Here is a 144179-nt window from a genome sequence, read left to right on the forward strand (position 1 = left end):
ATGATGGCATCTAGTGGAGAAACTTCATGAAATTAAATCCGGTGGTTGATACTGCATCTTGCATCAATAATAGAGTACAACAGTATGAGTCATAATACCCATAAAACCTAGCGGTCAAACAGGGAAATGGTTCCAATCATTTCCCCAACATTCATTATGGGGATTTTAGAAACACTTAAAATAAGGTCTGTGTTCCGTGTAGGCTTACCCTGGCGTGACGTTTTGATAGGGTACGACAGGGTATGCCTACATGAAACACAGCCCTTATTTTAAGTGTTTCTAAAATCGCCTATGGGAAGAATTTATGGTGGAAAAACGATTGGAACTATTTCCCTGTTTGACCGCAATGTTTTATGGGTATTATGACACCTGTGGAAGTTTATTTGTCCCAAAACCACAGAGTAGCTGGTTCGATCCCTCCTATGGCGGTTCCCCTCCAATTTCTACACTGGTGACAGCAGTAGGATAGTCCCATAGGCCTTTGAAGAAAGTTCCCGTTTGCTTTTGTGCATGGGACACTTCTAGAGAGAGGGGAAATTGTGTAGCTTTCTGTGTAGTTCCTCATACACTCTATAATGGGAGTATCGGCACAGGCAGTGCAACTGTCAAAAGACCTCAGGGCCACAAGTTCAAATCCCGTTTTGGCTGTTCCCTTTGAATTGATAAAATAGGTTGGTTAAAGGTTGACATACAGAGCCACCAGTAACATGTGACACTGTTACATTTCCTTCCTGGGAACATTTAGCCTAGATGTAGGGCAGCAGGTAGCTTAGTGGTTAGATTGTTGGGCCAGTAAAAGGTTGCTAGATCGAATCCCCGAGCTGACATGTCAAAATCTGTCGTTCTGCCCCTGAACAAGGCAGTTAACCCACTGTTCCTACGCTGTCATTGTAAGTAACAATTTGTTCTTAACTGACTTGCCTAGTTAAAGAAAGGTTAAATAAAACATTTAAATTAGTGGGGGCTGCTGAGGGGAAGATGCCTCATAATAATGGCTGGAACGGAATCAATGTGTTTGATTTCACTCCATTCCAGCCATTATTATTTGTAGCCTCCACTGATGTAAATGTGGTTGTATATTGGCAGATATAAAACTACATTTCAGGGACTCAGATTTCAGTGGGTCAGTACCAGTTAATTGATTAGGAAAGGTCTAGAATATTATCTTGCTTTTCTGGGGCTATATAAATATTCTGTCGGCCTACGTTTTTCCCCCCAAGGAATTTATGTAACGCACGAGCTAAACTTCAACCAATCAGAGTTCAATGCGTTGAGGGATAGCGTAAAGAAAAATGTAACTGATCCTAGTGCTGGTTGATTCCTTACGTGGCCATATAACGTATTCCGCATTGAACAATAGTGGCTACATTCTGATTGTAGATCAGTTTCAGACTGCTAGAACATACTAGAAGTGCAACATTTCTTTTCACCGGCAGGTGAGGAGTTATTGGAAGAAAATATCCGGAAGAGGCTACGTCTCATTCATCGGGTTGCGGAGTCTGCGAACAGCTTTCATACCGAATTGCGTCCATCATATCCAGGTAATTAAAGCAACAAAATGTTAATCTGTTATATCCTACATCATTGTCAGTTATAGGCAGATGTAATGTGACGTTTCCTACAATTGTTTGTTGGCTACTCATATTCACTTTTGTATCAGTGTGTCCTTATAATTAGAATCCACATGTATATACCTATTTGTTGATTTAAGATAATTTGATGTCTACATTGTTGTATTCACTGTGGGTCTATTCAGCCATTCTCCGAGACGACAGCTAAGAGATGCCAGAGCAGTCTCTAGAAAATGTAATTGGGTACTGGTGAAATGGCCGCAATTAATTTTAATGCGCATGGATGCGGAGCCAGCTGTACTGCAGTACTTACAGCGTTGTCCTTCAGAAGTCCGGGTGGGGGAGGGTATAAAACGGTCGTGACTTGCGACAGATGAAATTGACCACTGAAATAGCGCGAGAGTTTGGACTGGACGTTTTGAAACCAGCCAGCAACTTGGCGCTTTCCGTTGCTATGGCAAAGAGTCCCTCTATTGCAGCTGTTAGCTGATTGAGGACCACATTCATCAGTAATTAGGTCCTCAATCAGCTTAGAGCTGCCCTAGAGCAGAGGTTCCCAAACTTTTTATAGTCCGTACCCCTTCAAACATTCAACCTCCAGCTGCGTACCCCCTCTAGCACCAGGGTCAGCGCACTCTCAAATGTTGTTTTTTGCCTTCGTTGTAAGCCTGCCACACACACACTATACAATACATTTATTAAACATAATGCATTGTTGTCTCAACCCGGCTCGTGGGAAGTAACAAAGAGATCTTATAGGACCTGGGCACAAATAATAATAAATCAATAATTTTGCTCTTTATATAAAACCTTATTTGCTAATCGAAAATTGTGAATAACTCACCACAGGTTAATGAGAAGGGTGTGCTTGAAAGGATGCACATAACTCTGCACAGTTGGGTTGTATTAGAGAGGGTCTCAATATTAAATCATTTCTCACACATAGTCAGTCTGTGCCTGTATTTAGTTTTCATGCTAGTGAGGGCCGAGAATCCACTCTCAGATAGGTACGTGGTTGCAAAGGTCATCAGTGTCTTAACAGCACGACTTGCCAAGGCAGGATACTCTGAGCGCAGCCCAATCCAGAAATCTGGCAGTGGCTTCTGATTAAATTCAATTTTCATAGAACTGCTTGTTGCACTTTCGATGAGGCTCTCTTGTTCAGATATCGGTAAGTGGACTGGAGGCAGGGCATGAAAGGAATAAAGAATCCAGTTGTTAGTGTCATCCGTTTCAGGAAAGTACCTGTGTAATTGCGCACCCAACTCACTCAGGTGCTTTGCTATATCACATTTGACATTGTCCGTAAGCTTGAGTACATTTGCACACAAAAAAATCATACAATGATGGAAAGACCTGTGTGTTGTCCTTGTTAATGCAGACAGAAAGACCTCCAAATTCTTAATCATAGCCTCAATTTTGTCCCGCACATTGAATATAGCTGTGGAGAGTCCCTGTAATCCTAGATTCAGATCATTCAGTCGAGAAAAACATCTCCCAGATAGGCCAGTCGTGTGAGAAACTCGTCATCATGCAAGCGGTCAGACAAGTGAAAATGATGGTCAGTAAAGAAAAGTTTAAGCTCGTCTCTCAATTAAAGAAAAATGTGTCAAAACTTTGCCCCTTGATAACCAGCACACTTCTGTATGTTGTAAAAGCGTTACATGGTCGCTGCCCATACAATTGCATAATGCAGAAAATACACGAGTTCAGGGGCCTTGATTTAACAAAGTTAATCATTTTCACTGTAGTGTCCAAAACGTCTTTCAAGCTGTCAGGCATTCCACTATGTCTCCCTGTCATGGCTTTTGCGCCATCAGTACAGATACCAACACATCTTGACCACCAAAGTCCATTTTATGTCACAAAGCTGTCCAGTACTTTCAAAATATCCTCTCCTGTTGTCCTGGTTTCCAGTGGGTTGCAGAAGAGGATGTCTTCCTTAATTGACCCCCCATAAACGTAATGGACATATACCAGGAGCTGTGCCAGGCCCAACACGTCTGCTGACTCATCCGGCTGTAATGCATAGAATTTCCCTCAATCAGCCTCCCCAGAAATTATCTTCAGTGAGACTGGGGGTCGGCAGGGCCTTAAGTCGTATGGGGCGCCGCTCCACTCATAAAACTGGAGTTACAACTCCGGTAACTATCGTTCTATTGTGTAGCTCTGCTCCTAGTGGTTTAAGGCGGAGCGCAACGTACTCCCTGCCGAGCTTATCACTTCACACTTAATGAAAAGGTCGGGCCCAGCAATGGCTACGACCAAATCCCGCAGTACTGTAACACACTGTGAAAACAGACTGTGTCACAATGTACTGCGTCCTCGGTCTAATCCGCCCTACTCCGTCTAAAGGCATAGTCAATGACTAGTGGGCAGATTAACATAATATGAGTCATACTAATCTGTACCAGCAGATAAATGAGCTCAAAACTGTCAATACTGAAGATTAGTCTAAAAGTACTGTAACACCAGTTACAGAAACGATATCCCTAATCCTTCCGCCCAAACACAGTCATAGACTTGTGGGCAGGATACAACACACGACTCTACTGTGCTACACCCCCAGCCTGAAGTCATGTCATGTAGTTATTCTAATAGGAGAAAGCGGACCTGATGGAAACCCTGTCCATTGATCCTGCATTTCCCGCCTTAGTTTTAGCCTTCCCACCAGCAAAGCTGAGTATAGGCTGAACCAATTTAGAAGACCTGCTCACTGATTTCTCAGTGTAACCCACCACACTCAATCCATATCCAAAGCCAATGATTCGTGGGCAGATAATAGAATATGGGCCACCTACTCTGCCTCAGTAGATAGATGATACCTCAATATTCTATCAAATTTTGTGACCGGTCTAATAGTAAAGTAATACTAGTTACAGTACTATTTCCCTCATCACTCCGCCCCAACACAGTGATACACTGGTGGGCAGTCTCGACATTCCCTGTTGTACTGACAGTGTCAGACAAAGGTCGTGTTGCACGTCTCTCTCCTTGACAAAAAGAGCGGACCTAATGGGAAACCTGCCCAATCGTCCTGCATCTTTTCTTAATTCAAGTTCTCCCTTCAGCTATGCTGAGTACAGAACGAGCTAGAGAGTAAAACGACATGTCTAACAGGTAGAATCGGATAAAAGGAGACAGTGACGCCCATGACGCCGCTGCACAAATATCCTCTACCCCAGTTCCTCTAAAAAGGGCCGTAGACGCCGCTACTCCACGAGTGGAGAGGGCTCTTATTCCCTGAGGCAGTGGCCACCCTGCCGCCGCATAAGCTGTCTCATTGCCTTCACAAAGCCAATGAGACAGCCTCTGTTTTGAAAGTGGTCTACCCAGTGTACTAGCACCGTGACACACAAATAGCTGAAGCGATGACCTAATCGTCGCTGTGCGTTACACGTAGCACGCCAAGGCGCGCACCGGGCACAGGCGATGAAGCCTCTCCTCTCTCCGCTCCACATGGGCGGGGGGGGAGAAGGCCCACAGCTCAACGCTCTGTGACCTATAAAAGCTCTTAATAGCCGTCGGCATAAATGCAGGGTTAGGATGTAACACCGCTCTGCTCAGATCGCTCTTAAATGTCTCATCGAAAGAGCACCCAAATCACTGACGCGCTTGGCCGTAGTCAAAGCAAGCAACATTGCCGTCTTCAGAGACAACATCTTGAGGGGGATTTGATTCAGTGGCTCGAACGGCGTCTCGCAGAACGCCTCAAGTACAAAAGTTAAAAGCCCACTGGTGCAGCGTGGCTCTAGGCATTGGCCTAAGCCGCCGCGTTCCCAATAGAAACTGTTTCACTAGAGGGTGACAGAAGACGGTGTCTATGCCAAACCCCTCATGGCAAGCTGAAATCGCTGCCGCGAACACCTTAATGGTGGCGGGTGAGTGCTCCTTGTGAAACATGAACTGTAGGAAAGAGAGCACGCCCTTGACATGCCAGCACACAGGGTCCACATTCTCTGTGGCAGTTTTCTTTTTTCAACCTTGGTCAGTAGAGTGGATTTTTCCGGAGAAAAATCCAGACACTTCCCAACATCCTCGTCTTCTCTAGAGGCGCCGTCATCATATGCCGCCTCAGAACCTGAGGCTAACACAGACATGGCGTCCTCTAGAGGGAGATCTACCCTGAAATGCCCACCACTGCTTCCTCTCCTTTAAGAAACGAGGGCGCAGCTAGGGCATTTTGGGGGATCTGTGAGGCCGCCCCTAGCGCGCTGTGAACCTAAGCACACGAAACATAAGTCATGCAGGTCCATAGCCGCCATAGTGGAGCAGCGACACTGAGCTCTTAAAAGAGCTTTTGGGGTGGAAAATGTGTGCTCATTGAAGGACGATGTCGAGACCAGGAGATCGACAGCGGGTTCGTCCTGAGACTTCTCGCTTCTCTTCAATGCTTCTTCAGGCCAGTCCTGTCGCTGAAGATAATGGGAGGCTGATTGAGGGGAAGCGTCCTCTTATATAGGGACACCTGTACTCCTATTGGCTGCAGATGTGTGCATAATTTCTCAGGCTATTCACTGCCTAGGCAGCGGGGTAAACCACGAGGAGCAGAGCTCCCCTATGGGGCGGTGCTCCATGATATAGAACATCTCCTGCCATGTCACTGATGTGTCGTGAAACAGTGTTGTTTGATGAAGTCATTGTCTGTATAGTTTTTTGGGGCCTTTTCCCCCAGCATTGTCCCAGCCATATCCGCGGCAGCAGAAAGAATTAAGTCCTCCAAATAGTATGGGACATGCCTGTCCTAGCCACTCGGTAGCTCACCATATAAGACGCTTCTAGCCCCTTCTTATTAATGGTATCTGTTGCTTTTATACATGTCTTACTACTCGAAAGTCGTCTTTATTGTCGCTCCAAAAACTCCCGTGGCTTAATTTAAAAATGGTCATGTTTTGTTTCTAAATGTCTGCGCAATAGTGAAGGTTTCCAGCGAGAGAGTAACGGTTAATGTGATTGGATGTTAATTATTTGACTAGGCTACCTGTATTTGACATTGTGTTGTTATTTCGCTGAACACTAGATGGTTTCATTTTATTTTTGGCAATGAAACGAGGCTACTCAGGCAAGAAAAAAAAACCTCACCCAAAAATGTTTTCTTTTATTTTTAAATGCGAATCACATTTTTATTTGGCGTACCCCAGTTTGGGAATACCTGCCCTAGAGGCACCAGAACATCACATTTAAGAACATTTTGAAGATTGTTCCACAAATAAGGTGCAAGAAACAGAAAGCTGATTTACCTAACTCAGAGACAGAATTTTCAGAGTTAGCCATCCCTGAGACTGGGTGTGGTAACTCGTATGTCTAAAGTTTAGTAATGATGTTAGGCACAGTGGGACTTTTTGCAAAAGGGCTTTATAAATGCAAAAATGGTAATGTATCAACCTACGTTACATCAAAGAGGGCCAACCAACTTTCTGGTAGAAAATGCAGTAATGAGTACTAAAATTGGCACCGTAATAAAATGTACTGCGCTATGATAAACTGCATCTAACCGCTTTAATGAAGTGGCAGCTGCGTTCATATAGATGTCGCCATAGTCTAGGACCGAGAGGAACGTTGACTGAATAATCTGCGTTCTACTATTTAGCGAAAGGCAGGACCTATTCATATAGAATAAGCCCCTTTTTATTCTCCGTTTCTTAACTAACTCATCAATCTGCTTTTTAATTAAAAGACAGCTTTTCACCTATCAATACTGTATGCCAAGATATTGGCAAGCATGGACACAATCAAGTACATATGGTTAAATCAGACTTATTTTTATGCGCTCTAGAGAACAACATATACTTCGTACTGAATGCAGGTAAAACTAATTTCAGGTCAATAAAGCTTTTCTGTAATACAATGATGACAGACTGTAGTTCAGCTAGAGCCTGGTCAACTGTGGGGGCAATAGCATACACAACAGTATCATTGGCATACAAGTGCAGGCTACATGTTTTTTTTACATTTGATATTGTTAATGTAAATAGTAAAAAGTACAGGACCCAGAATCGACCTCTGCGGGACACCTTTCGTAATATCCAGGAAACCTGTTTGAACACCATCAGTAGATATACATTGAGTTCCATCTGTCCAGTAATTTTTAAACCAGTTACATGCAGCCTGGTCTAGACCAATTGAGGAAAGCATCTGAATTAGCAGTGACTGATCAACAGTATCAAAAGCCAATGAAGAGGGCAGCACAATGTTGCCTTTATACTTTTAACTATAGACTCCTCATTCATCTGTAATGACAGCTAGGTAGTATTCATATGGGATGTAAGTGACATGCCAATTTAGCTAACGTCACTGCCATCAGGAAGCACGATGACAAGCTGGTGGGAATGACTAATTCACCGGTGTTGTATCGAGGTGCTTGCCGACGTATGCGCTTCCTACTAGGTAGCAGTATTTACGGTGTTGCCGGTGGCTGCTAAAGGCGTCCGTATGCTTCCCAGACTAAATAGTTTCCGCATACATATGAAGATATTTTGTGATGTTTTTGTTCGTTTTGGACTTCAGCAAAAAAAATGTTGAGGCAAGCCAAAGTCTGTAGACAAATCCTACGCTTCCTCATCAGCGATTGGTCAAAAGTAGGGATTCTTTAATGAAGTGCCTGTTGTCATTCAATGAGAGACGACTCGACCTCATGCACATTTTTTCACTTGAGAAATACTGCACCAATTATTGTAGTCAGATGCAAAATTGCGCAACTAAGATCTCGGCAAAAACGTCAAAATGAATGACAGATTTCTTCAGTTATCTTCAATTAATGACTATTTTGAGGAAGTGTCAACTGGCTTTTCTCGTAATTCAATCGAAGGTCTTTTAAAGGAGTATGCGAGCACTCTCGTTCGGCTAGTAGAGCTTGGCTAGACGCCAGCCAAACTGAAGCATGCTGACAACGTGGCCAATTTTCTTCCCTCCCATGATTTGATAACAAGTAGGATACTACCCTATACAAGAAATAACTAATACTGATAACCATCTAGATGTCAAGAATGAACGGTAACAACAAGCACTGCGGTCCAGCAACGGTGTGGGAAGTAGCTGGACTAGAGTAGCCAATATCAGGTTGACAGTCACAGTAAGCACACTCAGGGCCGGCCCGCCCATTAGGCAGGATTACGCGGCCGGCTAATTGACACACAAATCCTCACATAATTCTGCCCAAAAACAATGATAATTTCTCTCAACCAGTGGTATATAGGATTTTTTAGGGGAGCGCTGATGCCGCCCTTTGATGAGCAGTACCCACTTTGTCAAAGGCAGGAGTGTAAAATATTTTGCATGTCCATTCCCTGCACGCCTCTCCACGGTGCTGTTGGAGATGCATCGCTGTGGCGCTCCACCAACATTCCGTCAAAAAACCATCTAACTTAAATTATGTAGCAGAAATAGCCCATGGTATAAAAAAAGTATGTGGACTTTTCTGTAGCCTACAGGCTGGAGATAAAATGTATGACAATGTAATGAGAAGGCCACTTTTTACATCATGTACGTTTCTCCAATCAAATAGCCTAACCTAAATGGTGCCTAATCAAATGAAAAATACACTGACATGTTAACACACCTAGCTTCGATGCAACCAAGATTGTTTTTACATTGTGCTGGACTCTTAAAAACACGTGGTTGCATCGACGCTAACAAACAGCATATCATAAAAACAGGACAGGTCAAAGTAAAATGGACAATATGGAATGGACAATCAGGCTAATCACAACTGCAGTCCAGGAGTTTCACCCTGTGTGCTAAAATAGTCATGATCAGTGGTTTCCAGTTTGTATCTGTAAATGTTTGATGAGCTGATCATAGCGAAAAATAATATACTACTGCATTTTGCTGTAGGCGAAACACATTGCAAATAGAGTACCACAGTATGAATCATAATACCCATAAAACCTAGTGGTCAAACAAGGAAATGGTTCCAATCATTTTTCCACCATACATTTTTCCCCATAGGGGAGTTTAGAAACACTTAAAATAAGGACTGTGTTTCATGTAGGCTTACCCTGGCGTGATGTTTTGATAAGTGTAAATCTCTCCAAGACAAGGTGACTTATCAATATATTCGCTTGCATTTTTACATTTACATTTTAGTAATGCACTCACTTACATTAGTGAGCGCATACATTTGAATACTTTTTTCGTATTGGTCCTCCATGGGAATCGAAACCACAACGGTGGTGCTGCAAGCGCCATGCTTTACCAACTGAGCTACACAGGACTGAATAAATTGGCTAGATTTCTTTAAGTTGACAATTCTGTGAACTGTCTTGTGCAAGTTTTAAATTTACAAAATAACTGTTAGCAAAGGTGTCAGCTAGAGATGACGTGCAGGAGCTTGCAGGGATTTTTTAGTCTTGCATGATGTCTACTTTGATGCTAATTAGCATTTTCGAATCTGAGAGAAAATAGAGCCAAATATATTTATAAGTCACTTTGTCCAAGAGAGATTTACATGGTTATCTGTAACACTTGTCGTACTGGAGAGAAGACCAAGGCGCAGCGGGAATGTGGATACTCATATTTTTAATGAATCAGAGTAAAGCATCCACAGGAAAACCAATAATAACCATGACAGCAACAGTTTTGCAGGCACACAAAACGCAGTGCAAAAACAACTACACACAACCCCAAATAAAACACACACTACTATATAGGACTCCCAATCAAAGGCAACTCAACACACCAGCCTTCAATTGGGAGTCCTAATCACCAACACAACACTTAACACACAAAAACCTGCCACGTCCTGACCAAAACTAATACAATTGCTCCCTCTGCTGGTCAGGACGTGACATTATCAAAACGACATGCCAGAGTAAGCCTACACGAAACACTGACCTTTTTCCCTAAAAATCCCTATGGGAAAAATGTATGGTGGAAAAACAATTGGAACCATTTTGCTCTTTGACCTCTAGGTTTTATGGGTATTATGACACCTCCACTGTAGGGCTCTATAGGCTGAGGATACAATGGCTTATGAAAGTATTCACCCCTCTGGGCATTTTTACTATTTTGTTGCCTTACAACCTGGAATTAAAATAGATTTTTGGGGGGTTTGTATCATTTGATTTACACAACATGCCTACCACTTTGAAGATGAAAAATATTTTTTATTGTGGAACAAACAAGAAATAAGACAAAAAAAACAGACCACTTGGGCGTGCATAACTATTCACCCCGTCCCCCAAAGTCAATACTTTGTAGAGCCACCTTTTGCTGCAATTACAGCTGCAAGTATCTTGGGGTATGTCTCTATAAGCTTGGTACATCTAGCCACTGGGATGTTTGCCCATTCTTCAAGGCAAAACTGATCTATCTCCTTCAAGCTGGATGGGTTCAGCTGGTGTACAGCAATCTTTAAGTCATACCACAGATGCTCAATTGGATTGAGGTCTGGGCTTTGACTAGGCCATTCCAAGACATTTAAATGTTTCCCCTTAAAGCACTCGAGTGTTGCTTTAGCAGTATGCTTAGGGTCATTGTCCTGCTGGAAGGTGAACCTCCGTCCCAGTCTCAAATCTCTTGAAGACTGAAACAGGTTTCCCTCAAGAATTTCCCTGTATTTAGCGCCATCATTCCTTCAATTCTGACCAGTTTCCCAGTCCCTGCCGATGAAAAACACACCAACATGCTTCACTGTGGGGATGGTGTTCTCGGGGTGATGTGAGGTGTTGGGTTTGCGCCAGACATAGCGTTTTCCTTGATGACCAAAAAGCTCAATTTTTGTTTCATCTAACCAGAGTACCTTCTTCCATATGTTTGGGGAGTTTCCCACATGCCTTCTGGCGAACACCGAACGTGTTTGCTTATTTTTTTCTTTAAGCAATGGCTTTTTTTCTGGCCACTCTTCCGTAAAGCCCAGCTCTGTAGAGTGTACGGCTTAAAGTGGTCCTATGGACAGATACTCCAATCTCCGCTGTGGAGCGTTGCAGCTCTTTCAGGGTTATCTTTGGTCTCTTTGTTGCCTCTCTGATTAATGCCGTCCTTGCCTGGTCCGTGGGTTTTGGTGGGTGGCCCTCTCTTGGCAGGTTTGTTGTGGTGCTATATTCTTTCCATTTTTTAATAATGGATTTAATGGTGCTCCGTGGGATGTTCAAAGTTTCAGATATTTTTTTATAACCCAATCCTGATCTGTACTTCTCCACAACTTTGTCCCTGACCTGTTTGGAGAGCTCCTTGGCCTTCATGGTGCTGCTTGCTTGGTGGTGCCCCTTGCTTAGTGGTGTTGCAGACTCTGGGGCCTTTCAGAACAGGTGTATATATACTGAGTTCATGTGATAGATCATGTGACACTTAAATAAAGTCCACTTGTGTGCATTCTAACTAATTATGTGACTTCTGAAGGTAATTGGTTCCACCAGATCTTATTTAGGGGCTTCATAGGAAAGGGGGTGAATACATATGCACACACCACTTTTCCTCTTTACATTTTGTTTGGAAACAAGTTCTTTTTTCATTTCACTTTATCAATTTGGACTATTTTGTGTATGTCCATTACATGAAATCCAAATAAAAATCTATTTAAATTACAGGTTGTAATTCAACAAAATAGGAAAAATGCCAAGGTGGGTGAATACTTTTGCAAGGCACTGTAACTTCTGATGAATTTGGGTATCTGATTGTCAGAGCTTAAATTTCCAAGTTGATTAGTTACAGGAATCAGGACTAATAAAGCCAATGCAACTGCCTGTTTTACAAACTGTAGGTCTACCATATGGATGGGCATTCATTAAATTCCATTGTGGGCTGACACTGTAGGCTACACCCCAGTAAGCACGGGCCGATTTCTTTTGGATGTCTATTTTTGACATCAATGTTTGGTTCAGATTTGGTCCGGTCTGAACCGGCCTTGATTTGGTCCAAAAATAGACGTCAATAAATGACGTCTTTTCAACTATCATTCAGAACTTAAAATGAACCTAAGTTCAACGTCTGGAAAATACGTATTTTAGATGTCTTTTCAATGTAATTTTGCTTACTGGGACTATTCTAGATTTTGCTGGGTATAGATCGGTTAGCTGACAACAGTAAGGAAAATTATGTGCGCGCTTCCTGTTTTTTGATTCTGGATGGCCAGATTGCTAGCAAGAATGACCAGAAACTGCCAAATGGGGAGAATCATAAGTGGCTCATTTTATCTTGTTATTGATTCCATGACTTTTTTTTTTTTTTTGTAATGTTTTGACTGATTCTATTTCAATGTTAATATGGCCAAAATTCGCTAGCTAGCTAACAATAAGGTGACCAGATTTCTGAAATGAAAACCGGGACATTTCAGTTCGGTGGTCAATATATCATTAAAATATCCAATGTTATTATCTATGAAATAAAAAAAGGGGGACAATTCTGGTTTCATGTATTTCGTCTAACAGGCACACTGTGATAGACAGAGAAAACAACTATATTACACAAACACTACAGACAAGACAGAACTGTCCGATCTGAACAGCCATTCAGTGGTCCTGGTAGCCTGGGTAGAATAAGAGCGGAAGAGAACATGAACAATTTCTTTTTTTTAAACAGACAATAGTATATGTGAAATACTTAACATAATAAAGAAATAAGATGAGATTGGTAACTACATAATATACTTATACCAACCTAATCTGTATATTTCTCAGAAGAATGTATTTTCTTCAGGATTGCTCTGTCTTTGGCAAGCTTCTCCATGAACTCCTGGCAGGGGAGGTTGAAGTTTGTCTTCACAATAAGCACGGCCTTGATGGTAGGAACAGTGAACCTATTTCTTGCTGCTGTCCATATATCATTCATTTGGGAGAACACTCTCAACTGGTGCATTACTTCCAGGTAAGCACATGACAACAGACGCTAATCAGCCAGGTTAGTGTGTGGGATGTCATTCTTTTTGAAGTGTGTAACCACCTCTGACTAAGCGGTGTCGCAGATGTTTTCCATTCTTCAAGCGATCCTTTTTTAGGAACTCTTGCAGGCCAGTAACCTCGTCAAACAATGTATCCTCATTGATGGTCACATTGGGGCATTTTTCCTGCAGTGTGGCTGCTGCCTTCTGGATCTCTTAACACTGAGGTTGCCTTTTTAAAAGGAGACAATGTACATATTTTAGATTATCTGTGTGCTTTCCCCATGCTTGCAAGTAGTTCACAGCCATAGAGAAGAATGATTGGAATATTTTGAGAAAGCTCTCTTTAGACATTGCTCTATTTTCCACTAGCTCTCTCAGAAGTCCTCTGACCAAAACTGGAATGAAGTTGTCATCACGTCTTTCAGACAATTTTGCCTCAACGTTTCTCAGAATTGCAGCTGACTCCACAGCACAGCGGTCCTGGCCTTCAAGCATCTTGATCGTGTCACTGAATACGGTCAGGTTTCCATGGACAAAGGCCAGCCAAACTTGAGTCAGTGGATCTTCGAACATTGTTCGCAGGACAACAGGGTATTTGTCTTCAGAAAGAAAAAGGATTTTAATGGCACATTTTCAGCACTCTTTCTAGAGCAGGGAGCATGGACAGCCAGCAAACATTGCTGTGTCCTAAAATGTTATGATACTCCTGGCCAACAAACTCACAAAAGCTCTTCAGTCTTTCTACTCTGACGGTGAAAATATGAAAATATCTTTGTGAGCAGGTACTCAACATCAAGGGGTATCATATCCAAAGCTATTCTGGCCATGTTATGAATGATGTGGGCAGGACAACCTAAGCCAATCACCTCCCGCTGCAGAGCATTTTTAACTTTGGTATGGACATTGACCCTCCCCAGCCTATTCAGTCCTCCAAAGTTGGTATTTGTGTTGTCGGCAGGGAATTCCACGACTTTGCTTTCCAGGTTACATTTTTGGATGACCACCAGGACCTCTGCTGTTTCTCCTTTAAATTCAACAAAATCAAGCAGTTTTGTTTCCACAGATGTGCTGCCATCTTATACAGTTGAAGTCGGAAGTTTACATACACCGTAGCAAAATACATTTAAACTCAGTTTTTCACAATTCCTGACATTTAATCCTAGTAAATATTCCCTGTTTAGGTCAGTTAGGATAACCACTTCATTTTAAGAATGTGAAATGTCAGAATAATAGAGTGATTTATTTCAGCTTTTATTTCTTTCATCACATTCCCAGTGGGTCAGAAGTTTACATACACTCAATTAGTATTTGGTAGCATTGCCTTTAAATTGTTTAACTTGGATCAAATGTTTCGGGTAGCATTCCACAAGCATCTCACAATAAGTTGGGTGAATTTTGGCCTATTCCTCCTGACAGAGCTCATGTAACTGAGTCAGGTTTGTAGGCCTCTTTGCTCGCACACAATTTTTCAGTTCTGCCCACACATTTTCTATGGGATTGAGGTCAGGGCTTTATGATGGCCACTCCAATACCTTGACTTTGTTGTCCTTAAGCCATTTTGCCACAACTTTGGAAGTATGCCATTGTTCATTTGGAAGACCCATTTGTGACCAAGCTTTAACTTCCTGACTGATGTCTTGAGATGTTGCTTCAATATACATTTACATTTACATTTTAGTCATTTAGCAGACGCTCTTATCCAGAGCGACTTACAAATTGGTGCATTCACCTATAATATCCAGTGGAACAACCACTTTACAATAGTGCATCTAAATCTTTTAAGGGGGGGGGGGGTTAGAAGGATTACCTTATCCTATCCCAGGTATTCCTTGAAGAGGTGGGGTTTCAGGTGTCTCCGGAAGGTGGTGATTGACTCCGCTGTCCTGGCGTCGTGAGGGAGCTTGTTCCACCATTGGGGTGCCAGAGCAGCGAACAGTTTTGACTGGGCTGAGCGGGAACTGTGCTTCCTCAGAGGTAGGGAGGCGAGCAGGCCAGAGGTGGATGAACGGAGTGCCCTTGTTTGGGTGTAGGGCCTGATCAGAGCCTGAAGGTACGGAGGTGCCGTTCCCCTCACAGCTCCGTAGGCAAGCACCATGGTCTTGTAGCGGATGCGAGCTTCGACTGGAAGCCAGTGGAGAGAGCGGAGGAGCGGGGTGACGTGAGAGAACTTGGGAAGGTTGAACACCAGACGGGCTGCGGCGTTCTGGATGAGTTGTAGGGGTTTAATGGCACAGGCAGGGAGCCCAGCCAACAGCGAGTTGCAGTAATCCAGACGGGAGATGACAAGTGCCTGGATTAGGACCTGCGCCGCTTCCTGTGTGAGGCAGGGTCGTACTCTGCGAATGTTGTAGAGCATGAACCTACAGGATCGGGTCACCGCCTTGATGTTGGTGGAGAACGACAGGGTGTTGTCCAGGGTCACGCCAAGGCTCTTAGCACTCTGGGAGGAGGACACAAGGGAGTTGTCAACCGTGATGGCGAGATCATGGAACGGGCAGTCCTTCCCCGGGAGGAAGAGCAGCTCCGTCTTGCTGAGGTTCAGCTTGAGGTGGTGATCCGTCATCCACACTGATATGTCTGCCAGACATGCAGAGATGCGATTCGCCACCTGGTTGTCAGAAGGGGGAAAGGAGAAGATTAATTGTGTGTCATCTGCATAGCAATGATATGAGAGACCATGTGAGGATATGACAGAGCCAAGTGACTTGGTGTATAGCGAGAATAGGAGTGGGCCAAGAACAGAGCCCTGGGGGACACCAGTGGTGAGAGCACGTGGTGCGGAGACAGATTCTCGCCACGCCACCTGGTAGGAGCGACCTGTCAGGTAGGACGCAATCCAAGCGTGCGCGGTGCCAGAGATGCCCAGCTCGGAGAGGGTGGAGAGGAGGATCTGATGGTTCACGGTATCAAAGGCAGCAGATAGGTCTAGAAGGATGAGAGCAGAGGAGAGAGAGTTAGCTTTAGCAGTGCGGAGAGCCACATATTATCCCTGCCTCATGATCCCATCTATTTTGTGAAGTGCACCAGTCCCCCCTGCAGCAAAGCACCCCCACAACATGATGCTGCCACCCCGTGCTTCACGGTTGGAATGGTGTTCTTCGGCTTGCAAGACTCCCCCTTTTTCCTCCAAACGTAACGATGGTCATTATGGCCAAACAGATCTATTTTTGTTTCATCAGACCAGAGGACATTTCTCCAAAAATTACGATCTTTGTCCCCATGTGCAGTTGCAAACCGTAGTCTGGCTTTTTTATGGCGGTTTTGGAGCAGTGGCTTCTTCCTTGCCTTCTTCATAGCCTTTCAGGTTATGTCAATATAGGACTCGTTTTACTGTGGATATAGATACTTTTGTACCTGTTTCCTCCAGCATCTTCACAAGGTCCTTTGCTGTTGTTCTGGGATTGATTTGCACTTTTCGCACCAAAGTACGTTCATCTCTAGGAGACAGAATGCGTCTCCTTCCTTTGCGGTATGACGGCTGCGTGGTCCCATGGTGTTTATACTTGCGCACTATTGTTTGTACAGATGAACGTAGTACCTTCAGGCGTTTGGAAATTGCTCCAAAGGATGAACCAGACTTGTGGAGGTCTGACTTTTTTTTCTGGGGTCTTGGCTGATTTCTTTTGATTTTCCCATGATGTCAAGTAAAGAGGCACTGAGTCTGAAGGTAGGTCTTGAAATACATCCACAGGTACACCTCCAATTGACTCAAATGATGTCAATTAACCTGTCAGAAGCTTCTAAAGCCATGACATCACATTCTGGAATTTTCCAAGTTGTTTAAAGGCACAGTCAACTTCGTGTCTGTAAACTTCTGACTCACAGGAATTGTGATACAGTGAAATATAAGTGAAATAATCTGTCTGTAAACAATTGTTGGAAAAATTACTTGTGTCATGCACAAAGTAGATGTCCTAACCGACTTGCCAAAACTATAGTTTGTTAAAACTTCTCTAGGCTTGGGGGCGCTATTTTCACATCTGGATGAAAAGTGTGGCCAAAGTAAACTGCCTGCTACTCAGGCCCAGAAGCTAGGATATGCATGTAGTTGGTAGATTTGGATAGAAAACACTCTAAAGTTTCTAAAACAGTTTGAATAATGTCTGTGAGTATAACCGAACTGATTTGGCAGGCGAAACCCCGAGCACAATCCATCCAGGGATTTATTTTTTGGAGGTCAATCTGTTTTCCATAGTTTTTTTATGGTATGCCCGTTTTAATAGAAATATGCTTGCAGTTCCTATAGCTTCCACTAGATGTCAAGAAATTGATTGATGTTTTTCTTTAGAGAAATTAAGAAGTACGGCTGTCCAGAACGAGGGTCCAGCCTAGGGCTCTCTAATGTTTTGATGCGCACGACCTGGAACGCGCTTTCTTTGTTTTCCTCCGGTATTGAACACAGTTTATCCCGTCTTACAGAAGAAGTTCTTCAAAGGTAAGGCATGAATTAAATCGTTATTTCTGACTTTTGTGTCGTGCCTGGCGGGTTGTAATCTGATTTTCATGTGTTGGCATTCTGGGCGCTGTCCTCAGATTATCGCATGGTTTGCTTTCGCTGTAAAGCCTTTTTGAAATCTGACACAGTGGCTAGATTAACAAGAAGTTCAGCTTTAATTTGGTGTATTGCACTCTGCCATTTGACCGGATGTTGTCAAATCGATCCCGTTAACCTCTCTAAGGTAGGGGGCAGTATTTTCACATCCGGATAAAAAACGTACCCGATTTAATCTGGTTATTACTACTGACCAGAAACTAGAATATGCATATAATTATTTGATTTGGATAGAAAACAGCCTAAAGTTTCTAAAACTGTTTGAATGGTGTCTGTGAGTATAACAGAACTCATATGGCAGGCAAAAACCTGAGAAGATTCTGTACAGGAAGTGCCCTCTCTGACCATTTCTTGGCCTTCTACACTCTCTTTATTGAAAACAAAGGATCTCTGCTGTAACGTGACACTTCCTGAGGCTCCCATAGGCTCTCAGAAGGCGCCAGAACGTTGAATGATGACTCTGGTGTCCCAGGCTGAAAAACAGTAGCGCATTTGGTAAGTGGTCGATCTGAGAACAATGAGACGGGTGCGCGCGTGCACGTGAAGAGTCCATATTACATTTTGAGTCTTTGAACGAAAACAGGGTTTCCTGGTCGGAATATTATCGCTTTTTACGAGAAAAACTGCATAAAAAATTATTTTAAACAGCGTTTGACATGCTTCGAAGTACGGTAATGGAATATTTTGACATTTTTTGTCACGATACGCGTCCGCGCGTCACCGTTCGGATAGTGTCTTGAACGCAAGAACAAAACAGAGGATATTTGAACATAACTATGGATTATTTTGAACCAAAACAACATTTGTGAATGAAGTAGAAGTCCTGGGAGTGCATTCTGACGAAGAACAGCAAAGGTAATCCAATTTTTCTTATAGTAAATCTGAGTTTGGTGAGTGCCAAACTTGGTGGGTGTCAAAATAGCTAGCCCGTGATGGCGAGCTATCTACTCAGAATATTGCAAAATGTGCTTTTGCCGAAAAGCTATTTTAAAATCGGACACCGCGATTGCATAAAGGAGTTCTGTATCTATAATTCTTAAAATAATTGTTGTGTTTTTTGTGAACGTTTATCGTGAGTAATTTAGTAAACTCACCGGAAGTTTGCGGTGGGTATGCTAGTTCTGAACGTCACATGCTAATGTAAAAAGCTGGTTTTTGATATAAATATGAACTTGATTGAACAAAACATGCATGTATTGTATAACATAATGTCCTAGGAGTGTCATCTGATGAAGATCATCAAAGGTTAGTGCTGCATTTAGCTGTGGCTTTGGTTTTTGTGACATTATATGCTAGCTTGAAAAATGGGTGTCTGATTATTTCTGGCTGGGTACTCTGCTGACATAATCTAATGTTTTGCTTTCGTTGTAAAGCCTTTTTGAAATCGGACAGTGTGGTTAGATTAACAAGAGTGCTGTCTCAATGTGTCAACCTCTGCTACATGGTGAATTTCCCATGGGACTGCAGTAGCATAGTCTTTACAGTAGTAAGGCAGGACACCATGCATACCTCTTGCCTTGCCTAAGATGGCTGCCTGGCCCATCCAATGCAGCCCATACATGAATGGCGACGGTGCATAAAGATGGCAGCCCCCATGTAGTTACCACAAATGCCTTGTTTGCTAAGTTCACCGTATTGTACATTGCTCACAGTTAAAAAAATTGTAACGGCATTACATGATTCAAATTCTAGCTCCAAGACAGCAGCAAATTGAAAAAACGAAAAAGTAGATTGTGCTGATTGGTTCAATGTGCCAGTTTAAGAACTTTATGGGAAGTAATAAAAACAAGTATGTCATTTCCAATGGTACCTCTATTTTTTTCGGCACTCAGCAAATTTCAGGTCTGCTGAGCCCAACTTAAATGTGACAATTCTGTGCAACTTCCGGCATGCGTTTACTGTGATCATTGAGGCTTTACTCGCTTTAAGTTACAGTTTTAACAGTGGCCAAGTAGGCTACTGTGGCTAATTGATCAAAGTGTAGGCCTACCAGAGAGACCTACCATCAAAACAAAAAATGCATCACATAACATTTTAACATGGAAATAGCTGTTCTATCATTCACCTACAGTAGCAGAAAGTGTGTGGTGTTCAATGTAGGCCTACATTCCATGAGACTTCTAAAAAAAACAAACATGCAGGGCTTGTCATGAACCTGTTTATCCACTTGTCATGAAAATGTTGTTGTTTGATGCAAGAAACCACTTTACAAAATAACATTCATTATTATTCCCATACCATTATTACAAAGAATCAGACAAATTATGCTACCCTTTTCCTATTGGCTACTTAGCTTATTCAAGACCATTTCAAATACAACACTGCCCCTTTAAAACATAAAAAAAGCTATTTACCTGCCTTGTTTTCAAAGATGGCTAGAAATGCACACATTTTGTGCTCTTGTAGGAAGCAACCACTCCCCTATTATTGAATAGAAATTAGCTATAACTAGGCTAATAACTCACTAACTAGCAAAGAATATGAACACATGTACACAGGTGACAACATGCAGCTCTCACTTTGATCTCAAAACAAGCACCTCTACTCGTGACCGCTCATGCAGTAAACACAGTCCAGTTCAAAGTGAACAGCACGGATCCATATATGGCAATGGCTATTTGCATATAGGCCAACTGCAGTTCTGATTGGTTATGGTGCTGTTATGGTGCGCCGGTCGTGCTTGTCAATGCAGTAGAATCCTACTCCGATGTGTTCTGCCTACAAGAAAATCTCTTGCGTAGTTTGCTTTGTTTCGGTATGTTACATTGGAAGTGGCTAATATTGTGTTGATTCAAGCACAATTCCCACGGTCGAGCGAAACGTTGATAGTGTTAATTAAAGGAGGAAACTGAGTGAAGTTCAATCTTGTGCTTCTCTGCGCACGCTGACATTTCTTCTACACTGCAGTCCAAGAGGAGCTGCGTGCAGTTTAGCAGGAACATTGTTCATATCTGAATTTCTCTATATTTATGCACCTTTGCCATCAGTTTAAAGAGCGACTGTCCCTAAAAAGCAACTTCTCATTTTGAAAATGGCCTATGTGGCATCAATATGTGCCAAACATTTATTCTAGTGTCAAAATTGACTACAAAGTTTAAATAGGATCATTTTGGTCATAAAGTCAGTATCGTACAAAACTGAGATTTGCAAGATGATAGGAAAACAAAATTATGTCATGGAATGAAGAGTACGTAACAGTTTTCCATTGGCTGTGTTTATTTTAATCCTGCTCCAAATTCCCACAACTGGCAAGTAATCATCAATTCAGTACTCAGATCGCAATGCCAATGGTCAATTTGGTTGACATTCGATATCACAATGGGGCTAGTTAGGGAACATCAGTAAATTACAGTGTAAATGGAACAATAATTTAAAAGGTCAATAGCTCCAAATTTCAATGACTTAACCTTAAACCAACTATAAATTGTAGAAATTCGTTTACAAATATTGAAAGCATTTGATGAGACAACTAAAAGATGTGCAACATGAAAATATTGTCCCTTTTTACATTGTGTAATTTGACTGCCCCTAACTATCCCCAGAGATAGGCTATCCAAAGTAAAACCGATTTTGCCACGGTGCACACCAGCCAACTGAAGCTAATTGGCTTAATCATTTGGCTAACTCTTTCCACCTGCATACACACAGGAAACACCCACATCAAGCCACACCCCAAGACAAACTCACCTTTGAATTCTGTCATGGCTGTTAGCATTTTTTAATGAACCAAATCTAAAACAAGGCCAAATCAGGAAGTGCAGTCGCCCTTTAATTGAAACTGAAGGCTTATGACTTTTTTGGAACCGGATTAGTCCCCGTTCTTAGGAATTGAATTTCAACACAACGGGTTGGCATTATTCTCCATAAAGGAAGTTGCACATGTAATCTATGGTGGCTACGTTTACCTAGGCAGCCCAATTCAGATTTTTTTCACTAATCTGATCAGCTTTGAAAATATATTTTCACATCAGAGCTGATCTGATTGGTCAAAAGACCAATCAGATAAAAAAAGAATTGGGCTGCCTGTGTAAATGCAGCCACAGTGACTCAAACTACAGTCCAAAGTCTCTATGGGTCACTTTACCTTGAGTGATCATGACTGCCATCTATTGGAAAGACTTTGCTCATCATTAAATATTTATCTGTTCTCACAGCAACCATGTCTAAGGGAACAGCAGTCGGCATTGATCTCGGGACCACTTACTCCTGCGTGGGTGTGTTCCAGCATGGCAAGGTTGAAATCATTGCCAACGACCAGGGTAACAGGACCACACCAAGCTACGTTGCCTTCACTGACTCTGAGAGGCTCATCGGTGATGCTGCCAAGAATCAGGTTGCCATGAACCCCTGCAACACAGTGTTTGGTAAGTTTATGTATTGCAATGGTGATTATTGTTAATGTTTGTAAAGGTGTGATGCACTTTATTCCTGCCATTTGTAGTTTCCACCAGAGGTTTTATAACATTCCTTGGATGTTTGAGTGAGAAACCAAAGGTCAACTGCTATGATCGGAGTAGATCTATAATGCAATCATTTTAACATACTTTTTATTTGCGTATTCCAGATGCTAAGCGTTTGATTGGTAGAAGATTTGAGGACACCGTGGTTCAGTCTGACATGAAACACTGGCCTTTCAACGTCATCAGCGACAGCGGACGCCCCAAAGTGGAGGTTGAATACAAAGGTGAGACCAAGAGCTTCTACCCTGAGGAAATCTCCTCCATGGTGTTGGTCAAGATGAAGGAGATTGCAGAGGCCTACCTCGGGAAGGTGAGTTTGAGTTGCATTGCAGTCTATTTCAGATTTGTATTGACAGTTAGTCTATTCATTCACAACTTTTTTTCTTTAACCCTCATTTTTACAGACTGTATCAAATGCGGTTGTAACAGTGCCAGCTTACTTTAACGACTCTCAGCGCCAAGCAACCAAAGACGCTGGAACAATCTCTGGTCTGAACGTTCTGCGAATCATCAATGAGCCAACCGCTGCCGCTATTGCTTATGGCTTGGACAAGAAGGTGAGACGCATATAATTTCTTTAGAGCTCAGGAAGGTCTATTGAAATAATAATTTGATTTGGACAAACTAGATTTAATTCACAATGATGGAGTTTACTCCTGCCACTTATTTATTTATATACATACATACATACATACATACATGCATACATACATACATACATACATACATACATACATACATACATACATACATACATGCATACATACATACATACATACATACACACAAACTGTGTACATGGGTCAATAATTATATATATAGCTAGCCATGTGTCATAGGGTTTAAATATTGAACATTCTTCTGTTTCAGGTTGGTGCTGAAAGGAATGTCCTTATCTTTGATCTGGGTGGCGGCACCTTTGACGTGTCCATCCTGACCATTGAGGATGGCATCTTTGAGGTCAAGTCCACTGCTGGAGACACCCATCTGGGTGGAGAAGACTTTGACAACCGCATGGTCAACCACTTCATCGCAGAGTTCAAACGAAAGTACAAGAAAGATATCAGTGACAACAAGAGAGCTGTTCGCCGTCTCCGCACCGCCTGTGAGAGGGCAAAGCGCACCCTGTCCTCCAGCACCCAGGCCAGCATCGAGATCGACTCTCTGTATGAGGGAATCGACTTCTACACCTCCATCACCAGAGCTCGCTTTGAGGAACTCAACGCAGACCTTTTCCGTGGCACCTTGGACCCAGTGGAGAAATCCCTCCGTGATGCCAAGATGGACAAGGCCCAGGTCCACGATATTGTCCTAGTCGGAGGCTCCACTCGTATCCCCAAGATCCAGAAACTGCTCCAAGATTTCTTTAACGGTAAAGAGCTCAACAAGAGCATCAACCCCGACGAGGCTGTGGCCTATGGCGCAGGTGGGTCACTGATCATCTTGTGTGTTCCTTTTTTAATGTCTGAGCGACAATGTTACTGTGGCTCTACAGTTATGTTTTTACATGAGTCTAACCTCACCATTCCCTTTTACAGCTGTCCAGGCAGCCATCCTCTCAGGTGACAAGTCTGAAAATGTCCAGGACCTGCTTCTGCTGGATGTCACCCCCCTGTCCCTGGGTATTGAGACAGCTGGAGGTGTCATGACCGTCCTGATCAAACGTAACACCACCATCCCAACCAAGCAGACCCAGACCTTCACCACCTACTCAGACAACCAGCCTGGTGTGCTCATTCAGGTGAGAAGACCCTGCATAAAATGTACATTTCAGGGCAATGTTTCCTCATTCCTTTAGCCACTCGCTGTGATGAAGTTTACTCCTGTCATTCGTTGTTTCCACCAGAGGTTGAAAGACAAAAGATGTCCCAATACCTTTGTTCGATGTCTAAGTGACTATTTAGTGAAATGTACTTCTCATTTGAAGACCATGTATGGTTTTAGCTAATATAGACTGTATCCTCCAGGTGTATGAGGGTGAGAGGGCCATGACCAAGGACAACAACCTGTTGGGCAAGTTTGAGCTGACTGGAATCCCCCCTGCACCTCGCGGTGTTCCTCAGATTGAGGTCACCTTCGACATTGACGCAAACGGCATCCTCAATGTCTCTGCCGTTGATAAGAGCACTGGCAAGGAGAACAAGATCACCATCACCAATGACAAAGGTAGAAACAAAATCTGACCAAAGTGAAATGTTATTAAAATATGCCCACTTGGATAGTGAGTGTATCCTTAACTTAACACTTTCTTTTTTTGTCTGACCAGGTCGCCTGAGCAAGGAGGACATTGAGCGCATGGTCCAGGAGGCAGAGAAGTACAAGTGTGAGGATGATGTGCAGCGTGACAAGGTTTCCTCCAAGAACTCCCTGGAGTCCTACTCTTTCAACATGAAATCCACAGTGGAGGATGAGAAACTACAGGGCAAGATCAGTGACGAGGAAAAGACCAAGATTCTGGACAAGTGCAATGAGATCATTGCCTGGCTGGATAAGAACCAGGTACAGTATATTGATGTGCCCATTAATTTAAAACAAGTTATTACCCATAATGTGTCAAGAAGGGAAATCGATCAATCTTAACATGTATATTTCTTTTCAGACTGCGGAGAAGGAAGAGTATGAGCACCAGCAACAGGAGCTGGAGAAGGTGTGCAACCCCATCATCACCAAATTGTACCAGAGTGCCGGTGGTATGCCTGGTGGAATGCCTGGAGGCTTCTCAGGCGCTGGCGGTGCTGCTCCTGGAGGTGGTGGATCCTCAGGCCCCACCATCGAGGAAGTCGATTAAACCCAATCTCACCACTCTGTAAACACAAAGCATGTAACCCCAGAGGCCCAATCTGTAAAGCCAAGGCTGGCCATTGGCTGAGTAATTTAAACTGATAAGCTGCTATGTGTATTTTGAATACTTGAATATGTACACTGTCAAAAATAGGGGGATTTTAAGGAAGAAGAGTTTGCCTGTCTATACATTTTGAGTCCTGGAGAATAAATGATTATTTATGTCACTAACCATGTTTCTATCCACAGTTTGAGTAAAAAAAAAAAAATCACGATAGCTGTGATGGAAATGGCTAGTTTCGGTACAATTTTATAAATACCGACAAATAATTTGTTCGTTTGACATGGTGGGATCTTTTTGTGTCAGTAAAATTAATTACGCGAGAAATGGTGGTGGAAATGCCTTTATGCGCAAATATTGATTTAATAACCATCATATCGAAGTAAACTTGGGAGTCACATAATGATATAGTGTGTGGTCTTCCCACTATGACTCAAAACCATGCAGTTTATTAGGCTACAAATGAAATAACTTATTAACTTCACAGGGTGGTGAAAGTGCATGGTGATCTGGATACTCCTTTCCAATAAATATCGAGGGTCTTATTCTGGTGACGATGCTCGATGCTTGACTGTCGTTTGACAAATAAAAGTATTCTCGCTCTTATCCATAATAATCTGCACAGGCGTGGTTCTTGAGTTAAATAAGCAATTGACATCCCATCATGCTTAGTGTCACGTTTTGGCTACGCCCCCATAGGATAACAATGCTCCCATCCACAAGGCATGAGTGGTCACTGAATGGGTTGATGAGGATGAAAACGATGTTAACCAAATGCCATGGCATCAAATATCCCAAAATATCAACCCAATTATGTGAGATTCTGCAGCACCGCCTGAGACAGCATTTTCTACCACCATCAACAAAAGACAAAAATATGGATTATTGTGGAAGAATGGTGTCGCATCCCGCCAATAGAGTTCCAGACACCTGTAGAATCTATGCCAAGGTGTATTGAAGCAGTTCTGGCTCATTGTGGCCCAACGCCTTATTAAGACACTTTATGTTGGTGTTTCCTTTATTTTGGCAGTTACCATTTATGATTATTTTTTATTTATGAATACGACAATTTCACAACAGAACTGCACAGTGGTCACTTTAGGAATGGTTAGTGCTATCCAGAATCCTTGGGACGTCCCCTCAACGCGGTGACATCAGAGTTGGCGTCCCAAGGATTCCCTTTAGACTTACATAGGCCATTGCACCGACTGCATCAGTCCACTAGGGGTAGAATCAAAGAGGATAGTGAAAGACACTCGTCTAAACTTCATCCTATTCATATAGAGATAAATAGTAATGGTGTCTTTTTGTATGCGCTAACTCCAGCATGGTTCGTTGGACAAAGCATATTGGGAAATGAATGTCGTTTCTGTAGGGTTTTTGAATAAACGCTCAAAATAAGGTCTGTGGTTAACCTAGGCTAAGGAGATCTTACGTTTTCTTCTATGAGAATCTTCATCAGCTCATGCCACTTCTTGTGAATTTTTAAGAATTTATGTAAAAAAAAAAACACAAACATATTAACGGACTAATGAAGTAATTGAGATAATAATAATAATTAAATGAGCTAATAATGATTATCATAGAATAAAACTTATAAGATTTCCTAAGCCTGTGTTAACCTCAGACCTTAATTTCCCAAAACCCTATTCATGTCTCATAGGAATTGCTTAATGAACCAGAGGTAACTCAGTTCCTTCCGGTTTTTATGATTACATCCTGGCAAACTTTATTAACAGCAGAGATGCTCTAAAGAAAAGAGATGCTAATCTAGGATATTAGTTTAAGTGCAGTGCAGTGCATTCGGAAAGTATTCAGACCCCTTGACTTATTCCACATTTTGTAACGTTACAGCCTTGTTCTAAAATGGATCAAATTGTTTTCCCCCTTATCTACACACAATACCCCATAATGACAAAGCAAAAACAGGTTTTAGAAATGTTTGCAAAAAAATTAAAATACTGAAATATCACATTTACATAAGTGTTCAGACCCTTTACTCAGTTTTTATCAAGGATCTTTCTGTACTTTGCTCCGTTCATCTTTCCCTTGATCCTGACTAGTCTCCTAGTCCCTGCCACTGAAAAACATCCCCACAGCATGATGCTGCCACCACCATGCTTCACTGTAGGGATGGTGCCAGGTTTCCTGCTGTATACATTTTTTGGTACCATTCCCCAGGTCTGTGCCTCGACACAATCATGTCTCTGAGCTCTACAGACAATTCCTTCGACCGCATGGCTTTGTTTTGGCTCTGACATGCACTGTCAACTGTGGGACCTTATCTAGACAGGTGTGTGCCTTTCCAAATCAATTGAATTTACCACAGGTGGACTCCAAACAAGTTGTAGAAACATCTCGAGGATGATCAATGGTAACAGGATGCACCTGAGCTCAATTTCGAGTCTCTTAGTAAAGAGTCTGAATAGTTATGTAAATAAGGTATATAAGTTTTGTTTTTTGACAAAATAAATGTAAAACCTGTTTTCGCTTTGTCATTATGGTGTATTGTGTGGAGATTGATGAGGGGGGAAAATGATGTAATCCATGTTAGAATAAGGCTGTAACTTAACAAAATGTGGAAAAAGTCAAGGGGTCTGAATACTTTCTAAATGCACCATATTTCTAGATATACCAAAGACTGAAGAGGAAGCAAGACATCCCACTAATTTTTGGGGGTGTTCATACACTAGTTCATATACTGTCAATGGACACATGCACATGCCGCGTTCACGTGCTAGTCGGAACTAGGAAACTCGTAAATGTTCGACTTGCTAACTCATTGTAGAAAGATGATCCCTGGGTTTCCCACGTAGGAAGTATCAGCATCATCCAATAGGAAGCTCTACGCAAATTACTTACATTCAGAGTTTCCAATAGCACGTCATGAATGCGGCATAAGCAAACCAGACCTAGCGGCTATTGCATTGGTGTCTATGGGAGAGCCACCCCTTAAGCAAACCGAAACGGTGACCATTTCTTTTTAATGGTAAACGGCCTAAGTAACACATCTTCATTTATCCACCATCTTTGCATAAATGCAAAGACAACTCGTACACTCGGAACCTCCAAATTCAAATTTGCTTGATTCGGATACTTTCCCAGTGGAAAACTCTGACCTCATCTTTCTACAATGAGTTTCCAAGTCGGAAATTTCAGAGTTTCCGAGATGTCTTGAATGTGGCAGTACCCTGTGAAAGTGGCTTCAGCTTCCGCTTTACTTCTGGGTCATGTCCGCTAATCTTTTGAATGGGCCTTACAATTATATGATTAAATTCATGAAAATGCGATCGTTTATGATAAAGTTGTTGGGTAACAAAACATAACGTTTTTTTTAAATGTTCTGAGAATGGAAGTGAAAATTTTGCCTGTTCTGGGAAAGTACATTTTTAGGTTGCAGGGAGGTTCTGTGAACGTTTTACTATGGTTCCCTGAAAGTTTTCCTGTGAGGTTTTATTATTATAGGTTATTTGGAGCTTTTTAATAACTTCCTTTAAACTTTCACTGAATGTTTCAATAATACTTTTAATAATAACAATGCTAGTTTACTTTGGGTTAACCTTTTTTGGGTTAACCTTTTTAAATTCCAAGCACAAATAGGATACATGGAAGTTCATTTCTTTATGCATTAATCATGCAAACACATTTATTTTTTAATTGTTACACGGGATTAGTGAGATTCAAACCTCTAATCTTCTGTTCTCTACCCATGGAGCTAGCGTGCCATCTTTTTTTTATGCATACAAAGCAGTTCATTTTAATCTATTCAAACACCCCATTTCAAAGGAAACAAGCACTCATTAAGATCAAGTGTGGCCAATTAGTGGGTGCAGCCAACACACCTAAACAAGATAAAGAATGGAGAGAGTTTTGTTAATGCTGAGAACGGAATGTATATGTATTTAAATAACATTCTTAGAACGTTCTCAGAACGTTACATGTTTTATTTATTGAACGTTTTCTTAACGTTCTCTGTGCAATTTGAAACATGACTTTAAATAGAACCATGAAGAAACCTGTAGGAAACTTTATGCTGAAGTACTGAAATTACCACAAAAAACGTTGTTTCTTAACTTTCTATTTACTATTTGAGAACATTCCTAATGTCAAACCAGTTGGACAACGTTCCTAGAACAAAAATGAAATATTTGAACTCTTACGAAACATTCTGTTAAAGGAATGAAATACCAAGAAAATAAAAATTTAAATGGTCAAGTTCCTTAAGTTGCACCATTCCCAGAAAGTTGTGGAAAGTTGTTTGCAAAATAACCATAGGATTAGCAGTCGTTCAATCTTCTTGTTGTAACAGTTGGTACAATTCGGAGTACAACGCATTTCTCTGGATTGAGGTACGTTTTCCAAGGCTCCACGGCGTCTTAATCTAAACAGGAAGCCTGAGTGACCCCAGTACAACTATAAGCAAGCATAGGGTCGGAAATTATTCTGGATAGTTAATAGGTAGAGAGAGTGGGGAGTTTTAAGTACCTGGGAATCATCATGGACAACACATCAATAAAAAATGCCAACAAAGACAACTGAATGTCAACACCGGATACTCTCCAACTACCACACCTGCCATATAGAGAGTGTGCTGACTTTCTGTTTCCTAGCCTGGTAAAATGGGCTGTTAGTATCAAAAAAAGGTCATCCTCAGGAGGACTGTGAACCTGGGGTCCAAGTTCTGTGGCCTACAGTGCAGGGGGCTTCAGGACCTCTATGATAGATGGGCAATTAAGGGACGAGGCCAAGTTCATCACAAGGAACCCACGCACAATCTTGCTCAATGTTTTGAGCTGCTGCCCTCTGGAAGGAGACATAAGGTCCCACTGTTCAGCAAGAATAGGAGCAGGGCACGTTTCATTCCGGCAGCCATCAGTACAAAAAAAAAATGCATTAAATTAAATGTATGAAATGTATGCATTCACTACTGTAAGTCGCTCTGGATAAGAGCGTCTGCTAAATGACTAAAATGTAAATGTAAATCAGGCTTTTAACAGAGGGAACTCATACAAACTTGCCCTGCTCCTATTCTTGCTCAGAAGTGGGACCTTATATCTCCTTCAGGAGAGCAGCAGCTCAAAACTTTGGGCAAGGTTGTGCGTGGGGTCCTCTACATGCGCTTGGCATGTAAACTACTGACTGTCCAAACAGCAAGTTACAAGTGACCAAATCGAATGTGTGTGTGTTCAGACAGCAGTCATTTGCTGACAAGGCAGCTCTAGTTGTCATAGTAATGACAGGTGTGTGTGTGCAGTGGTGTAGGTTGATTGGTGGTGGGCTTGTGCTTCCTATCACTCAGAAGTTATGTAGCATGCTAAGGTGACAACAATGCCTGCCATGCCTTCCAGTTGCTTTGAATGTTCAAAATCATAGGGTAAGAACACTTTTACAGCCTCAAAGGATAAGATGAGCCAACTTTCAAAACAAGTCCTTTTTGGCTAGCCACAGCAGTCAACAAGCTAGATGGGTAGCTGTATATCTTTCTAGCACATACACTCATTTGTTTGAAAACAATTAACAAGCTAGCTAGCTACCACATATTCTTGTCAAACTGTCAACAGAGTAGCTAGCAAGCAACAAGATATGCCGAATAGCAGTCTAAAAATCCCTTGAGGGAAAATAAATCAGATTTAACCATTTATGGGTCCTCAGATTCTCAAAAAGTTCTACAGCTGCACCTTCGAGAGCATCCTGACCGGTTTCATCACCGCCTGGTATGGAAACTGCTCGGCATCTGACAGTAAGGCGCTACAGAGGGTAGTGCGTACGGCCCAGTACATCACTGGGGCCAAGTTTTCTGCCATCTAGGACCTGTACAATCAGCGGTGTCAGAGGAAAGCCCATAAAATTGTCAGAGACTCCAGTCACCCAAGTTATAGACTGTTTTCTCTGCTACCTCACGGCAAGAGGTACCGGAGCTACAAGTCTAGGACCAAGAGGCTCCTCAACAGCTTCTACCCCCAAGCCATAAGACTGCTGAACAATTAATAAAATAGCCACTGGATAATTTACAAGGTCTTTCCCCATTTTACCCAGCTGTTAAAAATAAGTTCAAGTTAGGCAAAGATTAGTCTATTCAAGGAAGAGGTTTGATGACTACGGCTGAAGGCATGTCTAGAGCCTCGTATGTGTTATCTTGTCTCAACAGTCCCAAATATATTTGCTCCCAATTAGATAAGACACTGTTTAATTTTATATGGAAAAATAAACCTCACAAAGTAAAAGATGTGATGTGGGCTAGCTACTCAACTCAGACGGTGTATAAGCACAATTTTAAGAATGTGTGAGTTCCCAGTTTCACCAAAGGAATATGAAATAGTGTGTTTAAGCAATAAGACAAGAGGGGGTGTGGTATATGGCCAATATAAGAAAGAACCAAGCTCCAAAAAAGAAAAGGCTTAACACATTTTTAAAAGGGAACAAGTCTTCATTTTAACTGTGAATATTCAGTCTACAATATTTTTGTGCTATATGGCCAATATACCACGGTTAAGGGCTGTTCTTACGCACCACGCATCGCTAAGTGCCTGGACACAGCCCTTAGCCGTGGTACATTGGCCATATACCACAAACCCCTGAGGTGCCTTATTGCTATTATAAACTGGTTACCGGCGTAATTAGATGAGTAAAAATAAATGTTTTGTCATACCTTTGGTATACGATCTGATATACCACGGCTGTCAGCCCATCAGCATTCAGGGCTCGAATCACCCAATTTATAAAAAGCAATAACATATGGTGATCTAATCCTTTTGAAACAAATTGGTCAGTACAGAGATATCACTTGTAAATTTGACCATGGTAATTAACGGTGTCTCATTTGTTCATTAATTTGTTTAAATTAATTCATTAGGAAAGCTTTTATTAGCCTGGGTACCAGTCTGTTCAGCAAACATTCAACTCCTTCTACTCTGTGTCATTGTTTAGCATGACAAGGAGTAACAAGTAGTGGAAAGATAGACTGGTACAGACTGGTACACAGACTAACTTTTGATGACAGCATTGTTCCAATAGCCAAATTCAGGTGGAACTTGCAATGTGTTGTAAATTGGCCATAGGTAAGGACTCTATCATACAAATAATGTGCTCACTAACAAAGTGAGAGAAACATTCTTTCAAATAACTCAGATGTTAACCCTCCAACAAAAATATTTGTAAATGTACACTACATGACCAAAAGTATGTGGACACCTGCTTGTCAAACATCTCATTCCAAAAGTATGGGTATTAATATGGAGTTGGTCCCCCCTTTGCTCCTATAACAGCCTCCACTATTCTGGGAAGGATTTCCACTCGATGTTGGAACATTTCTGCGGGGACTTGCTTCCATTCAGCGACAAGAGCATTAGTGTGGTCAGGCACTGATGCTGGGCGATTAGGCCTGGCTTGCAGTCGGCGTTCCAGTTAATCTCAAATGTGTAATGGGGTTGAGGTCAAGGCTCTGTGCAGGCCAGTCAAGTTCTTCCACATCTCCGATCTCGACAAATCATTTCTGTATGGTCACCTCTTTGTGCACGGGGGTATTGTCATGCTGAAACAGGAAAGGGTCTTTCCAAAACTGTTGCCACAAAGTTGGAAGCATCATCTGGAACGTCATTGTATGCTGTAGCGTTATGATTTCCCTTCACTGGAACGAAGGGGCCTAGTCCGAACCATGAAAAACAGCTCCATACCATTATTCCTCCTCCACCAAGCTATACAGTTGGCACTATACATTGGGGCAGGTAGCGTTCTCCTGGCATCCGCCAAACCCAGATTCATCCATCGGATTGCCAGATGGTGAAACATGATTCATCACTCCAGCGAACGCGTTCCCACTGCTCCAGAGTCCAATGGCAGCGAGCTTTACACCGCTCCAGCCGACGCTTTGCTTTGCGCATGGTGATCTTAGGCTTGTGTGTGGCTGCTCGGCCATGGAAACCCATTTCATGAAGCTCCTGATGAACACTTATTGTGCTGACGTTGCTTCCAGAGGCAGTTTGGAACTCGGTAGTGAGTGTTGCAACTGAGGACAGACGATTTTTACACGCTATGTGCTTCAGCACTTGGCAGTCCCATTCTGTGAGCTTGTGTGGCCTACCACTTGGTGTCTGAGCCGTTGTTGCTCCTAGATGTTTCCCCTTCACAATAACAGCACTTACAGTTGACCAGGGCAGCTCTAGCAGGGCAGAAATTTGATGAACTGACTTGTTGGAAAGGTGGCATCCTATGATGATGCCACGTTGAAGTCACTGAGCTCTTCAGGAAGGCCATTCTGCTGCTAATGTTTGTCTATGGAGATTGCATGGCTGTGTGCTCCATTTTATGCACCTGTCAGCAACAGGTGTGGCTGAAATAGCTGAAATAAAAAAAATATATTTAAAAAAAACATCATATTTAATATCTGTAAAGGTAAATTATTACTTTGCTAACTTGAATAGTATGTTGTTTAAGAATAAGAAGGTAATGAAATCTGTTGATACTGTTAAGCTTTTCACATGTATTTAAATGTAAAAACCCTGTTTGTATTTTTGATTTTGTGTTTATCTGTTTGTGATGTTTTGTATTAACATTTTTAAGAAGGATGTATAGATTTTTGTACCACATTTGAAATTGAAAAGAAAAAATATATATATAAAAATAAATGAGGTGACGCTTTCATGTGGTATTACGCATGCGCACAAAACATGTGACATTTCCACCACAGAAGAAGACTAATTTGACGTCTATTTCCGGGATAAGGATACAACGCAGACATGAAAACGTGTATTTTGGACTGCACCTTCAGATGTAGATAGTAGAAAGTTCCAGAAACAGCGGGCGGCATATGCAAACGAACAGTTTGTTTATCAAAAATTTCTTGAAGTGAAATAATGTCAGTCATAGCAGAGGAAAATGTCCGTGGCACTGGCGGTAGTGTTTTCAAGGAGATCAGTGCTGATAATGACGAAGACAATCAACCCACCGAAATTGAGAGTCTGTGCATGAATTGTTACCAAAATGTAAGTAAATAGCTAGCTAACACACTGACCAGTTAATTGAACGTATGGACTTGTCTGTATCGCTGTATGATTGACTCATCCAACATGTTGTGTTCTCTCCATTTTTGTAGGGAATGACACGTATTCTTCTTACGAAGATTCCTTTCTTCAAAGAAGTTATCATCAGTTCTTTCACCTGTCCCAACTGCAGCTGGTCGAACACTGAAATCCAATCAGCTGGTCGCATACAGGATCAAGGCATCGCCTACACACTCAAAGTCAAGTCAAAACAGGTAGTCTAAGTAGGATGCGGTTCCTTTCCCAGGCATATGCTGAACCACTGATAAGTAACTGCGTAGGCTATGAGATGTAGCCAGCCTGAGTGCCAGTCTGTTTGTATCATGCCACTCATTGTCATGGCAAAACAGCAATGGAGTTGGCATTGTCAAGAAGGAACCTGCAAGTAAATGTTTTGTTGGACGATGTATACCATGCGTATCCTGTACATAGGACTAATGAAACTTGAAACATTGGCAAGAGCAGAAACAGATCCAGGACTAGGCTAGCCCAGATGAGTTTAAGGATTGTGGGCTAGCCTACTCCGTTACCATCCAAGACATGATGTTCAGAGGTTAACTAGCTCTGGCAGCCAAAACAGCCTCATACACCATCTGACATCACAATTGAGAATCAATTTCAGTTGAATCAAATTGTATTGGTCACACACACACATTTAGCAGATGATGTGGGTATAGTGAAATGCTTGTGTTCCTAGCTCCAACAGTGCAGTAGTATCTAACAATACACACATCTAAAAGTAAAATAATGGAATTAAGAAATATATTAGGATGAGCAATGTCAGTGGCATTGACTATAATACCATAGAATACATATGAGATGAGCAAAGCAGAATGTAAACATTATTAAAGTGACTAGTGTTCCATTATTAAAGTGCCCAGGGATTCTATGTACATGGGGCAGCAGCCTCTAAGGTGCAGGGTTGAGTTACTGGGTGGTAGCCAGCTAGTGATGGCTGTTTAACAGTCTGCTGGCATTGAGATAGAAGCTGTTTTTCAGTGTCTCGGTCCCAGCTTTGATGCACGAATACTTTATTATCACATCAAAATAATTTTACAAATGTGAAATATACACTTACTGTTGAAACAGTTGCAGCTGATTGTATTAACACTTTTCTAGCGTCCTTCCTTTACACATGTGCTTGGAGAAAAGGTGTGGCGAATTTCCACTGATTTACCAAAGCCTCGGACTTTTGTTTCCACCTCCATGGCCCGGCTTCATGTCAACAGGGCCATGGCCTCAGTGGACCTACTCTGACTTGGGGCCAAGGCATAGTCACTAGTGCTTTTCAGCTTTCACTTACATAACAATGGCTAACTATGAACATGGGTTAACACCTTCTCAGGAAGCAACTGTTGACGCAGAGGTTGATTGTGCTCTTCACACATCTTTAGTGTCACACTCCGTGATGGAAACACTTCCCAAAATATAACACTAGAGCAAACATTAACATAATCACTGGCAACACACTGGTGTTGTAATGGAAAAACTGTGCAACAGTATTGGAAATATTGCCATGTGGGATTCTGTTAAAATCAAGAACAGCCTTTTTAACTTGTCGGCTTGGGGATTCAAACCATCAAGCTTTCTGTTACTGGCCCAAGGCTCTAATCCAGGGGCCTCTCATTCCATGGAGGGCATAGTGTCAGTGGGGTTTTCCTTTCAATTAAGATCTAGACAACCAACTGAGGGGAAGTTTTACTAATTAGTGACCTTAATTATTCAAGTACAAGGAAGGAGTGTGAACCTGCAGACACTCGACCCTCTGGAATGAGTTTGACACGTGCTCTAACCATTAGGCTGGCTACTTGCCATGTATAGGAGTGTGAAGGAGTGTGAACCTGCAGACACTCGGCCCTCTGGAATGAGTTTGACACGTGCTCTAACCATTAGGCTGGCTACCTGCCATGTATAGGAGTGTGAAGGAGTGTGAACCTGCAGACACTCGGCCCTCTGGAATGAGTTTGACACGTGCTCTAACCATTAGGCTGGCTACCTGCCATGTATAGGAGTGTGAAGGAGTGTGAACCTGCAGACACTCGGCCCTCTGGAATGAGTTTGACACGTGCTCTAACCATTAGGCTGGCTACCTGCCATGTATAGGAGTGTGAAGGAGTGTGAACCTGCAGACACTCGGCCCTCTGGAATGAGTTTGACACGTGCTCTAACCATTAGGCTGGCTACCTGCCATGTATAGTGACTTTACCTTTTTAGTTTTTTGAAAATTCTTTCCCGACGATATGAAAGTAAAGTTCCAAAGGTTTCCTATGCAAAACCGCCGGCACGGCTAATGTGTACAACAGTCCCTCCTGACCCTCTGTCTAAACAGTATTGTTAACGTTTAGACAGAACACACCGCCGGGACTGTTGTACACATTGGCTGGGCCGACGTCAATGCTTCTCTTGAGAACCTAGGACCAGACTAGCTTCAGCACATCTTTTTCATTATATAGCTAGCTTAGAAAGAAAACAATATCTAACTTGTATTATTTTATTTGTATCTTGTATTAGATATTTAGTCTGTTATGTCATCTCATTTTGTAGGATATGAATAGAGAAGTTGTCAAAGCAGACAGTGCAACCACCAGAATCCCAGAACTGGATTTTGAAATCCCCCCATACACTCAGAAGGGCTGTAAGTACACTCAGTTTTTATTGATTTGGAAAACAATATTCACTCTTCATGCATACATGCCACTGTCATGTTGCCACTGATATTTTGTCAGCCTGATAATTGCTATCCTGGTCCCAGATCTAGGACATTGCCACTCTGTTCATCCAATATACTGGCTTTTACTGCTGAGATTCCTCTTAGCTTTTTTTTTTTACTGGGATCATTTTAATAATTTATTTATACACATATTTGCCAAAGGCAGGAGTGTTGTAGGCTAAACTCGACTAAATTAATCCAACTGTTGTATTAAGTGAAGCTTTGTTTACTTAGAAGAACACTTTTGCATGTAGATGTACAGTATCCACATGTGCCTCAATCCCATTCAAGCCATTAACTGTTCCTCTTGCTCCCCAGCACTCTCTACCATCGAAGGCCTCATAGACCGTGCAGTCGAAGGGTTGGAGCAAGACCAACAACTAAGAAATGTATACGCTTTGTTTACTTTGATCATACCAAATGCCATATGTACTTCACTTCTTGTTGACTAAAATCATGTTAACTCTTGAAGGCAACTGCACCAGAAGTTGCTGTAAAGATTGATGAGTTCATTGATAAATTGAAGAATTTGAAAGAAGGTGGATTCACACTGGTAAGTCCAATTTTATTACCCAGCCTCATCTATGTATAAGATTAAAGTTACATGGAATTGAATGTTTCTGGCAATAACATTTTAGGTCATTGATGATCCATCTGGGAACAGTTTTGTGGAGAACCCCTTTGCTCCGCAGAAAGATGAGGCTCTCTCAGTCAGCCACTACAAGAGAACACCCCAACAGGACGCCCAATTAGGAATAAAGGCGCGTGGTTTGATTTGACACATCACAACTCTCCTGTAAGGGGACATATCTGTTTTAGAAAAGGCAATGCCTCCGATGCTGTCATCACGATGTCTTGTGCTAATGCGTGTGGAATCCTCATAGGGTACAAAAAATCAAGACGGAATACATTTATAATTTGACCCATGTTCACCCATGTTCACCAGTATGTGACTTAAAATGTCGCTTTTTTTGTTGTTGCTTAGGCTGAAGACGAGGAGGAAAAGCCCAGTAATGACATTGACTGTATGAGAAATGAGGTGGGATTTCCAGACATTTTGCAACACAAGTTGGAGTTTTTCCTCAATAATTGACCCTTGAGTAATATACCTTATTTCTCCCTCAGGTGTTGACGTTTAATACAAACTGTCCAGAGTGCAATGCCCCAGCCTCGACAAACATGAAGCTTGTCCGTATCCTTTCCAGTCTGTTTGGTTGTCCCCAGCAGTGGTGTAGTGTAAGGTTAAGGCACGTAAATGCCATTTACCTTTTTTTATTTTGCACAACCATTCCTCTCCTTTTGCAGGAAAATGCATTGAAAGTATAGCCACGAATGGCAATCAGCATTTACCCACCATTTAAAAAAAAAAATGTATATATATTTTTTTTACCGCTACATCACTGCTAGTAGTGTCCTATGATAAGGATGGCGTAGAATGTTCATTTACTTTTTTTAGCCCTTTTTTTCGTGATATCCAATTACGACCTTGTCTCTCATCACTGCAGCTCCCCAACGGACTCGGGAGAGGCGACGGTCGAGTCCTGCGTCCTCCAAACCGCTCTTAATACCCGCCCACTCAACCCGGAAGCCAGCCACACCAATGTGCGGGACGAAACACTGTTCAACTGACGACCGAAGTCGGCCTGCCCCCCCCCCGGCCAAACCCTCCTCTAACCCAATTGTGGGTTATTGGGCCAATTGTATGCCGCCCTGGTCACTGCTGGTTGTGACACAGCCTGGAACCTGGGTCTGTAGTGATGCCTCAAGCACTGCAATCCAGTGCCTTAGACCACTGCGCCACTTGGGAGGCCCAGTGTAGAATGTTTCATTTTGTAAGGTTTAGGTATCCTCTTTTACAATTCCTCAGAAATCCCCCATTTCAAAGAAGTCATTATCATGGCAACAAACTGTGATGACTGTGGACATCGAACCAACGAAGTAAGTATCCTCTTATTTTTTTCTTGGCACATGTATTTATTTTCAAGGCATATTCACAGATATTGCAAATATCTTAATATGAATGCATTCCAATTTGACCATCTAATCTGTGGTTAAGGTGAAATCTGGTGGAGCCACAGAAGAGCTGGGCACCAAGATAACTCTTCACCTCACTGACGTGTCTGACATGTCCAGAGATCTTCTCAAGGTAGCCCCCTCTTTGTACTTTATCTGGCATTCACTAGTTCTTTTACTGTAGCATTTTTATTAACCTGGTCCCAGGTCTGTTTATGCTTTTGCCAACTCATTACTACCATTGTCAAGCCAAACAATGTTTGGCGTGACAATGAGTGACGAGTTGGCATGATAGCACAGACTGGTACTTAGGCTACCGTTGCATGGCAGAAAGTTCATAGCACCCATGCCAAATGGAGCTCATAATATAAATACTGTCATGATTGAGGTGGCTCAGGTATTTGTTGTCCTGTCTTAAGAGTTTGGGTCTTTTCATAATCAATTCATGTCAGTAATGGATCACAACTTTTTCACAGGAGAGCAATGCTATTCCTGAATCAGGATGGAGTTGACTCAACCATGTTGTGCCGGTTTGTGTTTGTGCAGTCGGAGACATGTAGCATCCTCATACCTGAGCTGGAGTTTGAGTTGGGTATGGCAGCTGTCGGTGGCAAATTCACCACCTTGGAGGGACTCCTCAAAGACATCAAAGATCTGGTGAGCACACTGTTGAGAAGTAGAGGGGGGATGAAGGGGAGATGCAGTAGGAAGGGTGCACACAGGGATTGAACTCCAGTGGATAGATGTATATGTTTTAATGCTGGTTTTGTTACTTCTAGTCCATGGACTCTGCGCCTGGGAATCACTGTTGGCTTGGATACCTTTGCCATGGCTGTACTGTAATTGGAAGGAAGCTGTGCACAACTCCAGTCCTAATTTAGACATGTGAAGCCAGGTTGTGGCCAATCATGGACATTCATTGATTAGTTAAATACTAGGGAGAAACCAAAACCAGCAGGACTGCCATCCTCAAGGATTTAAATTGTGCACCCCAGTTCTATGGTCTCTTTCACTCGAGCTATATTATATTAATGTTTTCATCCACCACCACTGTTTTCCTCCAGATTGTTTCCAAAAATCCATTCACTTGTGGAGACAGCTCCACTTCAGATCGAACAGAGAAACTGAAACTTTTTGGCGATAAGATTGACAAGGTTAGAGTCATAAAATCATTGAATATCACTGTTTTGTTTGGAGCTAGTTTTGGTCTCACTTTACATATAATACCTTAGTGTAATTACACGTCCCAAAGTATTTACCCATGGAATGTTTTTACGTATTTATTTGCATTCAATTTGTGAACTAACTCCAAATAACTCTTTGGCTAATAGTCTCACTCTAGAATTTTTTTTTTTAAAGATCCAATGTCTCCATTGAGAGTTTATTGTGAATGTTACCATCTGGTATAACAGTCATAAATACTAACACTGTGTATCTGCACTGTAAATGCACTATAACTACCATGTAAATATGCTTTTGTACATTTTTAATGTATATTTGGACCTTAGTTGTATATTTTAACTAGGGTGCATTTATTCACTTATTGTGAATCATCAAACAACTGTTAGTATGACATGATATTTAGACTAAACAAAAGCTCATGCAAAAATGTCACATATGCTGTATGTGAGAAGAATACTTTCACATGTTTGGCTGGGCAACAAAGTAGAGTTTTTGAATGCAGAACAGTCTGGCACCCATGCTGAAACTGTTGTATCTCAAAGTGCAATGGAGGCTGAGTGGCACTTTTTAAAACACCTCTTCAAAAAAATACTGTAGATCATGGCGGGAGAAATGGACGTGCACATTGTTCTCGACGACCCTGCAGGGAACAGCTATCTCCAGGTAAAAGACACTCTTCTTTCACAGATGTCTGAGGTTCAAACGCATCGTCTCCTCTGTTGTTTAATTTGTAATGAATTGATTTGTCGTGTTTGTCTGCAGAATGTCTATGCCCCTGACCCAGACCCAGAGATGACAACTGAGAAGTACACCAGGACATTTGAGCAGAATGAAGACCTTGGTCTCAATGACATGAAGACAGAGGGCTATCAGGAGTAAGGACATCTGCAGCAGCAGAAAGGTTTATCTTACAAAAACAACGCATCCCATAAATGTAATTTCAGATATTTGCCCTCACTGAAGTTGCTGACTCACAAGGACATATGCTCCAGATGTCTTAGTTATGATATTTGGTTTGATATATGGTTGAAAAGTTTGAAATGTACCTTATTTAAAAGGAAACAGTCAATATGGTGTTTATCATTTGATTAGAAAGTATGTATTCATAAAAAAAGAAATGCACGAATATCCAGTTTATGAATTATCCAATTTAAATCACTTGTATGTGTATACACATGTGGTTCTGATACAGTGGAATTTCTTCTGTTCTGTTCCATGGAAATAAATAATAAACTAAGACTAAAGACCAGTGGCTGCTGTAGATATTTTTTGGGGTGGCTTCTTTCCTATGTTCAATGTACAGTATGCATTATATAAACATGTAGAATTCAGTACCACAATCTTCAATTATTGTAACACTGCATAAATGCCCACAGATCTTAAAATAACTAATTCTAGATTAGTTTCAATGCGATGTCCTTTGTTCATGCGCACCCTGATTGAAAATTCCCAGATTGTGAAAACTGACTAGACTGTGTTTGTGCACGTGCCCAATACCACTACAGAACATTTATTGAAATAATCAAATATACATTTGACTGACCTCAAGATGTTACGTTGTTTAGCACAACATGTGTTGATAAAGTACTACTAAAAAACAAACTCAATATTGGTCCATATATGCCTACAATAAAATATCCGTGGTGTTATTCACCCCACCATCAAATGCGCCTGCATAGTCCAGATCCAAGAGGCCACAGTGGCGAATTTTGTTTTATAGGAAAACTAATTTCAATTGCGGCGACATATATCTATGGATTGTCCAAATAAACAACGTTGGGTAGGCTACGCATTGAGAAAAAAAAAATAAAGCGTCCGTCTGCCATCATTCCTGTTTCAGGTAGTGCTGGCATTAAAAATGAGTCTCTCTACAGAGAATGTGGCTCTTAAAGGAGCTCAGCTTTTGTTGTGATATTTACTGTCCAAGCTGGTTATTTGCTCTTTGCAGGTTTTTCAGTCTTCTTGGGTAGGAGGACAGCCTGAATATTTGGGAATACTCCTCCTTGAACGATGGTGACGCCACCTAAAAGCTTGTTGAGTTCCTCGTCGTTGCGGACAGCCAGCTGAAGGTGGCGGGGATGATCCTGGTCTTATTATCCCTTGCAGCGTTGCCAGCCAACTCAATGATCTCAGCGGTTAGGTATTCAAGCACAGCAGCCAAATACACAGGAGCTCCGGCACCAACACGCTCTGCATAGTTGCCTTTGAGCAGTAACCTGTGGACACGTCCTACAGGGAACTGAAGGCCGGCGCGGGACGAACGGGACTTTGCCTTCGCTCTGGCCTTTCCTCCAGTTTTGCCTCTACCAGACATTGTATTTGGATTGATACTGTCGTGTCTTTGGGCATCATTAACTTGAAGACATGTATATCAAATAACTCTCTATTATTACGCGATTAACTGATTCATCGTATAACTGTAATTAACTAGGTCGGGGCACCAAGGAAAATATTCAGATTACAAAGTTATAATTTTCCTAATATAACTTTCCAGATATCATAATATCTGACCGATTTTATCTTCTGATTAATGATGTATTATTACCTCGCGTCAGTCTCATTCCAAACGTCGTAAATTGTTATCTGCACGAACCCAGTCTTCACTAAGTCATCCATACATCAATTGTCTTAAAATCATTTATTTACTAAACTACGTAATTCACAGAAAGCATACAAAACAGTAGGTATCGTTACAAAGAAATGGTGGCGGAATGTGCCCTAGTGGGCTAAACCGGCATGGCGGCTTGTTAAACAAAGGGTGATACAGGGCAGCTGAGGAGGCACAACAGAGTTGATAAATATTAACAATTGATATGCTATTCCTTTGCACATGAACGCTCACTCATTCGGAAACAATTGCAATCAATATATATATTTACGCTCAGTGTGTCGTCGTGATCTTTGTTGGAGAGTTTCGTCCTCTCTTGGTTAGAATGGATCTTTCAAAGCGACATTCATTAATGTCGTTATAGAATGGATGTTTCGTTGGTCTTCGCGTTAAATGATACTGAATTTCTAGCTGCAGACTAGTAATTAATATGAAAGACTTGTTATTATTCTGTCGGTATCGATAGTCTAAAAGTTTAACCACGTGGTATGGTTAAAGTTCAGTAGAGGAATGCATGGTCAAACCTATTGGCCAACTCGTAATGGAGTGGAGGCCTGGTCTAAAGAAAGAAATTCTGGGTTGGGGCTTATATACTGAACGTAGAAAAGGCTGTCACATGACGCCTTGTCCTGTCTGTGTCCCTGGGGGCATGCCGATGACTGAGTTAAGCATTGTACAGAAATGCAATTCTCTCACATTAACATCAGTACATAGCATTTCAACATATTCCAAATAGCTTTAATCTTATTAAATCATTTTATACAACCATTAGATGTAAGTCTCATCGCTGAGGCTAGTATATAAACCTTTAGTATGGTAATATGGCCATATTGTCTCTAATGAGTTTCATAAAATTGTACCAAACAGACCAGTTCGTAGCTGGATTCTTCACCGATCTTTTATACCTTCTCCAGAACATAAATGTCGTTCGGTTCTCCAATTCTGTGAGGTGGAAGAATCCTTTGTTCTCTCCATGAAAACACTGTCTCTTTATACTGTGGCCATGAGGCATGACATTCTCCTTTGGAATTTTACGACCCCTCTCACCACAGCAGCCTGGGTAGGGGGAGGTAGGTAGGGGAATGGTGCATAGAAAGGCCTGGTGCAGAAGGAGATGGTGCAGAAGTAGGGGGATGGTAGAGGGGGAGGGGGTCAACTGTGCTCGCTGTACTCAAAAAGGGCAACGTCATGACATACCCCCCCCCCCCCCCCTGGTGGTTTGGATCTTGTTTATCCTGCAAGTTACAAATCAACATAAAATCATGACCACGTGATGTCCCATTTGTAGATCATCGTTGCAGTCCCCTCTGGTGGTTGAACTTGGTAGGCTCTCTGAAAGCGGAGCAGTCCACCACAAGGATGGGCAGTTGATGTCCGGTTGGTGATCGCCGTTGCGGTCTCTTCTAGTTGTTTACCTTGGTAGGTTCCCTGGAAGCTGCAAAGTACCCCAGGAAGGGCCCGGGGATGTCCTGGTTGGTGATCGCCGTTGCGGTCCCCCCCTCTGGTGGTTTACCTTGGTAGGCTCTCTGACAGCGGGCATGCCGCCACAAGGATAGGCCGTGGGTGTCCGGATTTGGGGCTTTCCGGACCCGTCGTCCAGACTGGAAGATCTGGGCAGTAACTTAGGCAGATGTTAACAACGCACACGCACTCATGAAATATATATAATTACATTCATTCCCCAATGAGCGGCGTTGTGGCACTAAGTGATGGTTGTATGGGGACTTTGTTTATGGCTTTCACTTTCTAAGTGTCAAAGGAACTGAACCGAAAAGGAATGAAAGCATAAACAAAAGATATACAAAATATAGTTCTCACACAAAAATCATCTAATTGGACTGTATTCTATATACGTCCAATGTTCTGGCAAAATGATTATCATGGCATTGTCTTTAACCTGTTAGGGCTAGGGGGCAGTATTTGCACGGCTGGATAAAAAAAATGTACCCGATTTAATCTGGTTACTAATCCTACCCAGTAACTAGAATATGCATATACTTATTATATATGGATAGAAAACACTCTAAAGTTTCTAAAACTGTTTGAATGGTGTCTGTGAGTATAACAGAACTCATTTGGCAGGCAAAACCCTGAGACATTTTCTGACAGGAAGTGGATACCTGATGTGTTGTATTACCTTTAAACCTATGCCATTGAAAAACACGGGCTGAGGAATATTTTGGCACTTCCTATTGCTTCCACTAGATGTCACCAGCCTTTACAAAGTGTTTTGAGTCTTCTGGAGGGAGATCTGACCGAACAAGAGCCATGGAACGATGATGGCCCATTAGACACCTGGCGCGCGAGTTCATGTTGGGTACCCTCGTTCCAATACGTTATAAAAGAGTATGCATTCGTCCACCTTGAATATTATTCATGTTCTGGTTAAAAAAGGCCCTAATGATTTATGCTATACAACGTTTGACATGTTTGAACGAACGTAAAGATATTTTTTCCCCTCGTTCATGAAGTGAAGTCCGGCGGGCTTAGATCATGTGCTAACAAGACGGAGATTTTTGGACATAAATGATGAGCTTTTTTGAACAAAACTACATTCGTTATGGACCTGTGATACCTGGAAGTGACATCTGATTAAGAGAATCAAAGGTAATGGATTATTTACATAGTATTTTCGATTTTAGATCTCCCCAACATGACGACTAGTCTGTATCGCAACGCGTATTTTTCTGGGCGCAGTGCTCAGATTATTGCAAAGTGTGATTTTCCCAGTAAGGTTATTTTTAAATCTGGCAAGTTGATTGCGTTCAAGAGATGTAAATCTATAATTCTTTAAATGACAATATAATATTTTACCAATGTTTTCTAATTTTAATTATTTAATTTGTGATGCTGACTTGACTGCCGGTTATTGGAGGGAAACGATTTCCTCAACATCAATGCCATAGTAAAACGCTGTTTTTGGATATAAATATGAACTTGATCGAACTAAAAATGCATGCATTGTCTAACATAATGTCCTAGGAGTGTCATCTGATGGAGATTGTAAAAGGTTAGTGCATCATTTTAGCTGGTTTTATGGTTTTGGTGACCCTGTCTTTGAATTGACAAAACATTACACACAACTCTTGTAAATGTACTGTCCTAACATACTCTAAATTTATGCTTTCGCCGTAAAACCTTTTTGAAATCGTAAAACGTGGTTAGATTAACCTCTTGGGGCTAGGTGGGACGCTAGCGTGCCACCCGTGGTGCACTCCATCAACAGCAGGTGCATTTCAAGAGCGGCAAATTTGAATCCAAATAAATGTCAAAATTCAAATTTTTCAAAAATACAACTATGTTACACCATTTGAAAGATAAACATCTCCTTAATCTAACCACGTTTTACGATTTCAAAAAGGTTTTACGGCGAAAGCATAAATTTAGAGTATGTTAGGACAGTACATTTACAAGAGTTGTGTGTAATGTTTTGTCAAGTCAAAGACAGGGTCACCAAAACCATAAAACCAGCTAAAATGATACACTAACCTTTTACAATCTCCATCAGATGACACTCCTAGGACATTATGTTAGACAATGCATGCATTTTTAGTTCTATCAAGTTGATATTTATATCCAAAAACAGCGTTTTACTATGGCATTGATGTTGAGGAAATCGTTTCCCTCCAATAACCGGCAGTCAAGTCAGCGTCACAAATTAAATAATTAAAATTAGAAAACATTGGTAAAATATTATATTGTCATTTAAAGAATTATAGATTTACATCTTTTGAACGCAATCAACTTGCCAGATTTAAAAATAACCTTACTGGGAAATCACACTTTGCAATAATCTGAGCACTGTGCCCAGAAAAATACGCGTTGCGATACAGACTAGACGTCATGTTGGGGAGATCTAAAATCGAAAATACTATGTAAATAATCCATTACCTTTGATTCTCTTCATCAGATGTCACTTCCAGGTATCACAGGTCCATAACGAATGTAGTTTTGTTCAAAAAAGCTCATCATTTATGTCCAAAAATCTCCGTCTCGTTAGCACATGATGTAAGCCAGCCGGACTTCTCGTCATGAACGAGGGGAAAAAATATATTTCCGTTCGTTCAAACATGTCAAACGTTGTATAGCATAAATCATTAGGGCCTTTTTTAACCAGAACATGAATAATATTCAAGGTGGACGAATGCATACTCTTTTATAACGTATTGGAACGAGGGTACCCAACATCAACTCGCGCGCAAGGTGTCTAATGGGCCATCATCGTTCCATGGCTCTTGTTCGGTCAGATCTCCCTCCAGAAGACTCAAAACACTTTGTAAAGGCTGGTGACATCTAGTGGAAGCAATAGGAAGTGCCAAAATATTCCTAAACCCCTGTGTTTTTCAATGGGATAGGTTTAAAGTCAATACAACACATCAGGTATCCACTTCCTGTCAGAAAATGTCTCAGGGTTTTGCCTGCCAAATGAGTTCTGTTATACTCACAGACACCATTCAAACAGTTTTGGAAACTTTAGAGTGTTTTCTATCCATATATAATAAGTATATGCATATTGTAGTTACTGGGTAGGATTAGTAACCAGATTAAATCGGGTACATTTTTTTTATCCAGACGTGCAAATGCTGCCCCCTAGACCCAACAGGTTAAGGAGATGTTTATCTTTCAAAGGGTGTAAAATAGTTGTATGTTTGAAAAATTTGAATTTTGACATTTATTTGGATTCAAATTTGCCGCTCTTGAAATGCACCTGCTGTTGATGGAGTGCACCACGGGGGGGACGCCTGCGTCCCACCTAGCCCATAGAGGTTAATGCGGCCTCTGTCCCGAAGAAGGGCTAAAAAAAAAAACAGGACCAAAACACAGAAGACATTAATCAAGAAGCGACGCAAGACCAGGAAAGACAACTATGCTATTTATTTGTGTAAATTGCTGAAACTGATCCATCCTGGCATCTCCTCTAAAGCAATGGGCATCACGAATTCATTTATGAATTACATTTTCGAGCCCACCGCAGGCGAAGCTTCCCGTCTTGCAAGCGCTCTACCATTACAGCCCGAGCGATCCAGACCGCTGTGCGCTTACTCCTGCCGGGTGAGCTGGAGTAAGAGACTACCATCAACCAGAGGCTGTGTGGCGAATGGGGAGGCGTTACATGGTCACAGCACTACACCACAGAGGAAACCCGTTATTCAAACAACCTACTGTAATAAAGGGCATTTGGGTACATGGAAACCACAATTGCGCACGGCTCGCTATACGCATGTATAGATCAACCTCTACGATTTTGTTGTTGTAGCCTATACTACAGCAGTCAAGTGCCTGTTAACTTCAACTTTGTCATAATATATATTTCATTGATTAAAATCCACATTTTAACATGTAGCTATAGGATACCATTTTAATGTTCTTAAATGCACAGATGGCTCTTCACCTTTCAGTGATTGTTAATTTAATTTAAGCTCCAGGTTTGAAATTTTAAAGGGGCCTTAGAGTTAAGACAATCCAAAAGGTAAAATCGGCTATATTTCTGATCTGTTGGCTGTGGAATAAATGGGTTTTAACAGAGCCATGGAAAAACCTACACCAACCACAATTGGTGAGGATTGGCTCATGGTAATGGCTGGAGCGGAATCCATAGCTACAGTAACTCCAGTTCTATGAGTGGAGTGGAGCCCAATAGGGGAGCTCTGCTCCTAGTGGTTGTCATGACGTGGCCCTCTTTGGGTATAGCGAGTGCCTTCCCCCTCTCTCCCTCTTACACCCAGGTTCTGTTATCTCAGGTCGTAAATTCCTAGAGGAGACTCTCTCCTCATGGCCAGGCAGTATAGTCAGAGAGAGTTTTACAGTAGAACAAAGGAACTTCTTCTACATCACAGAACTTGAGAACTGAACAATATCCATGTTTTGGAGAATCCAGCTACGACCGGTCCATTTTGTTTTATGATTGTGACCTCAGGAAAGACACTACAGCCACATTACCATAACTCTGTTTATACAGGAGCCTCCGTTCTGAGGCTTGCATCTAATTATTGTATAAAATGAATGAGTAAAGATGAAACTATTTTTGTGAAATTGTGTGATATGATTTTAAACCGTTAATGTGAGAGAATTGTATTTCTGTTTAAAGTTTCACTAAGTCATTGGCCCGCCCCCATGAGCACAGACATCGATCTGGCGTCATGGGACAGCTTTTCCACAGTTCCGAATAAAACCCCTACCTGGAGAAGCCCACTTTAGACCATGCGTACCTCGATTACCGAGAGAGCTAAGGTTTGAGTAGAGACCATGCGTACCTTCAGTATAAGCCAAGGTTGTAATGGTTGTTAAACTCTGAGACTATCGATACCGACAGAATAAGAGCAAATCTTCTATACTAATTACTAGTCTGCAGCTAGAATTTATGTTGACTGAATGCGAAGACCGACAACTGCCGAAACGTCTATTCTATAAGAGCATTTCTGAATGGGACTCTGAAGTATCCATTCTAACAACGAAATACTTCATGGGAGAGAGAGACGTTCAGATGACGGATGATTTCAACAGAGATCATGACGACACACTGAGCGTATATATATATATATATATATATATATATATATATATATATTGATTGCAATTATTCTCGAATGAGTGAGCGTTCATGTGCAAAGGATTAGCATTTCAATTTTCATAATTATCAACTGTGTAGTGTCTTTTGTCTTTCGTGCCCTTCTCAGTCCCTTTATCAAGCCGCCATACCGGTTTAGCCCACTAGGGCACATCCCCTATCATTTCCTTGTAACCATACCTACTGTTTGTTTGTTATGCATTTCTGTGATTATTTAGTTAGTCAGTAAATAAATGATTAATACAATTGATGTATGGATGATTCATATTAAAGACTGGGTTCGTGCAGATAACCAACAATTTACGACGTTTGGAATGAGACTAACGTGAGATAAAGAATAATTCATTAATTAGAAAACATTGATCAGATATTAAAATATCTGAAGTTATATTAGGAAAATTATAACTTTAATCTGAAGATTTTCTTTGGTGCCCTGACTTCCTAGTTAATTACATTTACATGATTAGTTTAATCACGTAATAATAATTACAGAGAATTGATTTGATAAAATAACAGTCTTCAATTTAATGATGCTAAAGACACGACACGTCATGCCTAGGCAGCGGATAGCCTGAGAGAAAATTATGCACACACCTGCAGCCAATAGGAGTACAGGTGTCCATATATAAGGGGATGCTTCCCCTCAATCAGCCTCCCGAGAAATTATGTTCAGCGAGACTGGGGGTCGGCAGGTCCTTAAGTCCTATGGGGCTCTGCTCCACTCATAGAATTGGAGTTACAACTCCGGTAACTATCGTTCTATATTGTGGCACCCAGCCCCATAGGGGAGCTCTGCTCCTAGTGGTTTAAGGCGTAGCACAACGCTCCAAAATGTACTCCCTGCCGAGCCTAACACTTCACACTTAATGACAAGGTCGGGCCCAGCAATGGCTGCAACCAAATCCCTCAGTACTGTAACACACTGTGAAAACAGACTGAAAACAGACTGCCACAAGGTGGTCTACCCAGTGTACTAGCACCATGACACACAAACAGCTGAGGTGATGACCTAATCATCGCAGTGCGCTGCACGTAACACGCCATGGCGTGCACCGGGCACAAGCGATGAAATCTCTCCTCTCTCTGCTCCGCATGGGGAGGGGGGAAGAAAGCCCATAGCTCAAGGGCCTGAGACCTGTATGTCTTCTTAATAATCTTTGGTATAAATGCAGAGTTAGGAAGTAACACTGCTCTTCACTGATGGCAAGGCAGTCGGGTCTCGTCGAAAGAGCACACAAATCACTGATGTGCTTGGCTGTAGTCAAGGCAAGCAACAGTGCCATCTTCAGAGACAACATCTTGAGGGGGATTTGATTCAATGGCTTGAACAGCGTCTTGCAGAGTGCCTCGTGCACCAAAGTTAAATCCCACTGGGGCAATGTGGCTCTAGCCGTTGGCCTAAGCTGCCGCGTTCCCAATAGAAACCGTTTCACTAGAGAGTGACTGAAGACGGTGTCTCTGGCAAACCCCTCATGACAAGCTGAAATCGCTGCCGCGAACACCTTAATGGTGGCAGGTGAGTGCTGCTTGTGAAACATGAACTGTAGGAAAAAGAGCACGCCCTTGACATGACAGCGCACGGGGTCCACATTCTCTGTGGCATACCATTGTGAAAACACGTTCCATCTGCTGGCATACGTCCTGGATGTGGAACTGTCACGCGAGCCCCGTATGGTTCTGATTACTGAATCAGATAACCCACTTCTGCTCTAACCTGTCCCTCTCGGGTCAGACCCTCAGTGGCTGGCCGATTAGAGGCAATTGCTCTATTATGCCTGCCGCCTGAGACATTGCGTCCTCGCGATGTGGAATTGGCCATGATGGCGCAATCAACATTTGAGTCATCTCTGCTTACCACGGAACCCCAGGGCGATCGGGGCATTCAATATGATTGACAGCTCTCCTGTTCTCATGCAGGCTAGCAGTGGGAGAATGCAGGACATCGGTGGAAATGCGTACAGGAGAACATCTGGCCATTGGTGCGCAAAAGCGTCTATCCCTAGTGGTGGTTTGTCCTGGGCTCGTAGAGAGAACCATAGGGGACATTGCGCGTTCACACGTGACGCGAACAGGTCCACCTCAGCTCTCCCGAACTGTTCCCATATTTGGAGAACAATGTTGGGGTGCAACTGCCACTCGTCGTCTCGGGGACCCCCTCGAGACATGAGGTCTGCTTCGACGTTCTGATAGCCTGGAATGTGGGCTGCTGTCAACGAGCGAAGGTGCTCGTGAGCCCACAGTCACAATTCCTCCGCCAACCGGTGGAGTGCAGGAGACCGGACTCCCCCTTGGCAATTTATGTAGGCTACTGTAGTTCGATTGTCCGACCAGACCAGCACGTCGTGGCCCCGTAGCGTAGACATGAAGTGGGTCAGAATCAGTAGAACTGTCTCCAGTTCCATAAGGTTGATGTGGTGTTCCGAGGGAGGCCACACACCTACAACTGCCCGAGCCTGACATGTCCCTTCCCATCCAGTCAGACAAGCGTATGTATACACTGGAATGTAGGATGACACTCTGCCTAATGGGACCTCTTGCGTCAAAACGCACGGGTCTCTCCAATAGTTCAGGTCCGCTCTGAGCGAGAGGGGAACTACCAACAACCGACGAAGGTGCCTCACTGGCTCCAGTCTTAGTTGGGCAAACCATCGCTGTGTTCTGCGCATGTGCAGACAGTCATGACGGAATGAGCTGTTACCATGTGATTCGGATAAAACCTTCGTAGGGCTAGCAACAGGTCAGCCCGTCCAGGATCTGAAATTTGAGCCTTCATAGTCAGTGTCTAGCTGAAACCCCAGGTAGACAATCCGATGACTGGGCAAGGGCGCACTGTTTTCCCAATTCACAGCGAACCCCAGACGTGTGAGATGAATCATTGTCTGAGTCGTGTGTACCATTGCCACAAGACACAGACAATGGGGCCAGAACCAGTAGGTCGTCTAGGTAGGCTTGTAGCCTTATCCCTTGACGCAACGGTTCCAATGCCGCCTCCACGCATTTGGAAAAGGTGCGAGGTGCCAGGGCATACCCAAATGGCATCCTCGCATACTCGTAAGCCACCGCTTGAAAGGCGAAATGCAGAAACTTCCTGTGACGCAGATGTATCGCAACATGAAAGCATGCGTCCTTTAGGTCTATGCTTATACAAAAGTCCTTGTTGTGGATACATTCCAGCAGATGTTTTGTTGTGAGCATTCGGAAGGGCCGTTTGGCTACGCTCTCGTTGAGAGTGCATAAATCCAATATTGGCCTCATTCCCCTTCGTCTTTTTTGGCACTAGGAAATAGGGTGAATATAGCCCGCTGTTCCTTTACTCCTGGGGAACTACTGTGACCGCCTCCTTCGCTAAAAGCTCTTTCACAAGAGCGACGACTTTCTCTGGCGTCTTCATCACCGTCTCCACCACACCTGAAAACGGGGGAAGGGTTCGGTGGAATTGGATGGCATAACCCTTCTCTAGTGCCCGGCTTAGCCAGGAGGAGAGGGTGCAGCTTTGCTGCCGCTCTAAATAATGCTCTGAGAGCGGGAGAACGCGATGCTGTGGTACAGACAGTAGGAAGGACCTGTATTCCTCTATGGCCCAAGCTACCGCTGTCCCCCGACACTGAAGTGGTGTGACAGCCCAGGGTGGGCCCCATTCGAAAGGGGTAGGGAATATTGATGCGTTCTGTGAGAAGCAGGGGCGCCGACACTTTGGTTATAGGTGTAACCTTGTGGTTCCAGCCCTCCGTGAACGCAGCACGGGTCTGAGCTACACTAACTGAGGCGTCTGCCTGAGTTAGTGTGCCGTCTCCCAACAGCGATTGCATCATCGGCCCAACATGGGGCTGTGTACGCAGGCTGCTCTGTAAACCTTTACCTACTTCACTCCTAAGAGTGTGTAGTGTAGGGTTTTTATGAGGTATAGCATGACGGCTCATTAAGAGCGTCCGTCTTGCTTTCCTCATGTCATTCCCACTCACAACGTCCTTCTGTGTGTGCTCAGCTACGCACTCATAGTGGGCTGTGCTACATGCAGAGTAGTGAGAGGAAGAGAGAGAGAAGGAACCTGATCGGTCTCAGTTTTGTTATGGAAAAGAGGTTCTCTTGTGACAAAGTCAGATGGAACACATTCTTTATTAACAAAGGACACATTGGCTCCTCCATCCCTTTGCAGGGGTGGGGGATGAACAGTGGGTGCTGTCACAAGAAGTGCTGCGCTCTCTTCCGTTCTCTCCCCCTCGTCCCGTCATGGTCGTCATCTCTTCTGACTGCCTCTCGGCTGCCAGGGCAACGAAATGAAAACCTCTCTCGTCGGTTGAGCTGCTGTCTTCTCTGGTGTTGCCGGAGGGGCGGGGCCCACTCGTGGTACACCAGGTGCTGCTGCTCGACGGGCTCTCCGTCTAGCTGTAGACCTGGGTCTACTGGAGACGGTGGTGCGAGGGGGTTCCTTTGAAGCTGCTCTAGACCCTCCTGCCAATGGCAGGTGTCTAGACAGCTGCTTCTTCTCCTCCTCAAGCTTCCCGAAACTCACTTTCGCATTTTGACGGCGGTTCCGAATAGACTGCGTTCAATAGGGCGGCTTTGTCGGTTTCCTTCATAGCCGTCAAAGACAGCCAGAGGTGTCACTCCACGACCACCGAAGTGGCTGTGGACCTCCCCGCACATTTAGCCGACGCCTGTATCTCCTCTCCCGACAGCTCATGGTGAGACGGGATAGAGAGGCTGCCAGAAGGGCAATATTGTTAGCTGCTGCTACAGCTTGTACACCTAGAGGGAAGGACTTCTCCACCAGCTGTGCTGTGAGCCAGTCCTTGGTCGTAGGTAGTGTGGGTTTCTTGGACGATGGCCAGGAGCTCCACCCTGGGGCGAGGTACTCAGCTAGTGTGTCCTCGAGCGTAGGGATCTCCTGAGGCTGTTTCCGTCCACTCTGGTGAATGGGGTCTACGCCTTCGCCGGCGTTCTGATGCACCCTCCACATATTTAGCGAGCGAGGGCATAGTCAGTGCCAAAGGCAAAGCCACCCATCTTGCTCCGGAGTAGGGGCCGCCCACCATCATATCCACTTCCGAATCGGAGGGAATGGGGGGCAGTGTAATCTCCAGACGGCTCGCAGCCCGCTCAATGAGACCTGTAAAGTCAGAGCGCAGAGAGGCCGTTGCGTAGGTGGCTGTTGAGAATTCAGAGCCTGTCTCTTCCTTGCACAAGGATGTGAAATTCCCCTCACTCTCCCTAGGGAGGGGGGTCATTTCAGCCTTGGTCGGTAGACTGGGTTTTTCCGGAGAAAAACCCAGACCCTTCCCAAAATCCTCGTCATCTCCAGAGGTGCAGTCGTCGTCTGACGCCTCAGAACCTGAGGCTAATATAGACAATGACGTCCTCTAGACGGGTATCCTCCCTGAAAACGCCCACCGACGCTTCCTCTCCTTTAAAGAAAGGCGGGTGCAGCTAGGGCATTCCTGATGACCCAAGCTCACGAAACATAAGTTGTGTGGGTCCAAAACCGCCATAGAGGAGCAGCGACACTGAGCTCTTAAAAGAGCCTTTGGTGGTGGGAAAGGCGTGCCCGTGAAGGACGACGTCGAGAACAGGATATCGACGGCGGGTTTGTCCTGAGATTTCTTCTCGGCATCTTCAGTCCAGTTCTGTCGCTGAAGATAATGGGAGGCTGATTGAGGGAAAACGTCCCCTTATATAGTGAAACCTGTACTCCTATTGGCTGCAGGTGTGTGCATAATTTTTTCTCAGGCTATTTGCTGCCTAGGCAGCAGGGTAAACCACTAGGAGCAGCTCTCCCCTATGGGGTGGAGCTCCACGATATAGAACAGTTGAATGGTATCAAATACGTCATGGACATGGTTTGATGCCATTCCATTTGCTCCATTCCAGCCATTATTATGAGCCGTCCTCCCCTGAACAGCCTCCACTCATACCAACATATGGCAATAGATGCCAAGACTCAAATGTCTAGTTTATGTACAGGTGATCTGTTCAAAGTAAAGATGACACTATTTGAATCTTGTTGCAACACTGTCTCCTATATGTGGTGTCTCTTCGTAGGATGCTTTTTTGACTGTGGTCCATGACTGGGCCCCAATTCTCCACCCATCTCCCAAAGTGTGCACTTACACACTCCCATTAACAATGGTGAAAACCCCTTCCAGACAATGATTTCACCTATCCAATGCTTTTAAATCCATGAGAGGGAGTGTGCACAATGCACATGCACACTTTGGGAGAAGTGTGGAGAATTGGGATGCGGCCTAATAGTCCCCAAAATCTTCCTCTCATCTCTTTTCCTTCAGTTCATGAACACTAATCTGGAGGAAGTAGCACACTGAAAGCAGTTTGGTGAAAATCTATTCTGCCCTTTCATCTATCAGTGGTAATAATGAGGAAAAAGAGTAGAGGAAAGGAATATTAGGATACAACCATATTATACGCCACCCAAAGAAGGCAGTTACTCATGTCCATACGAATACAAGCAGATCATCTGAATGTACGACATTTTATGAGCTCAAATACCCATGAAATCTAAAACAATACAGGATACTACAGTATACAATGCAAGACCAGATTTAATCATGTATTATGTGCTTATTGAGGGTGTTGCCCGCAGGTGGTGAAAATGAAACAAAAGGTAAATTCATAGAGGTTGTGGACATGGAATACTATAGAATGTTATTATATGGACTGTTTTACAGTATATTTGACCCCAAAGTGTATTCTGTTTTTGCTAAATAAGTGAACAAAACTCTTGGTTCCAACTGTAAAATACAAAAAACATCTTACCCCAGGACACTATCCTAGGAAAAGAAAAAGGAGCACTCAGATGTCCGAAATACTCAGAGATTTATTTGGGACAAACAGAGAGGTTTATATTTCGGAGTGTCAGACACCTTTTTAAGTAGAATAGCATATCTTGGCAAGTAGGCTACATATATATTTCAAGTCTAATAACCTGGAAGGTGATACTGTATGGTTACTCTGATGAACCTTGGTGCTATAGGCAGGTAGCCTAGTGGTATGAGTGTTGGGCCAGTAACCGAAAGGTTGCTAGAATGAATTCCAGAGGTGACAAGGTAAAAATCAGTCATTCTGCCCCTGAACGAGGCAGTTAACTCACTGTGCCTAGGCCGTCATTGTAAATAACAATTTGTTCTTAACTGACTTGCCTAGTTAAATAAAAGCTAAAAATAAATACAAAATAAAATATAAAGCTCTATAATATCAATTATATAAAGTTTGAGGTGAGGGAGAAAGTGTGGTGGAACAAGTATTGTTAGCATTGTTAAGTATCTTGCTGGCTGGACCGAATTCTCCGTTAGCTAGCCAGAGAAATGTTGAGCAACATTAGCCAACTTAACTAATCAAATAATTGAGTTTATGGTGTGAAAATTAGCTGGCTAATAAATTCAGACAGCTAATGTTAGCTCATGTTAGCTAGCTAGCTAACGTTAGTAACCTAACCAATTCGCTATAGTATTAACTGGTAACGTTATACGACTCCTTGCCATTCCTCTAGTTATAACGCGTTACTGTTAGTTGCTTACTGGACTTTGGCAATCTGTGTGAAATGTTAACTAGCTAACCAACTAACTACTATCTGTGAACTGTTTTACCTCTACAGTATGTGGTTTATTTTCAGAATGAGAGAATTAGGTGAAAATGAGGCGTTGCTTGTTAAACAAGTGGATTCAGGGATCAAGTGTAGCTGGAGCTGGGCCTGGCTTATGCTGGATGCCATTATAGAGGTGAAAGGAACACCACATACTTTCCCTCTGTTAAAAAGGGATATGCCAGGTGTACTCTCTGCCTGAAAGAGATCAATTATGCCAACAAAGGGTATCATGCTCTGCTGGTACATTGTAGAACAGATGTCCACAGGCAGAAAGTGTACAATGTAATAATGTGCAGTGTAGCCCAAAGATATTGCTTTTGTTGTGTTGAACTTGACAGTAACACTTGTGTGTGAGTGAGGGGGAATTATTAAAGTTTTTACTCAGTGAACGTTATTTTTGCACACATGTAGCCTTGTGCACTTGATCGGTGGCCACTATAATAGAGCAAAAATAGAATGCCTGTTTGTTTCATTCTATTTCTACTTAAGATGTTTTTTTCCCCAAGTGCAATATTTAGATGTGTATGGTCACAAGTGTTCTATTATAAAGGCTGTCATGGCTAACTGCAATATTAGTGTGTTGTTTTTCTCAAGACGAGTGTCATTTGCAGTAAAGTCTAGGCAACACATATCATTGGATTGCTTTCTTTACATTTTTTTATCTGCGAGTTAGGTTCACATTAACCACTTTTTATTTTACACACAGAGACTGATCATGTACATCATATTCTTTGTTGTTTAATTAGTTAAAACCTGCATTTCCCCCTAGCAGGGATTTTTTTGCATGATTCAGTGTCACCTTTTTGGGCCCTTACCAGTTTCCATCCCTGAAACAATCAGATAACAGCACAGTATAACAGTGGTGTGCAGAACGGCATCTCGGAATGCACAGGCTGGTGGCGATGGTGTAATGGTGTGAGGAATGTTTTCCTGGCAAACGTTAGGTCTCCTCCTAACAATTGAGCAACGTTTCCATGCCCCAAATAATTCAAGGTGTTCTGGAGGCAAAGGTGAGTCCGGTCGAGCACCAGATGGGTGTACCTAATAAACTAGCCACAGAGTATATCAGAACTAATTGCACACATAGCCTAAAGACAATATTCAATTGACAATAGTCTGATGGGTGACCATATTGTCAATAGTGAATTAAGAAATATGATGAACAGCGCAGCATGTGTAATAGACAGACTTTATCAAATCATCCTATAGAGGTTCATGCAGGTCACACGTTTTGATTTACAATGAAGAAAAATATCAACTCAACATGTGAAGTGTTGGTCCCATGTTTCATTCGCTGAAATAGAAGATCCCAGAAATATTCCGGACGCACCAAAAGCTTATTTCGCTCAAATTTTGTGCACAAATTTGTTTTCATCCCTGTTAGTGAGCGTTTCTCCTTTGCCAAGATAATCCATCCACCTGACAGGTGTGGCATATCAATACGTTGATTAAGCAGCATGATCATTACACAGGTGCACCTTGTGCTGGGGACAGTAAAAGGCCACTCTAAAATGTGCAGTTTTGTCACACAACACAATGCCATAGATGTCTCAAGTTTTGAGAGAGTGTGCAATTGGCATGGTAGTTTAGGTAGTTTAGACTTAGAATGTTGAAGTCAAAATGACAAACGGGATGGCGCGAGACCAGGCTTTTCTAGTGGGATAGTTCACCCCAATTTAAAAAAATGACTCAAATGCTTCCTTACTTTGAGAGTAGTAATCCATAGTTTGTTAATTTAGCCACTGCCACCAACTTCTAACATCAGCCTTAATGACCAAAATGATGGAAGTAATGAGGCATCTGTTGTTACATTGTATGGCCAAGTTCTGTTAAGTAACGTTTGATTTTTACAGCCCGTTGTTTACCAGGTAGTTCCTTAGAAATTACCTAACAATTGAAAAAAAAGGTAATTACCTAATAACTGTATAGTAATTACACTTTTCTGAGTATCCATTGAATATAGTTTCTTAGTTGGTATCATGTAAATACCAGCAAAGTAGCTAAAAATGGACTACATAGAAACCATTTTATATGAATGGAGAACCTTGTCTATGTGGACTTTTTCACGTTAATTGACACCGGCATTGGCACTTAATAGAGGGATCCAATAATAATGCGATAGCCTCAATACCAGGCTTATACAGCTCTTATGTAGCTCTCAGAGACACATGTTTAGAAAAACTCTGTAAGATCATCTGCAGGACATTGTTAGCTCCATTCAGTCTCCTGTGTTTAACAAGGAACCGGTCCAGCTCAATTGTTCAGGCGACGCTGACATTACCACTTTTTGTCTCGTTGGGTGTGTCCCTCATTCTAAAAGGCAGTGATTGTGTCAGAGACCTCATTTTCAAGCAAACAGTTGTAGCCTAAAGCAAAAAGAGAGAAGGAAAAAATTTGGTGATTTGGTCTATATATCAAACAGCAGACACATAGGTTTTCACATACATTGCCTTCAGAAAGTATACACACCCTTTTACTTTTTCCACATTTTATTGTGTTACAAGGTGGGATAAAAAACGTTTTTGTTATTTTTATCAACGATCTACACAAAATACATTTGTAAAAAATTACATAATTATTCGACCCCCTGAATTAATACATATTAGAATCACCTTTGGCAGCGATTACATATTTTGTGGTAAGTCTCTAAGAGCTTTGCACACCTGGATTGTACAGTATTTGCACATTCTTCTTTTAAAAATTCTCCAAGGTCTGTCAAGGGGATTGTTGATCATTACTGGACAGCTATTTTCAAGTCTTGCCATAGATTTTCAAGCCAATATAAGTCAAAACTGTAACTAGGCCACTCAGGAACATTCAATGTCATCTTGGTATGCAACTCTAGTGTAGATTTGGCCTTGTGTTTTAGGTTATTGTCCTGCTGAGAACTGAATTTGTCTCCCATTGTCTGTTGAAAAACATACTGAACCAGGTTTTTCTCCTATATTTTGCCTGTGCTTAGCTCTCTTCCGTTTCTTTTATCAACAAAAAAAAAACTCCCTAGTTCTTGCCGATGAAAAGCATACCCATAACATGATGCAGTCACCACCATGCTTGAAAATATGAAGAGTGGTACTCAGGGATGTGTTGGATTTGCCCCAAACATAATGCTTTGTATTCAGGACATAAAGTTAATTTCCAGGTAGAACCCTTTTTGGTTCTAGATTGCATGTTTTTTTCGAGGAGTGTACCAATAGGTGCCTTTCTTTGCGAAGCATTTGAAAATCAGCCTGGTCCTTGTGGTTGAATCTGTGTTTGAAATTCACTGCTCAACTGAGGGACCTTAAAGGTAATTGTATGTGTGGGGTACAGAGATGAGGTGGTCATTCTAAAATCATGTTAAACATTATTATTGCACTCAGTGAGTCCATGCAACTTATTATGTCATTTCTTAAGCATATTTTTACTCCTGAACTTATTTAGGCTTGTCATAACAAAGGGGTTGAATACTTATTAACTCAAGACAAGACATTTCAGCTATACATTCTTTTTTAATTTGTAAAAATGTCTAAAAACATAATTCTACTTTGACATTATGGGGTATATTGTGTAGGCCAGTGACACAAAATGTCAATTTAATCCAGTTTAAATTCAGACTGTAACACAACAAAACTTAGAAAAAGTCAGTGTGAATACTTTCTGAAGGCACTGAAGGCTCCCATAAAAAGTGCCATCCATACTGTGAACCTAATCAAATCAAATCAAATTGTATTGGTTGCCAACACATATTTAGCAGATGTTATTGCATGAGTAGTGAAATGATCCAAGCTCCAACAGTGGAGTAATATTTAACAATGCACACAAATCTAAAAGTAAAAGAATGTAATTTAGAAATATTAGTACGAGCAATGTCGGAGTCCGGAGCATAAATATATCTATATATGTGATGGGATGCATAGACATTATGGACAGTATGTATATAGAATATATATTCTATCTGAAGAATACGTAGGATAGAATAGTACAGTGCATTCGGAAAGTATTCAGACCTCTTCTCTTTTTCCACATTTTGTTACATTTCAGCCTTGTTCTAAAATGGATAAAATTATTTTATTACCTCATCATTCTACACATAGTACCCCATAATGACAAAATGAAAACAGGTTTTTAGACATTTTTGCAAATTTTAACTCAGCAAAAAACAACATCCCTTTTTCAGGACCATGTCTTTCAAAGATAATTCGTAAAAATCCAAATAACTTCACAGATCTTCATTGTAATGGGTTTAAACACCGTTTCCCATGCTTGTTCAATGAACCATAAACAATTAATGAACATGCACCTGTGGAACGGTCGTTAAGACACCAACAGCTTACAGGCGGTAGACAATTAAGTTCACAGTTAGGCACACAGTTATGAAAACTTAGGACACTAAAGAGGCCTTTCTACTGACTCTGAAAAACACAAAAAGAAAGGTGCACAGGGTCCCTGCTCATCTGTGTGAACATTGCAATGTCCGTACTGTGAGACGCCTAAGACAGCGCTACAGAGAAACAGGACGGACAGCTGATCGTCCTCGCAGTGGCAGACCACGTGTAGCAGCATCTGCACAGGATTGGTACATCCGAATATCACACCTGCGGGACAGGTACAGGATGGCAACAACAACTGCCTGAGTTACACCAGGAATGCACAATCCCTCCATCAGTGCTCAGATTGTCCATAATAGGCCGAGAGAGGCTGGACTGAAGGCTTGTAGGCCTGTTGTAAGGCAGGTCCTCACCAGCCATCACCGGCAGCACAAACCCACCGTCGCTGGACCAGACAGGACTGGCAAAAAGTGCTCTTCACTGACGAGTTGCGGTTTTGTCTCACCAGGGGTGATGGTCGGATTCTCTGGTCTGATGAAACCAAAATTGTACTTGTTGGCCTGAATCCCAAGCGTCATGTCTGGAGGAAACCTGGCACCATCCCTAAGGTGAAGCATGCTGTGGGGATATTTTTCAGCGACAGGGACTGGAAGGCTAGCCAGGATTGAGGAAAAGATGAGCGGAGCAAAGTACAGCGAGATCCTTGATGAAAACCTGCTCCAGACCGCTCAAGACCTCAGACTGGGGTGAAGGTTCACCTTCCAACAGTACTACGACCCTAAGCACACAGTCAAGACAACGCAGGAGTGGCTTCAGGATAAGTCTCTGAATGTCTTTGAGTGGTCCAGCCAGAGTCCGGACTTGAACCCGATCAAACATCTCTGGAGAGACCTGAAAATAGCTGTGCAGCGACGCTCCCCATCTAACCTGACAGAGCTTGAGAGGATCTGCAGGGAATAATGGGAGAAACTCCCCAAATACGTGTGCCAAGTTTGTTGCGTCATACCCAAGAAGACTTGAGGCTGTAATCGCTGCCAAAGGTGCTTCAACAAAGTACTAAGTAAAGGATCTGAATAGTTATGTAAATGTGATATTTCTTTTTTCATTTCTTTTTATACATTTGCAATAATGTCTTTAAACTTGTTTATGCTTTGTCATTATGGGGTATTATTTAATCCATTTTAGATTAAAGCTGTAATGTAACAAAATGTGGAAAAATTAAGGGGTCTGAATACTTTCCGAAGGAACTATATATGTACAGCAATAGTTGAACAGGATGAGCCTTGACTAGAATACAGTATATACATATAAAATGGGTAAAACAGCATGTAAACATTATTAAAGTGACCATTGTTCCATGTCTTTGTACATAGGGCAGCAGCCTCTAAGTTTCAGGGTTGAGTAACCGGGTGGTAGCCGGCTTGTGACAGTGACTAAGTTCAGGGCAGGGTGCTGGGTTGAGGCCGGCTGGTGATGGCCATTTTAACAGTCTCGGTCCCAGCTTTGATGCACCTGTACTGACCTCGCCTTCTGGATGATAGCGGTGTGAACAACCAGAGGTTGGGTGGCTGAGGTCCTTGATGATCTTCTTGGCCTTCCTGTGACATCGGGTGCTGTAGATGTCCTGTAGGGCAGGCAGTTGGTCCCTGGTGATGCATTGGGCAGACCGCACCACCCTCTGGAGAGCCCTGCGGTTGCGGGTGATACAGTTGCTGTACCAGGCAGTGATACAGCCCGACAAGATGCTCTCAATGGTGCATCTGTAAAGGTTTGTGAGGGTATTAGAGGCCAAGCAGAATTTCTTCAGCCTCCTGAGGTTGAACCATTTCAGATTGTCAGTGATGTTTATGCCAAGGAACTTTAAGCTTTTCAAATTCTCCACTGCGGCCCCGTCGATGTGGATGGGGGCGTGTTCCCTCTGCTGTCTCCTGAAGTACACGATCAGCTCCTTCGTTTTGTTGACGTTAATGAGAGGTTATTTTCCTGGAACAACTCTGCCCCCATTCACCACCTCCAACCAGGTGGCAGGTTTTCATCAACATATAGTGGAATTACCAATAAGGTTAGGCAACTCATGTAGAGGAGGACTCCTGGACATTTCTACCACTATGGATCTCCAGAGGGAGGATTCTGTGAATTTGTTGTCTTATGGCCGCTGTCTTAATGATTTCATCACAAGTTGGCTCACAATAGGGACATTTAGCCTCTTTAGATGAAGTGTTGCCACTTTCACTGCAGAATTGCAGTGAAAGTGCAATAAAATAACTTTTCGGTGGCGCAGACTGGTCAGACGCTTCGGGAGGGTGGTCACGTGTGCTAGCAAAGCAGAAGTGCTGGGTCCGAGCCTCGGTGTGAGCCAAATCAGCAAGAAGCGGTACTTGCTAAGCAAGCAGCGTGACGTCCGTTACACACAGACCAGAAGTATGCAACTCAAAGACTGAACAACTTGTGAATTGATGACAATTTTCACAAGGCAAAGGTGATACTGTCAATACCTTCATTGTGATGCATTATAAGCAAATTTATAATGCCTTATGGGCTTTTCATAATCTACTATAATGCATTACATAGGTATAACTACATTCATAAAACATTATGAGCAGGCAAAGTGTTTAATATAGGGCTTTATAACGCTCAATGTAGCCACAGCCTTGTTCATAATGCACTATAAATGTAGTCAGATGTTTATGAGTACATTTTTATTTATTTTACATTTTTTTAATTTCACCTTTATTTAACCAGGTAAGCTAGTTGAGAACAAGTTCTCGTTTACAACTGCGACCTGGCCAAGATAAAGCAAAGCAGTGCGACACAAACAACAACACAGAGTTACACATGGAATAAACAAGCGTACAGTCAATAACACAATAGAAAAAAAAGAAAGTCTATATACAGTGTGTGCAAATGGCGTGAGGAGGTAAGGCAATAAATAGGCCATAGTAACAAAGTAATTACAATTTAGCAGATTAACACTGGAGTGATAGATGAGCAGATGATGATGTGCAAGTAGTGAAACTGGTGTACAAAAGAGCAAAAAAGTAAATAAAAACAATATGGGGATGAGGTAGGTAGATTGGGTGGGCTATTTACAGATGGACTATGTACAGCTGCAGCGATTGGTTAGCTGCTTAGATAGCTGATGTTTAAAGTTAGTGAAGGAAATGTAAGTCTCAGCGATTTTTGCAATTTGTTCCAGTCACTGGCAGCAGAGAACTGGATGGAAAGGCGGCCAAAGGAGGTGTTGGCTTTGGGGGATGACCAGTGAGATATACCTGCTGGAGCGCGTGCTACGGGTGGGTGTTGTTATTGTGACCAGTGAGCTGAGATAAGGCGGAGCTTTACCTAGGATAAACTTATACATGACCTGGAGCCAGTGGGTCTGGCGACCAATATGTAGCGAGGGCCAGCCGACTAGAGCATACAGGTCGCAGTGGTGGGTGGTATAAGCGGCTTTGGTAACAAAACGGATGGCACTGTGATAGACTGCATCCAGTTTGCTGAGTAGAGTATTGGAAGCTGTTTTGTAGACGACATCGTCGAAGTCGAGGATCGGTAGGATAGTCAGTTTTACTAGGGTAAGTTTGGCGGCGTGAGTGAAGAAGGCTTTGTTGCGAAATAGAAAGTTGATTATAGATTTTATTTTGGATTGGAGATGTTTGATATGAGTCTGCAAGGAGAGTTTACAGTCTAGCCAGACACCTTGGTATTTGTAGTTGTCCACGTATTCTAGGTCAGAACCGTCCAGAGTAGTGATGTGGGCAGCGATCGGTTGAAAAGCATGCATTTGGTTTTACTAGCGTTTAAGAGCAGTTGGAGGCCACGGAAGGAGTGTTGTATGGCATTGAAGCTCGTTTGGAGGTTAGTTAACACAGTGTCAAAAGAAGGGCCAGATGTATACAGAATGGTGTCGTCTGCGTAGAGGTGGCTCAGGGAATCACCAGCAGCAAGAGCGACATCATTGATGTATACAGAGAAAAGAGTCTGCCCGAGAATTGAACCCTGTTGTACCCCCATAGAGACTGCCAGAGGTCCGGACAACAGGCCCTCCGATTTGACACATTGAACTCTGTCTGCGAAGTAGTTGGTGAACCAGGCGAAGCAGTCATTTGAGAAACCAAGGCAGTTGAGTCTGCCGATAAGAATGTGGTGATTGACAGAGTCGAAAGCCTTGGCCAGGTCGATGAATACGGCTGCACAGTATTGTCTCTTATCGATGGCGATTATGATATCGTTTAGGACCTTTAGCGTGGCTGAGGTGCACCCATGACTAGCTCGGAAACCAGATTGCATAGTGGAGAAGGTACGGTGGGATTCGAAATGGTCGGTGATCTATTTGTTAACTTGGCTTTCGAAGACCTTAGAAAGGCAAGGCATATTGCGTTATAGCGCTTATGTTGTGAGTAATGCATTATGCATAGCTCATATTGCGTTATAAATGCTCCTATAGGCTTAGTGTTTAGACTCATGCATGCTACTGTACAGTATTTCACATTTTAATTTGGGGAATGACAAACTTTTTTAACCAGCCCATGTCATCATCATCACAATAAATCACGTCTCAATGTACACTATCGGTCAAAAGTTTTAGAACACCTACTCATTCAATGGGGTTTTCTTTATTTTTACTATTTTCAACATTGTAGAATAAAAGTAAAGACATCAAAACTATGAAATAACACATATGGAATCATGCAAAGCACCCCCTCACCATAACACCTCCTCCTCCATGCTTTACAGTGGGAAAAATACATGCGGAGATCATCTGTTCACCCACACAGTGTCTCACAAAGACACGGCGGTTGGAACCAAAAATCTCCAATTTGGTCTCCAGACCAAAGGACAGATTTCCACCGGTCTAATGTCCTTTCTGCGGCTGGTAACTCTAATGAACTTATCCTCTGCAGCAGAGGTAACTCTGGGTCTTCCATTCCTGTGGCGGTCCTCATGAGAGCCAGTTTCATCATAGCGCTTGATGGTTTATGCGACTGCACTTGAAGAAACTTTAAAAGTTCTTGAAATGTTCCGTATTAACTGACCATGTCTTAAAGTAATGATGGACAGTTCGTTCTCATTGCTAATTTGAGCTGTTCTTGCCATAATATGGACTTGGTCTTTTACCAAGTAGGGGTATCTTCTGTATACCACCCCTACCTTGTCACAACACAACTGATTGGCTCGAATGCATTAAGAAGGAAAGAAATTCTTCAAATTAAGTTTTAATAAGGCACACCTGTTAATTGAAATGCATTCCAGGTGACTACCTCATGAAGCTGGTTGAGAGAATGCCAAGAGTGTGCAAAGCTGTCATCAAGACAAAGGGTGGCTATTTGAAGAATCTCAATGTAGAAAATAGTACAAATAAAGAAAACCCTTGAATGAGTGTGTGTTCTAAAACTTTAGACTGGTGGTGTAGAGCTGGAGAACATAGAGACTTCCACTAAATATAAAAGGTTCTTGTTTTCCAGAGATGTGCCAGATGATCCTGAAGACAAAGCAGTCACCAGTGGTGTTTAAGCTTCTCGCATTGCTCTCTTGGCATTCCCTTTTCTTCTCCCAGCCCCTGTTTTTTGTCGGTTGCCCTCTTTCACACCCCTTCACTGCAAAGGAGGCCAGTATAAATAGCTGTGATTCATGAAGGGAGAAAGAGAATAAGAAAGAGAGACTGAAAGAGAGGAGAGGAAAGATACATCACACAAGGTAATTTCACATCTTCTCAATTATTATTGTTAACAATGCAACAGGAGGAATGGGAAGGGAAATTAGGGTGCCATTGAAAAATACATTAATAGATTAATTGGACTCACCTGGTTAATTTAAGGATGAAAAGAAACAAAGAAAACATATAGGGTGCTTACATGTACGTAGTTATCACATGACTCCATTCACTATAAATGTACCTTTGCTCTTCATTTTGTGAAGAAATATTTTACTTTTATATTTCCTACTGGGATTAATTACATTTGTCAAATTCTCTTCACAATGAGAAAACGTACAATTTGAATTCAAAGCTATATATATATGAACATTAAAATATTTTACATTTCACCTGTCAGATTGGCCTTGCAAAAGCAGTTCAGAGAGAGATCCTGATATCTGGGTTTGCCCCTCCTTTGGTTTGAAGACAATGTGGCGGGCCCTCATGTATCAGCTTGCTCTGATTCCTCTCGTCCAGGCTCAAAATGACTACTGCAGCACACACCGTACATTCAGGGAGCCAGGTCAGTGGAGCTGCAGCCCAAATTCCACTTCCTCCCTACCTGTCTCACACCTTTCCTTTCCTGTCCCCCTTACACCTTTCCTTCTTTACCACGTAAGTCAGTTGTCAGTTGGGGCCACCCAACAGTTTGTGGAGTCTTTGTTTTTTTGAGTGAGGTCTATATGTGGGCAATGGGAAATAGATCAAGGCCAGATGTGATGTCATGCATCTTTGCAGTTTATGAATGGGGTTAGATGTGTGTCATGGTCGCAGGTGTCAGGTAAACATGTTTGCGTGGTTTAAAGGCAATGAAAATGTGGTCATGCACACTCATGAGGTACTGGGCAGACAAATCTACTGTAGAAATGTTAAATATTGCACTCAAATTCCCCTTTGGATATGCTTGCCTTTCTTGTAGTAAACAAAGTGCCTATAGCTACTGTAGGAGTTAAGTGGGCAGAACAGTAGTGGACAGTCTACTGTGGTAATGTGTGACCTGGTGTCCCCTCAGCCAACACTGACATTAAGGTCTACTGTGGCACGAATCGCATGGAGCTCCATATCTTGCTATGTCCCGTCTACTTCGGTGGATACAATGAAACACTGATGTCCCTCAACGCTCAGTACTTCAAGGGAGAGTGCCGGGGGATACCCGATTGGACTGTCGACCCGCCTATTCTGAAATACAACTTCTCCATCACAGAAGAGGCGGTGTCCGCCTGCAACAACAAAATAAAGGTAATTCTAGTTTGTTTGAGTAATTTTATTTCTATGGTATCACACTGACTGTGGAGGAGTCATTTGGTGGTTGACACTAGAAGATGTTGCTTCAACTCTGGGTAGATAGATTTTACCCTGAACCTAGTAACATGTGACTCTCTCTCTCTCTGATACAGATCACTCAGGAGGTGGGTTCTGGGCTCTTTGCGGATTTCTCCAGCGTTCAGTTTGTAAACATCTCGGGCATGATCAACTCTCTGGACCCCAGTGCGGGAACGATCACCTACCGCCAGGAAATGATTTACAAATTCTCCTGCCGCTATCCACTCCAGTACTTGGTCAACAACACTGAGATGACTGTGTGAGTAACCCAGGCCACCTTTTCTCGTAGGTTCACTCATGATAACCAAGGTTTGGGGTCAATTCATCTGAACTAATTCAATTCAGGGAAGGACTTCCTCAATAGTAAAACCCTTAATGGGAAGTTATCAAATGGAGGCAGATTCATGCCAGAACAAATAGAAATAACAAGATTGCAATAACATTGATATTGGAGTATTGTTTCATGCAAACTGGGACTGAACCGAGTTTAAATAAAAACAACCTCAAACCTGACCATAGCAGTGACGTGGTGTTTGCAAGTATGGAGTTACCGTAGCTGGTTATGGCGGGTGGACTAATGCTTCTGAGTTTTGTGTTATGGGTTGAATCATACGGTGTATCATATGGTGACCTGGATGGTGATACGCTGCAGTTTTTCTCGAGCAATTGATAGTAGCTAACAGACAGACATTTTGTTTTTTACAAACAGGTCTGGGGTGAGCCTAGCCGTCAAAGACAGCAATGGGAGTTTCATCAGTACCCTGAGTATGACGCTCTACTCGGTAAGAATGTGTTTCTATGATCCATTTTCTATGACAGAGGAGAAGGAAGTGAGGTGTAATCACTAATTGTAGATAATATTTAGTGTACACATGGAAAAAACTGTGTTAGCAGTTTCCAAATTGATCTGGAGGGAATAACACACTAAATGTTTGTATTATTTTTTACTTTCTGATTTCCTCCAGTATTTCTGGTATGAATGTTCATAATTGAATTAAACTATATTGAGAGGACCAATGTGCTTGTGAATGCTTGAATGATCCCAAATGACAGTCTTCCCCATCTTGTTCCGATTGGCTCCAAGGACAGGTACTACACAACCCAGCTCAAGGTCCCTGAGGGAGGCTTGACGTTGAAGACACGCATCTTTGTGGAGGTCAAGGCCACCAATCTCACTGGAAGGTACGAGTATAGTAAATCTGGATTGAAGAAAACATGGAGTTTTAAGCAATAAGGCACAAGAGGCCATGCTATATGGTGAATATAGTCACAGTTAAAGGGTGTTGTTTCCGGCCAACGCGGAGCGGCTAACGCATCTCGTCCAATCAGATTAAGTGGCCGGAACTAGGTTTCATGAAAGTGAAAAAAAATACTGGTAGTTATTTACTGACTGTAGTAGACTATATTGTGATGGAGTATGTCATTTCCTATCAAACCTCATTATCAACTTTTTAAAGAAACTATGTCAATGGTCCCATTTAGAATATTGCCAAATATTTCACATGAAAGAAAATACATTTTCGGCAACAATTATTTTCTTCTCCATCATTTCTAGGTTCAACGTGTTGTTGGACCGATGCTATGCCACAACCAGTCCTTACCCCGTCAACAGCACTTATTATGACCTCTTTGTTGGGTAAGTGAGACAACCCAGACAAAACTGTGCGAGCTTACTCCTTTGGGACACGTTGTCAGTCACACAAAGCTTCACTTTTAGGGAATAATTAGATTACTAAGATATTCAGACATCCTATAGGACAAAACATGTACATACAGTAAATGGGGAAAAGACTAGAAACTCAGTTGCAGCTACATTCTAGCTATTGATTAATTATCATGTTATCAAGATCACCTAGTTTTTTCCTTGACATAACTTAGTGCCTTGCCTCGCTCAGGTGTAACCGGGATGGCCAGACGGTGATGGGGGTGAATGGGCAACAGCAGGAAGCTCGTTTCTCGTTTGAGGCCTTCCGCTTCGTCCAGCACAAGAACAGGACCTTGTCCACTTTCTACCTGCACTGCTCTACCAGACTCTGTGAGAGGTCCGTCTGCACCTCCCTGCAACAGGTCAGTCACTGCTCCTGTGCGGACGTTGTAGCCACATTCCAGCCCATCTGCAAAGTAGTTGTGATGCACCAATTAACCAACAATTGAATGCCACGTAATTGCAGTCGGGCATTAGATTGCATGGTCAGATGTGGTTACTGGCACTTTAAACACCTATCCAAGCATTGTGAGATTTGGGGCACTATGTCCAGGGCCGTGCACAGACCTTTTGGGGGGCAGGTGCTTAAACAAAAAAAAGAGCACACCAAACATTTTTTTTCTCGCAACCACGGTCACAGATTCATTGAGCAATTATGACTTTGATTATTTTATTACATAAAATAAATGGCCACATCTTCATGGCTAATTAAATGACACAAATTTAAAGACGACTTGCGGGCAGTGGGTTCAGAACAACAATGACAAAAACTACGATTAAAAGTTGCATTGTGATCAGATCTTATAAGTGTAAACAGACAAGATTAGGTCAAGATCAGGATGACGGATGCACGTTAGGGGCAGGTATAAACGGGACTTAGATGTTCATAACTTCATACCAATGAATGGGCCACCACAAGAGAAACAATGGAGCAACATACAGTAGATGATGCTAGCAATGACCTATGACCTTGTGTAAGAAAGCTATTCCAACCACCCCTTTTCTCAGAACTGCACGGACATCATCAGCTCAAGGAGGAAGCGGGAGGTCCAGGACACGTCTGTGACCGACACAGCCACAGTCAGCTCCGGCCCCATCCGCACCCAAGTGGACAACGGTGAGCAACAACCACTGACTGTTCATGACCATCATTCACATCAGCATTCCTCTGTGCTTCAGCATTCAATGATCCATCAGCAAGAATGACTAAAATGATTAAAAGATATTGAAGGCGCAGTAACACTTTACTGAGCACATGTACTTACTGCACGTTCATATACCAGTAATGCCGTTTTGGTTGAGGGGGTTTTCATGTTATGAACGCAGAATTTCCTTTTCTTTCTTATGCAGGTGATACTGTCGCAATTGTATCTGAAGGTATGCATCTGCTTTTCATCACAACTATTGATAAAGCTACAGTACCAGTCCAAAGTTTGGATGCACCTACCTATTCCAGGGTTTTTCTTTATTTTTACTATTTCTGGCTCTCATGAGGACCGCCACAGGAAAGGAAGACCCAGAGTTATATCTGCTGCAGAGGATAAGTTCATTAGAGTTACCAGCCTCAGAAATTGCAGCACAAATAAATGCTTCAGAGTTCAAGTAACATACACATCTCAACATCAGCTGTTCAGAGACTGCGTGAATCATGCCTTCATGGTCAAATTGCTGCAAAGAAACCACTACTAAAGGACACCAATAAGAAGAGACTTGCTTGGGCTCAGAAACATGAGCAATGGACATTAGATTGTCAGAAATGTGTTCTTTGGTCTGATGAGTCCAAATTTGAGATTTTTGGTTCCAACCGCCATGTCTTTGTGAGACGCAGAGTAGGTGAACGGATGATCTCCCCATTGGTGGTTCCCACCGTGAAGCATGGAGGTGGCGTGATGGTGAGGGGGTGCTTTGCTGGTGACACGGTCTGATTTATTTAGAATTCAAGGCACACTTAACCAGCATGGCTACCACAGCATTCTGCAGCTATACACCATCCCATCTGGTTTGAGCTTAGTGGGACCATCATTTGTTTAACAGGACAATGACCCAACACGCCTCCAGGCTGTGTAAGGGCTATTTGACTAAGAAGGAGAGTTAAGGAGTGCTGCGTCAGATGACCTCGCCGCCACTATCAACCGACCTCAACCCAATTGAGATGTTTGGGATGAATTGGACTGCAGAGTGAAGGAAAAGCAGCCAACGAGTGCTCAGCATATGTGGGAACTCCAAGACTGTTGGAAAAGCCTTCCAGGTGAAGCTGGTTGAGAGAATGCCGAGTGTGCAAAGGGTGTTTACTTTGAAGAATCTGAAATATATTTTGATTTGTTTAACACTTTTTTGGTTACTACATGATTCAATGTGTTATTTCATAGTTGATGTTCTCACTATCATTCTACAATGTAGAAAATAGTAAAAGAAAAGAAAAACCCTTGAATGAGCAGGTGTCCAAACTTTAATGGTACTGCATTATACGTATAGACACTGCAACCTTTTCCCTATGGAGTACTTTATATTGGAATTTCAAAGGATATCATAATACAAAAGTTCTCTCAACCTGTGTCCTCTTTGCAGTTGCCGAGCAGTTTGGTGGAAAACACAGATCCTTGCAGGGTGTTGCCATAGCAGCAGGGATTGTTGGCGCGCTCTGTATCTCTATGGTAGCCTTCATTGCCTACTGGATCGTTGTGCCAAGGACCATTGGGGCCACAGAGAAGAGAATGCTCTTCTCTACAAAGGAGTGACAGTTTTTAGGGGAAGGCTTTGTCCTGTTACTCTTAAGGTTGTTTCCTCTGTCCTAGTTCTTGTGATCATTGACTTAAAGTAGGTGGGTCAGTGACAGTGCAATAACTTAATGAATATATCTGTGTAACCTGCACATATAGCACTGCATGTTTAAATAGTTTATTTCCATTTTAAAGGTGTTTAAAGTCTATCTTCTTTGTCTGGGGGTAAGGTCAAGTATACATGGATGCTATTCAATATCTATTATCATAATTCAAAATGTCAAATCAAACATGACTACCTATTTTGGTGTATTAGTTTCAAGGGCTTCTTTGATGCTGTCCATCAAATCATATTTAAATGCAATTTTTCTATAACATTTCTTTCAATTTCCCCGTTTTTACAAATACTGGTGTATAAAACCACACTCATATTTTACTTTTAAAATCTATCATAAAATGGCTTGTTGTTTTTCCATGATGTTTCATAATCTGTCCTGCTGCCCTTGAAGTTCTCCAGCCTCAGACAATTACACATTCAAACAGGCCGTTCTGGAATTTAAACTCAATGAATTGGAGTGAAACCATTACCTGATTACAGAATGGACCCTAGCCCAAAGTTACAATGGTACCGTTGAATGTGTATTTGAAGACACTTTATTTTTTAAAGACATGGATTGAGGGAATAAATACACATGCCACTGTTCATCCATCCATCATTTCTGTAAAAAAAAAAAACCCGTCTTAAAAAAACATTCATTCAAAGTTTAGAAACAAAAACGTTGGCATCTCCCTTCCCGTTTATTCCCCCCCACAAACCATCCCGAGGTGACGCAAAGAGCAGAAATCATCCCACTGGGTACAGATGTCAATTCAACATCTATTCCACTTGGTTCAACATCATTTCATTGAAATTAAGTGGAAACGTTGATTTACCCAGTGGGACACCTCTGTTAGAGGTTCAAGCAGCTTGAAACATGGACAATATTATCTGCTTATTTTTCAGACAGTGCAACACAGTCGAGCAGTCCTCAAATTCATACTGGCATCCATACACAAACACCAGGGTAGTGTTCATTGTAACAAAACGTTATGCAACGGAATACGATAATGTGCCATTTCACTCCATTGCAACAATGTTTTCCGCCTATTGAACATAGCCCATGGCAGCCCCTTGGTGATTGAAGTAAGTTTACTGAACTATCTGTATTGAGTACAATTTAGACTGCACAAGTATTGCATATCAAAAGATAACTGTCATTCAAGGTAACATGTTTTTTCACCCTCATCCTAAGTCAGTTATGAATTTTCAGAAAGACCAATGCTAATTCGAACATGGAGAGAGGGTTCTGAAAAACATAAAATATGGATTTTACACATGAACACAGTGGATGGTTGTCAATCATATTTTGAGGATAGTTTTCCTCATGGTGTACGGAATACACACCACGATTGTTTTGCATTTTCTCAGCGACAATACAAGGCATTAAGCGAGGAATTCAATATTCAAAGACAACTGAAACACACCAATGAGATCTTTCTCAAGCAGACAAAACACATTAAAAGTGAATGGAAGCAAGATTTGCCCAAAGAAAACACAGAAGATCTGAGGATAACCGTGCTTGAGAGGAAAAGTCTACCTTTTTTGATCACAGAATGCGACAAAAGCTGAATTTTGCAGGGGAGGAAACATTGAGTTCTGTTATTATTGGTCCTTCCAAAACAAAACATTTTGTATCAGGTACTTGTTCTGTTCTATGCAGGCAAATTATACAGTGGTCAAAATAAGGTTGTTTGCATGCAGGAAAGTATGCCTAAACCTTAAGGGCAGAATAGTAGAATAGAAACTTGAGGTCTTGGGTTCAGTTCATTCACTGGTTATTCCAGACTAAGTGCTCCTTGCTCACCATGTCAGTGAGAGGAGAGATGTAATAGTGGCCAAGGGGCATGAAGATCAACAGAAATTGAGAAAGGAGGGGGGATTAAGACAGCTCAAGGTGTCTGAGCTGATCCAATGTCTTTCTGGTTTTCAACATGTGGGTGGAAAAACAACCCCCCCCCCCCTACATTTTTTTGGGGAGGAAACTTGAACAATTAAACATCGTCAATAAATACAATTAAATCTTCTCAGTTCCAGCTGTTATAACTCATCCCCTACATGCTTTTCCGACTGGTCTTTCTCTGTTGATTCTGAAAATGGAGAGGAGGAATACAATATTATACTCTAGTAAATAACAGCACAGCATATTACTTTGAAAAGGTTTTATACCATCATAGTTGCTCCACCTCGAATGGAATGCCAAATTCTATTCCTTTCCATTAGATTCTCACTTATATAGCGAGAAATTGTAAGACAACTGGGTGCCAATTTGCACATGCAAAAGGATAGTTGCTTTGGCAGACGTACCTGTACTTGCAGTTTCATCTTTAGGCTGCGATTGGCTGGACGAGTCTGTGTTCTGTCCAGTGGGCTCTTTGGTGGGCGGTTCCTCTTCTGGCTGCACCACCTTAGTGGTTTCTGTCAAATGAAAACAAATCCCACCAATGAAAAGATGGGTCTGATTGGTAATTACATTTTTGTCTAAAAGGGATCTTTGACAAGTTATTGCACACATCATGTGAAGCACTTCCATGGCAAATTACATGATTTTATGTTTCAAAGCATTTTGCTAAGGTGTGGCCTGTTGAACATGACCCTCCCTATATAGATATATATATAAAGACTCTCTCTGACCTTTGTCTTTAGTCTCCTCATTGGGAGGTATGACTTTCTCCTCTGTTTTGCTGCTGTTGGCCTTGCTACTGCTCTCCGAGGTGCTGCTGTTGGCCTTGCTGCTGCTCTCCGAGGCAGTGCTGTTGGCCTTGGCCTTGGCCCTGGGCTTGGCAAACTTGGCCTTGTTCAGCAGGTAGTGGACCTCGCGGTCCAGCAGAGACAGCTTGGACTCAATGTCTTTGGACAGCAGCACGGGCCGCTCTGTGGGAGAACGCTTCTCCTGCTCGGCCACCGTGTCGTTCTTCCACGTCTGTAGAAGAGAGGGAGGTGTTGGGGGTTAAAAATGAACAAATAATAATAAAAAGGTTGTTTCTTTGTTCCACATTGATGACAAACGAGGGACAATAACCATGTGAACCACATCTCATATTTGAGTAATTTGGAATTCCTGAGGTAATGGTCCATCAAAACAAAATCTCGGCAAAGGTATCAATGAGTAAAACAAATAGAAGTTTATGAATCACTACATACAATGGTCTCGTTGATGACTCTGTCTAACGTCTTCAGCTCCACTTCGGTGAAGATTTGGTCGTCCTCTGGTGTTAGTTTGACGCTCCTTGAGGGAAAAAAAAAACATGTCAAATGGATGCATTGTAAATTTCACCTCTGAAGCTAAGCAGGGTTGGTTCTGGTCGCTCCCTGGATGGGAGACCCGATGCTGCTGGAAATGGCGTTAGAGGGCCAGTGTGGGGGTTCTAAGGAGATCCCAATGCTCCAGGGCCGTGAAGGGGACGGGTGCCATCTTTAGGATGGGATGTTAAAAAGGGTGTCCCGATTCTCTGGGGTCACTAAAGAGCCCATGGCACTTATCGTATGAGTGTTACCCCAGTGTCCTGGCTAAATTCCCAATCTGGCCCTCATACCATCATGGCCACCTAATCTACAGCTTCCAATTGGCTCATTCATCCCCTCCCCCTGTAACTCTTCCCCCCCCCAGGTCGTTTCTGTAAAAGAGAATGTGTTCCCAGTCAACTTAACTGGTAAAATCCGTTTAGCATTTTCCCTACTAATGGTTAGGGGAAGCTGATCCTAGAGCTGTCAGGACCCACCTGAGGAAGAAGCTGGAGTGGTTGAGCATGCTCTCCAGGGCGGCCAGGTGGTCGGGCCACTTCCTGCGCTCCTCCACACGGAAGAACATGGCCTTGCACAGTTTCCTGAGCTCCTGCAGCTTTTCCCGCAGCTCCTTGGTGACTGCAGAGTAGCCATCCTCATCCATCCAGGCCGACGCCTCGCTCAGCTTGGTCGTGATGGCCTCCTTCTCCTCCTCTGACACCACCGCCTGGTACTCCTCCTGGTACATCTTGTCCTTAGGAGGAAGGAGAGGAAAACAGGGGGGGGAAATTAGACAGCTGCAAGAAGTGGGTTATATACACACACCTATGGGGAGGGGGGGGCATACTAGTGTTGTGCTGTTCTAACCTGGGTCTCAAAAATGAATGCCTCAAGGCTGTTCAGGGTCTTCTCCCTCTCCTGCTTCTCCAGGTCTCTATCAGTCAGGTCTTGGAGCCTGTCAGGTCAAGGGGAAATCAAAACATTATTGCAGCGAATTTGGAGGTTGCTGGGGCTCGAACCTGGATCTATGAGTCTGTCAAACAACTTAACCATTACACCAAGAGATCCAAAACCTCTGGCGAAGTTGCTAGGTTTTGAACCAAGTCAGGATGCAACATGAATATCATTATAGATTGACAAATCAATGTTTAACTTCCCCACCCTGCACACATTTGAAGCCTCCTAAAATGTCAAAAGGAAAGATAGCGCAACATACTTCTTGTTTGAGGAGGCGATAGCTTCCAAGCTAGGGTTAAGGATGTCGTTCACTTGGAGCTCCACTGAGACATCTTCAGAGAACTTGGTTCTCTTCTGAGGCTTGGCTTTCTCCTCCGCCGCCGCCCCCTTCTCCACCGCCCCCTTCTCCTCCGCCGCCGCCCCCTTCTCCTCCGCCGCCCCCTTCTCCTCCTCCGCCCCCTTCTCCTCCTCCGCCGCCGCCGCCCCCTTCTCCTCCTCCGCCGCCTCCGCCGCCTCCTCTCCATTTTTTTCTCCCTCCTTTTCAGAGAAAGATGATTCATTTACATAATGGTAATGACACTTAGTTATTTAATGTCCAATTCAAACAGAGAACGAGGTAAAACTCATTCATGTGAGGTATATGCTTTACTGACAACATCCTGTAACCAAATGTTCCATATAAAATGTTAAGTTTCGAAATGTTCATTAAACACGAAAGCACTGACTACACCCCAGGGCTGAGCGTCCATGTGGAATCCAACTGAGCCGAGTGCTTACCTGAGGGTCAGCCTTGCTGTCCAATGCCTCTCCCATAGTCTTCTCTTGGGTTGGGACTTCCTCCTCCTGTTTCTCCCCAGGCTCCTGCTTCTCTTCCTGGGGAACAGCCTCCTCCTTCTGGCCCTGCTCCTTCCCAGGCTCCGTATGAACCTCCTCCTCATCCTGGGCACAGAAACAATAGGGGACAGGCAGGGAGAGTTAGACAGCCATGAACTTAGTGTGAAGGAGAGGGACTCTAGAGCATGTTACATTAGGATGGGGACTGAGGAGAGGATTACCTGAACTGGTTCCGTCACATTTGCGTTGGGCTCTGAGGATCCCCCTCCAAACAGGCTGGAAATGGTATTTCCTAGTTCTGACAAATCAAAAGAGCCAGAATTCAGACATGGAAGAGACTATGACTGACTAATGGGGGGGGGAAAATCAGATGTCAATTGATTACGTAAAACCCACTTGTCAGAGTTGATTCCTCATCCTTCTCCTCCACAATGGTCTCAAAGACAGACTCCACCTAAAAATAAAAATAAACTATTAGTTAAAGTGATAAGTCACCAAAATAAAATCATGTTCATTGCTTTCTGACCTTGTGTATGGACCAAGAGTCAACACCTCCTAACCTACGATGAGGCTTGCATAGCTAAAACCACCACAGGCTAATGTTAGCATTGATTACCCCAAAACAATGAGTTCAATAGTGCACATTTTCATGTCCAAATCAACTCAGTGACTTCAAACCAAGCCAATTTGAAATTGGGTTCATGTTGGTAGATAAGTATTACAGATCTCAGAGATAAACACGATGTAGGTTTTACATTTTAAAAAAGTAATTTGAACTTTTTACATGTACTTACAAAATCATTAAACCGTTAAAGAAAAAATGAAATGCATATTATTTGCAAACATCTTTAAAAAAGTTAAATGTCTGATAAGTTTTGTATCTGACATTATTGTACTTCCAGAGAGGAGCTCCATAAGCATCAGAGGGGTGCACTGACCATAGAGATTAGAGGTCGACCGATTATGATTTTTCAACGCCGATACCGATTATTGGAGGCCCAAAAAAAGCCAATTAAAAACGTCCGTTTTAAAAAAAAATGTTTTTATTTGTAATAATGACAATTACAACAATACTGAATGAACACTTATTTTAACTTAATATAATACATCAATAAAATCAATTTAGCCTCAAATAAATAATGAAACATGTTCAATTTGGTTTAAATAATGCAAAAACAAAGTGTTGGAGAAGAAAGTAAAAGTGCAATATGTGCCATGTAAGAAAGCTAACGTTTAAGTTCCTTGCGCAGAACATCAGAAAGCTGGCGGTTCCTTTTAACATGAGTCTTCAATATTCCCAGGTAAGAAGTTTTAGGTTGTAGTTATTATAGGAATTATAGGACTATTTCTCTCTATACGATTTGTATTTCATATACCTTTGACTATTGGATGTTCTTATAGGCACTTTAGTATTGCCAGTGTAACAGTATAGCTTCCGTCCCTCTCCTCGCTCCTACCTGGGCTCGAACCAGGAACACATCGATAACAGCCACCCTCGAAGCAGCGTTACCCATGCAGAGCAAGGTGAACAACTACTCCAAGTCTCAGAGCGAGTGACGTTTGAAACGCTATTAGCGCGCACCCGCTAACTAACTAGCCATTTCACATCGGTTACACCAGCCTAATCTTGGGAATTGATAGGCTTGAAGTCATAAACAGCGCAATGCTTGAAGCACAGCGAAGAGCTGCTGGCAAAACGCACGAAAGTGCTGTTTGAATGAATGCTTATGTAACCGATGTGAAATAGCTAGTTAGTTAGTGGTGGTGCGCGCGAATAGCGTTTCAAAATCGGGTGACGTCACTCGTTCTGAGACCTGAAGTAGTTGTTCTCCTTGCTCGACAAAGGCCGCGGCTTTTGTGGCGCGAAGGGTAACGATGCTTCGTGGGTGTCAGTTGTTGATGTGTGCAGAGGGTCCCTAGTTCAAGCCCAGGTTGGGGCGAGGAGAGGGACGGAAGCTGTTACATTTACGAGCCTGCTGCTGCCTACCACTGCTCTATCAAATCATAGACTTAATTATAACATAATAACACACAGAAATACGAGCCTTTGGTCATTAATATGGTAGAATCCGGAAACTATCATCTCGAAAATAAAACGCTTATTCTTTCAGTGAAATACGGAACCGTTCCGTATTTTATCTAACGGGTGGCATCCCTAAGTCTAAATATTCCTGTTACATTGCACAACCTTCAATGTTATGTCATAACTACGTAACATTCTAGCAAATTAGTTCGCAACGAGCCAGGTGGCCAAAACTGTTGCATATACCCTGACTCTGCATGCAATGAACGCAAGAGAAATGACACAATTTTACCTGGTTAATATTGCCTGCTAACCTGGATTTCTTTTAGCTAAATATGCAGGTTTAAAAATATATACACTTCTGTGTATTGATTTTAAGAAAGGCATTGATGTTTATGGTTAGGTACAGTCGTGCAACGATTGTGCTTTTTTCACAAATGCGCTTTTGTTAAATCATCCCCCGTTTGGCAAAGTCAGCTGTCTTTGTTAGGAAGAAAGTCTTCACAGTTCGCAACGAGCCATGCGGCCCAAACTGCTGCATATACCCTGACTCTGTTTGCAAGAGAAGTGACACATTTTCCCTAGTTAAAAGAAATTCATGTTAGCAGGCAATATTAACTAAAGATGTAGGTTTAAAAATATATACTTGTGTATTGATTTTAAGAAAGGCATTGATGTTTATGGTTGGAGCAACGTGTACCTAAGCGATTATATGCAACGCAGGACAGGCTAGATTAACTAGTAATATCATCAACCATGTGTAGTTAACTAGTGATTATGATTGATTGATTGATTGTTTTTTATAAGATAAGTTTAATGCTAGCTAGCAACTTACCTTGGCTTCTTACTGCATTTGCGTAACAGGCAGGCTCCTCGTGGAGTGCAATGTAAAGCAGGTGGTTAGAGCGTTGGACTAGTTAACCGTAAGGTTGCAAGATTGAATCCCCGAGCTGACAAGTGTGTCGTTCTGCCCCTGAACAAGGCAGTTAACCCACTGTTCCTAGGCCGTCATTGAAAATAAGAATGTGTTCTTAACTGACTTGCCTAGTTAAATAAAGGTCTAAAAAATATATATATATATATATATATATAAAAAAAATTCAGCCAAATCGGCATCCAAAAATAACGATTTCCGATTGTTATGAAAACTTGAAATCGGCCCTAATTAATCGGCCATTCCAATTAATCGGTCGACCTCTAATAGAGATCACATCATTCACATTCTATAAGTAATTCTATAGTACTGACCCGGTCCAGGAGGAGCATGCCACTCTCATCCATGTTGAAGTGGGCCTTAATGCCCTTGGACTCAGCATCCATGTGCTTCTGGAAGCTGCTGCTCACCCCAGACAGCTGCACTGTGGTCAGGTTGAGAGAGCCAAACACACTGGCAGAGGAAAGGAAGGAAAAGAAAGCGAGGTGGAGATTTAAAATCAGATGCAACATAAGGTTGTGTTATGGCTGTTTATTTGACTTCTGTTACAATTCAAAACTGTATTTGTCCCCTTAGCCCTAATAGAATTGGCCTATAGCCAATGGCAAACTAACGCTGTTACAGTATATCCTTAATTTTCCAGAATTTTCCTTGGGAGAGGTGCTGCAGTGTTGTGATTGACATCACCCTGATCCAATCACGCGCAACCAGACAAAAATCAACGACACCTACGCTCTGTGCTTTCTCTGGCTGACCCTCCACCACAGAAGGCACTGAGGGAGGCTTAAACAATAGATTTTCGGACCGATTCATTCTACATTTGGATCGGTTTGTGCTCCCGTGGACCAATGCACTCGTATCTTAAACATTTAAACCCGATTCTGATACGCATCGGTGAATCGTTACATCTCTACAGTTTTGCCGTGTTGTTTCACACAGATTGGCTTAAGTCAGTTTCCTGGACACAGATTAAACCAACTCCTGGGAAAATAAATAATTGGTTCTCCGTTGAGCATGGTTTTAAGTCCAGGCCTAGGCTTAATCTGTGTCCAGGAAACCGGCCCTAAGTTCCTACCAATTAAACCCATCTTTATTGGGGAGGTGCTCACCTGAGGTCATTTTGGCCCAAGAAGCTGAGGTCTCCATAGTTGATGTCAAAGGCAAAGTCATCAGTGTAGCGGTTGAAGGTGATGACCTTGCGCTGGGGGTAGGGGGCCATCCTCTGGAACAGGATACGCTTGTTGTGTTTCAGGCTCCTGGAGCCATCCTCATCCTCCGTCTCCCTGGTGAACTCCACCTGGAGAATGAGAGAGATGAATGAAAAGATGAGCACCGTATGATATCGAGTTGTGGTGCTAAGCTTTTCCATTCATTTTGGGTTGAGGTATATAGCTGAACTTACATAACTGATGGCGTGGGATGTGGACCCATCTTAACAATTATTTTTTTTTTTTTACCCCTTTTATTCCCCAATATCCAAGTGGTAGTTACCGTCTTGTCCCATCGCTGCAACTCCCGTATAGACTCGGGAGAGGCGAAGGTCGAGAGCCGTGCGTCTTCCGAAACACGACCCCGCCAAGCCGCACTGCTTCTTGACACAATGCACGCTTAACCCAAAAGCCAGCCACACCAATGTGTTGGAGGAAACGGCGTACAGCTGGCGACCAAAGTCCGATTGCATGCGCCCGGGCGCCACAAGGAGTCGCTAGAGCGCGATGGGACAAGGACATCCCAACCGGCCAAACCCTCCCCTATCCAGGACGAGGCTGGGCCAAATTGTGTGTTGCCTCATGGGTCTCCCAATCACATGCGACTCACCCTGGTATCAAACCAGGATCTGTAGTGACCCGGCTGGCACAGCGATGCAGTGCATTAGACCGCTGTGCCACTCGGGAGGCTTGACAATAGACAACTTTTGGGGTTTCGTCTCCTCTAAAAGGAATGGATGGATGGTAATGGAATTATTTTTTAAAAAAGGGGTGGGGTTCAATGTAAAAGAATGAGCTGTGTTACCTGGATGGGGAAAACAGCTGCCTCCCTGACCAGGAAGGGTTTGACTTTGAAGGCCTTGCTGAGGGCAGCGGCCTGGTACACAGCACCCATAGCTGCAGCCTCGTCTGCATTGATGTTCTTTCCCAGCTCCTCTCTACACACACACACACACACACACACAGAGTGGTCAATGTCATGCAGATATCTTGTTTATTCAAAGTGATAATTCACTCCAAAAACAAGGTTGGCCAGAGACATTGTCATACCTCAAAAGCAGTCAAATTTTGTGGATGTAAGGCATATCTAGCGTACGTGAACTAATCTTCAAATTAGATTGCTTTTCAGGTCTGAAAACATCTGTCAAAGTTTGATTTGAGATTCAACTATCCCTTTAAGCCTTCTCATCCCAGGTGGAGCGTTGCCAACATGTAAGTTACATACTATTTAACTATAGAATCTACAATTGTTGTAGTATCTGCGGGTGAAACATTTCTATTGTGTTCCCTTGTCTTAGAGTATTGTTTTGAATAGAACACCCTTCAGCCCAAACCCTGGACAATAGGGAGCATTCTAAGTCCCTCAAGTTTGTTTGTCCTGTAGTATACAGACTCAGGTATTGATGTGTTGAGTGAAAAACCTGACATACTTAGGGCTTTGGCGGTCACAAAATTTCACCAGCTGGTGATTGTCAAGCAAATAACTGTCAGTCTCACGGTAATTGACTGTTAATTATCATAAACACATTTTGCATCTCCTGGCTTCCACAAAGCCTACAAGCCATTTTAAAAAGTCTAATAAATCCATGTAATATAGCCTACACCACAATAATGCCATTATTTATTTTAGACAGGTCTAAAGAAACATCTGAAGAAAATGTAGTCTATTTCAGAAGAAAATAATAGAATACTCTGAGTTGTCCTTATGTGGCTCTGCCAAATGGCTGTGGGCTATACTAGTTAATTTAGCAGACAATATTTGCTTATCATTCCGTGGCATTATTTTATAGTATGAAGAATATAATTGAACAAAGCTGAATAAAATTGTCTCCAAACGATTTGAGGGAGTGCACGTGGCTATTCTGTGTTAAGCGGTTAACAAAGAAATAGGTATGCCTACATGCTTAATTTAGAGTAACTTTAGTTGTTCTACAAACGTTGGGCTGTATGTTTAGATTTTTAATACATTGTGAGACTGCATGATGAGATTCTAATGATGATTACGGCCTGTGTGGCCGTAATGCACCCTGCGCGATCGGAAGCCCTCTCACTCACATGGCTCTGTCACGTGACCAGGTTTTTTCCTCACAGGCCAAAAATGAAGACAGACATGTCGGGGACGCAACTGCGTGTGTCCTTATCCAATTCCGAGGTGCATATTGAAGATATTGGAAGAAATTGTCCACATTCATTTTGTCAGCCAACAAGAATAGGCCTAACGAACAGCAAAAGCACTAGCCTATGTCAATCTACAGTCGTGGCCAAAAGTTGAGAATGACACAAATATTAATTTCCACAAAGTTTGCTGTTTCAGCGTCTTTAGATATTTTTGTCAGATGTTACTCTGGAATACTGAAGTATAATTACAAGCATTTCATAAGTGTCAAAGGCTTTTGACAATTACATGAAGTTGATGCAAAGAAGTCAATATTTGTAGTGTTGACCCTTCTTTTTCAAGACCTCTGCAATCCGCCCTGGCATACTGTCAATTACCTTCTGGGCCACATCCTGACTGATGGCAGCCCATTCTTGCATAATCAATGCTCGGAGTTTGTCAGAATTTGTGGGTTTATGATGTTTTTACACCCGCCTATTGAGGATTGACCACAGGTTCTCAATGGGATTAAGGTCTGGGGCGTTTCCTGGCCATGGACCCAAAATATCGATGTTTTGTTCCCCCGAGCCACTTAGTTATCACTTTTGCCTTATGGCAAGGTGCTCCATCAAGGAAGGCACTGTTCATCACCAAACTGTTCCTGGATGGTTGGGAGAAGTTGCTCTCGGAGGATGTGTTGGTACCATGCTTTATTCATGGCTGTGTTCTTAGGCAAAATTGTGAGTGAGCCCACTCCCTTGGCTGAGAAGCAACCCCACACATGAATGCGATGCTGGATGCTTTACTGTTGGCATGACAGAGTGAACTCCAGCCTTGTCCTCGTCAACACTCACGCCTGTGTTAACGAGAGAATCACTAACTGGATGTCAGCTGGTCCTTTTGTGGCAGGGATGAAATGCAGTGGAAATGTTTTTGGGGGATTCAGTTCATTTGCATGGCAAAGAGGGACTTTGCAATTTATTGCAATTCATCTGATCACTCTTCATAACATTCTGGAGTATATGCAAATTGCCATCATACAAACTGAGGCAGCAGACTGAAAATTAATATTTGTGTCATTCAAAACTTTTGGGCGCGACTATACTATCCTCCATAGCACAAAAGTCGACCTATTCTATTCTGCGTGAGAAATAAATATTCCAAACATAGTCTGGGACAGTTGTGGGATGAGATAGATCCCATATTAATACAACCACTAGCATCTAAAAACCTTTGTTATGCAATGCGGCTGACGCAATGGATCAGAACGTTTAGCTTAAAATGTTGATCAACTATTAGGCTATTTCTTCACATAATAAGCGCAGAAATGCACACATGGTAGTAGGCTATAAGCAGGAATGTTCCATTACTGGAACACATTATCAAAAGTGACCGCAAATGCAATTATGCATGTAATGCTTTTATTGTAAAGGTGCATTTTTATGGTGAAAATGATCTTCCCCAAACTTGAAACTCATGCGCTGCTTATGCCAGTTAGGCTCTACACTCCTTGTAAAGCAGATTAATGTGCTTCATTTTGAGAAGTTATTTGGCCACTTTAGTTGTGATACAAACCTTATTAAAACATATAGGCATATGGGCTAGGCTACATGAGGTGTGAGACTATTGATGGACTCCAACTCCTAAACTTGGGATAGGGTTAATTATCAGGTATCCTATTGAAATATTGAGTTCTTAGGTTTAGAGGGTCTACACCAGAAGTTGATGGTTATCTGTAGGAGGAAGGTATATGGTGGATGCAATTAAGCTTGGAATGTGTTTAGAGCAGGGAAAACGATCACGTGGCAGCACTGATAAGGGGAGAGAGCCGTGGATTAGTGATGAAGCGGATCGAAGTCAGGTCACATTAAGGGAGGAACAGTCTACTGCCCGCGTCACTTCATTTCCTGCCTAGCAACAGAGATGTAGTGTTGAGAGGAGGAGATTCCACCCCAAATTGGGGTACATACAGTTGAAGTTTACATACACCTTAGCCAAATACATTTAAACCCAGTTTTTCACAATTCCTGAAATGTAATTGTAGTAAAAAGTCAGTTAGGATCACCATTTTATTTTAAGAATCTGAAATGTCAGAATAATAGTAGAGCGAATGATTTATTTCAGCTTTTATTTCTTTCATCACATTACCAGTGGGTCAGAAGTTTACATACACTCAATAAGTATTTGGTAGCATTGCCTTTAAATTGTTTAACTTCGGTCAAACGTTTTGGGTAGCCTTCCACAAGCATCCCACAATAAGCTGGGTGAATTTCGGCCCATTCCTCCTGACAGAGCTGGTGTAACTGAGTCCGCTTTGTAGGCTTCCTTGCTCGCACACTTTTTCAGTTCTGCCTACACATTTTCTATAGGATTGAGGTCAGGGCTTTGTGATGGACACTCCAATACCTTGACTTTGTTGTCCCTAAGCCATTTTGCCACAACTTTGGAAGTATGCTTGGGGTTATTGTCCATTTGGAAGACCCATTTGCGACCAAGATTTAACTTCCTGACTGATGTCTTATGTTCCTTCAATATATCCACATAATTTCCCCTTTCTCATGATTCCATTTATTTTGTGAAGTGCACCAGTCGCTCTTGCAGCAAAGCACCCCCACAACATGATGCTGCCACTCCTGTGCTTCACAGTTGGGATGGTGTTCTTCGGCTTGCAAGCCTACCCCTTTTTCCTCCAAACATAACGATGGTCATTATGGCCAAACAGTTCTATTTTTGTTTCATCAGACCAGAGGACATTTCTCCAAAAAGTACAATCTTTGTCCCCATGTGCAGTTGCAAACCTTAGTCTGGCTTTTTTATGGCGGTTTTGGAGCAGTGGCTTCTTCCTTGCCGAGTGGCCTTTCAGGTTATGTCGATACAGGACTCGTTTTACTGTGGATATAGATACTTTTGTACCTGTTTCCTCCAGCATCTTCACAGGGTCCTTTGCTGTTGTTCTGGGATTGATTTGCACTTTTCGCACCAAAGTACGTTCATCTCGAGGAGACAGAACGCGTCTCCTTCCTGAGCGGGATGACGGCTGAGTGGTCCTATGGTGTTTATACTTGTGTACTATTGTTTGTACTGATGAACATGGTACCTTCAGGCATTTGAAAATTGCTCCCAAGGATGAACCCGACTTGTGGAGGTCTGCAACTTATTTTCTGAGATCTTGGCTGATTTTCCCATGATGTCAAGCAAAGAGGCACTGAGTTTGAAGGTAGGCCTTGAAATACATCCACAGATACACCTCCAATTGAGTCAAATGTCAATTAGCCTATCAGAAGCTTCTAAAGCCATGACATCATTTTCTGGAATTTTCCAAGCTGTTTAAAGGCACAGTCAACTTTGTGTATGTAAACTTCTGACCCACTGGAATTGTGATACAGTGAATTATCAGTGAAATAATCTGTCTGTAAACAATTGTTGGAGAAATTACTTGTGTCATGCACAAAGTAGATGTCCTAACCGACTTGCCAAAACTATAGTTTGTTAACAAGAAATTTGTGGAGTGGTTGAAAAACTAGTTTTAATGACTTCAACCTAAGTGTATGTAAACTTCCGACTTCAACTGTATACCGTCACTACTGTAAATAATATTGTCACCCATCAGACTTTTCTTTATTCATTTTACATTTTAGTCATTTAGCAGACGCGCTTATCCAGAGCGACTTACAGTAGTGAATGCATACATTTCATACATTTTTTCTCCGTACTTATTCAATCTTGTCTTTACATATACTAAATAATACATTACATTTGTTTTGATTTAGAATGGACCATTATGCACCTGCATCGAAATAGGGGCAGCGGGGGAAAAAAATACATGTCATCTATGCACATACAGTTGAAGTCGGAAGTTTACATAAACTAGTTTTAATGACTCCAACCTAAGTGTTTCAACCACTCCACAAATTTCTTGTTAACAAACTATAGTTTTGGCAAGTCGGTTAGGACATCTACTTTGTGCATGAGTACCAGGCAGTTAGCAAGTTTGGTAGGTTACTAATGACCAGCAGCAGCATCAGAGCTTGGAGAAGCCTAATTACCATGACTAAACAGTCATGTGGAATTTGACTGCCCTCATGACTCGTGACCGCCGGTGTGGTGGTAATACGGTCACCGCAACAGCACTAGACATACTTACTTCCCAACGGCTTTGAGCAGCACCTCCTGCACCTTAGGCACTCGGGTGGAGCCGCCCACCAGAATCACCTGCTCAATCTCGTCCTGTTAGAAGACAATGTTGGAAGATATACAAACAGTATTTGCAAATAAACAAACATTAACATAACACATGTTGGTTCAATCTATAAATCCCTGAAGGCTTGTCATGCTGAAACATGTCAGAGTTTAACATATTGTTCCATTGAACATTCCACTACAATAATGGGAATTTCATATCAAACCGATATCAAAGTGCAACTTTTTAGTCACACAGACATCAACTATCCTACTTCAGTTTTTGATTGTCAGGGCTCCAGACTAACATTTCCCCCTGGCGGCACTTTTTTAGTTGGCGGCACCAGCCCATGATTTCGTGGAACAAAACACATTTTTTCAGCAGCTTCACACAATAGAATACACTTGCGTCATCTTATAAAGTCAATATAAAAATCATTCACAATGCCTTAAGTGTATTAGACTACTGAGATATACAAATAAGTTGTTATAGCCAACATGTCCAAGCAGGAACGCATGATTCTAAATACTTTGATATGCAACCTAATCCAGCCCACCACACTTTTGAATCAGAGGGGTTGGGTTAAATGCAGAAGACACGTTTCAGTTGTACAACTGACTAGGTATCTCCCTTTCCTGTGATATTCAAGTCTACCTAAAATTCATGACAATTTTACTGTCAAAATTTTTCAGTTCAATAGAGATGAATTTTCCTTCCTCTTTATGTGCATCAATATTATATATATAGGCCTCATTCGACTAAACTAAAAACACAGAAGGATCTCTAACTAAATATAACACCTACTGCTAGTAGCCACATATTCATCTAACAGTAAATGTAATGTCCTAAAAAGGACTAGTACACTCGCGGTAGCTGATGCGCAATTTCACAGGCTCCATATTTCAAGGCCATATGAGATATCGTGATTGTAAAGCCGTGTGCTTTGAGCTCAATAGTGATTGTTAAGGAATAAATGATTCTACAGAAAGCGGAGACCCTCCTCTCTTTAATATGTACAACAAGTTGCATCCAAAGTTGTTTGGTACACGCAATTTCATTTCAAAATGTTACATTCACGAAGGGGCACACGAGGGGGAAGAGAAAGTTTGAGATGCTTGCTCGTTGCAGCAGCCGGCCCCAGCGAAACAGGCAGGCACAGCGGCAGCACAGCCACTTCTATTACAGAAATCATGAGGATAATGCCCTTTACTGTTGAACAAATTCATGGTTTTATCTGCCCCCAAAAATAAGATGTTTTGGTTGAGGTGACCATGTGCAGATCACACCAGTGCAACCAATAATTTTTTAACTGGCACAGCCAAGTCAAAGGGTTGCAGTCTGGAGCTCTGGACCCTACTACACAATTGTGATAGGATTTTAAGAGAATACATTATCCTAAGGAGCATAGCCATTCCACAGACCCAGGGGATTGGAAACTACAGTGATCTTTTTGATACTGCCAATTTTCCTGTGTCTTTTTGTGGGTCAAATGATGCTTTTGTCTACGTAATTGTTAATGCATAAAAGTCAGTTTCCCCCAAGAGGTAGATAAAGTTATAGTGATTGATCAATAAGATCAAATGTTCATTAGGGCACACAATGGAATTACAAAAAAAAAATGTTTTGCAACAGGAGTCCCTTCCTGTTTCAGCCCATTTTCTTCCATTTAGTTAATAATGAATAAACACAAACTATGGTGACTCACCAGGGACATCTCTGCAGAGCTAAGGGCCTCCTGTACGGGTCCAGGCACTCTCTCAAACAGGTCAGCACACAGGGCCTCAAACTCCACACGGGTCACCTTGGCCTTGAAGTCCATTTCATCTAGAAGCCCCTCCACCTGAACATCATACAGCAAGAGTGAGATCATTTAGTTTAGATGTACAGTATTACACAACTACAGTACAGCGCTATGGGTGACAATGAAACTGACAGAGCACCATGTCCCTTCACCTGTGCCATGAATTCGGCGTTGGCGCTCAGCACCGTCTTGAGTCTCTGGGCCTCCTTGAGGAGCTTGGCCATGGCGCGGTGGTTCTCCCTCACGTCCTTCTTGGTCTTCTTCTGCTCGTTGAACAGCTTGGCTAGGTGGTCCCGCAGCCGCAGATCCATCTCAAAGCCCCCCAGAGAGCGGTCAAACCTGGCCAGAGATGGAGAACATCTGCTAGGTTAGGAACATTTGAGAAATGTGCTTGACATAGCTCCACCATAAGTCATTTAAAACACAAATACAAAAACTATTACTTCATATTGATCAGAGTAGAGGTTAAGGTGTGTGCTTTCCCCAACATCCTGTGTGTGTGTGTGTATACAGGCCCTTTTGTCTCACCCTACTCCTCGGATCTGGAGCTGTGGCTGGGTGCCCGAATCTTTGGTCTTGACCGTCTGGTATGTGACGATGGTTGCCGTCGTGCTGCCTGAACCCATGTCATAGAACATAATGTTCTGTAGAGGGAGAAAACAGGCATGACTATAAGACTAGGGTTACACAAAGCAACTTTAATGCAATTACAGGTTGAAAGCGACATCTTAAGCAACTTTACTTACACACGAAGCAACTTATGAAGCGCAACTCAAAAAGTTACCAGTTGGTTCTGAATATACCAACCTAGTTCAATATAAATAAAAAAATCCAAATGTAAAAGCAGCCTAGATAGTGCACCTGAGCTGTGCTGTTGATGTCTTTCCTCCTGAAGACACCATAGTTGAGCGCCACCGCCGTGTTGTCGTTGATGAGCTGAAGAACCTTAACACCTGCCATCTGTGCGGCCTGCAGGACCGCCCTGCGCTCTGCCTGATTGAAAAAGGCCGGGACGGTGATCACTGCATCTTTGATGGGCTGCTCTGTAAGCGAGAGTAAAATATATTCAGTCAGGCGGGGCTTCAAAATAATTATACAACACAAAATGTTGAATGAGAAAACCTTTTCCCCATACTACTAGTGAACATACAAACCTGCAAAGTCCTGAGCCAGTCCACGTGAATAGTTCAAAACCATGCCCAGGAGCTCCTCTGGAGAGTACTGCATTTCTCTGTAGGAAAACATTAGAACCAAGCACACTTATCCACAACTAAAGCATAAGACATACTGGATCAATAACATTGTCACAGGCTGTGTAATGTGTAATTTAGGCTGTATGCAAAGGAACATCGTACACTAATAACTGATAAGTGTTCAGGTAAGCATTTTACCCCTCATCACCAATGGCTCATAGAGTTGAGTATTATTTGTACTCTTCAAAAGTACTTCAACAATGAATCACTTGGCTCAATCTACTGCTAAAACGAAAGAAAAAGGGAACCAATGATAGGAAATCAGATAAGACTTACTCTGAGTTTCTAAAGAGAACTGTGCCCCGACTCGCATCTTTCACCAGTTGGTGCTCGGAGAAACGTTTCTGGTAGAACGCCACCTGTGGGTTGTCGTGCTTCTTGCCCAGGAGGCTCTGAAGATACCTATAGACAAATTTGGGGTTCTTCACAGACTGCAGATGAAAGAGAAATCCAAATCAATGTCAGTGTAGATATGAATTAATGAACTGTATTGATCCCCAGAGGGGAATACAGAGTACTAACTGTATGATAGACATTTTAAAATATGTGACCTGGTAGGTTCCTATGGCAAAGGGCCAGTGGTGAAATGTACTTAATAAAAAATACTTTAAAGTATTACTTAAGTAGTTTTTTGGGTTCTGTACTTTATTATTACATTTCTACTACTATATTTGACAACTTTTACTTTACTACATTGTTTAAAAAATACATGTACTTTTTATTCCATACATTGTCCCCCAAACCCATAAGTATTCGTAACATTTTGAATGCTTAGCAGGACAGGAAAATGGTCCAATTCACGCACTTATCAAGAGAAGATCTCTCGTCATCCCTACTGCCTCTGATCAGGCGGCCTCACTAAACACACATGCTACCTTTGTAAATGATGTCTGAGTGTTGGAGATTAGCCCTGGCTATCCAGAAATAAAAACAAACATGCCAAAAAAAATGGTGCAGTCTGGTTTGCTTAATATAAGGAATTTGAAATGATTTCTACTTTTACTTTGTACTTAAGTATATTTTTGCAATTACATTAACTTTTGATACTTAAGTATATTTTAAACCAAATACTTTTACTCAAGTATTATTTTACTGGGTGACTCACTTTTACTGGAGTCATTTTCTATTAAGGCATCTTTACTTTTACTCAAGTATGACAATTGGGTACTTTTTCCACCACGACAAAGTGCCTTACCACTCCTAATGCACTGTCTCCAAAAAGTCGCTCGTTTTCTTTCAAACACACAGCTATTGGAGTTTTCCTCCTGGACTCCCTGTGCCACACAAAGGAAAAGAGAGTCCATTGAAACATGATGAAGCTTTGAGAATGCATTTTATCATGAACTGACGCTTCGAACCCTCTCCCAACTGTTCAGTTACCCAATTTCGTTCACCACACTTTTCAGAGGCATGCATGTGTTAAGATGGCACAGGCCCATTTAGTTATTTCCATGTTAATATACATTGTAAGGAACAATGGCTAGCTCATTAAACATAAGCAATAATGGATGTTAATAGTTGTGAATACATAAAAGAAAACATGAAATGGAGTAGGGATTTCCATCTAAAAGCACAAAGTCAATAACCCATGGTGATATGGTTAGAAATAAAGGCAATACTCACTTGTTTAAAGCAATCTCCATTGGCACGCCAGGTTTTACTATAGCTACTTTCATCCACTCACTGCCTAGGTCAACTGACATGACTGCTACAGAGGCTGTATGGACAAAATAATGGGTATGATTATTGTATTACCTGTACTTTTGTAATAACAAAGTGATGATTACACATTTTATGTGAGACAATACTAAAGAGGATTAGCTTCAACAGTTTCTCACTGGCTACAGTGGTTTGGTGGCAATGTGAGCAAATAATGTCAAAACATTTGACAAGTCCTTCGCGTCAGTTGAAATGAAATCGATGTTCACCCGTGCATCAGTAAATTAACTTGTGTAAATAGGTACAAATATGGACTGCGCATCATATTGTGAAGTGACACAGTAGAGTAGATTAACTCAAATCTCTGCATGTGTCCATTTTCTTCTCGCACTCAAAATGGAGGCATTCAGATTTGTGTTGAAATTTGCATTTGGTGTTAGGCAAATCTGCCAGTGCTTGATGCAGGCAGGTGTCTTGGAAGGAATAACCATGTGTAGCGTTAGTACCCGTTTGTGAAGGCAGCAGAGCCAGGACAAGGCAGAAGAGAGCCCATAACATCTTCCTCCTCATGGTGACCTGTACACACAAAGCAGAACAAAGACATTGATTTTCAAACACTAATAGCAGCCTCCATGGTGACTGTGCTGAATAAATAATTGGTTCACTATTGTTAGACCTCATAAGGAGCAAAATTCTTGGCGACTCAGGAATCTATCAAAGATACATTCTCTTCTACATGTACAAAGCCCTTTGCTACAAATGTCCTTGGTTTTAAAAGTCAACTTTGGGAATATATATATATTTTTTTACTACAACCTTCCAGTCTGTGCAGTTATATATGCTCAAGAAGTTAGATTTTTTTATTGAATGCATATAGGCAAATAGGAAACAAGTGTGCTGTTTCAGGAAGGAAATAGTGAGCACATCCGCATGCTCTAGAAGCAGCAAAGCAAATGCAGTGCTTTGTGAAAGTATTCAGACCCCTTAACTTTTTCCACATTGTTACATTACAGCCTTATTCTAAAATATATTAAATACATTTTTCCCCTTATCATTCTACACAACACCCTATAATTAAAAAACAAATACCTTATTTACATAACTATTCAAACACTTTGCTAAGAGACTTGAAATTGAGCTCAGGTGCATCCTATTTCCATTGATCATCCTTGAGATGTTTAACAACTTCATTGGAGTCCACCTGTGGTAAAATCTATTGATTGGACATGATTTGAAAAGGCACACACACCTGTCTAGATAAGGTCCCACAGTTGACAGTGCATGTCAGAGCAAAAACCAAGCCATGTCGAAGGAATTGTCGGTAGAGCTCTGAGACAGGATTGTGTACCAAAAACGTTATCATCGAAGGTCCACAAACACAGTGGCCTCCATCATTCTTAAATGGAATAAGTTTGGAACCACCAAGACTCTTCCTAGAGCTGGCTGCCCAGCCAAACTGGGCAATCGGGGGAGAAGGGCCTTGGTCAGGGATGTGACCAAGAACTCAATGGTCACTGACAGAGATCTAGAGTTCCTCTGTGGTGATGGGAGAACCTTCCAGAAGGACAACAATCTCTGCAGCACAACACCAAACAGGGCTTTCTGGTAGAGTGGCCAGACAGAAGCCACTCAGTAAAAGGCACATTAGGCAAACTCCAAGTGGGCTGTCAAAGGCACCTAAAGGACTGACCATGAGAAACAAGATTCTCTAGTTCGGATAAAACCAAGATTGAACTCTTTGGCCTGAATGCCAAGTGTCACGTCTGGAGGAAACCTGGCACCATCCCTAAGGTGAAGCGTGGTGGTAGCAGCATCATGCTGTGGGGATGTTTATCAGCGGCAGGGACTGGGAGACTAGTCAGGATCAAGGGAAAGATGAACAAAGCAAAGTACAGAGATCATTGATAACCTGCTCCAGAGAGCTCAGGACCTCAGTGGGGCAAAGATACAACTTCCAACAGGACAACGACCCTAAGCGCACAGCCAAGACAAGACAGGAGTGACTTCCGGACAAGTCTCAATGTCCTTGAGTGGCCCAGCCAGAGCCCAGACTTGAACATCTCTGGAGAGACCTGAAAAAAGCTGTGCAGCGACGCTCCCCAACAAGACTCGAGGCTGTAATCGCTGCCAAAGGTGCTTCAACAAAGTACAGAGTAAAGGGTGTGAATACTTATGTAAAATGTGATATCAGTTTAATAAATTTGCTGACATTTCTAAATCTGTTTTTTGCTATGTCATTATGGGGTATTGTGTGTAGATTGAGAGGGGAAACAATTTATTCAATTTTAGAATAAGGCTGTAAAGTAAAATGTGGAGAAAACTTTCTGAATGCACAATCGATTGCATCTCAAGATCTGTTCGGTCTGAGTGTCCATTCCGTCACCTGCACTGTTGAACAGGAGGAGAGGTAAAAGCAAATGCCTGGTGGGCATACACCATATTATTTTCCCCTATAATAGCCTCTTTCCACACCAGTGCAGATGTAGGAACAACAGCTTTTAGAATATTACAATTATCTGCCATTACTCTTCAGCACCTCATAGGGTTATTTAGACATCACACTTCCAAACTCTAGGTGCCAGCTTGTGCAGGTGCATTCAAGGTACAGTAGCAATCCCTTTGATCTTGAACCCGCAATCATCTAATTGGCCTGATCTCACTGACGAATTTATTTGACACGTGGCATGAATTGTACAGTACCTTTAAAGTATTCTACTTAGCAAATCTGAGTAGATTAGTTCTGTGACTGTCAATTGAAGTGCTGATGGAGTCAGGAAGCATGGTGACATATTGAAGTAATGCTTTTTCTAACTGCGGACTTGGGCACTTCACAGAATGAAGGATATAGCCTAGCAAAGGTCTCAAGTGGCAAATAGGCAATCAGAAAGCTAATGGCTATCTAGCATGGAGTTATTCAAATACATGAGCGTAGAAACTTCTAGTCCCATCATAGAGTACTGACGTACTACTATGGACGCCCAGAACAGGTAATGCCTTGAGCATTAAAAAACAAAGCAGTCTTGGGTTCTGGAAACGGGTTCAACGAGCTAACTTAGGTTAGGTAAAAAAAAGCCATATAGTTAACTAGAATACTATACCTTAAATTAAAATCTCAACCAGCCTAGTTAGTTGATTTGAAATGAGACTGTTAGGAAATAACCGCTAGTTACTGTTTCAATTAACCTATGAACAACAGTATTTGCAGGTAGATAAAGAATGGAAAAACAATGACTTAGCTAGCTAGGCACATTTATGAGAGGAGTGACAGAGCAGACCTTACCTTCTCGAGCCGGCAGCAGTTGAGTTTCTTGAAACAGGCTGATTTACACAAAAATATAAACAAAAGGAGAGCACGACTTAACTTGCAACAAGCTAAAACTTCCAATCTCGTATTATTTGCGTCGTGTGCTTCTTACTGTTGGCTATATGTATTGACTGAAAATCTCTTCATAGCCACACTAATAACGGTTTCTTGATTTTTACCTTGCTATATCACCGGCTTGTTCTCACCATAGGGCCCAGAACGCGGCGTGATCTCATTGGATCCACTCGAGTCGTTGTTCCGCTAGGAGAACGCTGACACATAGAGCCTGCCTTCTACGTTCCAAGTACTGCAGAGTGATAGGTCCACGTGCAGTGATGGCTGGCGAGAAGAAATCTTTGTCGATATGTGATTGGTCCACGTTCAATTAATGGGGGGGGGGAATTATATAACGACATTTTCTTAAGGTGACCTACTTTATCAGCGACTACTAGTAGTTGTAGTCAAAACACTGTTGTAGTCCATTTAATTGATTCCTGATTGATCGGACTATCCATTACTTATTGGTACATATTTTTCTTTTTAATGAGTTCTTATCTTTATTTTATGCAAGTAAATAAAAAACGATTTAATGGGTGGTATGTCAAAACTAACATAACGAACATTGAACAACTTTATTTTCTGACCTTCACACTTACAGCCTGCCACCTACATTGATATTCATATTATATCGTGTGTTCATTGAAATTTATTTTTTTAAATAATTTACATTTAACGCTCTCATTCCTCTCTCTCACATGACTTGTGGGTGGGTATCACATGATTTATTCACTATGAGGATACAGTGCGAAGAGAATGACTGCATTCTTACTTACAGTGGAGACGTTTTGTATTTTTTGATAAAGAGACCGTGAAGGACGCTGGAGATAATGGCAAAAACGTAGTCCTCCCCGTCGGCTTATCGGCTTGTGACTCGGACCGGGGCCATATCATTCTTGGAGATATCCTTTCAGTGGTTTCCATGATTTGAACAGCCTAGTTAGGTATTGCTCGCTGACTTGATGCACAGACACCCCTCCCTGCAAGCAGTCTGTCTAAGCAAGTGAGCTAATAATGCTACCTAGCTAGTTCCAAGTAAGGAAATTATGAATAATGATTTAGCTAGTTAAATAGTAACATTTGAGTTAGCTAGTATGCTAGCTGACGTTAGGAAACAGCCAGGACATGATCCTTTTTTAGTTAACTAGGTAAGAAGTTAGCCTTGGTGCCAGTCCGAGAAATTAGCTTGAAGGGAGTGAATAAAAAATACTAGACTGGCCTTCAAAGGCACAATCAACTGAATCAATGGCCCTGTTCAAATAGCTCCTTGAAAAGTACTGATGCACCAAGTCTAGAACCAACAGGACCCTGAATCTTCTACTCCCAAGCCATAAGACTGCTAAATAGTTAATTAAATAGTTTACAATAGCTACCTGGACTGTCTGCTTTGACCCTTTTTGCACAAATTCTTTTGACTCATCACATATGTTAGGGCTGTTCAACAATATTCTTAATGGGCCAGATTTGAAAAAGGTTATTTACAGGGGCAGACATTATTTAAATATTATATTATAAATATATATATATAGAACTTTTCTTTGGTGAGTGCTTTGTTATAATAAAAAATATATATGTTTACATTTTTTTTTTACCCCTTTATCCCCAATTTTGTGGGATCCAATTGGTAGTTACAGTCTTGTCCCATCGCTGCAACTCCCGTACAAACTCGGGAGAGGTGAAGGTCGAGAGCCGTGCGTCCTCCGAAACACAACCCAGCCAAGCCGCACTGCTTCTTGACACAATGCCCACTTAACCCGGAAGCCAGCCACACCAATGTGTCGGAGGAAACACCGTACACCTGGCGACCATGTCAGCGTGCATTGCACCCGGCCCACCACAGGAGTTGCTAGTGCACGATGGGACAAAGGCTGCTGTTCAAACTCATAAAAGACACACCCTCACTTACCCTCGCCTTATGCCCTTGTGGGAATCCCCATCGCCATCTTGGAGGGTGGTCCAAATGATTAGCCAAGCAAGGGAAGTTTGCAACGTAAGCCCCCTCAGCCCTCGTTTTTAGTTAAATTTGTGAGTGTACAATTATGTTCACTCCGGGGCCTGAAACTCCCCATAATTACATTTGCGATGATTGTACATCCGCTAAGAAAAGTCTGTGAAAACTTAAAAACAACATCAATGGAGAAGTCAACATACAAGTGTAAGTAAAAACAAATGCAAATAAGTTAGAAATTGTGTTACTAATGCACATGACTGCACAAACACATCTCGTAAAAAGTAAATATGTTTTTGTTTGCTTATCTTTTGGAAATTGTAGATTTGAAAACATTTTCCTTCATCAGAGGTTCCAGCTAAGCAGGCTAACGTCAGTTAGCTAATTCATTTGCTAGTTATCATACAGTAGGTGTATATTAATAATTATATATTTAATATAAGTACACATGCACTCATAATTGACTGTAGCACATATAATGCACCCATATGCTGCTGGTGGCTGAAAACACAATCATCACAGGATGAACGAGTGATGAATTTCCGGCCAAGGGTGGTCCTCCCTTGCCCTGAAAGTGTATACTCGTCAGACGTCATGATACGTCATCAGAAGTGTCCACTTAATTTGAGGGCTGAGGGGATGTCTTTTAAGTATTTGGACCGCATCCAAGAACATCCCTGCCGGCCAAACCCTCCTCTAACCCAGACGATGCTGGGCCAATTGTGCACCGCCCCATGGGTCTCCCGGTCGCGGCCGGCTGTGACAGAGCCTGGTCTCGAACCAGGATCTCTAGTGGCACAGACCACTGTGCCACTCGGCAGGCCGGCCAGACATTTTCTACATGGGATTACTCTTCCTAGGACCGGTATAAAAACAATGTAAAAACAATTATAATTTTATAAAGCACTTATTAAAATGAAATGTTAAAATTCATTTTAAGTGCTTAAGATTAGCCTAATTCAGTGCATCAAATTGTTTAAATAATGTAACACATTTGTACTTTTAACACAGTTGACTTGCATCACATTAAGGCATTTCTACTTTCCTGTGTTTTACATACATAGCTTGACAATTTAGTTTTTATTTACACATAGGAAACCTTTTATGCATGGCATATCTCAGTTGACCAGCATCACATTCGGCTCCATTTTCTATTTCTTTATCATTTCATTATTTTCTCTGTCTTGTTCTGTTGTTTTTTTTACACATAGAAACCTTTTATGCAAGGCGTATCTCAGTTGACTATATTGTGGAGAAGTCTCTCTCTTACGGGTCACTATAACAAACTGCACCACCTCTGTGGGGACTTAATCTCGTTGCGATGTTAACTTTCAGTTTATCTAAAAACTCAGGCATCACGGGAGAGATCTGTACTGATGATGACTGAATATAGTTGTGCAGTGTAGGGAAATGGACTGTTTTGTTTGGGCTCAAATCAGAGGAGAAAATAACACTTATTTTGAAAATACGTTTTTAAATCACGTCAATAATCGTTTTATCCCTCCCCTCGGAGTGCAAATTGCACTATGACATTCGGCGTGGTCTCTTGCGTTTTATGAGACTAATAATAAAGATGTCATTTAAACTGTAAAAATTTATTAGCTTTTAATGTGGCATGAAGACAACCAGACATAATATTTTAACCTGGTTGTCAAACAAATTACTTCAAAAAGTAGGCTGTGCATGTTCTTCCACTCCAAAATAAGCCCAGCATCCAAACTGCATGTATATTCGTGCCAGTTGATGAATGGAAATGGACTTCTGTTACAAAACACCAAACCATGTGCCTAATGACATTCAGCCTGAAAAGTCGGGACACTGAAATGGGGCTGAAAGTGTCCTGGGAAAATGGGATGGTCACCCTAACACCCATGGTCAACATACTAGACTAGGCCACAGTGTGTATTACCATGAACTTCAAATAGGCCTAGTGGTAGCCAGTCATGTAATGGTATCTTGACCATGTTCTGTTATAATATCCACCCTGCACAGCCAGAAGAGGACTGGCCACCCCTCATAGCCTGGTTCCTCTCTAGGTTTCTTCCTAGGTTTTTGGCCTTTCTAGGGAGTTTTTCCTAGGGAGTTTTTCCTAGTCACCGTGCTTCTTTCACATGCTTTGCTTGCTGTTTGGGGTTTTAGGCTGGGTTTCTGTACAGCACTTTGAGATATCAGCTGATGTACGAAGGGCTATATAAAAATAAATGTGATTGATTTGATTAAAAAATAGGAAGGTAAACTCTGAAAAAAGACCTTCAATGCATTTTTCTGAAAAAGATGGGTAAAAGGCATTTACCTTCCACTAGGCCTACACCACTGCCGGTAGTCAACCCTCTCAGCCGAGGCAATTTTACCCACATGAACACACGCAGAACATGTAGCCTACATTCACTGTAATACATAAGTTGAATCAAAACATGTTTTACACCCTAGTTCATGAGTTGTCCATAATTCATGAGTTAATGCTTGGAGCCTTCACAGATCCTGTGACATAAAACACTACCTTTCTTTCCTTACCCTAACACTGTCATAAATTTAATTAATGTATTTATCATTGTTAAGCATTTAACAATTGAAGTAGAACATTGAACTTAAACCCTGTACGAATCCTGGATCTTGGAGATCTCTGAAGATGCACTGTAAGTGTAACTATGCCTATGTAACAGTTCATGATGTTTCACTGTGAAAACAGTTCTCTTGGGTACACAAATCCAAAATAATGTAGGCCTATGCCATTATAAAATTGAAAGCTTCTAACCGAATGTTAAGCTCTTCTAACTGAAATAGTCACCTTATAGGCCTACTGTCATTAATAATAAAGCACAATAAATGGTTGACTACTTCTGGGCACAGAGAACACCAGTACCCGCGTGCAACTGAAAAACAAAGCAATGAGCGCCCTAAACAGCTGACTGACAAAAGCAAAATGTCTGTCCTTGAGTTGTTCTTGTCTTATAATATTCTGTATTATTTTATGTTTTGTGTGGACCCCATGAAGAGTAGCTGCTGCTTTTGCAACAGCTAATGGGATCCTAATAAAATACCCAAAGGATAAGTGTAATGCATTGGAATAAAGGCATATGCTATTTTTATCAAGGACGCATGGCAAACAAATGGAGAAAATGAGGAAGTACAAATGAACATCTATATGAGGCCTAAATTCAGCACTACTGAGTGGACAGTGCCGTCACAGAAATAAATGGTTTAACAAGGGATGTCAAACTCATTCCATGGAGGGCCTAGTGTCTGCAGGTTTTTGATTTTTCCTTTCAATCAAGCCCTAGACAACCAGGTGTGTGGAGTTCCTTACTTATTAGTGACCTTAATTCATCAAGTACAAAGGAGTAGCGAATGCACGCAGCCACTCGGCCCTCTGTGGAATAAGTTTGACACCTGTGGTTTAAACCATGACATAGATGTGGGTGTGTTTGTTTCATTAGGAATCTTTTAATTTCATATTTATCACTGTAAAACATATTTACCACTCCATTTTAGACAAATAGGAGAATTACTAAATTAGCATTATTTAAAGCTCACCCCCTCAAGTTGGAATGTTCTTGCATTTAGGGGAGCTAACGTCTCATTCAGGGGACCTGAGCCCCCCTGGCTCCCCCCATAATTCGCACCTTGCCTCCCATGTAAGTCCCACATTTAAAGTCCATTCAATTGATTGAAGACGTTACTAAAGAAGAAACATCTGAAACATCTTAACTCCACATCAAGCTTTTTCGCTAGATATGTTTTGTCTTTCTTGTCGCGGCAATTGCAGAGAAAAGCAACTATCTCCTCCCTAACCTCACAGGGCCTGCTCTCTTGAGAGGTGTATTACCTTTGCTTAGCCATTGAACGTCCTAATGTAAAAGTAGGCTTGGTCATGATGCTCAGCAGACTACGAAAAAAGCGATGTTGCAGGCTAGATGATGATCGGATAAAGTTTATGAAATCCATAACTCCATGGTGTTAACTCACCGCTGAGTTAAGCGCAAAGCACACTGGCAGACAGTGTTGCCAACTAATTTTCAGGGTAAGTTGCTAGAGCAGGGTGATTTGTTGCTAGAAGTCGCTAAATGACGTTGTGATGTCATTGCGTGTTAACGTTAAACTGCGTCATTACGTGGAATAAACAATAACGTTACTCAAATTGACTAAACATCTCTGCAAAAAATATGATTTGACTTTTGTTCAGGTACAGACGCCCACTCTTTTCTGTACAATTTTGATTGAGACATGTTGATTGATGTAAGTTCTGTTCAAGATCAAACATTCGTGACCAACTATATTCATTGGGTTTGGCTCGTCGAACCCGTACTACTGCTGCTGAAGTCAGCCAACAATGATTTGCAATTTGCTGAAATTGCTGCTGGCCTGCTGCTGACGTCACTCAATGCAATTTTGCAACCAGGCACGTGTTTTGTGACTGAGTGTGTGACAGAGAAAATAGTTTTTGTGTCATTTAGAGAGAAAATGCGTGCATTATAGCGTTTGAGTCACTTTTCAAAAGTTGCTAAAAGTTCAAAATACATTTTTAAAAGTAGCAAAACATTTTGCTAGGTGCTGTTTGAAAAAAGTTGCCAGGGTAGTCTGAAAAGTTGCCAAATCTAGCAACAAAATTGGCATCACTGGTATCAGGCAGTGTAGTGATCGCATCTTCCTTGAAAGAGCTGATAGGCGGGTAGACATACCCTGTATCCCTTTAAACAACTCTGATTGGCTGTAACCGGTACGTTGGGTGTTATAGAGGGGATTCGATTAATCTTGCCCGGCCACCCGTTTAGGCGTGTGTTGCAACGGCTTAAAGTTGATTGCATTCGTCGGCTCAAAAGTGACATAAGTTAGCACGTGGACTATGAGTAGGATTCCGTGTTTTCACATGGGGAAAGTGATTGCTTTTGATAATATGCCTTCCCAATGGAAACTAGTTTGAAAATTTGAACATATATTTTATGAATGCTGGCTCATGCTGCCTTGTTGACAACATAACCAAGCGGCGCAGATGGCTGTTCAATTTGAGCAGGGCGCTCCTCCCTCACCAACTTCGCCCAGTTACATGACGGGACAGTTCAACCCGGGCCAGTTTAATAGAAATATACCATTGATTGACAGCACTTAATCGGTGGGACTATAGGAAAACCGATTATCCCATTGGAGAATATTGAATGAGGGCTCCTTTTGGCACTAAACGTCAGATAAAAAAAATATACAAAAATTATATATAATGTTTTTTACTGGCTTAAACACAATACCCCATAATGTCAAAGTGGAATTATGTTTTTAGAAAATGTTACAAATTAATAAAAAATAAAAATCTGGAATGTCAATAAGTACTCAACCCTTTGTTATGGCAAGCCAAAATAAGTTCAGGAGTAAACATTTGCTTTGCAAGTCACATAATAAGTTGCATGGACTCACTCTTTGTGCAATAATAGATACAATTATCTGTAAGGTCCCTCAGTTAAGCAGTGAATTTCAAACACAGATTCAACCACAGAGACCAGGGAGGTTTTCCAATGCCTCGCAAAGAAGGGCACCTATTGGTAGATGGGTAAAACAAAACAATATCTGTTTGAGCATGGTGAAGTTATTAACTACACTTTGGATGGTGTATCAATACAACCAGTCTCTACAAAGATCCAAGTTTCCTTCCTGACTCAGTTGCCGGAGAGGAAGAAAACCACTCAGGGATTTCACCATGAAGCCAATGGTGACTTTAAAACAGTTACAATTTAATAGCTGTGATGAATTCACCTTTCAGCAGGACAATAACTTAGAACACAAGGGCAAATCTACACTGGAGTTGCTTTCCAAAAAGACAGTGAATGTTCCTGAGGGGCCGAGTTACAGTTTTGACAAAATCTGCTTGAAAATCTATGGCAAGACTTTAAAATGGTTGTCTAGCAATGACTAACAACCAATTTGACAAAGCTTGAAGACGTTTGAAAAGAATAATGGACAAATATTGTACAATCCAGATGTGCAAAGCTCTTAGAGACTTACCCAGAAAGACGCACAGCTGTAATTGCTGCCAAAGGTGATTCTAATATGTATTGACTCAGGAGTGTCAATACTTATGTAAATTGAATATTTCTGTATTTCATTATCAATACATTTGCAAACATTTCTCAAAACATATTTTCACTTTGTCATTATGGGGTATTGTGTGTAAATCGGTGAGAAAAAACACATATTTAGTCAACTTTGAATTCAGGCTGTAACAACAAAATGTGGAATAAGTCAAGGGGTATGAATACTTTCTGAAGGCACTGTATACAGTTGAAGTCGGAAGTTTACATACACCTTATCCAAATACATTTAAACTCAGTTTTCACAATTCCTAACATTTAATCCTGGTAAAAATTCCCTGTCTTAGGTCAGTTAGGATCGCTACTTTATTTAAAAAATGTGAAATGTCAGAATAGTAGTAGAGAGATTGATTTATTTCAGCTTTTATTTCTTTCATCACATTCCCAGTAGGTCAGAAGTTTACATACACTCAATTAGTATTTGGTAGCATTGCCTTTAAATTGTTTAACTTGGGTCAAACGTTTCGGGTAGCCTTCCACAAGCTTCCCACAATAAGTTGGGTGAATTTTGTCCCATTCCTTCTGGCAGAGCTGGTGTAACAGAGTCAGGTTTGTAGGCCTCCTTGCTAGCACACATTTGTTCAGTTCTGCCCACAAATTGTCTATGGGATTGAGGTCAGGGCTTTGTGATGGCCACTCCAATACCTTGACTTTGTTGTCCTTAAGCCATTTTGCCACAACTTTGGAAGTATGCTCGGGGTCATTGTCCATTTGGAGACCCATTTGCGACCAAGCTTTAACTTCCTGACTGATGTCTTGAGATGATGCTTCAATATATCCACATCAATTTCCTACCTCATGATGACATCTATTTTGTGAATTGCACCAGTCTCTCCTGCAGCAAAGCACCCCCACAACATGATGCTGCCACCCCCGTGCTTCATGGTTGGGACGCGGTTCTTCTGCTTGCAAGCCTCCCCCTTTTTCCTCCAAGCATAACTATGGTCATTATGGCCAAACAGTTCTATTTTTGTTTCATCAGACCAGAGGACATTTCTCCAAAAAGTACGATCTTTGTCCCCATGTGCAGTTGCAAACCGTAGTCTGGCTTTTTTATTTTGGATTTGGAGCAGTGGCTTCTTCCTTGCTGAGCGGCCTTTCAAGTTATGTCGGTATAGGACTCGTTTTACGGTGGATATAGATACTTTTGTACCTGTTTCCTCCAGCATCTTCACAAGGTCCTTTGCTGTTGTTCTGGGATTGATTTGCACTTTTCAAACTAAAGTACGTTCATCTCTAGGAGACAGAACGCATCTCCTTTCTGAGTGGTATGACGGCTGCGTGGTCCCATGGTGTTTATACTTGCGTTCTATTCTTTGTACAGATGAACGTTCTACCTTCAGGCATTTGGAAATTGCTCCCAAGGATGAACCAGACTTGTGGAGGTCTACAATTTTTTTCTGAGGTCTTGGCTGATTTCTTTAGATTTTTCCATGATGTCAATCAAAGAGGCACTGAGTTTGAAGTTAGGCCTTGAAATACATCCACAGGTACACCTCCAATTGACTCAAATTATGTCAATTAGCGTATCAGAAGCTTCTAAAGCCATTAATTAATTTTCTGGAATTTTCCAAGCTGTTTCAAGGCACATTCAATTTAATGTATGTAAACCTCTGACCCACTGGATTTGTGATACAGTGAATTATAAGTGAAATAATCTGTAAACAATTGTTGTTAAAATTACTTGTGTCATGCGCAAAGTAGATGTCCTAACCAACTTGCCAAAACTATAGTTTGTTAACAAGAAATGTGTGGAGTGGTTGAAAAACTAGTTTTCATGACTCCAACCTAAGTGTATGTAAACTTCCAACTTCAACTGTATGTACATAGCTACCCCAATTAACTCGGCCCCCGCGTATATAGCCAATTTATCATTACTCATTGTGTATTTATTCCTTGTGTTATTATTTTTCAATTATTTATATATATTTTTTCTCTGCATTGTTGGGAAGGGCCTGTAAGTAAGCATTTCACTGTTGGTCTACACCTGTTGTTTACAAATCATGTGACAAATAACATTTTATTTGATGTACAGTAATGCCGTGGAAGGCTTGCTTACACCAGTCCAGTCATGTCACAATATATTATGTGCTAGCCGTACGACTAAGAAGAGTACGTATTTACATTGCTTGTACATTACTCTTCTTAGTCCTATGGCTAATGATATACATTTTGAGAGTATTCAAACAGGGTATTGCCTTTGTAATTGTCTCCTCTATCCCTAACGCCATGCAAATGGCCATTTGTCTCTCCTGATCTATATTGATGCTTCCTTGACCCAGAATAAATTACATATGGATGGTCAGATATGGTTTTTGACACGCTCACTACAGTTGTCCTCCTTTCAGGCTTACAAGCTGTGAGTGACCCACCTGTACCAGCTCAAGCAGCACAGCATTTTGGTCTCGGTTGGGCAGGACGAGCAAGGAATTAACCCCCTGGTAAGAACATTTGTAGGATGTATTTAATACAGACTATCAAAAAAAGAGTGTGTTAGTTTTCTTGGTTATTTGTGAACTGTTATTAAAAACCTAGCTGTTTCCCAGGTGAAGGTATGGAATCTGGACAAGCGAGACAGCGGGAATCCTCTGTGTACCAGAATATTCCCAGCTATTCCTGGGAACAAGCCAACAGAGGTGTCCTGCCTCACTGTACACGAGAACCTCAACTTTATGGCCATTGGTAAGCGGAATTTCTTCAGCGCTACCTATCAGTCGGCTATAGTTTAGATTTGGGTTTGACATTTTGTTTTTGCTCCCTGTCATAAATCTATAATCCCCATGTCCTTGCAGGCTTCACAGATGGCAGTGTGGTGTTAACAAAGGGTGACATCACTCGGGACAGGCACAGTAAAACCCTGACACTCCATGAGGGCACCTGTCCAATCACGGGCCTCGCTTTCCGTCAGCAGGGCAAGGTCACTCACCTATTTGTTGCCACTCTGGAAAAAGTCCATGTAAGTAATTAGAGTCTTCCAATGCCACTCTATGTGAAGTCCTTACAATCGCTTTTGAGATCAATTTCAATTCAGGATATTAATGTAAATTACAATAAAGGTGCCACATATTTTTAATGAGGATTTGAATTGATAGATTGGAAATGGCATTGATCCCAAGCCTGCCACCATACTACTATTCCTTTGGAGCATAAGCACTAACTTACTTCTGTTTCATTTGGTGTTGTTTTCCCCCCATGGTTAGTGCTACACTTTGACGGTGAAAGAGTACCCTAAACTGGAGCTGGACACTCACGGCTGTGCGCTGCGTTGCTCCGTGCTCACAGACCCCTACCAGGACTCCCAGTTCATCGTCGCGGGGGACGAGTGTGTGTACCTTTACCAGCCCGACGAACGGGGGCCCTGTTTCGCATTCGACGGGCACAAGCTTACTGGCACCGGGGATACCTCCTGCTGCTCACCATGAACACCAAGTCTCCCTCAGATGCTGGCACAGCAACCATTTCTATTGAGCGGGTCCCCTAAGGTTCAAGACCAGGGTCAGTCTTTATTTATTGCAACAATGAAACACAACAATTCATTTTATTCTAAATCAATTTATATGGAAGTGGACAAACACAGAAGGTTGTATTTTCAACCAAACCACCCATGCATATTTGCAGGTGATATAACTATATTAACTCCTATGACAATGTATTGAATGCAAGTTCTGTACTCAGGTCTGAATTTGGGAGCAGAGAGATGTCTCCATCGGAGAAGCAAACCTTGACTATCTACGACCTGGACAACAAGTTCATTGCCTACAACGCTTCCTTTGACAACATCATTGAAGTTCTGGCCGAATGGGTCTCCTTCTACATCCTGACTCGGGACGGAAAGATGTTTGTTCTGCAGGAGAAAGACACTCAGACCAAGCTAGAGGTGAGGCCAAAGTGCACTGACTGACGTCATGCCTTCTTTTCCCCTCAAACGTATTATGTTAAACTCTGTATCGGATTGAACTGGAAACTGGAGGGCAACAGGTTTTAGATCCCAGTTATCGTTTACTGCTGTTGTGCCATTTAGTAAGGCACTTAACTCTTCAAATCTGTCTTTAGATGCTATTCAAGAAGAATCTGTTTGTGATTGCCATAAACTTGGCTAAGAGTCAGCACTTAGAGAGGGACGGGCTGTCTGAGATCTTCAGGCAGTACGGTGACCACCTCTACGTGAAGGGGGACCACGACGGCGCCATCCAACCGTACATCCGGTAATGCTCACCCAGGGGTCGATGTATCTAACTTCAACTTCATAATACATAGTTAATGATGATAAATATGATTTATTTGCAGGATTTAAGTCGCTTCAAGCTCATGTCATAGATGCTGATATAGTTAATATTAAACATGGGATTTTACTGAAAAGTAATCCCATAGAGTTGGGATTGCATAACATCAATAAGGAAATGTATAATGTATATAAACTCAGCAAAAAAAGAAACTGTCTTTCAAAGATAATTACTAAAAATCCAAATAATTTCACAGATCTTCATTGTAAAGGGTTTAAACACTGTTTCCCATGCTTGTTCAATGAACCATAAACAATTAATGAACATGCACCTGTGGAACGGTCGTTAAGACACTAACAGCTTACAGACGGTAGGCAATTAAGGTCACAGTTATGAAAACTTAGGACTCTAAAGAGGCCTTTCTACTGACTCTAAAAAACACCAAAAGAAAGATGCCCAGGGTCCCTGCTCATCTGCAAGAACATGCCTTAGGCATGCTGTAAGGAGGCATGAGGACTGCAAATGTGGCTAGGGCAATAAATTGCAATGTCCGTACTGTGAGATGCCTAAGACAGCGCTACAGGGAGACAGGATGGACAGCTGATCGTCCTTGCAGTGGCAGACCACGTGTAACAACACCTGCACAGGATCGGTACATCCTAACATCACACCTGCGGGACAGGTACAGGATGGCAACAACAACTGCCCGAGTTACACCAGGAACGCACAATCCCTCCATCAGTGCTCAGACTGTCCGCAATAGGCTGAGAGAGGCAGGACTGAGGGCTTGTAGGCCTGTTGTAAGGCAGGTCCTCACCAGACATCACCGGCAACAACGTCGCCTATGGGAACAAACCCACCGTCACTGGACCAGACAGGACTGGCAAAAAGTTCTCTTCACTGACGAATTGCGGTTTTGTCTCACCAGGGGTGATGGTCGGATTCGTGTTGCAGGCCCGGAACGAAAACCTTCACACACAGCTAACTCCCTTGGACCGGAGTTGGAGACCAACCCTTGGTTAATTGTTTAAATGCTAACCTTGATGAACTCTTCAAGCTTAGAGCTGTCTTTGAGCTTGATGTAGCAGTTGAGAAGCAGGGTGGTGTGGTCGGCATTGGCCAGAGACTTCCGGTGCAGAGCCTGCAGGTAGGCCGTCAGGTTGTGGATCCGCTGAGCATCCAGAAACTTACGTATCACGTAAGAGGGCTCGAGCTTCCCGATCGTGCTGAGGGCAGAGAAGTTGCGTTTTCAACGGACATATGATGGAAGACAACGGCACAGGCTTTTGGTGCTGCCTTCTGTCCACATTCAGTACATATTTTTGGCAGCTCCTCTACTCCCATTGTTGGAACACAAAACACATTCTCTCTCTTAATTAAACACCTCTAGGGTTCCCTATCCATTGTTTTTCTCTGATACCAACATGCTTGCAATTGAAGCCCAAGTTGGGAGAGCCCACCTTGCCTAAACAAAGGTAGGGGAAACACTGACTTCCTCTCACATATCCCCAACAAGATTCCAAATGACAGAAATGCTTAAGAATTAGTGAATGCGGCTTGCTGATCATGTCAACAGGACTTGATTGGATAAGACAAGGGTCGGTAGCTGTAAGTACTTTGGCACAACACCAATAAAACAAAATCCAAGTGGTTTCAATTAACATTAACTACTGGTCACTTTGTCTGCGTACCATAGACACACTACAAAGTGAATATAAACTCAGCAAAAAAAGAAACGTCCTCTCACTGTCAACTGCCTTTATTTTCAGCAAACTTAACATGTGTAAATATTTGTATGAACATAACAAGATTCAACAACTGACACATAAACTGAACAAGTTCCACAGACATGTGACTAACAGAAATGGAATAATGTGTCCCTGAACAAAGGGGGGGGGGGGGGTCAAAATCAAAAGTAATAGTCAGTATCTGGTGTGGCCACCAGCTGCATTAAGTACTGCAGTGCATCTCCTCCTCATGGACTGTACCAGATTTGCCAGTTCTTGCTGTGAGATGTTACCCCGCTCTTCCAACAAGGCACCTGCAAGTTGCGTTTTCAATGGACATATGATGGAAGACAACGGCACAGGCTTTTGGTGCTGCCTTCTGTCCACATTCAGTACATATTTTAGGCAGCTCCTCTACTCCCATTGTTGGATCACAAACCCATTTTCAAATGAGAATTTATGATTATAATTGGACAAAGAGGCTCTTCCCCTACCCTTGGGTAAAGTCAATCTGATTTGAACGACCATTTACCGAAATTCAAACCCCTTTGTCTTCCTCCTCTATGTTCCATACAGAACTACGATGAGGCCTTGCGCTACATGGGGCGACTTCCCTTCGAGCAGGCATAGAGCAACATGAAGCGCTACGGCAAGACCCTGATGCACCACATCCCCGACGGCACCACGCTGCTCCTCAAGGGCCTGTGTACCGACTACCAGCCCAGCTGGGACACCACGGACAGAGATAGGCTGGACAGAGGCCCGGTGGCAGCCAACAAGGTCAGTGGTTAGTGGTTAACAGCTACATCCCCCAGGCAGCCGATTAGTCTAGCTCTTTGGATTTGAGATCCTTTCCCTAATTAAAATGGCTTTATCAATTTAGTCTAAGACAAGTAATACAGCTTATATTGATAAGGATGGGACTATTTCTAATGGTTATAATGATCAAGTTATGGTAAAATACATATTTCATGGTAATAGTAATAACACTACTCATTGTAGTGGTCAGAACCTGGTGATAGCAGGATGGGACATAAACCTAACAACTTCAATGATTAATTTCTCTGAACAGGGGAAATATACCATCACCAAATTCACTGAGAATACATTACAGAGGATGAAGACACAATACTCCGAGCCGCAGCTCTATACTACTTGTCTGACATAAAGAACTGATATTGTATACTCGTTGCTGGTGTGGGGGGGTCCGTGGGTGGCTTATGACAATTTATTTAGATTCCTCATGTCTTACTCATTGTTAGGAAAAAGTTTGGTCCAAATCGGATGTTAGATACTATATTTATCGAATATGATATGAACCACAAGCATTTCACTACACTCGCAATAACATCTGCTAACCATATGTATGTGACCAATAACATTTTATTTGAATCCTATAAATTAAAATGGCCAATTTAGGTGCAATCAATTAGCTGAATTATTTTGATATAATTATATTTCAACAAAATAATGTTGCAGGAATGCTAATCTGATCCATTTCTAACTACAGAAATGATTTCCAAACAATCTGAGATGGTGGGTGTCATGGCTTGCTGAAATTAAATGGAACGACCCTGTACCTTTATCTCCCAGGCCAATTCAGAGAAGTTCATCCCTGTGTTCACTAATAACCCGTGGGAGCTAAGGGCCTTCCTGGAGCACATGATCGAGGTGGAGCCCTTCTCCTCTCAGGGGGTGTACGACACGCTGCTAGAGCTACGACTGCAGGACTGGTCACATGAACAAGACCCTGAGGTGATGGAAACACACACACACGTGTACTGAAAAGCGCCATGTGTTCACGCAAACAACCTAAACTCGTATAGATATACAAAATGTACAAAATGTTACAAATGAAATATTAGATGAAGTACCTGCAGCCTAAATTACTTTGAATTAAGATTTCAGAATAAACACATTTCCTGAACTTGTAGTGTCACCAATTCATGTTAAACTATTTCTGTGTTTTGTCTGGCGTATCAAACGTTTTATTTTTGTCCGGTCTGTCTGTCTTTCTATTTTTGCTGGCAGAGGAAGAAGGTCCTGCAGGGGGCGACAACACCGTTTTTGACAAGGCCCTCGTCCTGTGCCAGATGCACAACTTCAAAGAAGGGGTCCTGTACTGTGAGTCTTCCTGTCTCTAAACCTTTGCAGTCAGAAACACTTCAAATTCCAATATTTCTGCTTCTCTCTGAGGTGTGCATTCGTTTACTCCACCTCGTGGATTTAAAACCATGGGATTGGTGTAGCCGGATTGTCTACTATTTAACACCCAGATCCAATGCTTTAAAATCCATGATGGAGAGTGAACAAGTGCAGACTATGGGGACTTCATTGGTATGTACTGATATAATTATCAATGACGTCATTTGAATGATGTTGTTAATGATGTCATTCTCTCTCTAGGTACCAGCAGATCATGCACTACCACATGCAGAATGAGGAGTACGGCGAAGTGGTGGAGGCCTGCAAGCGCTACGGTGACCAGGAAGTGTGCCTGTGGGAGCAGGCGCTGGGCTACTTTGCCCGCAAAGAGGAGAACTGCAAGGCCTTCATCAGCCAAGTCCTGCAGCACATCGACCAGAACAACCTGATGCCTCCCTTATTGGGTGAGCTGGTGGCCATTTTTCTCAGTATTTCTCCTTCTCTGTAGATGAAGACTCTGGGGCTTTCTGTAGGGATTTCCCTAGTAGTCACTGTCTGAATTCTATCAGACCTCACCAACTTAAAATAAACTCAAGTGTTCTATGCAGTTTTCTGCCTCCACTTCCTTCCTGTTATTGAATGTGTCACTAGCTAGTGTTTCTGTTCTGTTTTGGCTGCGTGGCTAACCTCAAATCAATATATGTAAAACGAGTACTGATTTATTTCTGTCATATGCGTACATTCATGATAAACGTGCCAGTTGCTGGGTTAAGTAATCTATAGGGCTTTATATGTAATCGGAGCATTATAACAGAGTTTGAGAATTTTATTGGGCACTGTTGCTAAGTTTTGCGTGTATGTATGTGCTTGTGTGTCTATCTATGCACGTGTTGGTCCACAGTGGTGCAGACGCTGGCACACAACTCCACGGCCACGCTGTCGGTCATCAAGGACGACCTCATCAACAAGCTGCAGAGGGAGACACAGCAGATCGAGGACGACGAGCGCAAGATCCGCCAGTACCGTGAGGAGACGGCCCACCTCCGCACCGAGATCCAGGAGCTCAGAAGCAGGTGAGGGAGAGGAAAATCATAACCAAAGTCCAGTCCAAAAACAACCCCTATTCCCTAGACTGGGTCATGTTCACAACTGGAGTTTCCTCCATATTCCATTCATCCAGTTCTTTGACATCTATGTGGAGTGGAGGCTAAGGGCAGTTTTAGTCCTGCGCACTAAGATACACAAGCGCATTCTAAATTTGTTTGATGGCTGAACTTCGAAGAAAATTTAACTACATTCTGAATGTGTTTTTAGTACTGTATTTTGAAAGCTTGATTTAACCTCCCAAAGACCATTCATTGAAGCTGTACTGATTTCAATGTATTTTTTTGTTTCTCTCACCACCTCTTTTCTCACAAGTGCAAAGATTTTCCAGAAGACCAAATGCAGCATGTGTAACATCGGATGGGGCCACAGTGTCTCCTGACCCCTCCTGTCTCAGCCTCCAGTATTTATGCTGCAGTAGTTTATGTGTCGGGGGGCTAGGGTCAGTCTGTCACATCTGGAGTATTTCTCTTGTCTTTTCCGGTGTCCTGTGTGAATTTAAATATGCTCTCTCTAATTCTCTCTTTCTTTCTTTCTCTCTCTCGGAGGACCTGAGCCCTAGGACCATGCCTCAGGACTACCTGGCTTGATGACTCCTTTCTGTCCCCAGTTCACCTGGCCGTGCTGCTGTTCCAGTTCCAACTGTTCTGCCTGCAGCTATGGAACCCTGACCTGTTCACCGGACGTGCTACCTGTCCCAGACTTGTTGTCCCAGACCTGCTGGAACCCTGACCTATTCACCGGACGTGCTACCTGTCCCAGACCTGCTGTTTTCAACTCTCTAGAGACAGCAGGAGCGGTAGAGATACTCTCAAAGATCGGCTATGAAAAAGCCAACTGACACTTACTCTTGTGTTGCTGACTTGTTGCACCCTCGACAACTACTATGATTATTATTATTTGACAATGCTGGTCATTTATGAACATTTGAACATCTAGGCCATGTGCTGTTATAATCTCCACCCGGCACAGCCAGAAGAGGACTGGCCACCCCTCATAGCCTGGTTCCTCTCTAGGTTTCTTCCTAGGTTTTGGCCTTTCTAGGGAGTTTTTCCTAGCCACCGTGCTTCTACACCTGCATTGCTTGCTGTTTGGGGTTTTAGGCTGGGTTTCTGTACAGCACTTTGAGATATCAGCTGGTGAAAGAAGGCCTATATAAATACATTGGATTTGATTTGATTTGTAACAGCCCCCTCGAGTTGCTCTCTGTTCACTTCCTGTGCAGTCATTCTTTCCACCAGCACTACTTTGAAAGCTATGCCGAGAGCGAGGTAGAGTGTTCCACTTGCACACCAGAAAACCGCAAGGTCATGGAAATGCTGCGTGCCCAGGACCAGAAGCGAGACCTACACGACCACTTCACCAGACAGGTGAAACACACACACATTAAAATACTTTATTTAAATCACCAATCACATTTACATTAAAAAAGGATCCAAACATTTCAAAAGTCTCTGTATGCAGGGCACTCAAGGGTACAGAAAGCACCTCCTCCAAACAGCTAGGCTGTCCACGACAGCAGAAACAGTACAGTACCTAGCCAACTGCTTTGCCCGTAATCTGGAGGCCACGCACTGCAAGCCTGTGTACATGGCCGAGACTGTCAAATATCAGCGGCACCAGCTTGCACCTACACCCGAGGTTGTCCAAGCGTGCCATGAGGGGCTGGTATTTAAGAAGCTTGTCGGCAAAGGCCTGCTCCATGTTTTTGTATTTGGCACATAGGAAAATACATAATCAACAACATCGAACCAGCTTCCTCTTACACAAGAATGTTTATGGATTTGTGCTGTTGGTGAGACTACCTGTCTCAACTCGCTGGCTATCAGGTTGACATGGCGGTCATGTCTAGCAATGTACAAATCATTGTATGGACAGCAATCATTCACAACATGGGCAGTGGACTGCATTACATTTGACTTCTGTAGAATACATGGTTTGCAGGGTACCAGAGTGCTAGATTATACACTATGGTGGAAAATTGCAAGGTAATGTTATAATACCTTTATTGCATCAAATGGTTGTTTTTATGCAACAGAATAGAGTATTCTTATAACTATTCTGTGTGTGTTCTACTGAGGATGGGCCTCTGGGAGATAATACTGACAGGAGATTTACGATGTCTTTTGGGTGATAAAACCTAAAGAGACTGCATTCCAGAGCATGAGGTAATGTTTCTGTTCTATATGGTACCAGGGAGAGATGACCCCAGGGCCAGACCCTGGTCTGTACACAAAGATGACTGTTTTTACAGCAGATACTGTCTGCTGTGAATTATAGGTATCTTTCATACAAATCTTAACCTTGTGACCCATTCTATATATCTGTTGTTCGTTATGTAGGTTGAAAGGGGTGTATCTCGGCTATAAAATAACTTTGTATTTTTGTCTCGGGGCTCTCAACGAATCATCTGAGGTTGATTCGTCGACCAGCCATCGCTATTGCAAAGCTCTCACTAATAAAAATGTAGTTTAAGTATAACTCTGACTTGTGTGATAAGTTAGTCTCTCCTCATTTGATAGTAAAGAAATTAACCACCACAACACACACACACACACACCCTCTTTGCTTGTCTTTTCTCTGCTATATTGGTACGACTTAAAACTACAACAGAACTAGTAATAGTGCAACACTTAATATATCAAGTCTGAGGTTCAATATAATATTTAAAAATATTGAATTGAATTTACCACTAAAGTTCTCAATCTTTCTTTCAGAACTGATGTGTTGCCTACTACTTCTCTATCATGGCTCATTTTTTATTTCTATGCATTTCAGCTGCACAGCTCCAACGACGGTTTCTCCGTGGTGGCGGACTACTTTGGCCGCGGGGTGTTCAACAAGCTGACCCTGGTCACCGACCCTCCGGGCAGCAAGGCAGGAAGCCTGGAGGCAGACCTGCAGAGGGAACTTCTCATCCACACCAAGAAGTGAGGGCCACAGGGCCCAACGGATGTGGTTTGCAACCCTACACTATTACTCACACGATCATGCTTACCCAAACCAAACTGTGCTGGCTCTCATATTTTATTTTTTAGATTGTCCTTTTCAGCATGGTTGGTTGGCTTGGTTTGTGGCTCAGTAGTGTGAAAAGCCATTAGATGCTGTGTTATACGGCAGTTGTTAAAACACGCTGTCTTCTGCTCAAGCTAAGAATGAACTATTATACCCAGATGCAGAGCAGCAGACCCTCTGTTCAATGGGGACCTTGACCCATAGTGCTTTGTTCTGTAGTTCAGGATGCCACACAATATTTAGCCAAGATGAATCTGAGTCAGACTCCTGTTGCAACACCAGTAAGAGATGTGTTGGTAGTTTCTGTTGCTATGCCAGGCGTTTCACTTCTCTTCAAGGTGATGGCCTCAAATTTGCAATTTGTGGTTGGTGAGACATTTTGCCTATAGTATGCAATCAACCTGTCACGCCCTGACCAGTAAAGGGGTCTATTTCTTATTGTAGTTTGGTCAGGACGTGGCAGAGGGTATTTGTTGTACATGTTTTTGGTTATGTGTTTATATAGAGGGTTATTTTGTGTAGAGTGTTTCTGGGTTTAGTGGTGTATCTATGTAGAAAGGGTATTTGATTTAAGTGGTTCGGGGTTTATTAGATGTGTGTGTATGTAGAGGGGTGTTGGATTTATGTGTTCTGGGGTTTTTGGTTTATGTTCTTGTTTTGTATTCTAGGGTTTCTATGTTGTGTATTTCTTTGTTGGCCTGGTGTGGCTCTCAAATCAGGAACAGTTGTACATCGTTGTTTCTGATTGAGAGTCATACTTAGGGAGCTTGTTTTCCACCTGTCCCTTTGTGGGTAGTTGTTTTTTGCATTGCTTTTGTGTAGCCTGCGAAACTGTCTTACTGTCGTTCTTTGGTTATTGTTTTTTCATGTTCACCTATAAATAAAATAATGATGAGCATGCAACCCGCTGCGCCTTGGTCTAATCCCTTCGACTACTGTGACACAACCAGTGATTATGTAATGTATTTGTATCAGTCTATTTATGTTGTATATATTTGACCTGCACATTACCTGAATAATTAACTATCACATTTTGTCATATGCTTAGAATTCTAATTCTATGGTCAAATGCATTAGCAACATACTGTGACGTGTCACATGAGATGATCTTGTTGATTATTGTTTGCGCTTATCTTAATAAATGTGCACAGATATTCAAGTCAATGGTCTGATCATTGTGTGACGGTTTATTGTTTTATATACAATGTATGGTACAGCTAAGATTTGAATACAATTTCCCAATTCTAACCCCTTCAAAGAGATCCAACAATCGCGAGACATGGTATCCCTTGGTGACGGTACACTGTTTGGCTTTCATGGAAAGAGCAGAGAAACAAGGTAAGCAAAAAGTCCTATTATCTTTCACGAAATAATTGATAACAATTGGTATTGCATGCATGCCTCTTATGCTAGTTTTGCCCATTTATTCACCTTTTATGGAAATGCTTCTTGCTAACGTGTATTAAGCACACTTGTCAACAAGCAGAGCCAACAAGTCAAGCCACGAGCTAGTTAGCTAAGTTACTTTAGTCAATAGCCCTTTCTTAATTACCAAAATTGGCCCCAAATCTTTTTGAAAAAAAAAAAAAATAGCAGTGTTACTTGAGGACCAAAAATGACCGTGGTGCCATACATTCCGAAGCACATGGTTTATGAACTAATACGCAAAACAAAGCTTGATTCAAAACTTTGAGTTTTTTACTTTAAATTATTATACAAAAGTATTGCCAAACAGAATGTAATGTAAACTCAGCAAAAAAAGAAACGTCCTCTCATTGTCAACTGCGTTTATTTTCAGCAGACTAAACATGTTTAAATATTTGTATGAACATAGCAAGATTCAACAACTGAGACATAAACTGAACAAGTTCCACAGACATGTGCCTAGCAGAAATGGAATAATGTGTCCCTGAACGGGGGGGGGGGGTGTCAAAATCATTAGCAACGCTCATTCCTTCGACGATCCGACCATCACCCTTGGTGAGACAAAACCGCGACTCGTCAGTGAAGAGCACTTTTTGCCAGTCCTGTCTGGTCCAGCGATGGTGGGTTTGTGCCCATAGGCGACGTTGTTGCTGGTGATGTCTGGTGAGGACCTGACTTACAACAGGCCTACAAGCCCTGAGTCCAGCCTCTCTCAGCCTATTGCGGACAGTCTGAGCACTGATGGAGGGATTGTGCGTTCCTGGTGTAACTCAGGCAGTTGTTGTTGCCATCCTATACCTGTCCCGTAGGTGTGATGTTCGGATGTACCGATCCTGTGCAGGTGTTGTTACACGTGGTCTGCCACTGCAAGGATGATCAGCTGTCCATCCTGTCTCCCTGTAGAGCTGTCTTAGGCGTCTCACAGTACGGACATTGCAATTTATTGCCCTAGCCACATTTGCAGTCCTCATGCCTCCTTGCAGCATGCCTAAGGCATGTTCTTGCAGATGAGCAGGGACCCTGGGCATCTTTCTTTTGGTGTTTTTTAGAGTCAGTAGAAAGGCCTCTTTAGAGTCCTAAGTTTTCATAACTGTGACCTTAATTGCCTACCGTCTGTAAGCTGTTAGTGTCTTAACGACCGTTCCACAGGTGCATGTTCATTAATTGTTTATGGTTCATTGAACAAGCATGGGAAACAGTGTTTAAACCCTTTACAATGAAGATCTGTGAAATTATTTGGATTTTTTGTAATTATCTTTGAAAGACAGGGTCCTGAAAACGGGACGTTTCTTTTTTTGCTGAGTTTATATGGGGCAAACAACCATCTCATCTCTGCAGTTTTTGCTATGAAGAGACAGAATCATTAGTTCACTTATTTTGGCATTTCCCTATGCAGTTTGTTTCTGGTCACAGATTCAGGAATGGCTGAAAAATCACATTTATCTAAAATTAACCATTATAATAGCACTGTTGGGAGATTTGGAAAACCATAGCCAAGCAATCAACAATATAATACTTTCAGTAAAAAAAATTTGCTTTAATTTACTACCTGTAGATACTATGCGATTAGACGGGTTCAGATATTGTGAAACAGCACAGTTGAAAAATATATGGCACATGGAAATCATAAATGGGTGGTTTTCGGAGATAGGTGGGATTGATTGAGGTGTTTTTAAAAGCTCTGGATCTATAATAGTTATGACTGAAAACAGATACGATTTATAATGTATAAGTACTATCTGTCTTTACTGAACAAAAATGTAAACGCAACAATTTCAAGGATTTTACTTGGTTACAGTTAATACAGCCCTTAATACAGTTTCAAGCAGACCACCATAGTGCCTGTGCCCAAGAACACTAAGGTAACTTGCCTAAAGGACTACCGACCCGTAGCACTCACGTCTGTAGCCATGAAGTGCTTTGAAAGGCTGGTCATGGCCCACATCAACACCATTATCTCAGAAACCCTAAACCCACTCCAATTTGCATACCGCCCCAACAGATCCACAGATGATGATAATCCACACTGCTCTTTCCCACCTGGACAAAAGGAACACCTACGTAAGAATGCTTATTCATTGTCTACAGCTCAGCGTTCAACACCATTGTGCCCTCAAAGCTCATCAATAAGCTAAGGACCCTGGGACTAAACACCTCCCACTGCAACTGGATCCTGGTCTTCCTGACTGGCTGCCCCCAGGTGGTAAGGGTAGGTAACCACACATCCGCCACGCTGATTCTCAACACAGGGGCCCCTCAGGGGTGCGTGCTCAGTCCCCTCCTGTACTCCCTGTTCACTCATGACTGCACGGCCAGGCACGACTCCAATACCATCATTAATTTTGCTGATGACACAACAGTGGTAGGCCTGATCACCAACAACGACGAGACAGCCTATAGGGAGGAGGTCAGAGACCTGGCCGTGTGGTGCCAGGACAACAACCTCTCCCTAAACGTGATCAAGACAAAGGAGATGATTGTGGACTACAGGAAAAAGAGGACAGAGCACGCCCCCATTCTCATCGACGGGGCTGCAGTGGAGTAGTTTGAGAGCTTCAAGTTCCTTTGTCCACATCACCAACAAACTAACATGGTCCAAGCACACCAAGACAGTCATGATGAGGGCACGGCAAAACCTATTCCCCCTCAGTGAACTGAAAAGATTTGGCATGGGTCCTCAGATCCTCAAAAGGTTCAACAGCTGCACCATCGAGAGCATCCTGACTGGTTGCATCACTGCCTGGTATGGTAACTGCTCGGCCTCCGACCGCAAGGCACTACAGAGGGTAGTGTGAGCGGCCCAGTACATCACTGAGGCCAAGCTTCCTGCCATCCAGGACCTCTATACCAGGCAGTGTCAGAGGAAGGCCCTAAAAATTGTCAAAGACTCAAGCCACCCTAGTCATAGACTGTTCTCTGTGCTACCGCACGGCAAGCGGTACCAGAGCGTCAAGTCTAGGTCCAAGAGGCTTCTAAACAGCTTCTACCCCCAAGCCATAAAACTCCCGAACACCTAATGAAATGGCTACCCAGAGTATTTGCATTGCCCCCCCCCTCTTTTACACCGCTGCTACTCTCTGTTGTTATCATCTATGCATAGTCACTTTCATAACTCTACTTACATGTACATATTACCTTAACTATTCAGTGCCCCTGCACATAGTCTCTGTACCGGTACCCCCTGTATATAGTCTCGCTATTGTTATTTTACTGCTGCTCTTTAATTACTTGTTACTTTTATTTCTTATTCTTATCCGTATTTTTTGAAACTGCATTGTTGGTTAGGGTCTCGTAAGTAAGCATTTCACTGTAAGGTTGTATTCGACGCATGTGACGAATAAAATGTATTTGATATACTGTGTGAGTAACTTTTTAATTACAGATGCAAAGGCAAACCTGCATAAAGCAAACTCAGCCCTGTTAGTTCCATTGTCCAATCACACTTTTTACCATATGACCCGATTAGAAAAATCTGGTCCCATCATAGCCCATATAAAACTGTTTTACAGCTGATTTATTACTATTTCATATCCTCCTAGGGTCCAGAGTTTTACCTGGTTAGGTTAGCCCAGTGGTTGTCAAACCGCTCCTCCAGATGTTTAACAATTTTGTTTTAGCCTTGAACTAGTTCACCTGATTCACCTAATCAAGGGTTAGTTGACAAGTTGAATCATGTGTGCTAGTTCTGGAATAGATCAAATACATGAACTGGCTGCGGTCCCCGAACAGAGGTTTGAGAACCACTGGGTTAGCCTACCACATTGTGTGTTAGCGTGTGCCTGTGTGTGTGTGTGTGTGTGGGTGTGTGTGTGTGTGTGTGTGTGTGTGTGTGTGTGTGTGTGTGTGTGTGTGTGTGTGTGTGTCTCTTCACAGTCCACTTGGTTCCATAAGGTGTAGTTTTATATTTTTTTTAAAAAAAATCTCCTTGCTTGAGTTACTTGATGTGGCATAGAGTTCCATGTAGTAACGGCTATATGTAGTACTGTGCATATGTAGTACTGAGTCTTTTCTGGACTTGGGGACTGTGAAGAGACCCCTGGTGACATGTCTTGTGGGGTATGCATGGGTGTCTGAGCTGTGTGCTAGTTGTTTGAACAGATGACTCAGTGCTTTCAACATGTCAATACCTCTCTCACAAAGAAAAGTAGTGATGCAGTCAATCTCTCATCTACTTTGAGCCAGGAGATTGAAAGGCATGTTGTTAGCTGTCCGTGTACATATAAGGGCCAGCTGTGCTGCTCTATTCAGGGCCAACTGTAATTTGCCTATGTCCCCCATTGTGGCACTTGACCATATGACTGGGCAGTAGTCCAGGTGCGATGTAACTAGGGCCTGTAGGACTTATGTTTATAGCGATGTCAAGAAAGCAGAGCAGCGCTTTATTACGGACAGACCTCTCCTCATCTTAGCTACCGTTGCATCAATATATTTTGACCATGACAGTTCACAATCCAGGGTTACACCAAGCAGTTTAGTCTCCTCAATTTCCACATTATTCATTACAAGATTTAGAGGTTTAGTGTTTAGGAATGATTTGTCCCAAATACAATGCTTATATTTTTTGACATATTTAGGACTAGCTTATTACTTGCCAACCATTCTAAAACTGACTGCAGCTCTTTAAGTGTTGCTGTGATTCCACTTGATGTGTATAATGTTGAGTCATTAGCATACATAGACAGACTTTAATCAGTGCCAGGTCATTAGTAAAAATGGCAAAAAGTAGACAGCTGCCCTGGGATATTCCGACTCTACCTGGATTATGTTGGAGCGGCTTCCATTAACCCCCTCGAGTCGATGTCGGGGGAACAGACATTGGAATGGTGAGACTCGCACGAACACGTACATGCCGGTTGTTTTGCTCTAGGACGCCCACAGGCGTCACAAGACTGAAAGTCCCCCGGTACCAGTTGAAAAAATGAGTGGACTTTCATATATCTCTCAGATATAGGACAGACACTTCAGAACAAACTTCCTTTAGATTTTTTGGGGGGGCCGATCTATTGTTCCATGTAGTGAATATGTTATTCAACGCGTTTGTATGGGCTAATAGCGGTAAGGCCCCCAAAAATGTCATTTTTTAAATTTTTTTTTACTGATTTGAAAATTCAAAATCAAATAGCTAAATGATCCTTGGTATGACCTTCTTAAAACAATTCCATATAGCTTAGTAGACTGCCCCCTCCCCCGGAGTAACTCCCCTCCCCCAAAGTAACTCTCGATCCACGATATAGCAGAGACTGTAAAGCCATTAATACATATGTTTTTCCAGCAGCAGACTATGATCGATAATGTGAAAAGCTGCACTGAAGTCTAATAAAACAGCCCCCACAATCTTTTTATCATCAATTTATTTCAGCCAATCATCCGCCATTTGTGTAAGTGCCGTACATGTTGAGTGCCCTTCCCTATAAGCGTGTTTAAAGTCAGTTGTTAATGCTAATTCACAGTAAACAAATTCTGGTTAAACACAATTTGTTCCAAAAGTTTACTAAGGGTTGGTAGCAGACTGATTGGTCTGCTGTTTGAACCAGTAAAGGGTGCTTTGCTATTTTTGAGTAGCGGAATTACTTTTGCTTCCCTCCAGGCCTGAGGGTACACACTTTCCTGTAGGCTTAGCTTGAAGATGGCAATATATTCTGCTTTCATCTTCAGTAATTCTCCATCCAAGTTGTCAGTCCCAGATGGTTTGTCATTGTTGATATACAACAAAAAATTCTTCTTCCACACTAATTTGCCTCGTCCCTCTCAACCATGCAATTTGTCAATTCCTCATCAATCCACATAGATTTCAGTTTTTTGTCATTTTCTTAATGGGTGCATGTTTAGTAACTGGAGTAAGCAATTTCATGAATGTGTCAAGTGCAGTGTCTGATTGCTCCTCAGTACACACCACAGACCAGCGAATATTCTTTACATTTTCAACATAGCTATCTAGCTACCCAACTTACCCAGCTAGTTTGCATGTAGCCTACACAGTACCTTCCTGGGCTAGTTTGCATGTTGTCAAGTCAATTGATTTCTGTCTCATCATCTTCAGACCAAGCTCATAATTAACCAGCCATGTTGTCACCCCTATCACTATAATATGTGATTCTTTGCAAGGCAAATGACCTGGCTCACTATGATCACATTCCTGTCACTGCGGAGATCAAATAGCTATTTCAGTAATCACTAGATGAGTGGCACCTGCAGCTCAGCCACAGAGCTGTGTGTGTGTGTGCTGACAAAGCTGAATGTGTCACTTATTGACATTTACACATACAGACCGAACAACAGCCTTGCGTCAAGCAACAATCTGCAGGTATACTTCTCAGACTATTGAACTAGACCACAAGCTGAAACCCTTTATACCTGACTTCATCCCTGCCTTCCTTAAAGTGAGCATTACCAAACAAACACTTTCTCTTAGCTTCAGCATTTATTTTATGGTACTAGTTCTTTCCTTCCCTGCTTGAAGGAATCACATTGGTTAAATGTCCAATTAGGTGTAAACTTTGTTTCCTCATCCAATAATGTAATGATCAGTGGATAAATCAAAAGATACAGGGAAGAAGGTGGAATGTATTAATAAGCTATCCGAGCTGGGCTACTGTCAATGACGGTGTTCCATTGTAACCTCACGTCCCGATGGCAAAGCAGACAGCCTGGGACTGTTGGTTCTGGATGAGCCCTGCACCAAGCAGTCAGACCCCACCGTCCTGTCACTGTGCCTCTCTGAAAACAGCAAGCAGCACAACATCACTGTAAGTACAACAAGTATAACACAGTACAGCTTTATAAACCCCCCACAGTCATTCGCCATTTAGACGTCCATGACATACTGTAGACTGACCAGGTGAATCCAGGTGAAAGCTATGATCCCTTATTGATGTCACCTGTTAAATCTATTTCAATCAGTGTAGGTAAAGGGGAGGAGACAGGTTAAAGAAGGAATTGAGACATGGATTGTGTCTGTGCCATTGAGGGTGAATGGGATTTAAGTGCCTTTGAACGGGGTATGGTAGTAGGTGCCAGGCGCACCGGTTTGAGTGTGCTAAGAACTGCAACGCTGCTGGGTTTTTCACGCTCATCAGTTTCCCGTGTATATCAAGAATGGTCCACAAAAGACATCCAGCCGACAGCAGGCCAGTGGTTAAAACGGGTCATTGATGAAAGAGGACAAAGGAGGCTGACACAAATTGTGCAGAGCAACAGACGGGCTACAGTTAATCAATTGACAGTCCAGTACAGCATTGGTGCCCAAAGACCTATAAAAGAATGCACAGCTCGTCGTACCTTGACACGAATGGGGTTGCAGTGGACTAAGGAACAAAAACACTGGACACTTGAGAATGTGAAAAACATTGCCTGGTCTGATGGTTCCTGCTATTTGACGCTGATGGGAGGACTAGGGTATGGAGAAAACCACATGAGTACATGCATCCATTATGCCACGTGTCAACATTGCAGGCTGGATGTGTGGGTTGTGTTTTCATGGCACACATTGGGCCCAACGTTCCCTCTAAGCTGCTCGTGTGCGCGGCTGCGCAGAAGAAATGACATGCCGCGCAGAGACGCAATAGATTGAACTTCAAATCAAAATCAAATCAAATTTTATTGGTCACATACACATGGTTAGCAGATGTTAATGTGAGTGTAGCGAAATGCTTGTTCTTCTAGTTCCGACAGTGCAGTAACATCTAACAATTCCCCAACAACTACCTAATACACACACATCTAAAGGGGTGAATAAGAATATATACATATAAATATATGGATGAGCGATGGCCGAGCATCATAGGCAAGGTGCAATAGATGGTATAAGGTACAGTATATGTAACCGATGTGAAATGGCTAGTTAGTTAGCGGTGGTGCGCGCTAATAGCGTTTCAATCGGGTGACGTCACTCACTCTGAGACCTGAAGTAGTTGTTCCTCTTGCTCTGCAAGGGCTGTGGGTTTTGTGGCACGATGGGTAACGATGCTTCGAGGGTGACTGTTGTCTGTGTACAGAGGGTCCCTGGTTCAAGCCCAGGTTGGGGCGAGGAGAGGGACGGAAGCTATACTGTTACATATATACATATGAGATGAGTAGTGTAAGATATGTTAACATTATTAAAGTGGCATTGTTTAAAGTGACTAGTTATCCATTTATTAAAGTGGACAGTATTGTGGGTCTCTATGTAGGCAGCAGCCTCTGAGTTAGTGATTGCTGTTTAGCAGTCTGATGGCCTTGAGATAGAGGCTGTTTTTCAGTCTCTCGGTCCCAGCTTTGCACCTTGTTGGGTTCGACATTTTGAACATTGAGATATTAAATAAATGATAGAGAAGAAGCATAGAATCAAAGGAGAAAGTTAAGGGTTCTCTGTAGAAAGCCAGAAGGCTTTTGTCCTTGATGATCTTTATGGCCTTCCTGTGACATCGGGTGCTGTAGGTGTCATGGATGGCAGATAGTTTGCCCCCGGTGATGCATTGTGCAGACCTCACTACCCTCTGGAGAGTGTTGTGGGCGGTGAAGTTGCCGTACCAGGCTGTGATACAGCCCGACAGGATGCTCTCGATTGTGCATCTGTAAAGGTTTGTGAGGGTTTTAGGTGATAAGCCAAATTTCTTCAGCCTCCTGGACGCTGTTGTCTTCTTCACGACACTGTCTGTGTGGGTGGACCATTTCAGTTTCTGTGATGTGTACGCCGAGGAACTTTAAGCTTTTCACATTCCCCACTGCTGTCCCTTCGATGTGGATAGTGCGGGTGCTCCCTCTGCTGTTTCCTGAAGTCCACAATCATCTCCTTTGTTTTGTTGACATTGAGTGAGAGGTTGTTTTCCTGACACCACACTCTGACCTTCTCCCTGTAGGCTGTCTTGTCGTTGTTGGTAATCAAGCCTACTACTGTTGTGTCGTCTGCAAACTTGGAGGCATGCATGGTCACGCAGTTGTGGGTGAACAGGGAGTACAGGAGGGGGCTGAGCATGCACCCTTGTGGGGCTCCAGTATTGAGGGTCAGCGAAGTGGAGATGTTGTTTCCTACCTTCACCACCTGGGGGTGGCCCGTCAAAGTCCAGGACCCAATTGCACAGGGTGGGGTTGAGGCCCAGGGCCTTCAGCTTGATGATGAGCTTGGAGGGTACTATGGTGTTGAATGCTGAGCTGTAGTCAATGAACAGCATTCTTACATAGGTATTCCTCTTGTCCAGATGGGATAGGGCAGAATGCAGTGTAATGGCGATTGCATCGTCTGTGGACCCGTTAGGGCAGTATGCAAACTGAAGTGGGTCTACGGTGGCCGGTAAGGTGGAGGTAGTATGATCCTTGACTAGTCTCTCAAAGCACTTCATGATGACAGAAGTGAGTGCTACGGGGCGGTAGTCATTTAGTTCAGTTGTCTTTGCCTTCTTGGGAACAGGAACAATGGTGGCCATCTTGAAGCATGTGGGGACAGCAGACTGGGATAGGGAGAGATTGAATATGTCCGTAAGCACAACAGCCAGCTTGATTGCGCATGCTCTGAGGACGCGGCTAGAGATGCCATCTGCGAGGGTTAACCCCTTGCGAGGGTTAACGCGTTTAAATGTCTTACTCACGTCAGCCACGGAGAAGGAGAAGGGGGGTCCGCAGTCCTTATTAGCGGGCGACGATGGTGGCACTGTATTATCCTCAAAGCGGGCAAAGAAGGTGTTTAGTTTGTCTGGAAGCGTGACGTTGGTGTCCGTGACATGGCTGGTTTTCTTTTTGTAGTCCGTGGTTTCCTGTAGACCCTGCCACATACGTCTCGTGTCTGAGCCGTTGAATTGCGACTCCACTTTGTCCCTATACCGACATTTTGCTTGTTTGATTGCCTTGTGGGAGGGAATAACTACCCTGTTTATATTCAGCCATATTCCCAGACCTCTTTCCATGGTTAAATGCGGTGGATCGCGCTTTCAGTTTTGCACGAATGCCGCCACCCATCCACGGTTTCTGGTTAGAGTAGGTTTTAAGTCAGTGGGTACAACATCTCTAATGCACTTCCTTATAAACTCACTCACCGAGTCAGCGTATAGATCGATGTTGTTCTCTGAGGCTGACCGGAACATATCCCAGTCCGCGTGATCAAAACATTCTTGAAGCGTGGATTCCGATTGGTCAGACCAGCGTTGAATGGTTCTAGTCATGGGTACATCCTGTTTTGAGTTTCTGCCTATAAGATGGTAGGCGCAAGATGGAGTTGTGGTTGGATTTGCCGAAGGGATGGCTTTGTATGCATCGTGGAAGTTAGAGTAGCAGTGATCGAGTGTTACCTGCACGAGTACTGCAATCAATATGCTGATAGAATTTATGTAGCCTTCTTCTCAAATTTCCTTTGTTAAAATCCCCAGCTACAATAAATGCAGCCTCAGAATATATTATTTCCAGTTTACATAGTCCAGTGAAGTTCCTTGAGGGCCGTCGTGGTGTCTGCTTGAGGGGTATATACACAGCTGTGACGATAATGGACGAGGATTCTCTTGGGAGGTAATATGGCCAGAATTTGATTGTAAGGAATTCTAGGTTGGGTAAGCAGAAGGACCTGAGTTCCTGTATGTTGTTATGATTACACCATGAGTCGTTAATGAAGCCCTTCATCTTCCCAGATAGGTGTTTATCTCTGTCGGTGCGATGAGTTCACCCCATTAGTTTGCACTATATATGTTACGAATCCCTTTGGCCCTGCAGTCTAGGGGGGGGATGGAAACAAGACCCATAACATAACTTATGCAAATCGTAATAGTGAAAAGAAACAGTGAGAACTAATAACCACAGACAACTTAAATTTACCGTCAAACACTAATGGTTTATTGTTTAAACACACAGTAATGGGGTGTGGGAAAAAGGGCTGAGCTGGACCCAAGGAAAGAAACAAATATCCAAAAACACCCCTAAGCTAGATTAGCCTACTTCAATAACCGCTAGCTATCTAACCAATAAAATACAGTGGGTGGTTCGCCCAGTTCTAACTAGTGTTCTTAGACAAAGTTTAGCTACAGGTAGTGTATGCCCATGGGTGACTTGTCTTGGTACCCACTTTTCCCACCAACAAACAAACAGTCAAACACCATAACGAAACAATACTTACAGGATAACAGACAAAGTGACATGTAGTTGCAAAACCAAAAGAGAGATCAATCCACAGAGAGAGAGATTGCGACACAGAGCGAGATTGCGACACAGAGCGAGATTGCGACACAGAGAGATCAAGCTCCAGAGAAAACAACTGACTGGGTTTTTAAACCAAGGGAAAGGGATGTGATAGGGTAATGGAAAAGGAGCAGGTGTCTTCTGATTACTGACTGACTGGTGACTGATTGGTGAATGATGATTGTCACCTGTGAGGGGAGGAGAGAAAAGAAATACACACACAGGATACCTGTATCCGTAACAATATAGATCAATGTTTTTTATGTGATCGAATCAATACTATATCAGCCCCTTTTCAATGCAACAAACCAAACCAAATCTAACTTTGAAAGATTGTGTCTGTGATTTTGTTGTAGGCAGAGCCAGAGTTCAACGGAGAACAATTCTATTGGCGGGGGTAACCCACGAGCAGTCTTTCAATCACCCGCGAGTGAATGCACTTTTCAGATCAGTGACCGCGTGTGCACAATCGTTGATATTCTTTGCTAGTTAGCAAGTTATTAGCCCAGTTACAGGAAAGTATAGGTCAGCAATGGGGAGTTACTGTTTCCTACAAGAGTACAAAATGTATAGGCTACATTTCAAGCTGTCTTTGAAAAGCCAGTCAGGTAAAAAGCTTATGTCTTAATTAAAGGGGCAGTGTTGTATTTTGAGACAGGCTTGAATATGCAAATAAACCAATAGGCAGAGGGGTAGTCTACATTGTCTAATTCTTTGTATGGTAATAATAATACATTTTATTTTGTAAAGTGGTTTCTTGCATCATACAACACAATACAATGCAATTTACAGTCACCTATTTGGCCCATGGTGTTACAGACCCAGTAAAAAAAGGATTAATGTCAAGCCCTTCCTAATGTAAAAAACGTTTTTAAAAGTCATGCCGTGTGGGCCTGCATTGAACACCACATATAGGCAACTGTAGGCAAAACATTTTTTCAAGCTATTTCCATGTGAAATGTTATGGGATTTGCGCCATTGGTTTTGTTGGTAGACCTACATTATGCTCAAATAGCCTATTGGCTACTGTCTAAAACTGTAAGGGTACAGCCGCAGTGTTCACTGTAAACGCATGCCGGAAGTTGCACAACATTTTCACAATGTTGAAGTTTCCACTAACAAGACCAAGAATTTGCTCAGTGCCCAAAAAATTAGAGGGAACATTGATTGGGTCCCTTGATAAATGTGGAGCAATGTTTGAATGCCACAGGATATCTGAACATCATTGCAATCAGGTGCATTTTTTCAGCAGCATATCGTCCCATGCCACAACGCTCGGATTGTCCAGGAATGGTTCCACAAACATCACAGTGAATTCAGTTTACTGCAGTGGCCTGCCCAGTCACCAGATCTCAATCTAATTGAGCATCTGTGGGATGAGATGGAACGAGCGATTTGGAGTACAGATCCACTATCAGCCAACTTGACACAACTGTGGTAAGCATTTTTGTATTTATTTTTAATTCACCTTTAATTAAATAGGCCATAATAGGCCATAGTGGCGAAATAATTACAATATAGCAATTAAACACTGGAGTGATAGATGTGCAGAAGCTGAATGTGCAAGTAGAGGTACTGGTGTGCAAAGGAGCAAAATAAATCAAATAAATAACAGTATGGGGATGAGGTAGTTGGATGGGCTATTTACAGATGAGCTATGTACAGGTGCAGTGATCTGAGCTGCTCTGACAGCTGGTGCTTAAAGCTAGTAAGGGAGATATGAGTCTCCAGCTTCAGTGATTTTTACAGTTCATTCCAGTAATTGGCAGCAGAGAACTAGAAGGAAAGGCGGCCAAAGGAGGAATTGGCTTGGGGGTGACCAGTGAAATATACCTGCTGGAGCACGTGCTACAGGTGGGTGCTGCTATGGTGACCAGTGAGCTGAGATAAGGTGGGGCTTTACCTAGCAAAGACTTATAGATGACCTGGAGCCAGTGGGTTTGGCGACGAATATGAAGCGAGGGCCAACCAACGAGAGCATACAGGTTGCAGTGGTGGGTAGTATATAGGGCTTTGTTGACAAAACGTGATAGACTGCATCCAATTTGCTGAGTAGAGTGTTGGAGGCTATTTTGTAAATGATATCGCCGAAGTCAAGGATCGGTAGGATAATCAGTCTTACGAGAGGGTATGTTTGGCAGCATGAGTGAAGGATGCTTTGTTTCGAAATAGGAAGCCGTTCTAGATTTAATTTTGGATTGGAGATGCTTAATGTGAGTCTGGAAGGAAAGTTTACAGTCTAACCAGACACCTAGGTATTTGTAGTTGTCCACTTATTCTAAGTCAGAACCATCAAGAGTAGTGAAGCTGGACGGGCGGGCAGGTGTGGGCAGCGATCGGTTGAAAAGCATGCATTTAGTTTTACTAGCATTTAAGAGCAGTTGGAGGCCATGGAAGGAGAGTTGTATGGCATTGAAGCTCGTCTGGAGGTTAGTCAACTTGCAGACTTGTTTACGTGCTGCTGTGCGTTTTGTTGCCAATCTTACTTTGCTACCTGACTACTTCACGGTTTTTACTTTTTCATTACCGTATATTAGCTCCACAATGAAATAGGGTGCAGGCCAGGCAGCAGGCTGTTAGCCAGCCTGCCAGCTTAGTGGAGTCTGCCACTAGCACAGTCAGTGTAGTCAGCTCAGCTATCCCCATTGAGACCGTGTCTGTGCCTCGACCTAGGTTGGGCAAAATTAAAGATGGCGGTGTTCGCCTTAGCAATCTCACTAGTATAAAGACCTCCTCCATCCCTGCCATTATTGAAAGAGATTGTGATACCTCACATCTCAAAATAGGACTACTTAATGTTAGATCCCTCACTTCAAAGGCAGTTATAGTCAATGAACTAATCACTGATCATAATCTTGATGTGATTGGCCTGACTGAAACATGGCTTAAGCCTGATGAATTTACTGTGTTAAATGAGGCCTCACCCCCTGGTTACACTAGTGACCATATCCCCCGCGCATCCCGCAAAGGCGAAGGTGTTGCTAACATTTACAATAGCAAATTTCAATTTACCCCCAAAAAAACAACGACGTTTTCATCTTTTGAGCTTCTAGTCATGAAATCTATGCAGCCTACTCAATCACTTTTTATAGCTACTGTTTACAGACCTCCTGGGCCATATGCAGCGTTCCTCACTGAGTTCCCTGAATTCCTATCGGACCTTGTAGTCATCGCAGATAATATTCACATTTTTGGTGACTTTAATATTCACATGGAAAAGTCCACAGACCCACTCCAAAAGGCTTTAGGAGCCATCATCGACTCAGTGGGTTTAGTCCAACATGTCTCTGGACCTACTCACTGCCACAGTCATACTCTGGACCTAGTTTTGTCACATGGAATAAATGTTGTGGATCTTAATGTTTTTCCTCATAATCCTGGACTATCGGACCACCATTTTATTACGTTTGCAATCGCAACAAATAATCTGCTCAGACCCCAACCAAGAAGCATTAAAAGTCATGCTATAAATTCTCAGACAACCCAAAGATTTCTTGATGCCCTTCCAGACTCCCTCTGCCTGCCCAAGGACGTCAGAGGACAAAAATCAGTTAACCACCTAACCGAGGAACTCAATTTAACCTTGCGCAATACCCTAGATGCAGTTGCACCCCTAAAAACTAAAAACATTTGTCATAAGAAACTAGCTCCCTGGTATACAGAAAATACACGAGCTCTGAAGCAAGCTTCCAGAAAATTGGAACGGAAATGACGCCACACCACACTGGAAGTCTGCCGACTAGCTTGGAAAGACAGTACTGTGCAGTATTGAAGAGCCCTCACTGTTGCTCGATCATCCTATTTTTCCAACTTAATTGAGGAAAATAAGAACAATCCGAAATTTATTTTTGATACTGTCGCAAAGTTAACTAAAAAGCAGCATTCCCCAAGAGAGGATGGCTCTCACTTCAGCAGTAATGAATTCATGAACTTCTTTGAGGAAAAGATCATGATCATTAGAAAGCAAATTACGGACTCCTCTTTAAATCTGTGTATTCCTCCAAAGCTCAGTTGTCCTGAGTCTGCACAACCCTGCCAGGACCTAGGATCAAGGGAGACACTAAAGTGTTTTAGTACTATATCTCTTGACACAATGATGAAAATAATCATGGCCTCTAAACCTTCAAGCTGCATAATGGACCCTATTCCAACTAAACTACTGAAAGAGCTGCTTTCTGTGCTTGGCCCTCCTATGTTGAACATAATAAACGGCTCTCTATCCACCGGATGTGTACCAAACTCACTAAAAGTGGCAGTAATAAAGCCTCTCTTGAAAAAGCCAAATCTTGACCCAGAAATTATCAAAAACTATCGGCCTATATCGAATCTTCCATTCCTCTCAAAAATTTTAGAAAAAGCTGTTGCGCAGCAACTCACTGCCTTCCTGAAGACAAACAATGTATATGAAACGCTTCAGTCTGGTTTTAGACCCCATCATAGCACTGAGACTGCACTTGTGAAGGTGGTAAATGACCTTTTAATGACGTCAGACCGAGGCTCTGCATCTGTCCTCGTGCTCCTAGATCTTAGTGCTGCTTTTGATACCATCGATCACCACATTCTTTTGGAGAGATTGGAAACCCAAATTGGTCTACATGGACAAGTTCTGGCCTGGGTTAGATCTTATCTGTCGGAAAGATATCAGTTTGTCTCTGTGAATGGTTTGTCCTTTGACAAATCAACTGTACATTTCGGTGTTCCTCAAGGTTCCGTTTTAGGACCACTATTGTTTTCACTATATATTTTACCTCTTGGGGATGTCATTCGAAAACATAATGTTAAATTTCACTGCTATACGGATGACACACAGCTGTACATTTCAATGAAACATGGTGAAGCCCCAAAATTGCCCTCGCTAGAAGCCTGTGTCTCAGACATAAGGAAGTGGATGGCTGCAAACTTTCTACTTTTAAACTCGGACAAAACAGAGATGCTTGTTCTAGGTCCCAAGAAACAAAGAGATCTTCTGTTGAATCTGACAATTAATCTGGATGGTTGTACAGTCGTCTCAAATAAAACTGTGAAGGACCGCGGCGTTACTCTGGACCCTGAGCTCTATTTTGAAGAACATATCAAGACTGTTTCAAGGACAGCTTTTTTCATCTACGTAACATTGCAAAAATCAGAAACTTTCTGTCCAAAAATGACGCAGAAAAATGTATCCATGCCTTTGTTACTTCTAGGTTGGACTACTGCAATGCTCTACTTTCCGGGCTACCCGGATAAAGCACTAAATAAACTTCAGTTAGTGCTAAATACGGCTGCTAGAATCCTGACTAGAACCCCAAAGATTTGATCATATTACTCCAGTGCTAGCCTCCCTACACTGGCTTCCTGTTAAGGCAAGGGCTGATTTCAAGGTTTTACTGCTAACCTACAAAGCATTACATGGGCTTGCTCCTACCTATCTTTCCGATTTGGTCCTGCCATACATACCTACACGTACGCTACGGTCACAAGACGCGGGCCTCCTAATTGTTCCTAGAATTTATAAGCAAACAGCTGGAGGCAGGGCTTTCTCCTATAGAGCTCCATTTTTATGGAATAGTCTGCCTACCCATGTGTGAGACGCAGACTCAGTCTCAACCTTTAAGTCTTTACTGAAGACACATCTCTTCAGTAGGTCCTATGATTAAGTGTAGTCTGGCCCAGGGGTGTGAAGGTGAACGGAAAGGCTGGAGCAACGAACCGCCCTTGCTGTCTCTGCCTGGCCGGTTTCCCCTCTTTCCACTGGGATTCTCTGCCTCTACCCCTATTACAGTTGCTGAGTCACTGGCTTACTGGTGTTCTTCCATGCTGACCCTGGGAGGGGTGCGTCACTTGAGTGGGTTGAGTCACTGATGTGGTCGTCCTGTCTGGGTTGGCACCCCCCCTTGGGTTGTGCCGTGGCGGAGATCTTTGTGGGCTATACTCGGCCTTGTCCCGGGATGGTATGTTGGTGGTTGGAGATATCCCTCCAGTGGTGTGGAGGCTGTGCTTTGGCAAAGTGGGTGGGGTTATATCCTACCTGTTGGGCCCTATCCGGGGGTTTCATCGGATGGGGCCACAGTGTCTCCTGACCCCTCCTGTCTCAGCCTCCAGTATTTATGCTGCAGTAGTTTATGTGTCGGGGGGCTAGGGTCAGTCTGTCACATCTGGAGTATTTCTCTTGTCTTTTCTGGTGTCCTGTGTGAATTTAAATATGCTCTCTCTAATTCTCTCTTTCTTTCTTTCTTTCTCTCTCTCGGAGGACCTGAGCCCTAGGACCATGCCTCAGGACTACCTGGCTTGATGACGCCTTGCTGTCCCCAGTTCACCTGGCTGTGCTGCTGCTCCAGTTCCAACTGTTCTGCCTGCAGCTATGGAACCCTGACCTGTTCACCGGACGTGCTACCTGTCCCAGACCTGCTGTTTTCAACTCTCTAGAGACAGCAGGAGTGGTAGGGATACTCTCAAGGATCGGCTATGAAAAAGCCAACTGACACTTACTCTTGTGTTACTGACTTGTTGCACCCTCGACAACTACTATGATTATTATTATTTGACCATGCTGGTCATTTATGAACATTTGAACATCTTGGCCATGTGCTGTTATAATCTCCACCTGGCACAGCCAGAAGAGGACTGGCCACCCCTCATAGCCTGGTTCCTCTCTAGGTTTCTTCCTAGGTTTTGGCCTTTCTAGGGAGTTTTTCCTAGCCACCGTGCTTCTACACCTGCATTGCTTGCTGTTTGGGGTTTTAGGCTGGGTTTCTGTACAGCACTTTGAGATATCAGCTGATGTAAGATGGGCTATATAAATACATTTGATTTGAGTTAACACAGTGTCCAAAGAAGGGCCAGAAGTATACAGAATGGTGTCGTCTACGTCTACGTAGAGGTGGATCAGAGAATCACCAGCAGCAAGAGCTATATCATTCATGTATACAGAGAAAAGAGTCGGCCCGAGGATTGAACCCTGTGGCACCCCCATAGAGACTGCCAGAGGTCCAGACAACAAGCCCTTCGATTTGACACACTAAACTCTGTCTGAGAAGTAGTTGGTGAACCAGGCGAGGCAGTCATTTGTGAAACCAAGGCTGTTGAGTCCGCCGATAAGAATGTGGTGATTGACAGAGTCAAAAGCCTTGGCGAGGTCGACGAATACAGCTACACAGTATTGTCTCTTATCGATGGCGGTTATGATATCGTTTAGGACCTTGAGTGTGGCTGAGGTGCACCCATGACCAGCTCGGAAACCAGATTACATAGCGGAGAAGGTACGGTGGGATTCGAAATGGTCGGTGATCTGTTTGTTAACTTGGCTTTTGAAGATCTTAGAAAGACAGGTTAGAATAGAAATAGGTCTGTAGCAGTTTGGGTCTAGAGTGTCTCCCCCTTTGAAGAGGGGGATGACCGCGGCAGCTTTCCAATCTTTGGGGATCTCAGACGATACGAAAGAGAGGTTGAACAAGCTAGTAATAATTTTAGAAAGAGAGGGTCCAGATTGTCTAGCCCGGGTGATTTGTAGGGGTCCAGATTTTGCAGCTCTTTCAGAATATCAGCTACCTGGATTTGGATGAAGGAGAAATGGGGGAGGCTTGGGCAAGTTGCTGTGGGGTGTGCAGGGATGTTGCCCGGGGTAGGGGTAGCTAGTTGGAAAACATGGCCAGCCATAGAAAAATGCTTATTGAAATTCTCAATTATCGTGTATTTATCGGTGGTGACAGTGTTTCCTAGCCTCAGTGCAGTGGGCAGCTGGGAGGAGGTGCTCTTATTCTCCATGGACTTTACAGTGTCCCAGAACTTTTTGGAGTTTGTGCTACAGGATGCAAATTCTGATTTCCTAACTGCCTGTGTATGTTGGTTCCTAACTTCCCTGAAAAGTTGCATATTGAGGGAGCTATTCGATGCTGTTGATGTTAGTTCTGTATGTGCAGTTAAGGGCAAGGCATGCTGCTCAGTTCTGAGATAGCTGCAGCTTTGCTAGGTCTTTCTTTGCTTCACTTGACCATATTACCGGACAGTAATCAAGATGGGACAAGACCAGAGCCTGAACAACTAGTACAGTTGATTTTTGTAACAAAATGAGGAACATCTTTTTATAACAGACATACCCCTCCCCATCTTCACAACAACTTAGTCAATAGACTTGACCATGATAACTGACTATCCACTGTTATACCTAGGAGTTTAGCTTCTTCAACTTGCTCAATGGTCACACACTTTATGCACAACTCCAGTTGAGGTTTAGGTCAGAGAATGTTTTGAACCAAATACAATGCTTTTAGTTTGAGATGTAGTTAAGACCAGTTTATTATTAATCACCCATTCTGATACTGCCAGCAACTCCTTATTTAGAATTTCAGTGAGCTCACTGGCTTTGGGTGCTGACACGTTCAAAGAACTGCACCATAAACATAAACCATAAACAATACAATTATTTGTCCTTGTTTTAGCATTTCAAAGCCTTAGCGGAGGGTCAGAAGTTGGACACTCCGTCAGCTCCTCGCTACGCCACTGGAGAGCCAGACATGCTGGCTTTGACTGAGGACAGACAACTGACGCCTGTAGGGCCCCAAATATCCAAGTGCCCTGACATTACCAAGGCTCCTCCATCCATGAAACTGTTAATGTGTGTCCCAAAATACATCATATTATAGGGTGCCATTTGGGATGCAGTGGAGCGTGTGTTCTAACAGACAAAGCTACCTGGAGCCTATGCTTTCACTTTCCGGTAGTGTTAGATCAATGATAACTGTACTTTGTGGAAAGGGAGAAGGAAGGATTAATTTAGATGTTTGTAAATGTTTGTATAAAGTTGTTTATAACTTAATATTTACAAAGTGCTTTTCTAAGATACTCTTAAGCTGAAAAAATTGCATGGTTTTCTATTTCAAGTAGTCTTTGGTGTGTTTAGTACTTCCTATTATTAAATGAATAAATATTTGTACATGATAGGATCTGCATGTATTATCTGTATTTATTATCTGTGAATAATGTAGCATGTTTATAGTAGTTTTAACTTCAGGACTCCTTACTGGAATGTTTCTGTTTTTAAATGGGATGTAGAGTAGACTAGTGAGTGATACATGTCCATTGGTGAAAAATTTCAAAATAATCCAAGTGTACAGGACTGTTCGACACTTTAAAATCTAGAGGTAAAGGTCAACTGAAACGTGTGTCCTGATAAACATGACTAAACTCATTTTCCATACTCGGTATCTCATATGAGTATATTCATATCTCAGAGAGAGATATATAATACACTATATATATATATACATACAAAAGTATGTGAACACCACTTCACCCGTTGCTGAAAGGTGTATAAAATCGAGCACACAGCCAACATTGGCAATAGAATGGCCTTACTAAGAGCTCAGTGACAATCAACGTGGCACTGTCATAGGATGCCACCTTTCCAACAAGTCAGTTCGTCAAATTTCTGCCCTGCAAGAGCTTCCCCAGGCAACTGTAAGTCACACAAGCTCACAGAACGAGACCGCAGAGTGCTGAAAATGCCTCTGGAAGCAACGTCAGCACAATAACTGTTTGTCGGGATCTTCATGAAATGGGTTTCCATGGCCAAGCAGCTGCACACAAGCCTAAGATCACCATGCACAATGCCAAGTGTCGGCTGGAATGGTGTAAAGCTCACCACCATTGGACTCTGGAGCAGTGGAAACACGTTCTCTGGCCTGCTGAATCACCATCTGGCAGTCTGACAGACACATCTGGGTTTGGCGGATGCCAGGAGAATGCAAACTGTAAAGTTTGGTGGAGGAGGAATAATGGTCTGGGGCTGATTTTCATGTTTCGGGCTAGGCCCCTTAGTTCCAGTGAAGGGAAATATTAATGCTACAGCATACAATGACATTTTAAACGATTCTGTGCTTCCAACTTTATGGCAACAGTTTGAGGAAGGCCCTTTCCTGTTTCAGTGTGACAATGCCCCCATGCACAAAGCGAGGTCCGTACAGATATGGTTTATCGAGATTGGTGTGGAAGAACTTGACTGGTCTGCACAGAGCCCTGACATCAACCCCATCGAAAAACTTTGGGATGAATTGGAACAGCAACTGCGAGCCAGGCCTAATTGCCCAACATCAATGCCTTACCTCATTAAGAGTCAAAACTGGCCCAACTCCCACCCTCTCCTTTTATTTTTATTTAACATTTATTTAACTTGGCAAGTCAGTTAAGAACAAATTTCTTATTTACAATGACGGCCTACCAAAAGGCCTCCTGCGGGACGGGGGATTAAAAATTAAAATAAATTCAATCAAAATATTACACAGTACATAACGAAAGAAGACAACAACATAGCATGGCAGCAACACATAACAACACAGCATGGTAGCAACATAAAGACTCACAGCTGTAATTGCTGCCAAAAGTGTTTACTTATCTAATCAAGATATTATAGTGAATTCAGGGGGTAACCTTGACCAAGACTCGAAGTCATGTCCAGTGACTGTCAAGTCAACACCTTAACTGTTACACCAAGGGGTCCGAATGAAATGACAAGGTCATCAAAAAGAAAGGAGGACCAAGGTACTCTTCATATAATTAATAAAAATGCCCTTATTTGTATGGCATTGTTCAATGGAAACAAAGTTTTCAACTCTGACACGTTTCGGCTGCCTGGCATTCGTCAGGAAGTACAAAGATATGATAAGACAATGTCCGCTTGACAAGGTCTCTACATTACCCCCTTCTTTCGGGAGAGCGCTTCTCTATACCAAGTCCCTAACGTGTACACACCACTCCAATGGCCGCCCTTGCTCCATCACACTTCTGACACCAGTGTAACAAAATGGTGACTGTCTTAACAATGGAACTCTAGTAGGCTCTTTGGTATCACTTGCAGTTTTATTTATTTTTTATTTTATTTAACTTTTATTTAACTAGGCAAGTCAGTTAATAACAAATTCTTTTTTTCAATGATGGCCGAACCAGGCTAAACCCTAACCCGGATGATGCTGGGCCAAATGTGCACCGCCCTGTGGGACTCCCAATCACGGCCGTTTGTGATACAGCCTGGAAATGAACCAGGGTCTGTAGTGACACCTCTAGCACTGAGATGCAGTGCCTTATGGCGTTGAAGAGGATGGCTGACGTTTTACATGCCAGTAATCAATTGTGCTATTTGTTCGTTCTTTTGCATTGTTTGTAACGTTTTTTTAAAACTTATTTTGTACATAATGTTGCTGCTACCGTCTCTCTGGACGGGGAATGTTGCTGCCATCCGTTTTACTTGCTAACATGCAAACATTGGAAAATAAAATGGATGCCCTATGATTATCCTACCAACAGGACATTAAGAACTGTAATATCCTATGTTTCACAGAGTCGTGGCTGAACGACACGGACAATATAGAGCTGGAGGGATTTTGAATGCATCGGCAGAACAGTGAAGCTACTGGTAAGACGAGGGGTGGAGAGTGTGTGTATTTTTGTCAATAACAGCTGGTGCGCGATGTCTAATATAAATCAAGTTTCGAGGTATTGCTCGCCTGAGGTAGAGTACCTTATGATAAGCTGTAGACCACACTATATACCAAGAGAGTTCTCATCTCTATTATTCGTAGCCGTCTATTTACCACCACAGACTGATGACAACTCCATAAGGCCATAAGCAAACAAGAAAATGCTCACCCAGAAGTGGGGCTCCTAGTGGCCGGGGACTTTAATGCAGGCAAACTTAAATCAGTTTTACCACATTTTTACCAGCATGTCACATGTGCAACCAGAGGGAAAAAAACTCTAGACCACCTTTACTCCACACACAGAGCTGCATACAAAGCTCTCCCCCGCACTCCATTTGGCAAATCCGACCATCATTCTATTCTCCTGATTCCTGCTTACAAGCAAAAACTAAAGCAGGAAGTACCAGTGACTCGCTCAATACGGAAGTGGTCAGATGGCGCGGATGCTACGCTACAGGACTGTTTGGCTATCACAGACTGGAATATGTTCCGTGATTCCTCCAATGGCATTGAGGAGTACACAACATCAGTCATCGGCTTCATCAATAAGTGCATCGACAACGTCGTCCCCACAGTGACTGTACGTATATATCCCAACCAGAAGCCATGGATTACAGGCAACATCCGCATCAAGCTAAAGGCTAGAGCTGCCGCTTTCAAGGAGCGGGACACTAATCTGGACACCTATAAGAAATATCGATATGCCCTCAGACGAACCATCAAACAGGCAAAGCGTCAATACAGGGTTAAGATTGAATCCTACTACACCGGCTCTGACGTTCGTCGGATGTGGCAGGGCTTGAAAGCTATTACGGACAACAAAGGGAAACCCAGACGCAAGCTGCCCAGTGACACGAGCCTACCAGATGAGCTAAATGCCTTTTGTGCTCGCTTCGAGGCAAGCAACACTGAAGCATGCACGAGAGCACCAGCTGTTCTGGATGACTGTGTGTTAAAGGAATTTAATATCTTGATGATAATAATCAATAATCAATTCGCCTTGACTAATGCCCAAGGTTTGTAAGACAATGGGTTAAAATAATTAGGCAAGGACTCAGCTTTCTGCAAAAGGTTTCTGTAGCTTTATTCATGAGAACGTTCTGGCGTCAGGATAACAAAACAGTCATTATATAGTTCTTGCTTACTTACGCACATGCATTTACACACAATCCGTTGGTGACCTGCAACCCCCATAAACTTCTCACACTGTTTATCACCTTCTGGCTCAGCCTGTTCCTTTCCTTCAAGGTTAGGAGCTCTCTGAGGTTTTACTCCCTTGACCATCTGCTTCTCTATCTCTCTATACTAATTGCATACACACATTTCTTTCCCTCTCCAGTGGTTCCTGGACTTTCCGGAACTAATCAGACTAATCGATCCCTACATTGATCATTACATTGATTATTCATTAACCATGCTGTATGACTAATAATTCATCATGGTTTATTGATTCATTTACCTTTATTAGATAATTCTCTTATCACTGTGTGATAATGCTCTCGGTAGCTGATGTGAGCAAGACCTTTAAACAGGTCAACATTCACAAAGCCGCGGGGCCAGATGGATTACCAGGACATGTACTCAAACTGCACGGACCAACTGGCAAGCATCTTTACTGACATTTTCAACCTCTCCCTGACTGAGTCTGTAATACCTACATGTTTCAAGCAGACCACCATAGTCCCTGTGCCCAAAGAAGCGAAGGTAACCTGGCTAAATGATTACCGCCCCGTAGCACTCACGTCGGTAGCCATGAAGTGCTTTGAAAGGCTGGTTATGGCTCACATCAACAGCATCCTGCTGGATACCCTAGACCCACTCCAATTCGCATACCGCCCCAACAGATCCACAGATGATGCAATCTCAATCCACACTGCCCTTTCTCACCTGGACAAAAGGAACACCTATGTGAGAATGCTGTTCATTGACTACACCTCAGTGTTCAACACCATAGTGCCCACGAAGCTCATCACTAAGCTAAGGACCCTGAGACTAAACACCTCCCTCTGCAACTGGATCCTGGACTTCCTGACGGGCCGCCCCCAGGTGGTAAGGGTAGGCAACAACACGTCTGCCACGCTGATCCTCAACACTGGGGCCCCTCAGGGGTGTGTACTTAGTCCTTTCCTGTATTCCCTGTTCACCCACGACTGCGTGGCCAAACACGACTCCAACAACATCATTACGTTTGCTGACGACACAATAGTGGTAGGCCTGATCACCGACAATGATGAGACAGCCTTTTGGGAGGAGGTTAGAGAACTGGCAGTGTGGTGCCAGGACAACAACCTCTCCCTCAATGCGAGCAAAACAAAGGAGTTGATTGTGGACTACAGGAAAAGGCGGGCCGAACAGGCCCCCATTAACATCAACGGGGCTGTAGTGGAGCATGTTGAGAGTTTCAAGTTCCTTGGTGTCCACATCACCAACAATCTATCATGGTCCTAACACACCAAGATAGTCATGAAGTGTCACGGCAGTTTAAAGGATCGGACCAAGGCGCAGCGTGTTTGTAGTTCCACATATTTATTATTACCGTGAAACGTTTGCAATACACCAAAAACTTGAAACAACAAAACAACAAACCGTGATGCAGAGAGAAAACACACTACTTAAAAATTAACAACCCACAAACACAAGTAGAAAAAACCCCTACATAAATATCATCTCCAATTAGAGACGAGAACCGGCTGCCTCTAATTGGAGATCATCCCAACAACCCCAACATAGAAATAGAAACCTAGAAACCCACATAGAAACAGATAACCAGAAAACCACCCAAAAACACCCCCTGTCACACCCTGACCTACTCTACTATAGAAAATGACATCTTACAAGGGTCAGACGTGACATGAAGAGGGCACGACAAAACCTTTTCCCCCTCAGGAGGCTGAAAAGATTTGGCATGGGTCCCCAGATCCTCAAAAAGTTATACAGCTGCACATTCAAGAGCATCCTGACCGGTTGCATCACCGCCTGGTATGGCAACTGCCGTCATCTGACCTTAAGGCGCTACAGAGGGTAGTGCGCACGACCCAGTACATCACTGGGGGCAAGCTTCCTGCAATCCAGGACCTATATAATAGGTGTGTTAGAGGAAAGCCCATAAAATTGTCAGACTCCAGTCACCCAAGTCCGCACGGCAAGCGGTACCGGAGCGCCAAGTCTGAGACCAAAAGGCTCCTTAACCTCTTACATCTAGACGTTCTGCTAGCGGAACACCTGCTCCAATATCCAATGATAGGCGTGGCGCGAATGACAAATTCCTCAAAAATACAAAAACTTCCATTTTTCAAACATATGACTATTTTACAGCATTTTAAAGACAAGACTCTCCTTTATCTAACCACACTGTCCAATTTCAAAAAGGCTTTACAGCGAAAGCAAAACATTAGATTATGTCAGCAGAGTACCCAGCCAGAAATAATCAGACACCCATTTTTCAAGCTAGCATATAATGTCACAAAAACCCAGAAGACAGCTAAATGCAGCACTAACCTTTGATGATCTTCATCAGATGACACACCTAGGACATTATGTTATACAATACATGCATGTTTTGTTCAATCAAGTTCATATTTATATCA

At 42.6% G+C, this 144179-nt stretch overlaps 4 protein-coding genes and 2 pseudogenes across 7 annotated transcripts; 4 read left to right on the plus strand and 2 right to left on the minus strand.

Annotated features, from left to right (window-relative positions):
- The first annotated feature begins 1422 nt into the window (after positions 1 to 1422).
- On the plus strand, positions 1423 to 25859 carry LOC106603659 (heat shock cognate 70 kDa protein). The gene is made up of 9 exons (XM_014197598.3): positions 1423 to 1541; positions 22096 to 22305; positions 22506 to 22711; positions 22806 to 22958; positions 23272 to 23827; positions 23940 to 24142; positions 24369 to 24567; positions 24668 to 24900; positions 25001 to 25859. Exons 2-9 carry the CDS (start codon positions 22101 to 22103, stop codon positions 25187 to 25189), a joined length of 1944 nt encoding a protein of 647 aa, XP_014053073.1. The 5' UTR covers positions 1423 to 1541; positions 22096 to 22100; the 3' UTR covers positions 25190 to 25859.
- An 8069-nt stretch (positions 25860 to 33928) lies between these two features.
- Positions 33929 to 41435, plus strand: LOC100195904 (zinc finger protein ZPR1). 3 transcript variants are annotated; one of them, XM_014197594.3, is made up of 14 exons: positions 33932 to 34224; positions 34335 to 34496; positions 36826 to 36916; positions 37310 to 37380; positions 37464 to 37544; positions 37630 to 37752; positions 37977 to 38030; positions 38117 to 38183; positions 38859 to 38929; positions 39048 to 39137; positions 39551 to 39661; positions 40069 to 40158; positions 40784 to 40849; positions 40949 to 41435. In XM_014197594.3, exons 1-14 carry the CDS (start codon positions 34096 to 34098, stop codon positions 41063 to 41065), a joined length of 1323 nt encoding a protein of 440 aa, XP_014053069.1. In that variant the 5' UTR covers positions 33932 to 34095; the 3' UTR covers positions 41066 to 41435. The 3 variants fall into 3 exon arrangements, with proteins under 3 accessions (XP_014053071.1, XP_014053070.1, XP_014053069.1); XM_014197595.3 differs by lacking the exon at positions 40069 to 40158 and having other exon boundaries at positions 33931 to 34224; XM_014197596.3 differs by lacking the exons at positions 40069 to 40158; positions 40784 to 40849; positions 40949 to 41435 and adding an exon at positions 39784 to 40068 and having other exon boundaries at positions 33929 to 34224.
- A 677-nt stretch (positions 41436 to 42112) lies between these two features.
- LOC106603678 (histone H2A-like) lies at positions 42113 to 42500 on the minus strand (annotated as a pseudogene).
- Positions 42501 to 66088: 23588 nt separating this feature from the next.
- On the plus strand, positions 66089 to 73133 carry si:ch73-261i21.5 (zona pellucida-like domain-containing protein 1). The gene is made up of 11 exons (XM_014197593.3): positions 66089 to 66969; positions 67326 to 67490; positions 67980 to 68206; positions 68365 to 68549; positions 69000 to 69072; positions 69375 to 69472; positions 69846 to 69926; positions 70186 to 70357; positions 71004 to 71112; positions 71346 to 71372; positions 72564 to 73133. Exons 2-11 carry the CDS (start codon positions 67397 to 67399, stop codon positions 72731 to 72733), a joined length of 1236 nt encoding a protein of 411 aa, XP_014053068.1. The 5' UTR covers positions 66089 to 66969; positions 67326 to 67396; the 3' UTR covers positions 72734 to 73133.
- A 220-nt stretch (positions 73134 to 73353) lies between these two features.
- On the minus strand, positions 73354 to 96616 carry hyou1 (hypoxia up-regulated 1). The gene is made up of 25 exons (XM_014197590.3): positions 96465 to 96616; positions 96262 to 96299; positions 93488 to 93557; positions 92946 to 93039; positions 92518 to 92596; positions 91599 to 91753; positions 91224 to 91300; positions 90931 to 91112; positions 90598 to 90713; positions 90222 to 90408; positions 89974 to 90108; positions 88233 to 88315; positions 82799 to 82931; positions 81895 to 82082; positions 81100 to 81238; positions 78225 to 78282; positions 78050 to 78126; positions 77772 to 77933; positions 77254 to 77531; positions 76905 to 76992; positions 76535 to 76791; positions 75957 to 76041; positions 75447 to 75735; positions 75120 to 75230; positions 73354 to 74902 (listed from the first exon to the last, which is right to left on the minus strand). The coding sequence occupies exons 3-25, from the start codon at positions 93549 to 93551 to the stop codon at positions 74853 to 74855; spliced, it is 3087 nt and encodes a 1028-aa protein (XP_014053065.2). The 5' UTR covers positions 93552 to 93557; positions 96262 to 96299; positions 96465 to 96616; the 3' UTR covers positions 73354 to 74852.
- Positions 96617 to 97105: 489 nt separating this feature from the next.
- LOC106603649 (vacuolar protein sorting-associated protein 11 homolog) lies at positions 97106 to 117740 on the plus strand (annotated as a pseudogene). Its single transcript, XR_014391956.1, has 16 exons — positions 97106 to 97244; positions 106660 to 106808; positions 106914 to 107049; positions 107160 to 107323; positions 107568 to 107814; positions 108049 to 108244; positions 108421 to 108572; positions 109653 to 109788; positions 110894 to 111097; positions 111911 to 112072; positions 112349 to 112436; positions 112724 to 112926; positions 113364 to 113535; positions 113882 to 113921; positions 114754 to 114936; positions 116345 to 117740. The product of XR_014391956.1 is annotated as a vacuolar protein sorting-associated protein 11 homolog (transcript).
- Positions 117741 to 144179: the final 26439 nt, after the last annotated feature.

Source organism: Salmo salar, chromosome 04, assembly GCF_965601325.2.
Source record: "Salmo salar chromosome 04, fSalSal1, whole genome shotgun sequence".
Lineage (NCBI taxonomy): Eukaryota > Metazoa > Chordata > Actinopteri > Salmoniformes > Salmonidae > Salmo > Salmo salar.

What these genes read in the sequence shown, in the direction of transcription:
- si:ch73-261i21.5 (XM_014197593.3), top strand. Translation starts at nt 67,397, where the DNA reads ATGTGGCGGGCCCTCATGTATCAGCTTGCTCTGATTCCTCTCGTCCAG. An exon ending in GCCACCAATCTCACTGGAAG is followed by an intron (nt 69,473 to 69,845) that starts GTACGAGTATAG and finishes CATCATTTCTAG; the next exon opens with GTTCAACGTGTTGTTGGACC. An exon ending in TCTGCACCTCCCTGCAACAG is followed by an intron (nt 70,358 to 71,003) that starts GTCAGTCACTGC and finishes CCCTTTTCTCAG; the next exon opens with AACTGCACGGACATCATCAG.
- LOC100195904 (XM_014197594.3), top strand. Translation starts at nt 34,096, where the DNA reads ATGTCAGTCATAGCAGAGGAAAATGTCCGTGGCACTGGCGGTAGTGTT. An exon ending in TGTCCAGAGATCTTCTCAAG is followed by an intron (nt 39,138 to 39,550) that starts GTAGCCCCCTCT and finishes GTGTTTGTGCAG; the next exon opens with TCGGAGACATGTAGCATCCT. An exon ending in CAGGGAACAGCTATCTCCAG is followed by an intron (nt 40,850 to 40,948) that starts GTAAAAGACACT and finishes GTTTGTCTGCAG; the next exon opens with AATGTCTATGCCCCTGACCC.
- hyou1 (XM_014197590.3), bottom strand. Translation starts at nt 93,551, where the DNA reads ATGAGGAGGAAGATGTTATGGGCTCTCTTCTGCCTTGTCCTGGCTCTG. An exon ending in ACAGCAAGGCTGACCCTCAG is followed by an intron (nt 77,532 to 77,771) that starts GTAAGCACTCGG and finishes TTCTCTGAAAAG; the next exon opens with GAGGGAGAAAAAAATGGAGA. An exon ending in CACTCCAGCTTCTTCCTCAG is followed by an intron (nt 76,042 to 76,534) that starts GTGGGTCCTGAC and finishes TTTTCCCTCAAG; the next exon opens with GAGCGTCAAACTAACACCAG.
- LOC106603659 (XM_014197598.3), top strand. Translation starts at nt 22,101, where the DNA reads ATGTCTAAGGGAACAGCAGTCGGCATTGATCTCGGGACCACTTACTCC. An exon ending in GGCTGTGGCCTATGGCGCAG is followed by an intron (nt 23,828 to 23,939) that starts GTGGGTCACTGA and finishes TCCCTTTTACAG; the next exon opens with CTGTCCAGGCAGCCATCCTC. An exon ending in CCTGGCTGGATAAGAACCAG is followed by an intron (nt 24,901 to 25,000) that starts GTACAGTATATT and finishes ATTTCTTTTCAG; the next exon opens with ACTGCGGAGAAGGAAGAGTA.